The 144,179-nt window shown below is 41.1% G+C and overlaps 3 protein-coding genes and 1 long non-coding RNA gene across 7 annotated transcripts; all 4 read left to right on the top strand.

The window, feature by feature from the left end:
* Positions 1–3,066: 3,066 nt before the first annotated feature.
* On the top strand, positions 3,067–78,940 carry LOC117522086 (CREB-regulated transcription coactivator 1-like). 4 transcript variants are annotated; one of them, XM_034183459.1, is made up of 15 exons: positions 3,067–3,262; positions 21,794–21,904; positions 29,691–29,816; positions 30,659–30,720; positions 32,575–32,669; positions 33,253–33,335; positions 33,418–33,458; positions 35,373–35,563; positions 39,204–39,349; positions 41,153–41,245; positions 42,964–43,062; positions 50,604–50,708; positions 70,668–70,751; positions 70,864–71,080; positions 77,941–78,940. In XM_034183459.1, exons 1-15 carry the CDS (start codon positions 3,137–3,139, stop codon positions 78,144–78,146), a joined length of 1,785 nt encoding a protein of 594 aa, XP_034039350.1. In that variant the 5' UTR covers positions 3,067–3,136; the 3' UTR covers positions 78,147–78,940. The 4 variants fall into 4 exon arrangements, with proteins under 4 accessions (XP_034039350.1, XP_034039351.1, XP_034039349.1 ...); XM_034183460.1 differs by having other exon boundaries at positions 3,070–3,262; positions 21,788–21,904; positions 70,864–71,032; positions 77,941–78,146; XM_034183458.1 differs by having other exon boundaries at positions 3,071–3,262; positions 21,788–21,904.
* On the top strand, positions 58,036–70,394 carry LOC117522087. The gene is made up of 3 exons (XR_004564140.1): positions 58,036–58,181; positions 58,508–58,513; positions 70,383–70,394. It is a non-coding gene; the product is annotated as an uncharacterized LOC117522087 (long non-coding RNA).
* A 20,996-nt stretch (positions 78,941–99,936) lies between the features above and the next one.
* crsp7 (cofactor required for Sp1 transcriptional activation, subunit 7) lies at positions 99,937–111,534 on the top strand. Its single transcript, XM_034183060.1, has 3 exons — positions 99,937–100,309; positions 108,015–108,089; positions 108,161–111,534. Exons 1-3 carry the CDS (start codon positions 100,238–100,240, stop codon positions 109,826–109,828), a joined length of 1,815 nt encoding a protein of 604 aa, XP_034038951.1. The 5' UTR covers positions 99,937–100,237; the 3' UTR covers positions 109,829–111,534.
* An 8,255-nt stretch (positions 111,535–119,789) lies between these two features.
* Positions 119,790–138,414, top strand: cnn2 (calponin 2). Its single transcript, XM_034183531.1, has 7 exons — positions 119,790–119,949; positions 130,464–130,585; positions 130,686–130,752; positions 133,454–133,591; positions 133,751–133,867; positions 137,027–137,173; positions 137,395–138,414. Exons 1-7 carry the CDS (start codon positions 119,893–119,895, stop codon positions 137,698–137,700), a joined length of 954 nt encoding a protein of 317 aa, XP_034039422.1. The 5' UTR covers positions 119,790–119,892; the 3' UTR covers positions 137,701–138,414.
* The last annotated feature ends 5,765 nt before the right edge of the window (positions 138,415–144,179 follow it).

A 144,179-nucleotide genomic window follows, 5' to 3' on the forward strand; every position in this document is an offset into this window, starting at 1 on the left:
CCGTCCCAGGGCAACACCGTAATCCTCACGATAGTGGACCGGTTCTCCAAGGCAGCCCACTTCGTGGCCCTCCCGAAGCTCCCGACGGCCCAGGAGACAGCAGACCTCCTGGTCCATCACGTCTTGCGGCTGCATGGGATACCATCGGACATCGTCTCAGATCGTGGTCCCCAGTTCTCTTCACAGGTGTGGAGGAGTTTCTGCAAGGAGCTGGGGGCCACCGTGAGTCTCTCGTCCGGGTACCACCCCCAGACCAACGGCCAGGCAGAGCGGGCCAACCAGGAGTTGGAGCAGGCCCTTCGGTGTGTCACCTCCGCACATCCGGCGGCCTGGAGTCACCATCTGGCCTGGATCGAGTATGTCCACAACAGCCAAGTTTCGTCTGCTACCGGCCTCTCCCCTTTTGAGGTGTGTTTGGGGTACCAGCCCCCATTGTTCCCGCTGGTGGAGGGAGAGGTCGGTGTCCCCTCGGTCCAGGCCCACCTCAGGAGATGTCGCCGGGTGTGGCGGACCGCCCGCTCTGCCCTGTTAAAGGCCCGGACGAGGGCCAAGTCCCATGCGGACCGCCGACGGTCCCCGGCCCCCACGTACCAGCCCGGGCAGGAGGTGTGGCTGTCAACAAAGGACATCCCCCTCTGTGTGGACTCACCCAAACTGAAGGACAGATACATCGGACCATTCCCTATCCTCAAGATCATCAACCCGGCCGCAGTGAAGCTCCGTCTCCCGGCTTCGCTGCGGATCCACCCTGTCTTCCACATGTCCCGTATCAAACCGCACGACACCTCGCCCCTCTGTACACCTGGACCCACGCTGCCTCCTGCCCGGCTCATCGACGGGGAGCCTGCTTGGACGTCCGCAGGCTCCTGGACGTCCGTCGTAAGGGGCCGGGGTTCCAATATCTGGTGGACTGGGAGGGGTATGGAACCTGAAGAACGCTCCTGGGTGAAGAGGAGCTTCATCCTGGACCGGCCCTCCTGGCCGATTTCTACAGACGACACCCGAACAAGCCCCGGTCGGGCGCCAGGAGGCGCCCGTTGAGGGGGGGGTCCTGTTGTGTGGGCCGCTGAGAGGAAGGTACTGCTGGCCCACCACCACCAGAGGGCGCCCTGCTTGGAGTACGGGCTCCAAGCACGAGAGGGCGCCAGACCCAGAGGAAGTGACAGCTGTCACTCATCACACCAGCTGTTCACTCATCTACACCAGTACTTAAGCCGGACTGCAAACTCCACCTCCCCGCCGAGAAAATCGAACTACCGAGAGGTATTTTCTCTGCTATCTGACACTTTGTGTGTACTAAACCAGATCTCTCTTGCAGCCTTATTCTTGTGGACGTTGCCTTATCCGGACTTCGACGTGTGGCGTGACGACGACGACTGGCGCCACACTCTCTGAACAGATAAGTGGTTAGACAAGAGCTGCACGAGTGTGTGATTCGGAGGTGGAGGTTCTCCTCCTGACTGTGTACAGACTGTAGACCACTGAGTGTAAGGACTTACACTCATTCATCTTGTCTCTGCTTTTTGCCAGCAGTACCAGGGTCGACAGCCGAAGACAGAGGTCACCTGGGGACTCGGGACTTGGCGGCTCCGGTGTTCTTCAGACCGTTGGTGGTGGAGGCCGTGTGGGACGCGGCCTCTCTCTCGTCGGGGTCTTCTATCTTCGAGCCTGCCCACACGTCACCTGGTGTTAATTGACTTTACAAATTCTGTGTGTTACGTTGTGTGTTGTCACAACATTAAATTGTTACCTTTTGGCTTACTCATTGTCCGTTCATTTGCGCCCCCTGTTGTGGGTCCGTGCTACGACACCTTCCCAACAGCTGCAGCATTTTGAATTAACTGAAGGCTTTTTAGGGAACGTTTAGGACAACCTGATAATAATGAATTACAATAGTCCAGCCTAGAGGAAATAAATGCATGAATTAGTTTTTCAGCATCACTCTGAGACAAGACCTTTCTGATTTTAGAGATATTGCGTAAATGCAAAAAAGCAGTCCTACATATTTGTTTAATATGCGCTTTGAATGACATATCCTGATCAAAAATGACTCCAAGAAAAATGATCCAACACTAATAACTCATCGACTAGATGTGAACTAGAAGCAGCGCTACCCATGTTTAAATTGAGATTCATTTTGTCATTTTTTTTCAAGGACTCTAATTTCAACATTTGCAAATAGAAGAAAAAACTCAAGCCGCAGCAATCTGACAGCTTTTTATTTGTGGCAGTATTATTATAATTTTCAGTTTAAAAAGTGCACCACGACATCATAAACGTTGAGTTCAATTTGTGTAATTTCTTTGGAGAAAGAAAATTTTCATATAACTGAAAGCGATGTGATTAGGGATACTTTTTTATTTATAATTTCATTTACTAGCAAAATTGTGTGGAGGGGTTGTGTGTGTTTAACATGTGCACATTTTCAGTTAAGTGTTTGTGAAATAATCTGTAAGTATTCAGATTACATTACTTTTTTTGCAGTAGTGGTGCCAAAGGGGGGGCTTGGGGGGCTTAAGCCCCCCAATAATGAGCCAAGCCCCCCCCTCAGCTCCCCTCCAATAATTCTGCCAATAATGTGAATTGGCAATAAATCTTTGATATAGATGATTTGTGTAAGGTTGATTCCATGCATTGTCTTGAGCACCATTTCAATGAATTCAGTTTGTATACCTATGTGCAACTTTACTGAACTTGCAATCATTCTAAGTGATGTGTGTGTGCATTGATACCACATTTTAGAAGAGCACGGGTAACTAAAACATATACCTTGGTATTTATGAAGCAATTTACTATATATTGTTCATTTTGACGACATTTTGTGAAGCCCCTCCAACTTTTACCCCAGCCCCCCTCAGCTCCCCCCAACAAAAATTTTGTGGTGCCGCCACTGCTTTTTTGTAATCCAGTGATTATTGTTCTTATTCAAAAATAGCAAAGTATTTTGTAGTCAGTAACTGACTACATTTCCCAGTTCCTGAGCGAGTTCATTTTATTGTTTAGACTGACAGGCAGATTTGATGCGTTTAATGACCGGCGCACCGGGTCTGCTTCACAGACACGTTCAGCGGAAGTTGTGTCTGTCTTGATTCTGTCTAACTTGACAGTGACCACTGAAGGAAAACGGAGCAGAAACATGGCGACTTCGAACAATCCGCGGAAATTTAGCGAGAAAATCGCTTTACACAACCAGAAGCAGGCAGAGGAGACAGCGGCGTTTGAGGAAGTGATGAAAGACCTCAGCATAACCCGAGCAGCGAGGGTAATAAAACCAATTTTTTTTTGCTGTTTTTCATTTTTATTTCCTTCTCAGTTTGTTTGGCGCGAGCTGTCATTTAGGGGCGCGCGCGCAGCCCGCGCGGGACGAGAGGTAAACAAAAACAAACGACGCCTCCTGCTGCAGAACGTCGCCACGGATCGGTCCCACGGACGCAAAACGTCGCACGATTTCTGCCCCCACGCAAGTGCAAAGCGGAGGGGCGTGCGTGACAGCGCGTGCGTGCGTTAGCAGTTTATTTTCTTATAAAAAAAAAAAAAAGAAATCAATAAGAAATCACAGTCCACGCGCATTTGTGTGAATTTCTGCGTGTGATCGTGCAGCGCCCGGTGTTCTTAAATTACGCGTGTCCGCGGGCACAAACGCGTGACTGTGACGCGCTGGTGGGAGATGAAGGACAGCAGATTATGTGCAGTTTCCAGGCCTCCAAAGGAAATCCACGCATCCTCCGTGGCACGGACGACAGCAACGTGCCCCTGACAGGTTACGCACGTGTTTTGTTTGATCCTGGTTTGCATTTGGGCTGCGATCACATTGCCGTCTGAAGTGACCCGAATCTGATTCCCGTTGTTTTAAAATGTGCGCTGGGGTGTCCTGGACCAGAGCGCTGATTCTCAGAATGATGTTAATCTGCTGAAATCTCATGGGATTGGTGTCTGGATTAGTTGTGCTGTCTCTGAAAACATTAGTCCAGCTCAAAACCAGGACTGCATGATGTTGATCTTTGATACTGAAACAAGACACGTCTGTTCTGGTGCTGCAGGGCGCCACATCCACCAAGCTGCAGAATCACTCTGAGCTCTGATTGGCAACCACCCAGGCGGACCACTAATCCATCCCAATCTCACGAATGTAGGCATCTGGCTGTGGTGGTTGCCACTTTGTCCTGGAGAGGTTAGTTCGACACTTCCACTCAAACTGAGTTGAGGGGAGCACACTGAGTGGTGTTAGGAGAAATGACAGAAAGAACGAGGTGGCAGACTCTAAAAGGAGAACTGGCAAGCTGAAAAGGACGGGCATGGAAGGTGTCCTCATGAAATAGCGTTCATAAACATCAATGTAAACCTTCCAAACGATAATAAATCTGATTACAGCCTGTGCTGATGGTAATGTCTTCACTAGGGATGGGATGACTAGTCGTAATAGTCAACCACAACTATCTAACATCCAACTAGTCGACTGTTTTTTATTGAACTAATTGAGAACCATTTATTAAGTTCATTTAACCCTGAAAAGAATTTACCTACTGGAGCTGCCACCACTCCCTTAACTCAGTGAAGAAAGTGTGTTAACCTTGGCAGGTGAATTAGTCGGCTCACACGGGTCGTCTATGCCGAGTAAATGAATGCACAGGCGGGAATTGAACCCATAACCTTCTCACTGTGAGGCAACAGTGCTAACCACTAAGCCACCGTGCTGCCCTGGCTTAATTCATTCAATGTCAAATTTAGTCGCAGACTAGTCGATGACTAATGGTGTTGACTCGTTGACTAATTAGTTTCATTATTCGTCCCAACCCGTCTTCACTGTGCTAAAAGCTGTGCCAGTCACCAGAGAATGATTCCTGTTTTTGTTTGTTTGTTTGTTTTTTCGTCAATGTGGGCTAATTATTTTAGTGTTGTCATGGTAACATAAATACCTCTGCATGTGTATTGTTTGCACTTGTCTGACCCTGAAGGTTGACTTTTGTTATTGGTTCTGTGTGTCTGTGCATAAAGCAGGTTTCCCATGGTCAGTTTCTGGCGCTTGATTGTTCACTTTTATGAATCAAAAAGACAGTCAGTTACCCAGGCAGGGTATGCTGTGGTGTGTAGTCTGTGGTAATAGTGGCATTGCAGGATGCTGACCAGTTAGTGTTTTTATAGATGGGGCAATGAGCATATTTTACTGTAGAGATGGGTTTGATTTTTATTTCCTTACTGCAAGGGTGCCCAAGTTTGGTCCTTGAGATCTACCTTCCTGACACTCTTAGTTGTCTCCCTGCACCAACACACCTTAATCCAATGAAAGGCTCATTAAAAGCCTGCTAGCGAGTCTTTCACTGGATAGCTAGAGTGCTAACGGGGACTAGAAGGAGAGAGCATATCTCACCCATATTGGCCTCTCTTCATTGGCTTCCTGTTAATTCTAGAATAGAATTTAAAATTCTTCTTCTTACTTATAAGGTTTTGAATAATCAGGTCCCATCTTATCTTAGGGACCTCGTAGTACCATATCACCCCAATAGAGCGCTTCGCTCTCAGACTGCAGGCTTACTTGTAGTTCCTAGGGTTTGTAAGAGTAGAATGGGAGGCAGAGCCTTCAGCTTTCAGGCTCCTCTCCTGTGGAACCAGCTCCCAATTCAGATCAGGGAGACAGACACCCTCTCTACTTTTAAGATTAGGCTTAAAACTTTCCTTTTTGCTAAAGCTTATAGTTAGGGCTGGATCAGGTGACCCTGAACCATCCCTTAGTTATGCTGCTATAGACGTAGACTGCTGGGGGGTTCCCATGATGCACTGTTTCTTTCTCTTTTTGCTCTGTATGAACCACTCTGCATTTAATCATTAGTGATCGATCTCTGCTCCCCCCCACAGCATGTCTTTTTCCTGGTTCTCTCCCTCAGCCCCAACCAGTCCCAGCAGAAGACTGCCCCTCCCTGAGCCTGGTTCTGCTGGAGGTTTCTTCCTGTTAAAAGGGAGTTTTTCCTTCCCACTGTAGCCAAGTGCTTGCTCACAGGGGGTCGTTTTGACCGTTGGGGTTTTACATAATTATTGTATGGCCTTGCCTTACAATATAAAGCGCCTTGGGGCAACTGTTTGTTGTGATTTGGCGCTATATAAAAAATTGATTGATTGATTGATTGATAGTTTCTGCTTGAATGTGGATTTAGTTGAAGTCACTTTGATGCTAGGTTTAAATTAAAATGCAATGTGGATTATTTTCTGTTTTGGAGCAGAGCACGAGCATTGGCTGGAACATTCAACAGAGTGCAGCATGGTGGTGTGTAGGGATGGGTATTGATAAGATTTTATCGATATCGATGCCATTATCGATTCTGCTTATTGATCCGATTCCTTATCGATTCCCTTATCGATACCTCGTGAATTTTGTACTAAAAGTAGGCTTTACAGGTTTTCTATGTATTTCATTGAGTCTTAATGTAAATAAATATGAAATTGGTCACTGTATCCTTGATCTCTGGACATAAATCAAAATAAACAAAACTGTGTTTCGCTATGAAGTTATTAATTCAGACTGGATTCTATCGTTATAACTTGACTCGGCAGAGAGCTGCGCAGCGTTTGGAGCTGTGTGAACAGAACGGAGGATGATTCTCTTTTCTTTCTCGCAACAAGACAGGAGTCCCAGTTAGTAACTTTAATCCGCACAAAAGTGACTCACGATTGACATATTCAGGGATGAAAGTGATGAAAAACAAAAAAAGCTGAAACCCAAAATTACCCCCCAACACCACTTGCACGAAAATGTTTGAATTCTAGAACCTCTGAAATGCAATCTGGGACTATTCCAGACGATAAACTGGAGTGAGTGCAGCATCCATTTAGGTGAGAAGAAAAAACAACTTTCCTTATTCAGATTCATTCCAGTAGTATTCTGCTCTTACTAGGATGCAGCAGTTTTCTAGCTTGACAGATAATTCTGGAGGAAATCACTGAAGAAATTAACACATTGAAAATATGGTTTGACCGAAACAAACTGTCATTAAACTTAAATAAGACAGGGATGAAATGGAGGTGTAAGAGTCACAAGGTGTTCATGGGAAACATTTATTTCTGTATGTATTTATTTATTTATGTATGTTTATTGTTAGTTGCTTTTATATTTTCTGTTATGTTTCTATTAAGGTTATTTTTGTCTCTTTCTCTAAAATTGTATATTTTATATATATATATAAACAAAAATAAATTTAAGAAATATTACAATTTGAAAACAAATGCACCTGAACGTGATGACAGCTGCAACTGCTTAATGCTAACTTTTAACATTGAAAATACCATAGACATGCTAACACGTTAGCATCACTCCCGTTTTTAAGTTATAAAATACATCTATCAACTGTTTCACAAGACCATAACAGGTCGGTTTAACATAGAAAAGGTAAATAATACTCACAGATGTATGCTCTTTAGGGTTTTAGCGGGGGAAAATTAAGCGAAAGAAAGAATAAACGAAGCAATAGATCGAAGCGTTGCTTCAATCTGCGAACCACTGCTTCGATTGGTTCAAAGCAAAGCCGCGCTGCAGAAAAATTGATTACGGACCTGCTGCAGGGTCTGTAATCAATGTAGAGAAATGATCATTTTCCTGACAAACACTCCCCAAAACAACTGCCACTCTGAAGGACTGATAACAGAATCATTAAGCACAAAGCTTATTGATGTCGGTGGATAAAATAATTTCTTAACGATACCTGAAAGGAACCAGTTCTCGATACCCATCCCTAGTGGTGTGTGTGTGTGTCTTCATAGACTCACTGACCTCTTTGAATCTCTTCTGGAAAAAACATTGATTAATCCCATGAAAGGCATACCACACTCTTCAGCAGAAGACAGTTTTTCAGGTGTTAACAGACATGTTATATCTTTGTAATAACATGTTGTTGTAACCACAGACATTAGTGTATAGACTGCACACAGTATTATTGAGGGCATGCCCAGTAGCTCCTGTGTCACAGGACTGCATTCTCTGTCGCCTGCAATCAGTGGTGGGCACAGTTCCGCTAATCCCCTAACCGCTAATTAGTGAAGCTAATGTTTTGGTTAATGGATTAGCATTTCAGCTAACTTTGAAAACCATCAGCAGACCAATTAGCTTCCGCTAAATTTAGTTCCGCTAACTTTCAGTATGCTAACAGTTTTTTTTTTTTTTTAGCTGGTAAAGTGAGTAAATTTAACAGCCAAAAATGTTTGTAAACCTTAAAATCATACATGTTAGTTCCTGTTCATGAACACTTAGAAAAAGCTAACACTTCCGGTTCACAGGTCAAAGCACACAGGTGCTGGGAAGAAGACAAGAAGTTACACTGTGGGCAAAAATGGTATGTAAGCAGCTCAAAAGTTAGTATTTTTATTCATTTATTTTTCGGGTATTTGTTTTGTGTTTGTGGACACAATACGGGTGAGCTGTCGCTCTGTTAAGGGTTTATAAAGATATAATATAGGGATAAACTGTAACTTCTAATGCTGTGATTTACTACTTTTGATAAAGATGATGACAGTGTTTGGGGTTTCATTTTTTATTTATTTATTTTTTGTGTGTTTGATTTGTGTTTGTGATCACCATTGAATTTACCCAGCAGCCCCTGCGGCGCTTAAACTCAGAACTGGCTTATCAGTAGCCGACAGTGTAATCCAATGTGTCCGCAACTGAGTCAATACTAAAACTTTTTTGTGGTTTATCTGTTTAACGTTCTAAAAGTTTACTTTTCAGTTACTGGTTTAATGGTTATCGAAGCTAACTTTTCAGTTAGCTGTCCCCATCACTGCTTGCAAAAGCCTAGACAGCAACCTGATGTGTAATTGTATATAATCTATCTATGGCACACAACTTTGAGCTGCTGCTGTGATGAATCAGGGCGGATTTCCTTATTTTTGAAATTGTCAAGACAAAAATCATGAATGGGAAACCAGCCTATCTCTGAAGATATTGATTGGGTTTAGCTGTCAAGCCACATCCTCCTCCAAAATGTAACGTACCAAACTCTGAGAGGTGATCTGGAAGGAGTCATTCGCTTGGATTATGCTGGATGATTTTTTTTTTTTTTTTTTTTTTAGCCGTATTTCACTTAGCGAAACATTGTGTTGTTCTGAGAGATATGAGCATTTTAGGGAGGAAGCACAGGAGGTGGTGTGAGCCCCTTTAGTGGATGTGAAGCATGTGGAAATTCCTTGGATGTTGTCTCCTTTATGTTTGTTTCTTGCTGCTTTATCCTGTTCCCGTGTCTCTGGATTGGATTTGGTCTCTTGCTGATTTGTTGTATGGTCCTTTCTCAGCACTATTGGATTTTTGTCAGAACACTCCAGTGATGCAGACAGCGTGATTATTATTTGATTTTCTGCATGACCAACAGTGAATTGTCGGTCTGTTTGAGAGGATTTAAGTCACACTCTCACGAACGCCACTAGCTTAGCTTATAGCAAGCTAAAAGTGGACGCTCTCATTATGGTCACACAGCTGTCCAGTTTCTGGGTAATCTGTGTTAATACGAGCCTCTACCTACATCTATACATGCATACATACATACATCTATACATACATACATCTATCTGTCTATCTGTCTATCTATCTATAAGGTCTGTGAGAAAAGTATCCGACCTTTTTATTTTTTTCAAAAACCATATGGATTTGAATCACGTGTGATTGCATCAGCCAAGCTTGAACCTTCGTGCACATGCGTGAGTTTTTTCACGCCTGTCGGTTGCGTCATTCGCCTGTGAGTAGGCTTTGTGTGAGCACTGGTCCACCCCTCTCGTCGTTTTTTTTTATTGCGAATAAATATACTCAACAAAAATATAAACGCAACACTTTTGGTTTTGCTCCCATTTTGTATGAGATGAACTCAAAGATCTAAAACTTTTTCCACATACACAATATCACCATTTCCCTCAAATATTGTTCACAAACCAGTCGAAATCTGTGATAGTGAGCACTTCTCCTTTGCTGAGATAATCCATCCCACCTCACAAGTGTGCCATACCAAGATGCTGATTAGACACCATGATTAGTGCACAGGTGTGCCTTAGACTGCCCACAATAAAAGGCCACTCTGAAAGGTGCAGTTTTGTTTTATTGGGGGGGGATACCAGTCAGTATCTGGTGTGACCACCATTTGCCTCATGCAGTGCAACACATCTCCTTCGCATCATCCGTGAAGAGAACACCTCACCAACGTGCCAAACAGCAGCGAATGTGAGCATTTGCCCACTCAAATCGGTTACGACGACGAACTGGAGTCAGGTCGAGACCCCGATGAGGATGGCGAGCATGCAGATGAGCTTCCCTGAGACGGTTTCTGACAGTTTGTGCAGAAATTCTTTGGTTATGCAAACCGATTGTTCCAGCAACTGTCCGAGTGGCTGGTCTCAGACGATCTTGGAGGTGAACATGCTGGATGTGGAGGTCCTGGGCTGGTGTGGTTACACGTGGTCTGCGGTTGTGAGGCTGGTTGGATGTAGTGCCAAATTCTCTGAAACGCCTTTGGAGACGGCTTATGGTAGAGAAATGAACATTCAATACACGAGCAACAGCTCTGGTTGACATTCCTGCTGTCAGCATGCCAATTGCACGCTCCCTCAAATCTTGCGACATCTGTGGCATTGTGCTGTGTGATAAAACTGCATCTTTCAGAGTGGCCTTTTATTGTGGACAGTCTAAGGCACACTTGTGCACTAATCATGGTGTCTAATCAGCATCTTGATATGGCACACCTGTGAGGTGGGATGGATTATCTCAGCAAAGGAGAAGTGCTCACTATCACAGATTTAGACTGGTTTGTGAACAATATTTGAGAGAAATGGTGATATTGTATATGTGGAAAAAGTTTTAGATCTTTGAGTTCATCGCATACAAAATGGGAGCAAAACCAAAAGTGTTGCGTTTATATTTTTGTTGAGTATATATGAATGATTTGGAGCTTTGCTGCATCAATTTTTTTCATCACGGCGTTGCTTTGCGCCATGCGGCTAGACCACAACGCACAGAACTCCGCACATCTGTCTCAGTGTGCTGAAAAAGTGCTGATGTCCACGTCTTTTCACAATTCCTGTGCTAGTCAGATGACATACCGGATCAAGACAGCGTCCAGTTTAGAAATGAACGGCACATTCCACTGTTACAGGAGTTTTTGTCATGGAAAGAGGAGCGGAATTCCGCGCGTCGCGGTGGAGCCACATGAAGCCTCACAGGACATGTTGGGGCATGTCCAGCTCATGCTCAATTTCTTGGATAATCACACGACTGAAAAGCAACCGACATCCGTCTGAAATCCACCTGAAAGCCGTCCTGTGAGACCAACACGGAGGTGGTTTTGTGCCGCGTTATGAACGGCTCAGTGGCGCGTCCCTCCGCTTTTCTTTCCATGAAAAAAACTCCTGTAACAGTGGAATGTGCCGAAAAGTGCTGATATACACGCCTTCTGCCTTTTTGTGAAAGTCAGACGACGTCCCGGATCAATCAATCAATCAATCAATTTTTTTTTTATATAGCGCCAAATCACAACAAACAGTTGCCCCAAGGCGCTTTATATTGTAAGGCAAGGCCATACAATAATGATGTAAACCCCAACGGTCAAAACGACCCCCTGTGAGCAAGCACTTGGCTACAGTGGGAAGGAAAAACTCCCTTTTAACAGGAAGAAACCTCCAGCAGAACCAGGCTCAGGGAGGGGCAGTCTTCTGCTGGGACTGGTTGGGGCTGAGGGAGAGAACCAGGAAAAAGACATGCTGTGGAGGGGAGCAGAGATCGATCACTAATGATTAAATGCAGAGTGGTGCATACAGAGCAAAAAGAGAAAGAAACAGTGCATCATGGGAACCCCCCAGCAGTCTACGTCTATAGCAGCATAACTAAGGGATGGTTCAGGGTCACCTGATCCAGCCCTAACTATAAGCTTTAGCAAAAAGGAAAGTTTTAAGCCTAATCTTAAAAGTAGAGAGGGTGTCTGTCTCCCTGATCTGAATTGGGAGCTGGTTCCACAGGAGAGGAGCCTGAAAGCTGAAGGCTCTGCCTCCCATTCTACTCTTACAAACCCTAGGAACTACAAGTAAGCCTGCAGTCTGAGAGATTTCTCACAGTATTACTAGAGGTCAGGGTAATGCCATCCAGAGTAAGGATCTGGTTAGACACCATGTTTCTAAGATTTGTGGGGCCAAGAACAATAACTTCAGTTTTATCTGAGTTTAAAAGCAGGAAATTAGAGGTCATCCATGTCTTTATGTCTGTAAGACAATCCTGCAGTTTAGCTAATTGGTGTGTGTCCTCTGGCTTCATGGATAGATAAAGCTGGGTATCATCTGCGTAACAATGAAAATTTAAGCAGTACCGTCTAATAATACTGCCTAAGGGAAGCATATATAAAGTGAATAAAATTGGTCCTAGCACAGAACCTTGTGGAACTCCATAATTAGCTTTAGTCTGTGAAGAAGATTCCCCATTTACATGAACAAATTGTAATCTATTAGACAAATATGATTCAAACCACCGCAGCGCAGTGCCTTTAATACCTATGGCATGCTCTAATCTCTGTAATAAAATTTTATGGTCAACAGTATCAAAAGCAGCACTGAGGTCTAACAGAACAAGCACAGAGATGAGTCCACTGTCCGAGGCCATAAGAAGATCATTTGTAACCTTCACTAATGCTGTTTCTGTACTATGATGAATTCTAAAACCTGACTGAAACTCTTCAAATAGACCATTCCTCTGCAGATGATCAGTTAGCTGTTTTACAACTACCCTTTCAAGAATTTTTGAGAGAAAAGGAAGGTTGGAGATTGGCCTATAATTAGCTAAGATAGCTGGGTCAAGTGATGGCTTTTTAAGTAATGGTTTAATTACTGCCACCTTAAAAGCCTGTGGTACATAGCCAACTAACAAAGATAGATTGATCATATTTAAGATCGAAGCATTAAATAATGGTAGGGCTTCCTTGAGCAGCCTGGTAGGAATGGGGTCTAATAAACATGTTGATGGTTTGGATGAAGTAACTAATGAAAATAACTCAGACAGAACAATCGGAGAGAAAGAGTCTAACCAAATACCGGCATCACTGAAAGCAGCCAAAGATAACGATACGTCTTTGGGATGGTTATGAGTAATTTTTTCTCTAATAGTTAAAATTTTGTTAGCAAAGAAAGTCATGAACTCATTACTAGTTAAAGATAATGGAATACTCAGCTCAGTAGAGCTCTGACTCTTTGTCAGCCTGGCTACAGTGCTGAAAAGAAACCTGGGGTTGTTCTTATTTTCTTCAATTAGTGATGAGTAGAAAGATGTCCTAGCTTTACGGAGGGCTTTTTTATAGAGCAACAGACTCTTTTTCCAGGCTAAGTGAAGATCTTCTAAATTAGTGAGACGCCATTTCCTCTCCAACTTACGGGTTATCTGCTTTAAGCTACGAGTTTGAGAGTTATACCATGGAGTCAGACACTTCTGATTTAAAGCTCTCTTTTTCAGAGGAGCTACAGCATCCAAAGTTGTCTTCAATGAGGATGTAAAACTATTGACGAGATACTCTATCTCCCTTACAGAGTTTAGGTAGCTATTCTGCACTGTGTTGTTATATGGCATTAGAGAACATAAAGAAGGAATCATATCCTTAAACCTAGTTACAGCGCTTTCTGAAAGACTTCTAGTGTAATGAAACTTATTCCCTACTGCTGGGTAGTCCATCAGAGTAAATGTAAATGTTATTAAAAAATGATCAGACAGAAGGGAGTTTTCAGGGAATACTGTTAAGTCTTCTATTTCCATACCATAAGTCAGAACAAGATCTAAGATATGATTAAAGTGGTGGGTGGACTCATTTACTTTTTGAGCAAAGCCAATAGAGTCTAATAATAGATTAAATGCAGTGTTGAGGCTGTCATTCTCAGCATCTGTGTGGATGTTAAAATCGCCCCCTATAATTATCTTATCTGAGCTAAGCACTAAGTCAGACAAAAGGTCTGAAAATTCACAGAGAAACTCACAGTAACGACCAGGTGGACGATAGATAATAACAAATAAAACTGGTTTTTGGGACTTCCAATTTGGATGGACAAGACTAAGAGACAAGCTTTCAAATGAATTAAAGCTCTGTCTGGGTTTTTGATTAATTAATAAGCTGGAATGGAAGATTGCTGCTAATCCACCGCCCCGGCCCGTGCTACGAGCATTCTGACAGTTAGTGTGACTCGGGGGTGTTGACTCATTTAAACTAACATATTCATCCTGCTGTAACCAGGTTTCTGTAAGGCAGAATAAATCAATATGTTGATCAATTATTATATCATTTACCAACAGGGACTTAGAAGAGAGAGACCTAATGTTTAATAGACCACATTTAACTGTTTTAGTCTGTGGTGCAGTAGAAGGTGCTATATTATTTTTTCTTTTTGAATTTTTATGCTTAAATAGATTTTTGCTGGTTATTGGTAGTCTGGGAGCAGGCACCGTCTCTACGGGGATGGGGTAATGAGGGGATGGCAGGGGGAGAGAAGCTGCAGAGAGGTGTGTAAGACTACAACTCTGCTTCCTGGTCCCAACCCTGGATAGTCACGGTTTGGAGGATTTAAGAAAATTAGCCAGATTTCTAGAAATGAGAGCTGCTCCATCCAAAGTGGGATGGATGCCGTCTCTCCTAACAAGACCAGGTTTTCCCCAGAAGCTTTGCCAATTATCTATGAAGCCCACCTCATTTTTTGGACACCACTCAGACAGCCAGCAATTCAAGGAGAACATGCGGCTAAACATGTCACTCCCGGTCCGATTGGGGAGGGGCCCAGAGAAAACTACAGAGTCCGACATTGTTTTTGCAAAGTTACACACCGATTTAATGTTAATTTTAGTGACCTCCGATTGGCGTAACCGGGTGTCATTACTGCCGACGTGAATTACAATCTTACCAAATTTACGCTTAGCCTTAACCAGCAGTTTCAAATTTCCTTCAATGTCGCCTGCTCTGGCCCCCGGAAGACAATTGACTATGGTTGCTGGTGTCGCTAACTTCACATTTCTCAAAACAGAGTCGCCAATAACCAGAGTTTGATCCTCGGCGAGTGTATCGTCGAGTGGGGAAAAACGGTTAGAAATGTGAACGGGTTGGCGGTGTACACGGGGCTTCTGTTTAGGGCTACGCTTCCTCCTCACAGTCACCCAGTCAGCCTGCCTTCCCGGCTGCTCGGGATCTGCCAGGGGGGAACTAACGGCGGCTAAGCTACCTTGGTCCGCACCGACTACAGGGGCCTGGCTAGCTGTAGAATTTTCCACGGTGCGGAGCCGAGTCTCCAATTCGCCCAGCCTGGCCTCCAAAGCTACGAATAAGCTACACTTATTACAAGTACCATTACTGCTAAAGGAGGCCGAGGAATAACTAAACATTTCACACCCAGAGCAGAAAAGTGCGGGAGAGACAGGAGAAGCCGCCATGCTAAATCGGCTAAGAGCTAGTAGCTACGCTAAGCTAGCGGATTCCTAAAAACACGCAAAGTGAATAATGTGTAAATAATTTAGAGGTGATTCAGCAGAATGAGTGCTTTAGTTAAGGCACGTAAAGATTACACTGGGAAACAAATCGTAATCTAGATAACTAGATCAATCTAACTGCGCAGATTAAACAGCTAACAGATACAGAAAAACACCGCTGTGCTCCGGAACAGGAAGTGATATCACTTCCGGATCAACAAAGCCTTCACGTTGGAAATGATCTGGTTGTTTCAGCGGGGTTTGAGCCTGTCGATCGGAGCGCGGCGCGCTCTCAGACGCTGTGGGCGGTCTTTAAACCATCTGGATCACTCCTTAATCTGTGTAATCCCCATAAAATCGTCCCTGAAAGCCATATTAATTTTCTGAACGGTGTCCACCTGAAGGTCTCTCACAGTTTCTGGAAAAAAACTGATGCAGCAAAGCTCCAAATCGTTCAGACATTTATTCGCAATAAAAAAACGACGAGAGGGGTGGACCAGTGCTCACACAAAGCCTGCTCACAGGCGAATGACGCAACCGACAGGCCTGAAGAAACTTACGCATGCGCACGAAGGTTCAAGCTTGGCTGATGCAATCACACGTGATTCAAATCCATATGGTTTTTGAAAAAAATAAAAAGGTCGGATACTTTTCTAACAGACCTCGTGTGTGTATATATATATATATATATATATATATACGAGGGCTATCAATAAAGTATAGGTCCTTTTTATTTTTTTTCAAAAACTATATGGATTTCATTCATATGTTTTTATGTCAGACATGCTTGAACCCTCGTGCGCATGCGTGAGTTTTTCCACGCCTGTCGGTGATGTCATTCGCCTGTGAGCACTCCTTGTGGGAGGAGTCGTCCAGCCCCTCGTCGGAATTCCTTTGTCTGAGAAGTTGCTGAGAGACTGGCTCTTTGTTTGATCAAAATTTTTTCTAAACCTGAGAGACACATCGAAGTGGACAAGGTTCGAAAAATTAAGCTGGTGAAATTTTTAACGGCTGATGAGAGATTTTGAGGTGATACTGTCGCTTTAAGGACTTCCCACGGAGCGAGGCGTCGCGCAGCACTCCCAGGCGCTGTTGTCAGCCTGTTTCAAGCTGAAAACCTCCACATTTCAGGCTCTATTGATCCAGGACGTCGTGAGAGAACAGAGAAGTTTCAGAAGAAGTCGGTTTCAGAATTTTATCCGGATATTCCACTGTTAAAGGAGATTTTTTTAATGAAAGACGTGCGGACGGGTCCGCGCGTCGGGACGCAGCCGGTGCGGTGCGGCAGCACAGGAAAAACACCTCCGTGTTGATAACCATTTGTAAAATCCAGGTGGCTTTTGATGGCTTTCAGTGGAGTGAGTATATGAGAAATTGTTTAACAGCTGGGCATGTTCCAATTTGTCCTTAAGGCTTCCAACGGAGGTGTTTTTCCTGTGGCGGAGCATCGCAGCGGCTGTGAGCCGACGCTGCAATCCGCCCGCACGTCTTTCATTAAAAAAATCTCCTTTAACAGTGGAATATCCGGATAAAATGCTGAAACCGACTTATTCTGAAACTTCTCTGTTCTCTCACGATGTCCTGGATCAATAGAGCCTGAAATGTGGAGGTTTTCAGCTTGAAACAGGCTGACGACGGCACCTGGGAGTGTTGCACGACGTCTCGCTCTGTGGGAAGTCCTTAAAGCGACAGTATCACCTCAAAATCTCTCATCAGCCGTTAAAATTTTCACCGAAAACCAGCTTAATTTTTTGAACCGTGTCCACTTCGATGTGTCTCACAGGTTTAGAAAAAATTTTGATCAAACAAAGCGCCAGTCTCTCAGCAACTTCTCAGACAAAGGAATTCCGACGAGGGGCTGGACGACTCCTCCCACAAAGAGTGCTCACAGGCGAATGACGTCACCGACAGGTGTGGAAAAACTCAGGCATGCGCACGAGGGTTCAAGCATGTCTGATGTAAAAACATATGAATGAAGTCCATATAGTTTTTGAAAAAAATAAAAAGGACCTATACTTTATTGACAGAGCTTGTGTGTGTGTGTATATATATATATATATATATATATATATATGTATATGTATATATATATGTATATGTATATATATATATATATGTATATGTGTCTGTTAGAAAAGTATCAGACCTTTTTTTTTTTCAAAAACCTGATGGATTTGAATCGTGTGCTTGCATGAGCCAACCTTGAACCTTCGTGTGCATGCGTGATTTTTTTTCACGCCTGTCGGTTGCGTCATTTGCCTGTGAGCAGGCTTTGTGTGAGCACTGGTCCTCCCCCCTCGTTGAATTTTCATTGCAAGGAAAGGATCAAATTTTTCCAGAAACTGTGAGAGACAGCCAGGTGGAAACCATTGGGAAGATTCAGATGGCTTTCGGTGACAATCCTATGGGCATCACACAGATTAAGGAGTGTTACAACTTGTTTAAAGATGGCGCACAATGGCGGAGGCCATTGACAGGCTGAAACGACCAGATCATTTCCAAAGTGAACGCTGTGTTGATCCGGGACCTCGTCTGACTACCAGAGAAATTGCATAAGAGGTGGACATCAGCACTTTTTCTGCACATTCCACTGTGAAAAAAGCTTTTGTAATGAAAGAAATGCGGAGGGTTTGCGCGTCGGGATGGAGCCACTAATGGCGCAGAACAAAAAGCACCTCAGTGTTGAAGTCTCACAGGACATGTTGTGACGTGTCCAGCTCTTACATACTCACTCGACTGAAAAGCCACCGAAAGCCGTCTGAATCTTCCGAATGGTTTCCACCTGGCTGTCTCTCACAGTTTCTGGAAAAAATTGATTCAGCGCTGCTCCAATCGTTCAGGCATTTTCCTCGCAATGAAAATCAGACGAGGGGGGAGGACCAGTGCTCACTCAAAGCCTGCTCACAGATGAATGACGCAACCGACAGGTGTGAAAAAAAATCACGCATGCGCACGAAGGTTCAAGGTTGGCTCATGCAAGCACACATGATTCAAATCCATCAGGTTTTTGAAAAAAAAAATAAGGTCCGATACTTTTCTAACAGACCTCGTGTGTGTGTGTGTATGTATATATATATATATATATATATATATATATATATTAGGGGTGGGCAAACGTAAAAAATCTTAATTGCATTAACTCAATGACTTTCTAAAAAATCATGATTAATCGCATGGTATATGTGAAACCCAAAAATGAATTCAGAAGCCGCTTAAAAGCAGTTTTATTTGAAAATGTAAATGAACATTGCATAAATTTGAAAATGTAAATTTCAACTGAAACACACTAATGAAATCAAATATAAAACCACTGGCAGGTCATTTGTTATCCTGTTTCATATCAAAATAACAATATTCATGTCCATGACTAAATGTACTAAAACAAATACGTCACAGTTGTACACATACCACAATTTGATATGTGTACAATTGTGATGTATTTGTTTTAGTATATTTAGATTTTGTTGTGATTTGGCACTTTATAAGCCGATTAAATTGAATTGAAATTGAACATTTTATTGAGTCTTAAAGTAAATAAATATGAATTTGGTCACTGGATCCTTAAACTTTGTACATAATGAACTCTACATGGTGAATCCTTGATCTCTGGACATAAATAGGAATAAACAAAATCTGTAGTTTTTGTCAAATGCATTTCCTTTCAGACGTTGGCATGAATGTGTTTCCATATATCTGAGCTGAGCTTAGAGCTGCTGTGCTTCACTTCAGGATGTAATTTGAAAAGAAAATACAGCACGTTTCATTTTGGGAGGAAAAAAAAAAATGTTTTAGTCGATTGTAGTTTCTTGTCTGTATTACATTTGGAAAGAGGTGTCATTTTATTTAAAGCGGCGATTCATTTTGAAGTTATTAATTCCGACCGGACTCTGTCTCAGCCGCACAGCGTTTCGAGCTGTGTGAACGGAATGGAGGACAATTCTCGTTTCTTGACAGCAACAAGACAAGAGTCCCAGTTAGTGACTTTAATCCACACAAAAGTGACTGACGATATTTTAATGGCTTTGAGAGGGGTTAAGAAGCGGACTAAGAACCAACGAGCTATTGGATCGAAGCATTGCTTCAATGGTTCATGGTTTCAAAGTGGAGCTGCGCTGCAGAAATGGTTTATTACAGACCAAACCCTGAATATCCGACTTTATTTGTACGTCCGTATGACTCTGAAACTCGGAAAAATCCGTATAATTTACGGACTATAAGTTGACATGAAAACCACCGAAAAGCTGTGTTCACCGTGGGGACACGTTCGGCTATTCGAGATTATTCAAGATTTTTTTTTTTTTTTTTTTTACCGATGACGAACGATGCGTAAAAAAAAATTTGATCTGGGCCTGATCCTGTAGAACTTTGCACCGAAAATGTCCATTCAAAAGTTCGGCGTCTTTCTGCATTTTTTGTTGTGCATTGCATAGCCTGTACTTTTCTCGATCCTCGTGTCGTTTTCTGTGTGAACTCAGCTATCAGCAGGAAGCAGCAGCATAAGCTCGCTCCCGACTGACTCTTTCAAAATAAAAGGCAACGAGCAACAGTCATAAGGCTAAAAAAAACCCCCCAAAAAATGTAGCGTTAAGGGGAGGAACAAAATTGTCGGCGATAATGACCTCAATAATTAACGCAACGTTAGCGCGTTAACGTTGCCCAGCCCTAATATATATATATATATATATATATGTATGTGTGTGTATATATATATATGTTCCACAAATTACACAATAGGTGGCATTTTGAAATAAATGAGTAGGTGGTGGCAGGTGTGATGAAGCCACAGCAAAAACAAGTGCTAATTGGTGGCTTCTGCTGCCTTTTGAGTGTAATTTTTGTCATCTTTATGTGTCGATTATTTTAGAGGACTTGAACTATAACCAGTAATAATAATAATAAGCATTTAACTGGATTTCAGTTCAACACTTCTCTCTCTGTCACACACACAGATAAGCTATAAACCTTATCTGCTGACTGAGACTTATAATCAGTGTATTTAACGATTGTGGGTGCGTAATAGTTGAACCATGGAAATACTTTAAAACTTGTTTGACAAAATTTTCCAGCACAGGTGTCTGCAAACAGTGAATTATCACATGGTACCTTGATGTTTAACGTCATCACTTGACAACTATGTAAAGCGTCGGTTCAGAGCTTTGATACACACACACACACACCGGGCAAAGTCCTCAGCAATTTACATTTTTTTTTTTTTAATGTTAGATATAATCGCTGACAGCTTTACATGACGTACACGGCAACTCCATCGGCTGCCACCATTCAGGAACACACTGATTTCTGCTCTCGTAAGCATGGAGCTATGATTAACTAAGAGAACTCACAAAATGTGGAAAAACTGTTCAGTGGATGCCGACTTCATATGAAACGACTATCCTCCTTGATATTTCGTAGCATCAGTAAAGTCATATTCAATGCCAAACCAAAGTGGTTGGAGTGCTCTGGACATGCACTGGGTGGTTTCTCGCACTGTAACCTCAGTGTCAATGTCTCTCATGTCACAACACAATTGATGTTGGCTGTGGTGGACATCGAGAACATTACCACACTTTGTTGTCTAAAAGCAGATACTGTTGATTTTCTATGTTGATGTGACATCACCATGTCTTCATCTCAACTTTTGTCCCCGTTGGCCAAGTCCTGAGCTCTGAGGATTTCTAGCCCTTCCATTCTGAAGGCAGTGATGCCATCCTAAAAGATCAGCTTGACTTTTATTGTGACAGGCGTTCGGTTTCTGTCTATCTGAGGCTATATGAGTGCTCATGATTTTGGCGCTGTTGTTTAACAAGCGCATACTTTGCACTAACTTCCAGCGCCCTGGACAAATATTGATGACTGACAAGTGAGGCTTTTGTGTAGAAGGTTTTTACAAAGTACAGTTCAGTGATTTTGATCATTTGACCCTAAAGAAGTTCACGGGCTTCTTGGGGTTGATATACTTAACACGCATACTAAGTTTGGTGACAGGCGGCACTTAAAAAAAAAAAGTCATTGTGGTTGCAAATTTTTTACGAAGTATGCTCAAGTGACTTTTTACCTTTTGACCCCACCATAAATAGACTTTTTGGGGTCACTATGGGTAATGCATAAACCAAATTTGGTGACAATCAGGCCAGTAATCTCACGCACAAGTGAAATGTCACCTAACTGACAGACTGACTGACTGACTGATGAACTGACTGATTGCCTCCCTGCACATAGTGACGTCTAACCCACTGGCTCCACCAAAAATGTTCAGACTGCTAGAGTGGCACTGGAGCTGTGAGTTTTCAGTGATCATTTCTTTTGTTCTTGCTCTTGGTATACTATGTGCCGTTATTCTTCCAGTTACAGTTGCAGAAGACCCAGTACTTGCAGTTGGGGCAGAACCGTGGACAGTACTATGGAGGCTCTCTGCCTAACGTCAATCAGCTTGGGAACACCGCTGTTGATGTGCCTTTTCAGGTAAATATGTTTTTACTTCACATTTCCTATGGCAGGACAACCTGAAGAAAGCTGTTTTCTCTTTTATATCATATATATTGAGTATATTTTCTTGTCTCATGATGTGGTTATTTTCTCTCCGTCCTGGTGAGGATTAGTACTTTTGGACAAAATGATGTAAAATTAGCAAATAATGGACGCCATTTCCATTAGTTTACAGTAATAGGAGACCGTAGTCTTGTTTGGGGCGTGCATATGAGGTAATGTCTCTACTTCTGGGTACCAGCCACGGCATTTTCAATGGGTTTTTGGTCAAATTACATGGAAACAACTTGCTTCGTCTTTTCTTCTCCACTAGGAACCAAAAAAACCAGAAACGTTTCGCCATTGCTTTGGTGATTGCAGCAGAAAACAAAACAGTACACTATTTATCCATGTGAAGTTATGCTGTGTATGTATTAAATGGAGGTCTCCGTAAGTGGTCAAATCCCCTGATATCATGGAGGGTTCAAATGAGACTGCGGCCTCCTATATTCTCCTGCTAGTTTGTGTAAATAAAGCTCCTTTGCAGTCATCTGTCTTTGTCCAAATAGTGTTTTACAATAGTGATCAAACCTGGACCTGCTCTGTAAATGTTTACATGATGAGGTCCTTGTATTGTGGAGTAAAATCTGCCGGTCAGAAGGTGACACACTGTATAGAAGCAAAGAGAATGCTTTTTTTAGAGGAGACTGAAGCTGAATAAACATAAGAAATCCAGATGGATATTGGATGCGTGTATTATTGCAGTATGTTGGGCCAAATGTTTTAAAAGACGTTCATGCCAAAATATGAGCCCAGCTTCAATTAATTTAAAAAATGTAAATATTTATCACTGGTCAAAATAATAATGACACAACAATTTAACTTTGTATGGCGCTGGTATTGATGATGAAACAATGATGAACAGTATTACTCTAAAAGTAAAAAGAAAGGGGGAAAAAAACAGACGATAATTTTGTTACCCAAAACACATTTCCAAGATACTAAAAACAATATTAAAAATTACAGGGTGACCAGACCAAGACTTTGGACTTTACTTGTGTGAAGCGCCTTGAGGCAACTTTGTTGTGATTTGGCACTATATAAAAGAAATAAATTAAATTATTAATGGAAAGAAACAGACAGACAACTTCTTTTCAAGTTACATGTAACTTTGTAACTACACAAGTGTTTAGAGGGAGATAGAGAGGGAAGGAAGAAGTCTCTGCTGAAATTACATTCATGCAAAATCCTTGCAGGTGACAGTGTGGGCAAGTTAGTCGTTGTAGTTGCCATGACCTTTATAAAATCATCTTGGATCAACAGCGCTACTGTTCCAATAAATAGTAGACAGTGTCCCATCATTTTTGAACTGAGGGTTGGGCCCTCTGGACTGTGCAAGGCAACTGCAGCCGGGGGGCATGAATAGCAGGCAGAAAGTTGAATGACTTAGATTAATGTTGGAAGGAAAAAGCACACACTGATGTTGTCAAACCACCAACATTCAGGTCAGCAAGAATTACCCAGACAAAAGAAAATGTATTTTTGACACGAAACAAGAAAAACAGGTGATATTTTTCAAACAAACATCCATGAAAATTACAATTACAGCATATCTGATCACATTTTTTTCCTGTCAGTGTTTTTTGAGAGCCTTTTTTGTGTCTGAAAATTATTTGTGGCAAATTTATAATCTGTACATTTTCCTCTGCTGAAAAGGAGCAACTGCAAAGTATAACTAGACATGTGCTTGGTAATTTACTTCCACTTCAAAAGGCTAATTTAAGTGGTGTCCCAAATACTATACAGCTGACTTGGAGCAGTTTATTTCAATTTAATTTAGTTTATTTAATTTATATAGCTCCAAATCACAACAAAGTTTCCTCAAGGCACTTCACACAAGCGAGGTCTAACCTTACCAACCCATAGAGCAAGCACACAGGTGACAGTGGTAAAGAAAAACTCCCTCTGATAATTTGAGGAAGAAACCTCAAGCAGACCAGACTCACAGGGGTGACCCTCTGCTTGGGCCATGCTACTGACACAATTGACAATACAAATATACAGGAAATTTTGGGAGTCCATGCTGGTGCACAGGACAGGAGGTTTGCAGAAGAAGACACCCACTCTCTCCCGGGCATCAAAAAGACAACAAATGCAGTATAATTTGTCAGCATCGAGCAACAAGAAAAACAGAAGAAATACTAAGATGATCGCCGACCACTAGCCCTAAGCTTCACTAAAAGACCCAGACTTTAGATAAAGTTGAGGCTGCTGCACACTCTGTTTACTAATAAAATGAATTTAAAAGGGTAAAAAGCATAGGAACATACTATGCCTGTATGCTAGCCATACAAATGGGAAAATAAGTACGTTTTAAGTCTGGACTTGAAAGTCTCCACAGAATCTGACTGTTTAATTGATGCAGGGAGATCATTCCACAAAATAGGGGCACGATAAGAGAAAACTCAGTGACCCGGAGACTTTTTATTCACCCTAGGGACACAGAGTAGCCCTGCACCCTGAGAACACAGAGCCCGGGCCGGTATGTAGGGCTTAAGTAGGTCAGCTAAGTAGGGAGGTGCTAGTCTGTGAATAATTTTATAGGTTAATATTAGAACCTTAAAATCTGATCTCACAGGAACAGGAAGCCAGTGAAGAAATGCCAAAATAGAACATTGCAGTAGTCCAATCTAGAAAAAAAATGCATGAATCAGTGTGTCAGCATCAGCCATAGACAGGATGGGACGAATCATCACTATATTTCACATGTGGAAGAAAGTAATCCTCGTAATATTTCTAATGTGGAGGTAAAAGGACAGCGTAGGCTCAAAAATTACACCAAGGTTCCTCACTTTGTCAGTGTGATGTATGACACGAGCCTAGGCCAAGCGTTAACTCATCAAATTGAGGCAGATGTCTCACTGGATCAAGAACCGTCATTTCAGTCTTATCAGAGTTTAAAAGTAGGAAATTGCTAGACATCCAGCTTTTCACTGATGCAAGGCAATCTTCTAAGGATTTATGTGGATGAGATAACCCGCAAGCATCCCCAGGAGACATGCGCGCCATTTTTAAGACATTCAAAAATCGATTTTTAGAGTAAGGTTGCTGTTTTTTGTTTGTTTTCTGCTCACTGAGAGTGCCCGCATCTGTTCCTCCATATCCTGTGTGCACTCCGCTGGAGTGAGGAGGGGGGCGGTGGGTCGGCCTGCTGTGTGTGTTTTACAAACATATTTGAAACTTTTCTTTTCTTTCAGAGTCTGCCCTGAGTGTCCTCGCTGTGGTTAAACACAGCTGCAGAAGAAACACTCCTAAAAAAAATACTCCTAAAACCTCTTCTTACTGCTCAATCAGGTCATGCTTTCCACATAAATACACAAATTCTTGATTGTTCCTGCTCAGAGACGGCAAACCAGGGGCGAATCTAGACAGAAAGAGCGTGCTGTGGGGGGACATGCCTCCATGCCTCAATAAAGTGTTTCTATAACATGATGCTGCTTTAGAAAAGAGCAGCAATAGTTAGTGAGTGAAATATAATCTTGTTCAGGAGGAGAACAATTTGCTGTTTTCTTAACTGTCTCCACCTTGTTTTACCTTAAAGTGGATATGACACTTAAAGACAACATAGTCTTATTACATGTAACAAAGATTATAGAATTCGGTCAACCTAAGCGTTTTGGGAAGATGGACGTGGTTCTCCCGTTATATACAACATTTGAATGTCCCACCACTGAAAATGTGCATGCCCCGTGACCAGCCTCCCACTGAGCACCAAACCTGAAATACGTCACTACATGTAGACCGTATCGGCTTGCGCGCCTGGCGGCCGTTGTTTACACTTTTTTTAGCGGCAGAAACTTTGATTAAACACAGCTCTCAGGGACTTGTTTGTCGATATGCCTGACCAGTGTGTCGCAGCATATTGCACAAACACAAGGGCAAAGGGTTTTAGCCTTTTCAAGTCCAGGCAGATTAATAGAAAGCCACAGTGTTGTGCGATGCACGAAATGTCAGGCTGCCGCTCGCTCCGCTCGCACACACGCATTTGCTCCCGACAGCAGACATTTTCCTCTACCGTCTCCATGTTCTCGCGCTGCTCACTGAACACCTAAAATGTCAACCCCAAATAATATGTTCACAATAATCTTGAATGGTCAAGGAACTTGTAAAAATATCAGTGCAATACGGAGTAAACACTGCGGTGGCATGTTCACTGTTGTTTTCGGTGATCTTTTTTGAAACTTTCGCCGTTTATTTCCTATTCTTTTGTGAAAATAACGTAACTAAATGGATGAATGCAATGCCAGGCACTCGAAAACGGCAAAAACCCGAAGGTAATGACGGTGGTCCGCAAGTAGTAGCTACACTATCGCGGCTCCGGAAAAATAACTAAGGCAGTAAACAGACGCTAGAATCGAAAATGCTATAATTAGAGTGTTGTAAACAGCAGCAACAAAAATCAAAGCCTCCCTTACCATTCCATATTCTGCAGCCTTTCAAAATCCATCGGAATTGGCACGTCTCTTGCCTCTGCTTCAGCTCCGCCATAAACACCGTCAGCATTATTTTCGCTGCCAGAATGCTCCTGGTTTGAATGTTCATCCAAAATTTACAGCTCCAATCTGTAGGGTCTAATCACTTCTGCAACATCCTCAGGATCCGAGTCAGTCTCAATTTTCTCACAGAAATAATCCACACTTGAAGAGGAGTCAGAAAAGTTCTCGATCTCGTCACTGTCTTTGCTGAGGTCTATCAGTTCCTGTTGTCAATCTAACAGACAAAGACGGGACTCTCCACGCTGTGACGTCACTGCATTACGTGACCTCTGATGGAACGCTGCCAGCGCGCTTTCCAAAAAACACACTTTTGAGAAGTTGTACAAACTTTATTTCTCAGTGATAATGATTAAAACCACTTTCAACTTACTATACTGTATGTATATTTTTGATATTTATATCAGTTTTACCTAATTTTTTAGGTGTTATATCCACTTTAAAGCCAAGGTTGTGATTGCAAAAGAGTTTCTATAAAAAGTTAGAGAGTCAACATCTTATGATTTGGTCGTGAAAAAAAAAATTTCAATTATAAGACTTTTTTTTTTTTTTTGCTTCAATCCCTGTATCCAACACCAATAGTGGACAAACTGGTTGTATTTGTACAAAACCCAAAAGTTATTTATTGACATAAGGTGATGAAACTATGCCTTCTGCGTACAGTTTAAAACGGCATACAAATGATACTTAATGGGGCCTGTCACACCTTGACGATTTACAACCCCAATTCCAATGAAGTTGGGACATTGTGTGAAATGTAAATAAAAACAGAATACAATGATTTGCAAATCCTCTTCAACCTATATTCACCTGAATACACCATAAAGACAAGATATTTAATGTTCAAACTGATAGACCTTTTTGTTTTTGTGCAAATATTTGCTCATTTTGAAATGGATGCCTGCAACACATTTCAAAAAAGTTGGGACAGGGGCAACAAAAGACTGGGAAAGTTGATGAATGTTCAAAAAACACGTAATTGGAAACAGGTGAGTGTCATGATGGATATAAAAGGAGCATCCCTAAAAGGCTCAGGCATTCACAAGCAGAGATGGGGGGTGATGAATATATATTAAATATTTTTTACATTGTACACAATGTCCCAACGTCACTGGAATTGGGGTTGTAGCCTGCATATGCTGAAGTATGAAAAATTTGACGAATATGCTGGCGTACATCAAATAAGTTATGGGTAAGTTTTGTATAAGTTAAAAAATGATGAAACACATTGGTATACGTTGCAGTACAGCGAGGACATCAAAGCATTTTGTGCATACATAAAATGTTCGACATATGGCTCATACGTCCTGTATAGGCGGGCTATAAGTTGTAGGTAAGTTATGTGATCATTGACACACATTCACACAACATACTTGTGAGTTATGTCGAGATATCTAGTGTACCCAAAATCTATTTCTAACCTATGAGTAACATGCTTTTAACCTATGCGTAACTTATATTGAACTTTTCTCCAACGCATATTGAAATATAAATGTATTCGACACGTTGTGGATGTCCAAGGAACTTACTGAACATGCTATAGTATAATGGTGCATTGGCAGCATTTAGAGGAATTGGTATAAAAATACAGTTGACAAGGAGGAACCCGTCAGTACTCCTCAGGATTCCACAGTGAGCAGCAGAGTTCTTGGCTGCATTTTTCAAAGTTTTTCTTCTGCATGACAGTGATGTTGATACTGCGGCAGTGATGTTGATACTGTGATGTCTACTGCAGTTATGATTTGAATCATCAAGTGGCAGCCTTTTTAGAAGCTACAACATGTGATCTTTGGCGATACGCTGCTGTGCGCATGAGTTAAACTATTGTTGGGCATATGTTGTGAATGCTGGCAACACACTAAGCATTTGTTGGTATAAGTTATCGAAACATTCTATTTAAGTTATTAATACGTTATGTCTGCGTCCAACTCTTTATGTATATGCCCAGAATAAAGAAAAAACAAAAATATCGATAGTTCAGTATATGCCAGCATTTTAGAGAAATTTTGATATCTTGCATATCCTGGCTAAATCGTCAAGGTGTGACAAGGCCTTTAACATTGCTATGAAGTTTAGAGTATTATTAGCTAAAAAATATTGCAAAGAGTAATATGTTATGTTTGCATATGCATGACTTTGTCGGAGATTGTGGGTGTGTCCTGAGACTTCCTTTGCGATCTCAAGAAAACATAAAAGGGTTTTCATGATTGAAGATGAACCTCCGAATTATTAATGTACATATTTTCTGAGTATAAGTCACAGTTTGTTTTTTTTGTTTTTTTTTTGGAGTGTTTTTTGTTTTTTGCTACTTTAGGAGGTCCTGGAACTTCTGGTGTGGTGTATACCAAAAAAATCATGTGTTTTTCATTTTTAATAGTAGTATTTATGTAGGGTTTTCCCAGGAAACAAAGCACTAAACAAAATAAACTCCAGTCATATAAGAATAAATGCTAGTCTTAAAAGTACACTACAACAAGCACCAAACCCCCAAATTAAAGAGCTGATTACAGTTTTTTTTTTTCTTATAGTGTTTCTAACACTGTGGAAAAAATAGTAGTTGTGCGCACATCCAATCCTGATTAGGCCAGGCGCAGGATAATCAAGAAGATGTTGGGAGTTCTATACCGGTGTGTGGATTTTCCTTCTTTTTTGTCTAACACTGTGGGCCAGAAATCTTTGTGCATTTGACTTTCTTTTATTCAAACTGTGTCAAAACATCCATTATTTTATTCTATTGAACATTTATTTGTCGGTCTTACTTGTCTTGAGAAACTCAAAGGCCATATTTGAAGTAACAGCACAGGCTGTGGTGTGCACATGTGCTACATTGAGTTTTTGTTAGTTACTCCCCCCTCCCCCGCAAACACAGTGTTAAAAAGTGAGTTCCACACAAAAAAATGCTTTGACTTATATCTGTTTTGTTTGTTTGTTTGTTTGTTTGTTTTTGTCCTCTTCAAGAGCCATTTTTTTTTTTTTTGACAGGTGTGATTTCAACTCCAGAAAACATGGTAGTTATATTTAAGAGTAGTTTAAATGTGTCCTGACAATATCAACACAGTAAAACCTGTGGGAATGTCTATATAGATATTAAACTGATTCTTAGCAGTTTTGTTTTTCTGCTGTGAGAGGTGTTCATGTCATGAAAATCCATGAACGAAATCCATGAACAAAAATAGTGGAATCGTAGACGTCAGATTGATCCTTTTGATCTCTTGTGTCTCTGTTGTCAGAGTTCAGGGCTGGACACCAACAGAATGACACGACATCATGGATTGGTAGACCGGGTCTATCGGGACCGCATCCGCATTACTTCACCCCACCGAAAACCTTTGTCTGTTGACAAACACGGACGCCAGATATCCTTTAATGTTGTGCTTACATAAATACTGAGGTGTGGCAGGGTTCTCACCAGTATTTTTTCACAACATAGGGGTGAACTTCACGGGGTATAGCCATGCGATGAGCATTGGAGGCGCGACTATTGTAGGAGGGTTTCCCAGAAAAATTTGAAATTTATAACCCTTTGAAACACCATTTCCTGCATTTTGAGGGCCACTTTGTGTTGCTAACTGGGATGCAAAATAATGTGCGACATGTCCTTTTAAAAAATTAGAAAACAGAAAAACACTGGTTAAATCACAGCATAGGGGATCCAAATCACAGCAAGTGGCCTGAATCACAGCGTAGGGGAGCCATATCACAACATAGGGATCCCCTATGTTCAACTGTGCTGGTGAGAACCCTGTATGGTCATGATTCTTGCCCCACATACTGGTCATTCAGAACTACTGAGTCTCATATAAAAAGCATTGGTGAGTATTAATCTCTGGCCAGTGATGTCAAATCACTGGCCAGAAAGGCTTCACAGTGGCTCAACAGAAGATCCGTATTGTGATCTAGCTCTGGATTCTTGTTGATTTCTATTCTTGAAGTTATTTATTTATTTTATTTTTTTTTTTGATTGATGTGACACAAGGTGTGCAATTTAAACTTTCTTAGTTTTTAGTCACTACTTGTTTGTGTGTGTATTTTTTTAACTGATTGCTACTCTGTTAGATACATTAATCAAGTCCAATGTAATCCAACGTTTCCCTTCAATTTTTGCAGTCTTTCTTATTTAAAGCTTTCATATAAGTCCGTTGATTTAGCATGTCAGATTTTCAGGGTCCAGCTGTGTTTCCTTAACCTGCAGTCTCACATTGACAGTTGTCCATATGGCTCCGTATACCTGTCACCTCCACCCGATACCAGCTGGAGGAGGTAAGCCATCACTCTCAAAGTCCCTCTTTCAAGTCCCTCCAGACTCACACTTTAAATATCAAATGTATTTGCTGTGTTTAGTCTCAAAGAGCTGGGAGACAAAAAGCAACCTTCTTAGGCAGCAATGACATTAATTCTTAATTAATTTTTTTTTTTTTTTTTTGCATTGTCTTTTATTATTTTCATACTTGATATTTTATTTTATCTGAATTCAGTTCAATTCAAGACCAGAGTCATCCTGAAATATAAAATGTTTAATCATGTTTTGCTTTGTTAAAATTCTTCTGAAACAGTTAAATTGACTATGGATTCCTAAAATAAATAAGATTTTAATTCAGCTGCCTGTGTTTGTCAGTCACCTGTCAATCACTGAATCTCAGGGAGATTACGAGGTTGGTGAAACAGTTTCTTCTTTCGGCTGTTCTTCTTAGGGGTCACCACAGCAGATCCAGTGCTTTGTCTCACCCTCTCCTCTTCATCTTCATCTGTCACTCCAACCACCTGCATGTCCTCCCTCACAGCGTCCATAAGCCTCCTCTTTGCCCTCCCTTTTCTCCTGCATACTGACTCCACCCTCAGCATCTTTCTCCCTATATATCCTGCATCGCTCCTTTGCACGTGTCCAAACCATATCAATCTCGCCTCTCTGACTTTGTCTCCAAACGTTCCACCTGTGCAGCATCTTCTGTTCTGCCACCTCCAACTCTGCCTCCTGTCATTTTGTTCGTGCTACTGCCTCTAACATGTACAGCATCGCTGGTTTTGCTACTGTCTTGTGAACTTTACCTTTCATTCTTACAGAAATCCTTCTATCACTTTTCTCACTTTTCTGAACTTGTTGTACTCTATTTATACTCTCTTCTTCACCTCTCTGCTACACTCTCCATTACTTTTGCATAGTTGACCACAGGTATTTAAACTTGTGTACCTCCATCACCTCTACTCCTTGCGACCTCATTATTCCACTGCCCGCCCTCTTATTCATGCACATACCCTCCATCTTTCAGCATGGTTCTGACTGACTTTCATTCCCCTTCTCTCCAGTGTGTACCTCCACCTCCCCATGATTAGCTCAACCTGCTCCCTGTTTTCACGACAAACATCCAGTCTAATCTGCATTATAGTCCACGGAAACTCCTGCATGATTTCATCTGTCAACCTGTCCATCAGCATTGCAAACAACAGGATTCGGAGCCGATTCTTAATGAAGTCCCACCACCACTTTTAATCCATGCATCAAGCCTGCCGAACATCTCTCTTCTTTTGCACTGCTCTTAGATCCTACACCACCTGTCACTCCCAACCTCTTTGTACCAATATATAATAGCTAACATAAATGTCATTCAAATTTATGTCACTCAAAAAATAAAGCTCTGTTATTGTTGGAATATCCAGCATCACGCAAAGGTTTAAGAGCACCATTTCTGCAGGGAAAGTTCATGAACATGGTGACATAACACCTTAATTTCTCTGTAAATCACACAAGTTATTCCCATTAACCTGATGTAATTCTGAAAAAAATGCATTAAAGTTAACTATCATCTAATTGTTTCATCCTCTTCATAAGCCCTTCTAATTTAGTGAAATACAAGATGATGGCATTTATTGATTTTGAGTCACTGAGTTAACACTTTGCAGGGGTGGGGTAATTTATCTCTCCAGTCAATCACTGCATTTTTCAGGGTATATGCCTAGGCTTTTCCAAAGCCTGGAAAACTCATTCCCAGTGGGGATAGTGTTTGCATCTCCCTCTAGTGGTTGTGACACGTGTGATTTTCTGTTCCAACGTGTGTATCACCAGGGTTATTTGTGGTTCTCCCACACTCGGTGTTAGTTTGGTATTTTGTGTTGTAGGACAAACTCTGACTCGGCGCTACACCAGAGCACACTAACTCCTGTCCAGCATGTCTCCTTCAGTGGTGGCTCACAGGAACTCCAGCCAAAACGAGGTACTGTTTCATCATCTCTTTTCTTTTACATTCAGCCACATTATATACTTTAATGTCCAGTAAATATCACAAATAAAATACAGGAAATTGTACAATCTTGAGTTATTGTTGAGATGTGTTTTAATTCATTTAAGATTATCATCTGCGATCGCTGTTTGTTTGTGTCTTTGTTTTATTTTTTTCTGCTGCTTGTGATGGTTCAGTTGTGTGTGATTAAAGCCTTGAACGAGGCTTTGATGACGGAACAGGAAGATGATTGCTGAGTGTGACTGGTGTGTCTGGCAGTGACAGCTCCTGAAACAGCTTGATGAATTTTGAATGAAGTTGTTTTGAATATTTACCCAAGTTTTTTGTTTCAACATTGTTTGTATTCTCTTAATTTTTTTTATTATGCCTGCCAACGGACTGGCAGAGGTCATGTGATGGACTGTATTACAAAGCCTTGATGGCGATTAAAGTCAGAACTGTGTCTGTGGGTTGGTGGAGAAGGTTTGTGATCCTCTAATTGAGGACGTGTGATGGTGAGTCTTAGGATCAGTTCGGCTGGAAACAAGAGAATGAGATGCATTTCTTTTTGTTCCAGTTCTCTTGCTCACTGTACCAGGGTCTGAAGCAGTCAAACAGATTGATGAAGATGGACAAAAACAGAACTGGGATTGCAAAAAGGTCAATCATCAACACATACATCTTTGATTATGCAGCTATCTCTGCTATACACGCTTGTTATAATTCATTGTTTCCTCTTCAGGATTTTGAAGGATCTGAAACGTGCAAAGTTCCTGGAATCAAGTGAGTGTGTTACTGATTTTTCCTCTGTTGTGACTTTAAGCTTTACGATTAATGAGAATGCTTTAGCATGTAATGAATCTGGGCAAGGACCCCAGTGCAGAGAACCACAGGTTGAAAAGGTTTTATTGTTTGCAGTAATTATTTGAACAGCTAACAGCAGTAAGATGGCAGACAGGAGGAATGGCCAGAAAGAAGCTCAGGTAATCAGTCCAACAACAGGTAATGTGTAATCAGAAACGCATAGTACACAAGAGAGCAGAGCAGAACCTAGTATAATTTGGCGACCAGAAGTTGTTCTAATGGTGATTAGATGAAGACAAAAACCCAGAAGCTAAACTAACTTGAGTGAGCACAGGGAAAATTAAAGTGTAGGTGACACCAAAAAATGTGTACACATAATCACTAAAAATGATGAAATGTTGATATTTAAAAAAAAATCCTGTACAATAAAAGTCAATGATAAGTGCGCAGGTGAAGGATAAACAACAGCTGTCTGAAGCCTGCGCTCTATTCCAGTCCTCAGCCGCGGCCATATTGTTGCTACGTCATCACCAGAACGGCACCTGCTGATTCAAGCTTAATTGTAAACACAGCGCAGGTCGAGCTGGTTTTGGACGATTTGGTTTTCTAGTGTGGAGCTTTGTTTTTAAGTCCAGTCTGAAAGTGTTTCTGAATAAGCTGTGGAGGACACAGCCTTATGGTTATGAGCCTTATTTAGATGACAGTGTGGGAGACTAAACCTTGGAGGAAAACCTTCTGTGACGATATTGACAGAGTTCAGAACAAATAATGGTGATTATAAAATAAATAAATACTGCAGGTGATTTCGGCATGGTGGTGGAGGTGATACTTCTTTGCCAGCTCTTTGGTCTAATCAACTGACTAAAAAAAATAAATCAGTTTTATCTGTGACATCAAAAAAAAACTGGTGGTGTGGATTTTTTATTATGATTTTTTTCTGAGAAACAGGTACATTCAAATCTGAAAAATGTCACGAGTGACTGAAAATATCAGCTATTTTTAAAATAAATATTGTTTCCTTCTTGAATAGTTAGTGTACTGTACATTAGTAGCATAACACGTTATTATTAAATATTAAAACCATTCACACAAGGAATAAATAATATAGTCTTACCTGTCTGTTTCAGTGAGATCATCTGAAATCGTATCCACCTTTACAAAACAATGCCTGAAAATAATTTAATTCGTTGTCCTGGCTGAAGAAAAGTCCATGATGGTTTGAGTTTCTACTGTACTGATCCGCAACCGGCACAGTCACCTACAGGTGTGATCTGTTCATTGTGTCTGCGGCTGATGGATCAAGTCCCTCCTGTTTGTGCTGCAAGTTAAGACTGTGGAGAAGCGGCCGAGACTGTGCAAGCGCGCTCATCAAGAAAAGTGCTCCATCTGCCAATCAAAATGATTCTGTCGGCGAGACTTAACCATTCTGACACATATAAAAACGTGCATCACCGACTCAAACCACTCGGTGGAAACGGGCCTAGCCTGAAAAATCCATAAATTAATGGGACTGTTAAGGTAATGGTTCCGGCGGTGATGTCACTTCCTACTTCTTCTTCAATGTCGGGACTCGCCGGGAAGTTCCTGGTTTTTAGTTCAAAATCCGAATATGTATCTCTTCAGTAACTGCGCACCAGGAAAGGATACATTTCAAACTTGTTTAATTTTAGTCTTAAATACTCAACAAAAAAAAAAACATTACATATTGTGTCACCTACACTTTAAGGGCATGAGTGATAAAATATGAAAAGATTCCAGAAGTCACAATGGCTTTTGACATTTAATCAAACCAATACACTTCTATTCGTTTATCTCACAGTGGAAAGCTGACAGCTCATTACACTTTTCCCTGTGTGCTCTGCTGCATGTTAACCGCACCCTTCTTTTGTTCAGCATATTCCCGTCTCCAGACCAGCAGTCGAGCACTTCACTGATACCAGCAGCTCTCAGTACCGGGGGTTCACTGCCCGACCTGACTAACGTCCAGTTCCCTCCTCCGCTGCCCACGCCGCTGGACTCAGATGATGGAACAGCTGTTTCCTTCAGCTCCTCTAACAACACACAAACCATGGCTAACACACAAGGTACCACCACAACAAAACAGTTAATCTAATTCACCCACATTTAGTACTTGTTTGGGTGTTAATTTGACCTCACTGCAGCTTAAGTGCAACATAGACAGGGCTGAGCCAGGTAAAAACTGTCATTTTTTTCCTGTCAAGGTTTTCTTAATGGATTCCGGTACTTCAGACCATACTAATCAAAATAAGATTTTGTGCCATCTTGAAATTTATCCAGAATCCAAGATGGCCACCAAAAATCCAGATGGCCGCCAAGATACATAAAGTTGGTCCTAAGTGGTAGGAACTTGTCTCGAGATCTGTTTTTTTTTTTTGCCATGATTTGGTGAGTTATGACGAAGGAAATAACAATTAGTGGCTTAAAAATCATAACCAGGCGTTTCCATCGTGCAAATCCAAGATGACCGCCGGACACGGTCCCCTAAACTTCAAAGTGTCAAATCTCCTATTCTAGAAGGACTACGGCCACACTTCTGGTGTCTATCCATAGGTTTTTATGGTCAAGGAATCCATTTCCACCAGTATTTTGCAAATCGGATCATGCAGTCTATCAGAAAATTAAATATGGCTGCCAAAGCTGTTGCTTTACTAGAGTAAATGGTCTAGGACTTGCTGTAATGGCCCAGTCACATGGCACTTAACAAAGGGCAACGAAGCCCTAATGTAACAAGAAATCTGGACTTTCGTTGACTTTCGTTGGCATCGTTTCACCTTCGCGCAGCTTCGTTCCTGCAGCTGGCGCTTCGTCAGGATTTTTTTAAACTGTTGAAAAATTTGAACGAAGGGCAACGAAAACCTCAGTCCGTCTGTGTTTCATTTTGCTGTCGTTCTTGACGTTTTTGACTTCAAAAACTTCAAATAACAGCCATTCGAGGCTTTGAAGCTGTGGTTTCCATGTTGCTTATGCGGCCACAGTGCCTCCTATTTCAGACCCTTCCCTGTCATGCGAACGCCTGCTGTTCTCCTTTCCTGGAACCATTTTATCGGCTTCTTTATCAGCTGCTCTTCAATGTCTTCATGTCCTCATAATGCACTTTCCTCCCCCCAACCAGGCAGCCGTTTTGCTGTTTTGGCCAGGGTTGCAAGCTTATCCTTGTTCCTACACCACTCCCGGACGTGTTTCCTATTGACTAGGAAAATCTGAGCAGCATGGTGCTTCCCCTTCTCTTCCACTTCTTTCAGAAATTTTACCTTGAACGCTGCTGAGTAACAACATTTGCATGGAGCCATTTTATGTAATTGTGTACCAACTGCTGCATGCAGGAAAACATTCTTTTCAAGTCTGTCCTGCTTCTCTTACAAGCAGTATGCATGACTGTACATACCGTAATGCCGTACTATGTACGAGGTCTGTGAGAAAAGTATCGTACCTTTTTTTTCAAAAACTATATGGATTTGATTCATATGTTTTTACATCAGCCAAGCTTGAACCTTTGTGCGCATGCATGAGTTTTTCCACGCCTGTCGGTTGCGTCATTCGCCTGTGAGCACGCCTTGTGGGAGGAGTGGTCCAGCCGCCTCGTCGGATTTTCATTGTCAGGAAATGGCGGAATGATTTGGGCTTTTTTTCCATCAGAATTTTTTCAGAAACTGTTAGAGACAAGCAGCTGGAAACATTCGAAAAATTTATTTGGCTTTCGATGAAAATTTTACAGGCTTCACAGAGAATAAGGAGTGTTCCTACAGCTTTAAGGACGGCCCACAATGGCGCACGGCGCGCCGTGCTCCGAGCCACCATCGAGAGGCAGAAACCACCACATCATTTCTAAACGGATGGCTGTGTGGAGCTGGGACCGTCGTGACCAATTTCTCTGGTTATCACAAGAGCTGGACATCAGCCATTTTCCAGCAGATTTCACTTTTAACAAGAGATTTTGTCATGGAAAGCCGCGCAGAGGCTTCGCGCGTCAGGACAGATTCGCTGATCAAGCGAGACAAAGGAACACCTCCGTTTCGGAGTGCCAGGGGAATTTCTCTTATACTCACTGGGCTGGTAAGCACTGAAAGCCGAGATAGGCAAGACGTGCCAAATCAACATGTGGATCCATATCAAATCTGCCTGGCGACTCAGAGGAAAAATGGAGAAGCGGATAGAAATGATATCAAAATTGATTAATGTATTTTTAAATGAAGGGTTTAATTGTGTTTTTGTCAATTCTTTTTTTAAGTTGAACAAATTATTGTTTTTTCCTATCGTTTTGTCATTTATTAAATGTGTCCCTTGTCAGTTGATGTCTGGTGCAGGAAAAAAAAAAAGCTGACATGATGTGGACGGTCAGTTTTCAATGTTAACCACATGGACAGTAGTTTACTTTACTGAAATATTTTGCACAGTGTTTATATTAAAACAGAAACCTCAAATGTTCCTACGTGTTTAAATCCAGACAACTCTGCAGTTAAATAAATTGTTTGTTGCTGTCCATACAAAGTTAGCCATATTGTCACAGAACACTTTCTGTGTCTTTCACAATAAGAGCACATGACAAACAAATGATGATTAAAAACATTGTGGAACTTTGATTGTATAATATGCTGGGGGTCACAGAATTAATTTATTTTAGGTGCACGTTGAATAAACTTTAATTAAAAAATATCTAATTTAATTTTGGGTGGGAATTTAATCTTGCAAAAGGGGGTGGACTGTTGCTCGGCCCTGGGCCCTTAGACGTGCAAATACAGTAGATTAAATGAATTTGTAAATAAATGTGTTAATGTCTACAGGGATTAAAGTTCTCCGTCTCTACGATGGATTTCCATCAAAAGACAGGGTTTACGCTGACACAAAATCAAGGCTGGACACCTGGTCACCAAAAAGTGAAAGTGGGCCTTTGTCAGCAGGGGCAGCATGGTGGCTTAGTGGTTAGCACTGTTGCCTCACATCAAGAAGGTCATGGGATCGATTCCCACTTGTTGCCTTTCTGTGTGGAGGTTGTACGTTCTCCCCGTGTTTGTGTGGGTATCCTCTGGGTGCTACGGCTTCCTCCCACATCCAAAGGCATGCGGGTTAGGTGAATTGGAACTTTCAAATTGTCCAGGTCTTCCTTGTAAAAGAGATCTCAATCTCAATGGGACTAGCCTGGTTAAATATAAAGTACCACCCCACTCCCCCCCCCCCCACCCCCCACCCCCATTTCAGATATCCTGGCTGCAGGCCTTGGATTTTAATTGCTATTGAATGAAGTAAAAGCTCTAGAAAAGTTGTTCCCTTAAAATGTTTTTATCATGAACTATTTAAATAATGTGTAGGTGAAAGTCTTTCTATAATATGATTTTGCATTTGAAAAGAGCAAGGTCAAGGTAAACTTTATTTCCTATTTGTGGATAATAAAGTTTATCTTGACCTTGACCTTGAACAGCAACAATGGTGAGTGAGTGAATGTTCAGCAGGAGAACTACTTGCTGTTTTCGTCGCTGTCTCCATCTTGTTTTGCCTTAATTCAAGGACGCAATCGCAAAAGGGTTTCTACAAAAGGGTAGATGGTGAACAGCTTATGATTAGTTATTTATTAATTAATTAATTAATTTGCTTGACACGTGTGGACCTCCATATTCTGAGAGCAGAGTGGTGCTGCTCCACAATAAATCCTTTGGGGAAAGTCAGCTCTATACGTTTCCTTCTGAATGTTTCTATGTGCTCTCATAGGATTGGACACCTCTCAGCCTATGGTCACCATGACAACGCAGCCTGAATGCGACAGCATTGTTTCTCTCATCCTGAATGCAGGAGATTCCCACCAGCAGCGTCCTGTGCAGCTCTCGCCAACATCTCCACCGCTCAGCCTGTCTCAGGTACAGCTGCATCCACAACCTCTGGATTCAGCTTTTCTGAATAAATCCATCATCCAGTCATGTACATGATGTCATGTTTGGATGGTTTTTGGTGAGTTATGTTTATGTTAGCGTTACAGCATTATGGTTGTGTTTAAAACCCCTTCTAAGCCTGTATATCCCATCGATGGGAAATTTCACTTTTTATTTGTGAGATACTGACAAGCCAAAATGAGGCAGGTGGTAGGGGGTTAAAGTAGATGGGGAGACTAAATGTTATTTGTTTGTTACTCTTTCATGAGCTGTTTGATTCTAAGTGTTTATGCCGCTTTCACTTGTTAATAAAATAATTGCATTGCCCAAAAGATATTTGGGAAAAAAACAACTGTATGTACATGCAAGTCCACCATCTTACCCTGCTGGCCAACCAAACTGTAGGTGGGGAGAGGTGGGGGTAAATGGCGTTCACCCTGTCTAGCCGTCCATCTCTCCATGAGTGTTATTCCTCCCACATCAGTTTGTGGATTTCATTAAAACGTATCACAATAGTAGTACATCGTATGAAGATGAGCATGCTGGAAAATCGTTGTGGTCCATTGTCTTCAGGGGGACATAATTATACTTTTGTTGTTGTTGTCATATTTGTCTGTCCTTGTATAAATCAATATGTTGAGCTCTTCAATACATTTTAATTCAGGTATATCACCACAAAGATGTACTTCCACCAGTGTACATTATAGTACAACCCCTGGCAAAAATGATGGAATCACCGGCCTCGGAGGATGTTCATTCAGTTGTTTAATTTTGTGGAAAAAAAGCAGATCACAGACATGACACAAAACTAAAGTAATTTCAAATGGCAACTTTCTGGCTTTAAGAAACACTATAAGAAATCAAGAAAAAAAGATTGTGAGTCAGTAATGGTTACTTTTTTAGACCAAGCAGAGGAAAAAAATATGGAATCACTCAATTCTGAGGAATAAATTATGGAATCACCCTGTAAATTTCCATCCCCCAAATTAAAACCTGCATCAAATCAGATCTGCTCGTTGACATTGACCCTATGCCATGACATTGATCCTATGTGTCTTTTTGCAAGGAACGTTTTCACAGTTTTTGCTCTATGGCAAGATGCATTATCATCTTGAAAAATGATTTCATCATCCCCAAACATCCTTTCAATTGTCCAAAATATCAACGTAAACTTGTGCATTTGGTCCAGAGTTTAGACACAGCTGACTGTGAACAACCAACATCTTTTGCAACATTGCATGATGATTTACTCTCTTTTAAGAGTTTGATAATCCTCTCCTTTGTTTCAACTGACATCTCTCGTGTTGGAGCCATGATTCATGTCAGTCCACTTGGTGCAACAGCTCTCCAAGGTGTGATCACTCCTTTTTAGATGCAGACTAATGAGCAGATCTGATATGATGCAGGTGTTAGTTTTGGGAATGAAAATTTACAAGGTGATTCCATAATTTTTTCCTCAGAATTGAGTGATTCCTTATTTTTTTCCTCTGCTTGGTCTAAAAAAGTAACCGTTACTGACTGCCACAATCTTTTTTTCTTGATTTCTTATAGTGTTTCTTAAAGCCAGAAAGTTGCCATTTGAAATGACTTTAGTTTTGTGTCATGTGTGTGATCTGCTTTTTTTTCTACAAAATTAAACAACTGAATGAACATCCTCCGAGGCCGGTGATTCCATAATTTTTGCCAGGGGTTGTACATGCAAGCAGCTGTTAGGGCAGCATAAGGGTATTATTTTGTTTGGCTGGTCACGGATCTGTTGTTTTGTCTGATGTGTTGTTGCGCTCCCTCCAGGCAGCCATAAATGCCATGAACCTTGAGCAGCAGCTGTCCCAGTACACCTTCTTCAACCAGCAGCCATCATCCCAAACGCATCAGAGCCAGTCGGTGAGTCACCCACCAGCACTCTGTCTACAAAATCTTCATTAGCTGACATCCATTCTAAAGCCCCTTTCACCCTTGTTGTGTTTCCTCTTACATTCTTACTTCGTGGCAACACATTTGTATTCAACAGCATCTCTGATATGGAAAGTTTGGTCCCACTTTTGCTGCGTTCCTGATGGTAAACTGGGAAAATCCAAGTTGGAAACTTCCACACTCTAAAACGTGTGTTCACTTGATGAATTCAGAAAAAAATATGGATGCGTGCAGGAACCTGTTCAAGGATTGTTGTTGAGACATATAAATATGTTAATACAGCTGCTTGCTGTGGGAGAAAAAGATGTAAAATATGTCAGATGAGTGTTGTATTTGTACTTGCAGTCTGGACTCTGTGATGGTATCAATTATTGCAGACATCTTTTCAAAAACTGTAACACTGGCAACCTCACTAATACGTATAGAAAGAATATAAACAGATCATGGAATAAGTATGAAGAATTTGATATCCATTAGGGATGGGTGATATAACCTAAATTTAATATCACAGTATTTTTCAGTTTTTAGATGTTGACGGTATTACACCATGATATTCCTGATTTCGTAATATATGGCCCCTTTAATAATAATTTATTTGAGCAAGAGTTTAACTGGACTATTTACATTTTCAGATCTGTTCCTTCAAAGTTAAACTGTGGATGAGAAACTTCATGAATCAGAATTTTACAGATTTACAGTCAACAAATCCATGGCCACCTTTAATTAATGACTGTTAAACGAGTGTGTGGCGCAGAGCTCCGTTGGTTCACACAACAAAATTACAGTTTAGCAGTCTTTCAAGAGCGTTACATCTTCATTCAAAAATGACTTTATACCCAGTTACATCTATTTAAAAAAGTATTTAACAGGTGTTGTGACTTATATGTGGGCCTCAACAGAATAAGAAAAACAAATTTTGCTGCATCACAATGATTGCACCTTTCCAAATTATGGTTATTTGGTGCTATTTTTATTTGCATCCTTTAAAAAAAATTCTCCCCTGGTAGGAGTGGAATCAGACCCAATATATAAACCTAAAAATCTAAATATATAAATCCTTTGAGACTTATGTTTGCCTTTTCATAATATCTTTATGTCTTGTGAGTCACAGAGTTTGGTTTAAGTTTAGCTGTGGAGTGTTTGGAAAAGTGAAGAGCAGAAAAGTTACTTCTTCTAACCTGACAGCATCAATGTGATTTGTTTTCTTTTTTAATCACGGGAAGAAAAAAAAACAAAATTATGTCTGCAACCTGTTCCTCAGTCATAGAAACTGCAATAAAAGTTTTTCATTATTTTGCTGGCACAATGTCAACATGAGTCCCTATATACCATTTTTCTGTCCATTTTTTGTTACGTGCCGCTTGAAACACCTGTGAAAAATAGGCGCTGGCTCTCTTCTCTATAGGCGCACAACAGCCGTGACTTAAGACGTGTTGTCTGGGTCGCTTCCCACCTCACGCATGTGTTGTGCAAGGTATAATCTGTTAATGCCTGTGCTGAAATGACACTGACATGACAGCCACCACGCACTCAGAGCACAGCCAGTGTGTTTCAGGGAACATGGTGTTGTTGATTGTAATGCACAATCCATGTCGTCGTGTACTGTGACACTGGTGATGACTATGACATGGTGTACCACCCACTCCTAGTGTATTGGTACTGATTGGCCGCTCTCCCCTAATTTGCAGCAAACAGGTCTGATCCAGCTGCCGTCACCAGAGACCTCATGTTCCACAGCAGACAGCCAGGCGTCTTCACACACAGCCATGACCATAGACATGAACACGGTGAGCGACACGGAGCTTAGTGTTGTTACGGTGTGGTTTCATTCTCATTTGTCCTGAAATGGTGTTTAAAATGACACTGTGTTGGTTAAAATGTTTCAGTTACTTTTTCAGGCCCCTTTTATATTGTGCATTATTCATCATGCTATGAAAAGCTTTTTCTGCCAAAATCAAATGTATATCCTGTATATGGTTTGCTGTTTAGACTAAATTTCCACACCGGAAAATTTTGATTTTAAAATCCACATATTCTGGTGGGCAATTTTTTAAATTTCTTTTAAAAATTTTAAAGACAAATCTTTTCAGATTCATTAGTTTGGACTTGGTGTTCTAATCCCTGAAGTTCCAGCACTCTTCTGGTCAGAGCAGAGTTATTCTTAGCTGTGGCCTCCAGATTGGAGGCAGTGAATTGATACATCATCAGTTGTGTACCTCGGCATCATCCCTCGTCCTCCTGGTATTTTATCACAAGAGACCTTTCATCAAGGCACACCCACTGCTGGCTGATCAGACCTGGGTGTGTGTCAGAAGGTTCAATCCTCCCCTTTGACTGCAGTCCTCTGAGCCAGCACTCTGATCCCAGCTACCCTCAGGAACCTTGTGGTGGAGCTGGCGATGAAGCCTCTGCAACCCACCTCAACTGGATGCACTTCAACTTTGCAGTATCTTGCTGCAGCTTCAGCTACCAGGTCAACATAGGGCAGTTTCTTGCATTCCTCCAAAGGGACAGTCCGCTCGATGATGAAAGCACATTGACAGGACTTTGACCAAAGGATCAGATCTAGCCATAAGTTGGTAATTGCGATCTCAGGTGGAAATATGAGTCGCTGGTCCAGGTTAGTGCACATTTTCCAATCTTTAGCTCCATGTAGTAGGCTTTAACCAGGAGACAAGAGGCTTGATGCTTGTTTTTCTCCCTCCTGGATGAAAGATGTAAATTGTGTGAATCTGTCCTGGGTATTGAGAGGCAAAGCTGCCAGGCACTATAGTACCTGTTTGTGCCTCCACATGTGTCTGCCTTGTGTCAGGCTAGTCCAGCATCTAACTGAGATATGCTTGAGTGATGCTAACACTGAGCACAAATGACATGCTGGATCTTCTCTCAGCCAGAGATCTAGCTTGGCAGGAGAGGGAAGGATGTCATACATGGCTCTGATGATAAAGCTCAGCATATTAGACTCCATGTTCCACAGTCAGTGTGATTTTCCTCCTCTCAATGGCAGCTCATCTCATCCAGCACCCTTGCTTGGTTTGAGATAAGGCCCTGGAAGACCTTGTAGCTTCCTCTTGGTGGTGCACCTCTTCCACCACCAAGACAAGAGCCGATGTTCATTTGGAGTAGCATTTTGGAAGGTAGGTCTTAGTTTTCTGAGGCCTAATCCATCTCTGCCCTGTTGGACGTGGCCCACTATGTCCCAGTGTTGAGAGGCAGGTTTTGCATCCAACACTGCACCCGCATGTGTCCACCTTTTCCCTGTGGCCAGTGTTAGAGCACCTCCTCTTACCACAGGGTCCTGGGATTCTGACAGTGTCATCTCCACCAGACCGGCGATAGGCAGCAACAAAACTTCATTCCCATAGAATCCTGTGCTTCTGAAGCATCTCTGTAAACCAAGCCATTTCCTCACCTGTGCATTCACCAGCCTCTCCAAAAGCTTGGTAAACGACAAACTGATCTCACATATGGAAATTGGTTATGAGCCGAAACTGGAACTGGAAACACCAGATCTTCAGCTTGCCTCGGAGGGCAGTGCCGTTTATCTGCTTCAGACCACTGGTTGTATCCTGCCCGTGCTGCTCTATCTGCTGAGAGTCTTTAAACTCTGCATTATACCATCTTCAAAGGCTTTTGATGGGCTTGTTCAGAACACTTGGTATTGCCTCGTCATTGATGGAGAGCTTTTCATCAGAAAGCTGGCCTTTTACAATGGACATGCTGTGGAACTTACTGAGTTTGATCTCCATTTCAGCCCATGTAATGTTTCCCTGGAGTTTGACCAAAAGGCATTTGTTGCATACTTGTTGCATACATACATCAGTATATGTTCTTACTGGAAGAAGCCATGACCCACTATACAAGTGTTGACCTCCAACCACCCACCTTGATGCACAGATGATGAGCTGCTTTGCCATGGTGAAGGCTGGTGTTGAGATGCTACAGCCCACCATGATGCCTTTCTTGAGATGTTGCTATCCAGTAGTGTTTTTACAGAATTGGAGGTCTTGATTTGGCTGGCCTTTAAATCCTCTCCAGAACCTGGAAGAAGTTGAAAGCGAGCCACAGGATCTCATGAGACACTGACCTAAAGACATTTGCAAGGTTCAAGAACACCACATGGACGTTTTTCTTTTCCTTCTTGGCAGTCTGGATCTGGTGCTAGATGGCATTAGCATGCTCGAGACAGCCTGAGACACCATGTATTCCTGCCTTCTGCACTGTCATGTCATTGAGATTGTTGTTCTGCAAGAACGCTGATAGCCTTTGGCCAGCAGTGAAGAGAAGATCTTTCCCTCCACGTTCAGAAGGCTGATCTGGTAGAACTGACTTATGGCTTAGGAGTTTTTCTCCTTGGGGATTACTATCTCTCCTGCCTTTTCCCATTCTTTAGGCACAATTCCTTTTTCCCACACCACTCTCATTAGCTTCCAGAGGTGTTTCAGGATGCCATGGGTGTTCTAATACAGTTTGTTCAGGACGCCATTGGACCCTGGGGCCGATGCTGCGCTTGCTTGCCCCTTTTACTGTCAACCACCTCGCTTCATGTAGATGGTCTTGTCTCCAACCATCATACCTTTCGTTGTTAGAATAGTGGTCCTCAGGTATGAATCTGAAGTTGTGAAAGGTATATGTGCGCGTATGTATGTATATATGCATTTTTGATTAGAAGTGCAGCAGGAAGGAATGTGTTTTTGTAGAGCGAGGCATGCCCTTCAGATCTTGGCTCTAGCTGCTCCACTTGTGCTGCAGTGGGAATGTGTTTGGGTTACTGCAGTAATCAGCTGGCCTACATTCTCTTCATCTCGATTACAGTTTGTCGTGGGCTTTCGTGAGACACTACAGCAGTGTTGCAGGACTGCAGCCTGATTTTGTCAGTAATGTGAATGCGAAACATATTTTCTGCTTTGTCTCTTGTTTTAGCTGTGCAACAGCATAACAACATAATATGCTCAGTTTCTTAAGTGCTAAAACAAGTGTGTTTTAATATTTATCATAATGACAATTTTGACAAGTTTACCATTTTTCCCCCTTGTAGTTATTGTGTCATATTTCTAAGGTCAAATCAAATAGTACACAGTGTGGTTTGATTAAAGCTGTGGTTATGTCAAATACAACGTGTTATTCATTTTCATATGAAGATTTTTAAATATAAATAAGAGTTAGCTTAACTTAAGGTTAATCAAGGAGAAACCATCAGTGCTGAAAAATGAATCCAACGCGGAATGTCAAAAACATGTAGCTCTTAGAATGGCCATCTGAGGCTGGTTCCAAAATTGAGTCAATCCCCATATGGGCTGTTTCACAGTCAGGGTACACAAGTATGTGTCACTGGCACCAAAAAAAAAATCAAAGTGGTTACTTTGGTCAAGGTATTCATCCATATCTAACTGCTGACTGGGGTACTTAAATGCCCAAAGTTTCAGACCTGCCAGATGTTTGCATATATGAGCTCACAGATATGATCTGCTATAATTTCCGGAAAGGACTTTATTTTTTTCACTAAGGTTGTTGTGTAAATTATACAGCGTAAGATTTGTGCAATCTACCCATATATACTATCTACTAAAAACAGTTAATGGTAAGTATGTACTCACAGTATAGAACTGCTACTGTGTTTCTGCATTCTCAAATAGTGATGGACGTTAAGCATTTCTGGAGAGGGCAGTTTTTGACAGACAGAGAGTAACACTCCATTATTATCACTTTACCGAGGCGTTGCTAGGGCGGTATAGTATATTTACGTCGATGCTATCTGGCTATACCCACCCGCTGTGCGTAAACAAATGACGTCATAGCACGCGCGCAGCCCAAGAACTGTCCGCAGAGGAAAACATAAAAAGGCGAGAAGTGTGTGTGTTGGTCCCAATATGGATATTACGGATGATTTTCTCATGGATAGTACAATAATGAACAGCGCAGCCAAAGCAGCCAGCTTGATGAGGACGCACTGCCGAATTCAGAGAGCAGCGCGCGCCAGCCGACATGACAAAAGTTAAAGTGAGCCAACTTGTTATGTACGCGTTACGTGTTGTGTATCTCAGTAAAGTGATAATAATGCAAATAACATGCTGTTGTCGTGCGGTATGCATTTCCTGAGTTTCTCCGTTCATGGTCAGTTGCCCGCAATGACCGAAATTCACCCTCGTCTAACTCGGGCGAATATCGGTCATTTTGGGCGACTGGGCATGAACGTCGGGCCTCTGAAAATGCATACCGCCCTCCAAAAGCATGTTATTGTATTAATATTAAAGACATTTGAGTGAATTAGGTACACATCCTTTTGTGGTGTCACAGATAGTAATTACCTCTTTCAAACAAAACATTATTACTCACATAACACTGATGCTTGAGTCTGAAATTCACTCTGTTTCTGGAGAGGACATTTTTGACAGAGAAGACATTTTATTTATGAATACCTGTTTCAAGTCGTTTCCCCACTGGGCAATGATCCTGGGAGTTAGACTGTTGTACAGTCAGCTTTGATAGGGAAACGAGTCCATTTAGTGGTTACCTACTAAATAAATAATAGCGCATCCCATTATAATAAAACATCATGAAAATGATACAGATATTTTGGTAAAAACTGGTATAATTAGAGTTCTGTTGGTACACAAATGTGGATATCAAACCAAATGACCATTGCTGCTGATGGACCAGTAGTAGTTATCCATGTATGGCAAACTAAACTTTGTTGGTCATTTCCACCTTGTCATTAAACCAAACTTTATCTTTAAAATCTACTTATGTGCCCTGATTGTGAAGCAGCCCATATAGCCTTGTGTCGTAATGTCCATTTACAGCAGAAATAAGCATATTTACAGACTGGTACAAAAATAGGTTTTGGTAGGTAGTTTTCTGAGCAATTTCGACTTTAGCCCAGGATATCTGGATCAAAATTCTGTATACATCCCCGTAAGTCATATTCCTCCTTAGGAGTCATCTCCAAGTGTCTGAAGGTACCACAAGCAACTGTAGTCTAATCCACAAAAGCACAAGAACCTGGGGATCATGTAGACTTTACATCAGTGAGGAAGGAGCTTGAAATTGGAACTCTGGTCCAATCAAAGCTCAGGATCAAAACTAAGGAGGTATTGGAGGAGTTTAAAACATCAGATACACGTGATACACATGATATCACACCAACACTATGAAGTAAAATTGTGTTGACCATGAAGGAAGCCATTACTTTAAATTAAAATAAGAAATAAAAAAAACAGCTTTTTGGATGAGGAATGTTCTCTGGTCAGATGAGACTACATTTACATTTATTACATTTATATATCGCCAAATCACAACAAAGTTGCCTCAAGGCGCTTCACACAAGTAAGGTCCAAACTTACCAAGCCCTAGAGCAAGAAGGAAGAAACACAGGAAGAAACCTCAAGCAGAACAGACTCAATGAGGTGACCCTCTGCTTAGGCCAATATTACAATATTTTTACAAAGTTTTACAGAGCTGAAGAAAGAGAAAACAGGAATTCAAAACATCTGCTGCATCAGCTTCTCGTGGTCAATCCAGCATCCCATTGTCTACAGACGCCACAACCGCTAAAAGAGAATGGTTCAACCACAATAATCAGCACTCTGTATGGATGAAAAAACTGGATTAATGGATGAAGACCCTGTGCTTCACTCGGCACAAAGTGGCGCACAGTGCAACACAGGTCTAATACTTGTAGTTCCAACCCAATGCTGTTGTGGTTTTCAGGCCCAGCACCCACATAGTCTCGATACTGACTCTATTTACACAAATCTGGCACCCATGGGTGTGTTGGTCTAAAAATGGAGTATGGTCAGGTGCATCTGTGGTATCATCTGGCACCATAACACGATTACAACACAGACCAGCAAAAACCTGGTCTCAAGTCCAGCACAGACCTTTCCTGTGATTTAAAGGTTGCAATACACATGCACCTTACAGCATTACGTTTGTGAACATTGCGCTTGTTGGGATGCACATTAGCCCATGAACACAGCTGAACTGAAAACAGAACTTGATGAAATCAAAGTAAAAACTAATAGAAAACAAAAGTGTAATATCTCTGATTTGATCCATAAGTTCACTCTGCTGTTGCTCCTCTCTGGGGTTAGTTGTGGGGGCTGTGTGCAGATCAGGTGGATGAATGGGGGAAATTCAACTTTCACAGTGGGTCTAAAAACAACAAAAACCTAGACTGCTGATCACACAGCATTAATCTGTGCTTTGATGCAAACACACCTTACAAACACTAATCACACACTCCGACTTTAACAGGACAAGAAAGTCCGTCTGTGACAGCGTGCACAGAGAGCACAGCTGCAGTTTGCAGTTACAGTCAGAGTGAGCGCTTTTAATCTTACTTTAAAACGTGCTGCAGGCGATGGGTGTCTGTGTGGACCCTCTGCAGGTGTTTTGTGGTAGTTAGACAGCGATTTTTGTGTGATTTGGGTCTCTTGCCCGTTCATTTGGCACACTTTGTGTGCACTGGTTTGTGTCCTCATTGGAAAACCCATCACGGCTGTGTTCATCCTCTCATTACCAATATGCTGCCATTTGGTGTAATTGTGTTTTAAGTGGAATAACAGATGACACTAAGATTAATTTTATGCTGTGCAGGAACACGCCCATGACCAATTAGGTGATCTTGTTCCCCACGCCTCAGTTTGTGCTCCGACTTCACACCCTCTGAATATGAAATTGGAGTTTGACTCAAGCAAATCCAGTTGTGCTTCACATTTTAGACATTGCGTGATAGCAAGTCATCATAGAGCACTGAGACTCAAAGAACACAATCGCAAACATTCAGGGAGCATCATATTTTGCTGGAAAAGAGATTGATGCGCTCCTCAAAATAAACAACATCGTTGAGAAGCAGCTTGAGTCTTCCAACAGGACAACAATCCCGAATGCACCTCCATAGTCGTGGCGTGATGATTTGCAGAAAGCAGAAGTTGACATTAGAATCGACTTCATTCATTGCTTGGTTATATCAAATGTATGAAGGTGGAGAAATTAATTTTCAAAGGTTTTAAGCGAGGTGTATAGAAACGCATGGCCTCAGCTGTACTTAAACATAATCACAATTTTTGTGAAGCTTATCGGCTGTAATTTTAGGGTAACTACACCCGTCTACATGAGCGCTTTGTGTCAGTCTGTAATATGTGCTGTGACAGACGGGTCCCTGTCCAAATACATTTGGACCTGCTTGTATTTTCTCAGTTCAGTCTGAACTGACACTGGAAGAAGATGAACGCACTCCACGGAGAGCGGCGATGAAGCTCCGAGCCTTATGTGAGCACAGAACACTCGCCTGTGTGAATAACTGAAAATTATCCTCTTGTGTCAGGCCTCCTCCCTGCAGCAGTACCGCAGCAGGGTCGGATCCTCAGCCAATCAGTCTCCGACCTCCCCCGTCTCCAATCAAGGCTTCTCACCTGGAGGCTCACCTCAAGTAAGGGCGTGTGAACCAATGGGCTGCTGGCTCAACGTCCTTCACATCGTGGATGTGTTCTGATCGTTGCTGAGTGGAATTATGTGGCCGCTGATCTGTCAGTAGATCTGGGCAAAAAAAAAAAAGAGAGAGATATTAAATCAACAGGATAATGTTTTCTATATTGTTGGTTTGACACATAGTTCACAGTTCCACAGTGAGTTTCTTGTTCATAAGTATTTATACAGTGTCCACCTGCACACTAACACAATGGAGTTGTAATTAAACAATCAAGATGTGTTTGTAGACATTCAGCTTTAATTCAGAGGGTTTAATAAAAGCATTGCTTTAGCCATTTAGCAGTTACAGACATTTTTATATGCAGTCTCTGTGTTTTCAGGGGCCATAAGGAGTTGGTCAAGCTGAATATAAGGATTACTTTTAATACAGATCATCACTTTTACAGCCAGTTTTCTTTAGTTCATGGTGTGATGAAAGTGACCAAGTCACTGAATGGATTTTGGAATTTGTTTTCAACAATCACAAAGAAATACAAATCGTATGGTACTCTATGGTAAATTTGTCTGGAGTAGACTCTTCTCAAGAAGGAGACAAGTGAGGGAAGCCACCTATGACAGCTCTCTTCATTGCAACTTTAAATTGTTGCTACTCAAGTTACAGCGTCTTGTTGGTGTGGCACAGAAAAGGATTTTCATACACGAAAACAGATCAAATATAAACTTGTCTCCCATGTGACATCTGGCAAACTGTAGCTGGAAGTCATTCGATGTTCCGCTGCACTATGAAGCTGTATACAACAGAGAAAACTTGCACTATGCAGTTTCTCCAATCACAGCCACAGTCACCTACAACCCCTTAAAAGTTGTCATGGGTGATTTGGTGGCTTCCTCACTAGTCTTCTCATGCAGTCACTCAATTTTTGAGGACTGATTTATTATGCACTATGTCCAGCTTCCACGGCGTGAAGCGGGTAACAGTCCGTGACTTCCTTTGGACAGGTAGCCACTCCATCGCAGGTTATTACCCAGCCACGGCCGGTATCCAATTTACATCTTGGCGGACTGAAACGATACACATTAAGTGGCTTGTCCAAGGACCCAGACAGGTAGCACGAGCAGGATTTGAACAACTGTTGTCTATAATGGTTTTTGTTAAAAACCATTACATTAAAGCCTAAAGTCTGCTCTACAAACACATCTTGTTTCATTTCAGCTCCATTGTTTTGTTGTACAGAGGCAACTGTCCAAATACTTATGACCCAACTATAAGTGTGTGTGTGTGTTTGGGGACGGGGGAATATCATCCCCACACAGGTTTGTGGATGTGATTATAACAGCTGAAAGTTCTGATTTGTAGGACAGTCTGGTTTGTACTTTGCCCAGGTCTGCACGTCACGCTCGTTAACCACTCCGTGTCGTTGATGTTGTGATGTAGCTGTGTCTTCCCGACCCGCTTTTCCGCTGCTTCCGTGATGTTCTCATTGCATCTCGCACTGCTTTTCCCCCGTGCTGACATATCTGACTCTGCACTGATGTCTTGGAGTTCTTCAGCAGTTTGTGATGGTTGTCTTGTTACCCCAGTGTATCTGACAGAATGTCATAAATGTCGTGCTGAGGTTGATCAGTGTCATTGAAACTGAACAAACTGGTGTATAAAGATAAACGTGTTTCATGGTAGCTGAGCTTATTCAGCTACAATAATGACCCATCAGGTCGTTATTGTAAATAAGAATTTTTTCTTAATAACTTACCTGGTTAAATAAAGGTTAAATTAAAAAAAAAAAAAAAATTCTGATTGAGCTGACTGAGCTCAAACATGGTAGTGTTAATAATACCTGTCTCATTCTCCTGATAGGTTTTTTTGTTTTTATAAATCTACCCTTGCAATTTGTTTTTCTGAAATGGTGTTTGTGCACATTTAAAAGATATCAAGGGTAGAAACAGTGTGAAAAGGTGAAATGTTAATGTAATTTCTAGTCAAACTATCTAATGCGCACTTAATATAACATGTAATCACTTGACAAGTAAAATTTCAGTTAGATATAAATAAATAACTTGTTAGACATAACTTAAGTTAAAGGGTCTTGGAGACATCTTGTTTCTTGTCATATCTGAGCCCAACCAAGCATTTTACTTATTTTTTTTTTTTGACTCTGTAAGATTTTTGAAGTTATTTGTAAAATAAAATAAAAAAAAAAACTATATTTTTTGAGTGAAAAGTCAGTTTTCTCAGCTAAAGACCTTATTTTGGACTGGTGGTTGGCTCTCACTGCGGTATTGTATCACTTCCTGTTCCGGAGCACAGCTGTGTTTTTCTGTATCTGTTAGCTGTTTAATCTGCGCAGTTAGATTGATCTAGTTATCTAGATTACGATTTGTTTCCCAGTGTAATCTTTACGTGCCTTAACTAAAGCACTCATTCTGCTGAATCACCTCTAAATTATTTACACATTATTCACTTTGCGTGTTTTTAGGAATCCGCTAGCTTAGCGTAGCTACTAGCTCTTAGCCGATTTAGCATGGCGGCTTCTCCTGTCTCTCCCGCACTTTTCTGCTCTGGGTGTGAAATGTTTAGTTATTCCTCGGCCTCCTTTAGCAGTAATGGTACTTGTAATAAGTGTAGCTTATTCGTAGCTTTGGAGGCCAGGCTGGGCGAATTGGAGACTCGGCTCCGCACCGTGGAAAATTCTACAGCTAGCCAGGCCCCTGTAGTCGGTGCAGACCAAGGTAGCTTAGCCGCCGTTAGTTCCCCCCTGGCAGATCCCGAGCAGCCGGGAAAGCAGGCTGACTGGGTGACTGTGAGGAGGAAGCGTAGGCCTAAACAGAAGCCCCGTGTACACTGCCAACCCGTTCACATCTCTAACCGTTTTTCCCCACTCGACGACACACCCGCCGAGGATCAAACTCTGGTTATTGGCGACTCTGTTTTGAGAAATGTGAAGTTAGCGACACCAGCAACCATAGTCAATTGTCTTCCGGGGGCCAGAGCAGGCGACATTGAAGGAAATTTGAAACTGCTGGTTAAGGCTAAGCGTAAATTTGGTAAGATTGTAATTCACGTCGGCAGTAATGACACCCGGTTACGCCAATCGGAGGTCACTAAAATTAACATTAAATCGGTGTGTAACTTTGCAAAAACAATGTCGGACTCTGTAGTTTTCTCTGGGCCCCTCCCCAATCAGACCGGGAGTGACATGTTTAGCCGCATGTTCTCCTTGAATTGCTGGCTGTCTGAGTGGTGTCCAAAAAATGAGGTGGGCTTCATAGATAATTGGCAAAGCTTCTGGGGAAAACCTGGTCTTGTTAGGAGAGACGGCATCCATCCCACTTTGGATGGAGCAGCTCTCATTTCTAGAAATCTGGCTAATTTTCTTAAATCCTCCAAACCGTGACTATCCAGGGTTGGGACCAGGAAGCAGAGTTGTAGTCTTACACACCTCTCTGCAGCTTCTCTCCCCCTGCCATCCCCTCATTACCCCATCCCCGTAGAGACGGTGCCTGCTCCCAGACTACCAATAACCAGCAAAAATCTATTTAAGCATAAAAATTCAAAAAGAAAAAATAATATAGCACCTTCAACTGCACCACAGACTAAAACAGTTAAATGTGGTCTATTAAACATTAGGTCTCTCTCTTCTAAGTCCCTGTTGGTAAATGATATAATAATTGATCAACATATTGATTTATTCTGCCTAACAGAAACCTGGTTACAGCAGGATGAATATGTTAGTTTAAATGAGTCAACACCCCCGAGTCACACTAACTGTCAGAATGCTCGTAGCACGGGCCGGGGCGGTGGATTAGCAGCAATCTTCCATTCCAGCTTATTAATTAATCAAAAACCCAGACAGAGCTTTAATTCATTTGAAAGCTTGTCTCTTAGTCTTGTCCATCCAAATTGGAAGTCCCAAAAACCAGTTTTATTTGTTATTATCTATCGTCCACCTGGTCGTTACTGTGAGTTTCTCTGTGAATTTTCAGACCTTTTGTCTGACTTAGTGCTTAGCTCAGATAAGATAATTATAGTGGGCGATTTTAACATCCACACAGATGCTGAGAATGACAGCCTCAACACTGCATTTAATCTATTATTAGACTCTATTGGCTTTGCTCAAAAAGTAAATGAGTCCACCCACCACTTTAATCATATCTTAGATCTTGTTCTGACTTATGGTATGGAAATAGAAGACTTAACAGTATTCCCTGAAAACTCCCTTCTGTCTGATCATTTTTTAATAACATTTACATTTACTCTGATGGACTACCCAGCAGTAGGGAATAAGTTTCATTACACTAGAAGTCTTTCAGAAAGCGCTGTAACTAGGTTTAAGGATATGATTCCTTCTTTATGTTCTCTAATGCCATATAACAACACAGTGCAGAGTAGCTACCTAAACTCTGTAAGGGAGATAGAGTATCTCGTCAATAGTTTTACATCCTCATTGAAGACAACTTTGGATGCTGTAGCTCCTCTGAAAAAGAGAGCTTTAAATCAGAAGTGTCTGACTCCATGGTATAACTCTCAAACTCGTAGCTTAAAGCAGATAACCCGTAAGTTGGAGAGGAAATGGCGTCTCACTAATTTAGAAGATCTTCACTTAGCCTGGAAAAAGAGTCTGTTGCTCTATAAAAAAGCCCTCCGTAAAGCTAGGACATCTTTCTACTCATCACTAATTGAAGAAAATAAGAACAACCCCAGGTTTCTTTTCAGCACTGTAGCCAGGCTGACAAAGAGTCAGAGCTCTATTGAGCTGAGTATTCCATTATCTTTAACTAGTAATGAGTTCATGACTTTCTTTGCTAACAAAATTTTAACTATTAGAGAAAAAATTACTCATAACCATCCCAAAGACGTATCGTTATCTTTGGCTGCTTTCAGTGATGCCGGTATTTGGTTAGACTCTTTCTCTCCGATTGTTCTGTCTGAGTTATTTTCATTAGTTACTTCATCCAAACCATCAACATGTTTATTAGACCCCATTCCTACCAGGCTGCTCAAGGAAGCCCTACCATTATTTAATGCTTCGATCTTAAATATGATCAATCTATCTTTGTTAGTTGGCTATGTACCACAGGCTTTTAAGGTGGCAGTAATTAAACCATTACTTAAAAAGCCATCACTTGACCCAGCTATCTTAGCTAATTATAGGCCAATCTCCAACCTTCCTTTTCTCTCAAAAATTCTTGAAAGGGTAGTTGTAAAACAGCTAACTGATCATCTGCAGAGGAATCGTCTATTTGAAGAGTTTCAGTCAGGTTTTAGAATTCATCATAGTACAGAAACAGCATTAGTGAAGGTTACAAATGATCTTCTTATGGCCTCAGACAGTGGACTCATCTCTGTGCTTGTTCTGTTAGACCTCAGTGCTGCTTTTGATACTGTTGACCATAAAATTTTATTACAGAGATTAGAGCATGCCATAGGTATTAAAGGCACTGCGCTGCGGTGGTTTGAATCATATTTGTCTAATAGATTACAATTTGTTCATGTAAATGGGGAATCTTCTTCACAGACTAAAGTTAATTATGGAGTTCCACAAGGTTCTGTGCTAGGACCAATTTTATTCACTTTATATATGCTTCCCTTAGGCAGTATTATTAGACGGTATTGCTTAAATTTTCATTGTTACGCAGATGATACCCAGCTTTATCTATCCATGAAGCCAGAGGACACACACCAATTAGCTAAACTGCAGGATTGTCTTACAGACATAAAGACATGGATGACCTCTAATTTCCTGCTTTTAAACTCAGATAAAACTGAAGTTATTGTACTTGGCCCCACAAATCTTAGAAACATGGTGTCTAACCAGATCCTTACTCTGGATGGCATTACCCTGACCTCTAGTAATACTGTGAGAAATCTTGGAGTCATTTTTGATCAGGATATGTCATTCAAAGCGCATATTAAACAAATATGTAGGACTGCTTTTTTGCATTTACACAATATCTCTAAAATCAGAAAGGTCTTGTCTCAGAGTGATGCTGAAAAACTAATTCATGCATTTATTTCCTCTAGGCTGGACTATTGTAATTCATTATTATCAGGTTGTCCTAAAAGTTCCCTAAAAAGCCTTCAGTTAATTCAAAATGCTGCAGCTAGAGTGCTGACGGGGACTAGAAGGAGAGAGCATATCTCACCCATATTGGCCTCTCTTCATTGGCTTCCTGTTAATTCTAGAATAGAATTTAAAATTCTTCTTCTTACTTATAAGGTTTTGAATAATCAGGTCCCATCTTATCTTAGGGACCTCGTAGTACCATATCACCCCAATAGAGCGCTTCGCTCTCAGACTGCAGGCTTACTTGTAGTTCCTAGGGTTTGTAAGAGTAGAATGGGAGGCAGAGCCTTCAGCTTTCAGGCTCCTCTCCTGTGGAACCAGCTCCCAATTCAGATGAGGGAGACAGACACCCTCTCTACTTTTAAGATTAGGCTTAAAACTTTCCTTTTTGCTAAAGCTTATAGTTAGGGCTGGATCAGGTGACCCTGAACCATCCCTTAGTTATGCTGCTATAGACGTAGACTGCTGGGGGGTTCCCATGATGCACTGTTTCTTTCTCTTTTTGCTCTGTATGCACCACTCTGCATTTAATCATTAGTGATCGATCTCTGCTCCCCTCCACAGCATATCTTTTTCCTGGTTCTCTCCCTCAGCCCCAACCAGTCCCAGCAGAAGACTGCCCCTCCCTGAGCCTGGTTCTGCTGGAGGTTTCTTCCTGTTAAAAGGGAGTTTTTCCTTCCCACTGTAGCCAAGTGCTTGCTCACAGGGGGTCGTTTTGACCGTTGGGGTTTTACATCATTATTGTATGGCCTTGCCTTACAATATAAGGCGCCTTGGGGCAACTGTTTGTTGTGATTTGGCGCTATATAAAAAAAAAATTGATTGATTGATTGATTTTAAGGAATCTTAAATGAATTTTCAAATGTTCCAACTTTTACATAGCACCAAATCACAACAAAGCTGCCTCACGGTGCTTCACATGGGTAAGGTCTAACTTGCCATCCAACCCTGACTGAGCAAGCACATAGACAACAGTGGTAAGGAAATCCTCCCTTTGGCGTTTTTGGAGGAAGAAACCTCAAGCAGCCCAGACTCAACGGAGTGACCCACTGCTTAGGCTATTCTACCAAATAACAGAAAAAAAAAACAGCCAAAACATGAACAGAGTGCAAAGAGCAGTCAGATCAAGCAGCCATAAGAGTCCAAATCAGACTGGCTCGAAGAGGTCAAAGTCTCTGCTTCTGCTTGACAATGAGATTCTGTGTTGCCCCATGTCTCATTGTCATCTGCATGGTGTGGGTAGTACCCCATTCATTCATTCAGCATGTGGCTCCAAATTACCCTGTCCTAAGGCCAAGTCTCAGCAGTAGTACCTCAAACTGAGAGAAAATAGAGCACAATCAATTGGGCCGAACTAACAGCACCTAAGGCATTAGTTTCACTAGCAGTAAATCAGCAGAGAAGCAGAGAGAGTACTAATGTCAAACCAAGAATTTAGATATAATGAGGCTGAGACCTGCTCCATTGTTAATAGCACAAATTAAAAGGAGAGGAAAAATTGTTCAACACTACGCACATATGTTAGCCATATGAAAGGGAAAAGAAGTGAGTCTTTAATCTAGACTTGAAAGAATCCAGAGCCAGACTGTTTTATCTCTGCAGGCAGATTGTTCCACAGAACAGGTGCACAATGAGAGAAGGCTCTGTGGTCTGCTGACGTCTTTTTAACCTTAGGGACACACAGTAATGAGTAATAGGGCCGGTATGTAAGGTTTAATTAGATCGACTAAGTAGGGAGGCACTAGTGTGTGAATAATTTTGTAAGTTAGTAATATAACCTTAAAATCGGACACCACAGGGACAGGAAGCCAGTGAAGCAAGGCCAAAATCGAGGTGATGTGGTCAATAGGGTGGTCTTTTGAAGTTTTGAAATTGACTATTCTGACCCCCTGAATAGGTTCCAATTGATGAGAAAACATGCTGTGTAAAATTTTGTTTGTATAAATTTATTTTTAGAGGTAGCTCAAAAGCACTGAAATTTTGCTATTTTCTGCTATATAACACCATACAAACTAAAGCTTAATGGTGCCCCAACCCAACCTAAACAACATATCAAAAGTCCTGATGAATCCTCCTGCAGCTCACCTAGAAATTTAAGATGGCCCCCAAAGATGATTTTCAAGCTTTTGTTTGTACAACCCTGGTGGTCAAACTTTATGCTTCTAATAAAAGTTCTAGCAGCAGCAATTTGTATTACTTGGAGATCTCTAATACTGAGCTGTGGTAAACCAGAGAACAAGACGTTGCAATAGCTGTTTTTCTTTTGTTTACTTGAAACAAGTAAACAAAATCTCCAATTGGAACATTTCACTTAAGATTTCTTGAAATTAGCTGAGAAAGCACATTTTGTTACTCGTGTTCAGAAACATTATGGCTTTTACACACAAGTCATCTTAAAACCTATGATGAGTTACCGTAAAAAATCTTTTGTCTCAGACATGTCTCAAAGCGAGATGTTTCCAAGACACTTTCACCTAAGAGTTTTAAAATGTATATTCTAAAAACAAATAATATCTTTCTGAAATTTTGCTTATTATGTCTTATATTAAATCTAGGTTTGATATTTTGATGAGAAATTGGACAAATGTATTTGGTGAGAATTTGCATTTCTTACAGTGGCCATTCGCTCACCGTACTTGGCGCAGCTCGCTGATGGTCCTGCGGTTATATGCGGATTAAGTCCCTGCTGACGGGCTGCCCTGTGGGAACATCTGCAGCACATGGAGATAATTTGGTTTTGAGCGATGAGTAGCACGGCTTGACAAAATGATCCCATTATTTATACATTAAGAGGCTGCGCTGCAAAATTTCTGCTGCAGCTTTAGTACAAATGTTCAAATAGAAAATGAGATCACAAAGGATGAAGCGCCCACAGAGGGAGTTATCCTTTCAACAAGTCCCTTCATTTCCTTTGAGTTTTCTCTGCCTGCTAATTCAAACACAGAGAGCAGGCAGCAGCAGTGGATTTGTGGAGTTGCTCAGTGGTTTAATCAGTAACTGAATGAATTCTGACACTTGAAGAAGTTGGACAGTTTTCCTCTCTGATTTTTGGTACAGGATTGAGTTGTTCCTGAATGCTGGGTTACTTTCTTATTTGCTAAGTTATACACATGGAAAAATGTTTTTTGCACATTTGATGCACTATTAAATATGTTCTAGAGATGAAAAAAATACTAGTTACTAAAGAAATAGACACATTCATTGTACTTTCTTAAGGGCCTCTTCACACATAACACGAAATTGGGCAAAAGGAGCAGAAACCTGCTGAAAATCCATGAACAAAAAACAAAATGGGAACCGCAAAATATTCCACCTGCTGGCAGGAGGAATACACGGTTGGACAGGCGTGCATGATACCACGGTGGCGGTTTCGTGCACGCTCGTGTTCGCGTGAACGAACACAGTGCAAGCACATGGAAAGTCACGCACACAGCAGTGGAGCAAAACAATAAAAAAAAACACCACAATTTCTAATACTAATCCTATTATAAAGAGTGGACTGAAGGCCCCATGACACGAGCATGACTTTGATTCACGGACTTGCACGCCTGTCGTCGTGATGATCCCACCGTGATCCCAGCTGGACAGCGTTCTTTGTTCTACTGCCTACCACACGCTCTGCTCTGCTCTGGACGCTATTATTTTGTGTCAGATTAATAATTTTCTCTGCAAATTGGCCGTTGAAAATGGCTGTAATCACTTTGTGAATCACAGAGGGCCGCTCCAGCTTCAGCCATTTGCACACCTAACAATCTGCAGAAAGCATTTTGAGCTGTCTTAAAAGGTAATTATTTGTCATGTTTACATTGTCATGGCTTGGTAAAACAGTTGTGTGTTCTTTCCTTTTTGTGTGCAGCTGTTAAAGTATGTTTATGAGAGACTTAACTTCTTGTTATAATCGTTCAGACGAGCTGCGCTCTGATGCAATCCGTTGACGTCACCACTCACTCTGTTCACTCCACTTGACGAGCTGCACATCGTGTTGGTGATTATATCGCGCCACATAGCACGACATTTATGCGTGAAAGATTTTTTGAACATTTCAAAATTCTCTGTGCACAATAGCACGCACCGGTGCCCCTCTCACGTCCTGTCTGCACCCGTTAAAGACAAGGTTACTCTCCAGCACGACACAGATCGTGCTAGTGCATGAATCAAAGTCATGCTCATGTCAGGGGGCCTTTAGCCTACGCCTAGACGTACACCAGGAAATAATGAAATGACGTGGGTTACTGTTGTCTCTTCTACAACCCCTGGCAAAAAATTATGGAATCACCAGCCTCGGAGGATGTTCATTCAGTTGTTTAATTTTGTAGAAAAAAAGCAGATCACAGACATGACACGAAACTAAAGTCATTTCAAATGGCAACTTTCTGGCTTTAAGAAACACTATAAGAAATCAAGAAAAAAAATTGTGGCAGTCAGTAACGGTTACTTTTTCAGACCAAGCAGAGGGGAAATAAAATATGGACTCACTCAATTCTGAGGAAAAAATTATGGAATCACCTTGTAAATTTTCATCCCCAAAACTAACACCTGCATCAAATCAGATCTGCTCATTAGTCTGCATCTAAAAAGGAGTGATCACACCTTGGAGAGCTGTTGCACCAAGTGGACTGACATGATTCATGGCTCCAACACGAGAGATGTCAGTTGCAACAAAGGAGAGGATTATCAAACTCTTAAAAGAGGGTAAATCATCACGCAATGTTGCAAAAGATGTTGGTTGTTCACAGTCAGCTGTGTCTAAACTCTGGACCAAATACAAACATGGGAAGGTTGTTAAAGGCAAACATACTGGTAGACCAAGGAAGACATCAAAGCGTCAAGACAGAAAACTTAAAGCAATATGTCTCAAAAATCGACAATGCACAACAAAACAAATGAGGAACGAATGGGAGGAAACTGGAGTCAACGTCTGTGACCGAACTGTAAGAAACCGCCTAAAGGAAATGGGATTTACATACAGAAAAGCTAAAGGAAAGCCATCATTAACACCTAAACAGAAAAAAACAAGGTTACAATGGGCTAAGGAAAAGCAATCGTGGACTGTGGATGACTGGATGAAAGTCATATTCAGTGATGAATCTCGAATCTGCATTGGGCAAAGTGATGATGCTGGAACTTTTGTTTGGTGCCGTTCCAATGAGATTTATAAAGATGACTGCCTGAAGAGAACATGTAAATTTCCACAGTCATTGATGATATGGTGCTGCATGTCAGGTAAAGGCACTGGGGAGATGGCTGTCATTACATCATCAATAAATGCACAAGATTACGTTGATATTTTGGACACTTTTCTTATCCCATCAATTGAAAGGATGTTTGGGGATGATGAAATCATTTTTCAAGATGATAATGCCATAGAGCAAAAACTGTGAAAACATTCCTTGCAAAAAGACACACAGGGTCAATGTCATGGCCTGCAAATAGTCCGGATCTTAATCCAATTGAAAATCTTTGGTGGAAGTTGAAGAAAATGGTCTATGACAAGGCTCCAACCTGCAAAGCTGATCTGGCAACAGCAATCAGAGAAAGTTGGAGCCAGATTGATGAAGAGTACTGTTTGTCACTCATTAAGTCCATGCCTCAGAGACTGCAAGCTGTTATAAAAGCCAGAGGTGGTGCAACAAAATACTAGTGATGTGTTGGAGCGTTGTTTTGTTTTTCATGATTCCATAATTTTTTCCTCAGAATTGAGTGATTCCATATTTTTTCCCCTCTGCTTGGTCTAAAAAAGTAACCGTTACTGACTGCCACAATTTTTTTTCCTGATTTCTTATAGTGTTTCTTAAAGCCAGAAAGTTGCCATTTGAAATGACTTTAGTTTTGTGTCATGTCTGTGATCTGCTTTTTTTTCTACAAAATTAAACAACTGAATGAACATCCTCCGAGGCCAGTGATTCCATCATTTTTGCCAGGGGTTGTATATTTTACATGAATAAGCTGATGAGCCGGCTCCCGTGTGATGAACACATCAGCCGACATGGTGTGTCCAGCGCGCAGTGATCCGCTGGTGACCGCGTTGCAAATGTATAATTATAATAATAATTATAATGTGGGGAAATCCCGCAGTTACATGTGCCTTGCGGTGGCGTCCAGCATTGAGGTGCGCTGATGCGGTGGTCAGCTGACAGGCGATATGTGTTTTATTTCCACGTGAGGGCAGCATGCTGATGACCGCGCTTCATGGTGAATTTATGCAAGGTCATATGCCACCACAGGTGTTCCCCAGCTGTGACTTGCAAGCACAGATATCTAAACAGCTGCAGGTCGCAGGGACACGCCCACCTTTGTCTGCAGACCTCGTCAGCGCACAGCAAAAAAGGCTCACTCTCTGTTCCTTTGTTCTGTGATTTTAATTTGATGTATGTATTATTATTTTTTTGTCCTGCATCTGTCTGATGTCTGCTTTTAATTTAACACCTTGCGTGCACGGTCAGGTCAAGCTGACAGTTGGCGGTCAGCTGACAGGTACTGTATGTCCGCAGCAAAGCATATGAGCAAAGTGATCACACATGAATGAGGTCACGCCTTTACCCTTATTTGTTTTATTTAATTTCCACTCTTTCTGTCTGTCATGTAAACTACAATTTACGTGGTGGAAGTGACATCAGCTTGCTGGCCGGATCATTACTTTCACACTGTGCCGCGTGTTCAGACGCTGGCCAGTCCTCGTGATCGTGTCTGTAGGTAATTATCAGCATGTCAGCCCACATGTGCATTGCGTGTTCACCAGCTGAGTTGCAGTGCACAGCGGCCAGCTGTTCCAATTTACACATATTGTGTCAAATTTTGAGCAATTATCTAGAGCTCCAGCTGTCACCAGTCTGGACTATTGCATGTTAGGGAGAGGGCTGACAACTGTAATGACTCGGCTCTTAAGTGGAACTGTCCCAAACAAAGGGCTCAGGGAGTTATACTTTAAAGAAAAGACAATTTATTGAAATCTCATGTAGAGTCAGTCAGATCTGGGTTCTTAATGAATAAGGCCCAAAGAGAACTGGTTCAAGAAGAACCCAAACGCAAATACAGTGATGTTTTTATAGAGAGTGGGAGTCTTCTCCCCGCTATAATGGGTGGAGCTGTTCTCGCAACCAGTTCCTATTAGGTACACAGCGACAGAGGGGCGGTCCTCCCATATCGCATGCTCAGCACATGATAAGAAAAGTACTGAATCATATAGTGGTGTTATGTCAGGCCATGTAACTACACTAGTTCAAACTGGAGCACACAAAAAACAGGACCTTGGGTTGGAAATTCAATTGATGATTCTCCACACTAGTATCCTGTTGTTGTGTCTTCTCATGCAGATAGGAGACCTTTTGACCTTATGGGGAAGTGATGGTATAGTGGTTAAAGCGTTGGGCTTGAGGCCAGAGGATCCTCGGTTCAAATCCCAGCCTGACCAGAAAATCACAAAGGGCCCTTGGGCAAGGTCTTTAATTCCCTAGTTGCTTCCGGTGTGTAGTGAGCATCTTGTATGGCAGCACCCTGACATCAGGGTGAATGTGAGGCACTATTTGTAAAGCGCTTTGAATGTCTGATGCAGATGGAAAAACGCTATATAAATGCAGTCCATTTACCATTTAGCAAGAACACAGTGATCGACTCTGCAGATAAGAGAAGTGGAGACTTAATGGTAGTCACAAGAAGTCCTTAACCTTAGCAAGAGCACAGTGACACATCAACGCAACATTATGTCCAGTTCAGCTTGAAGGTAAAATTTTTTGATTCACTTTTTAATCCACAAGCTAACGTTTTTGACTTGAAATGAAAGAGGATTTTTTTTTTACTTGAAATGAAAGAGGATGGGGCAGCACTGTTGCCTTAGTGGTTAGCACTGTTGCCTCACAGCGAGAAGGTCGTGGGTTCAATTCCCGTGGTCTTTCTGTGTGGAGTTTGCATGTTCTCCCCGTGTTTGCGTGGGTTTCCTCTGGGTGCTCCGGTTTCCTCCCACGTCCAAAGACATGCGGGTTAGGTGGATTGGGATCTTTAAATTGTCTATAGGTATGCGTGTGGGTGTGTCTGTGTTTGTTTGTCTATTTGTGGCCCTGCGACGGACTGGCGTCCTGTCCTGGGTGTACCCCGCCTCACGCCCTATGACTGCTGGGATAGGCTCCAGCTCCCCCGCGACCCTTAATTGGACAAAGCGGTAGAAGATGAATGAATGAATGAAAGAGGATGGATTCACAAGCCATTGTTGGTGTTGTTGTTATATATATAATTTTTTTTGTACTTTAAAAAGTCTGCCCTGAGTTTTGTTCTCAAAACTGTATTTTTTTGCTTGGATTTTTTTTCCTGCATTAAAAAGATACAAGTACAAACTTAACTCCATATGTGGCACTTCCACAATGACCATTACGTGATTGTTAGATGTTTCTTCTGTGTGTGTTACCACATATACTGTTAGTGTAACTCTATGTCATGTTCATAATAGTGTAACAGCAGAGGTCTCAAACTCAGATGACCTGACGACTGTGTGCCTTTTTTAGCAACTTTAACAGACAGGTCCTGTCCTTCCAGTGGGGGCAGTTGAACAAATCATACGATCTCTGAAAATAGTTTCAAGACTTTTCCTACTGCGTTTTTTTCTGAGCAGTTATACATCGATTATACAGGCCCTGAGGCCTGTTTGTGCCAGTGCATATCCCCAGATACCACAGTGTGAAGCAAATTAAATATTTCTGTACCCATCCTGAGATTTGTGCCTCGAGACAATCCTGTCTCTGAGGTCTACAGACAATTCCTTTGACTTCATGCTTGGTTTGTGCACTGACATGCATTGTCAACTGTGGGGCATTATATGTAGACGTGTGTCTTTTAAAAATTATGTTCAATCAACTGAATTTACCCCAAATATATATATATAAATTTGCAAAAATCTCAAAACAAACTTTTTCCACATTGTCATTATAGGGTATTGTGTATAGAATTTTTAAAGGAAAAATGAATTTCATCCATTTTGGGATAAGGCTGTAACATTTAAAAAATGTGGAAAAAGCGAAGTGCTGTTTATACTTTCCAGATGCACCGTCCGTTTGAAGTTGCATTACAAGGGGCAACCAGTATGAAACTGACAAATCAACATGTAGAAGCATACCAGGTCTGCTGTGGCAACCTCAAACAAAACCAAGAAATGCCCAAAGAAATCACAGAGCTGTAATTTCTTTTTCTTTAAGGTCAGCTCTGACCTTAAAGAAAAGAGGTTAGATGGGGACAGACAAGAGAAGGCAGGTTCTCACCAGCAATTCTTTTATTTTCAAACAAACAAAAGTGACAGTAGTCGAGGAAAGTACTTTATGTTTTGATCTCATTTACAAGAACGTGTTCATAGCATTACTGGTAATTGCTTTATGATTCTGAGGTTTCAGTGTCCAACTCATAAAGGCAATTACAGTTTCACATGGGCCATTTACTTTACTTACTTTACACAATCATCATTTTGTGCACAACATTTTTGTGTTCTCTGTGACATAAAATTTTTCACAGGTTTATGAGTTTTGGACTTATTCTTGTGTTTAGATGAAATTGCACAGGATTCAGAGCACATTCCAAGATCCAAGTAATATTTTACCAACTTCGCAACTAATTAATAATGTTCCATATGAGTCTGTGTGACATAATCTATATCTGTAGGATGTTATAAAACCATCTATTGATATGTGTGATGGGGCCAACGGGAGTCGCTGTGCAGTTGAAGTCAGAAAACCTCACTCCCCAACACCAGAAGGCATTCTCATGACAGATGCTAGAGCCCTTGGGTTTTAGGTTTGTGGTTAGAGTGTCTCCCTCCCATCTGGGAGATTGTGAATTCACACCCCGAGGAGAGATAAAAACACAATGCACAGGTTAAATTGGTGTCATGGCGCGGATGGGAGTGAGGTTTGGGGGATGGAGGTGTTGAGTGTGCCAGAGGCAAGCCAGAGTGCTGTGCATACGTAGTCAGAAACCTCGCTACCCATTGTCAGAAGACGTGCTAGCGACAGATTCTAAAGCACATGGGTTTTAGCCTCATGGTTAGAGTGCCTGCATCCCATCCAGGTGAATGTGAGTTTACGCTCCAAGTGGAGGAAATACAACACAGAGGTAAATATAGACTGTTTTACATGACATCCTATTGCTAATGCTGCAGTTAACAAGCTAGGCTATACTGGGCACATTGTTTAGCCTAACTGGAGCTAGCTTACTAACATTAGCGAACAGTCTTTCTTTTTACATGTTAACCTGTTGTCCTCTAGTTGGAAAAATAAAAAGGAGACAAAGCCACAAGTTATTTTAATCACTTGGCACTGATAATTTCTCTCCGCCATTCAAAGATAGTGTTTCTGGTTTTGTTTTAGTCATCAGCAATGTATCAGTTATTTCTGTTTTTTGTTTTCATTGCTTGAACCGGTTAAAAACCTTGCACCTTTGTAACATGCCCATATGGTTTCTGGGGAATGAACATAGACAAGTGGAAAGCAACAGGTGCAGGAATAGGTTTTTTTTTTAAGACTTAAGTGGCTTCTTTTAAGGCCAAAGTGTCTTTGTGGTGTTTTGGGACGCAAACGTCAGTATCTATTGAACACACCAGGGCTTCATTTATATAACTGTGTTCAATCCCAATGAAAACTTTTTTCTGCACACAAAAGTGGATAATAGACACATGCATTCAGTTTGCCAGAGTGATAGAGCCGTGCATATGCATGGTTCTCTTTGATGAATCTCAGTCATTGTGATCTTGTATGCACATGCACCACAGTGACGCACAGATCCATTCATGAGCAGCCAAAACTCACCCAATGCTTAAATCCAACTCGAACTGTCAACATTAAAAGGCAAAATGATGTCCGACCGGCACGATGGCATTGCAATTAGTGCACAGAACATGATCAACTTCTCCAAATACTTCTTGTACCTTTCTGTCCTTTGAGGTGTGTTTTTGTTTTTTTTGTTTTTTGCTATTCACAGAGCAGTCTCCATATCCACTATCCAATCACACAGGTGTATGTGCAAAACACGCACTGCATCTTTTCACGATTAAAGTTATTCATCAAGTGATGGTTTACAAAGCAATTTCTTCAGCATTGATACTAGGCTGTATGTCATATTTGACTAATATCCTTAAAAGTTATTTCCAGATCTCTCCAGAGAAGTTCATTTGGATTCAGGTCTGAGCTCTGGTAAGTAAAAGGCACATAGCAACCTGCCTGGAGTTTGCCAAAAGGCATTGGAAGGACTCTCAGACCATGAGAAACAAAATTCTCTGGTCTGATGAGACAAAGATTGAACTCTTTGGTGTGAATGTCAGGCATCATGTTTGGAGGAAACCAGGCACCATCCCTACAGTGAAGTATCGTGGTGGCAGCATCATGCTGTGGGGATGTTTGTCACCAGCAGGAACTGGGAGAATAGTCAGGATTGAGGGAAAGATGAATGCAGCAATGTACAGAGACATCCTGGATGAAAACCTGCTCCAGAGCGCTCTTCACCTCAGACTGGGGTGACGGTTCATCTTTCAGCAGGACAACGACCGTAAGCACACAGGCAACAGGACAACTCTGTCAGTGTCCTTGAGTGGCCCAGCCAGAGCCCAGACCTGAATCCAATTAAACATCTCTGGAGAGATCTGTAAATGGCTGAGCACCGACACTCCCCATCCAACCTGATGGAGCTTGAGAGGTGCTGCAAAGAGGAATGGACAAAACTGCCCAAAGATCGGTGCACCAAGCTTGTGGCATCATAATCAAGAAGACTTGAGGCTGTAGTTGCTGCCAAAGGTGCATCAACAAAGTATTGAGCAAAGGGTACTTATGTAGATGTGATTTCTTAGTTGTTAGTTTTTTGTTTGTTTGTTTGTTTTCAATTTGCACAACAACAACAACAAACATTTCATGTTGTCATTAGGGATGGGTATTGATAAGATTTTATCGATATAGATGTCATTATCGATTCCGCTTATCGATCTGATTCCTTATCGATTCCCTTATCGATACCTCTTGTGAATTTTCTGTGTACTAAAAGTAGGCTTTACAGGTTTTCCATGTCAACAACATTTTAAATTGGTCACTGGATCCTTGATCTCTGGACATAAATAAAAATAAATAAGATCTGTAGTTTTTGTCAAAAGCATTGCCTTTCAGACATTTTGGCATGAATGTCTCTCCGTACCTCTGAGCTGAGCTCAGCCGGCTGCTGCACGTCAGCGCTGGACGTCTGATTTTGGGAGGAAAAAAAATGTTTTGATCGACTGCAGTTTGTTTGTATTACAGCGTTTGGAAAGAGGTGTCATTTGATTTAAACCGCATTTTGCTTTGAATTTATTAATTCCGACTGGACTCTATTGTTCTAACTTGACTCGGCAGAGAGCCGCACAGTGTTTGGAGCTGTGTGAACAGAACGGAGGACAATTCTCGTTTCTTTCTCGCAACAAGACAGGAGTCCCAGTTAGTGACTGGGTGAAAAAAAAGAAGAAGGTGAAACCCAAAATTACCACCCACATGAAAATGTTTGAATTCTAGAAGCTCTGAAATGCAATCTGGGACTATTCCAGACAAAAAATTGCAGTGAGTGCAGCGTCCATTTTGGTGAGAAAAAAAACAACTTATTCAAATTCATTCCAGTAGTATTCTGCTCTTACTAGGATGCAGCAGTTTTCTAGCTTGGCAGATCATTCTGGAGGAAATCACTGAAGAAATTAACACATTGAAAATATGGTTTGACGAAAACAAACTGTCATTAAAATTAAATAAGACAGGGATGAAATGGAGGTGTAAGAGTCACTAGGTCAGGGGTGGGCAATCATGTGCCATGAAGGGCCGAATCACTGCAGGTTTTCCTTGCTACCAATCACCTCAGCAGGTGATTTCATTAATGTTCAGGTGTTTCAGCAGGTGATTTCATTGACAACCAGGTGTTTATGTTCAAGGGAGAAGCTCATCAGCAACCCACCTGCTGAGGTGATTGGTTGCAAGGAAAACATGCAGTGTCTCGGCCCTCGTTGCCCACCCCTGCACTAGGTGTTCACAGGAAACACTTATTTATTTCTATATGTATTTATTTATTTTCATTGTTAGTTGGTTTTATCTTTTCTGTTGTGTTTTGTTTCATCAGGTTCTTTTTGTCTCTTTCTCTAAAATTGTATTGTAGCATTATTAGTTATTGTGAGTTATTATTACTATTATTTTTTTTTTCATTTTTTAAAAAATTACAATTTGACTCTGTTATGACAACAAACGCTGAGCCATTAATTATTATACAGAAAACAAATGCACACAAACGTGCTGAGGTGCTTAATGCTAACTTTAACATTGAAAACACCATAGACATGCTAATGTGTTAGCATCGGCCCCGTTTTTAAGTTATAAAATACATCTATCAATTGTTTTAGAAGACCATAACAGGTCGGTTTAACATAAAAAAGGTAAATATTACTCACAGACATATTCTCTCTAGGGTTTTAGCCGGGAAAAAATTAAGATAAAGTGAAATAAAACAATGAACCAATAAAGCAGCAGATTGAAGCACTGCTTCGATCCGCTGAAGAGTCTGTAATCAGTGTAGAGAAATGACAAAAAATGAATGAATGAAAAATATGTGCATGCATTGTACGAAGTGTGCACTATTTACAGACATGCTCACCACTTACTGTTCCTTTTTAAACTCGAGTAGGTATACTCATGGTTTGTTTGTACATGTTGCTTTGAAATGGTGACGTGTGTTTGCTTTCATGTGTATAATGCGATTCCTATAATGCGATTTTTCAGTACATATGCAAGGAATCACCATTTCTTACAGCAGTCCTTGCTTGATATCTTGCTCCATAAAGTATAATGGAATACTGCAACCTGTGTTAACAAAATTCTGAACAGTAGTTTTTCAGAGACTAAACATATTGGGGTGGTTTGTTGTTCCAGCATAACTCCATATTGGGCAGCGTGTTTGCAGACTTCTACAACCAGCAGCTCTCCTCCATCCAGACCAGCGCTCTGTCACAACAGGTACACAAGATCTGTCTCACAGATAAAAAGGAAAAACAAATGTCCACATCCTGCATTTATGGAAGAGTTCTCACGTCAGCCGTGGTGGATTTTTGTCTCTTGTGATTGGTAGTTGGAGCAGTTCAACATGATTGAAGCCCCCGTCAGCTCTGACAGCCTTTACAGCCAAACCTCCACCCAGGCACTTATGATGGATTTGACAGGAGGCCAGTGTAACCTTCAGGACCCGCAGCCACTGGGCTACAGTAACCATGGCAACATCCCCAACATCATTCTCACAGGTGTAACTCCGTCGTATCAGGTGGCTCGCTCAGCCGGTGGCCTGTTAGGTAGGGAGCTGTGGCACACAGCTTGTGTTGTGTAGAGAGTTCCAAAACCCTGGTCTGGTCTTATGCATGTTTTATTGTGTGACTCCTGCACTTTTATTGGCAGGTGAATGAGGAACGGTATGTCATGGGTGGATATTTCGGGCATTCCTCTTCGTTAGTGTGCAGTAATCACAAACCGCACTGAGGAATCAACATCCAAACGTTCGTGATTTATGATGTGCCATTCCGTAGCTTTGTTTTGGGAGTTCAGCTCCCCACTTCTCCTTTCCTTTATTTATTTACTGGTAATTATGCCTATTAGAAAAAAATAAATGTTTGTTTCCAGTTTCACAGACCAAACAGTCCCCCCTAAAAATCAGTCCGCCCTGCCTTCACTGTGCATGGGTCATTAGCAGTTGTGGGCACAGTTCCGCTAATCCGCTAACCACTAATTAGTGAAACTAACATTTTTGTTAGCGGATTAGCTTTTCAGATAACTTTGAAAACCATCAGCGGACCAATACACTTTCGCAAAATTTAAATTTACTTCTGATAACTTTCAGTCTGATAACTTTTTTTTTTGCTGCTGGCATAGAGACAAAACTGAACAGTCAGATACATCTGTAAAACCTAAAATCCTACATGTTAGTTTCTGTCATGTGCTTTGCAATAAACAAGCCGCTGTGAGAAGCTCAGTCCTCTGTAAAAGTGGGCAGACCAGCTGTTATTGCAAAGAAAAAGAAAAAACTCATTTATTTTCAACATGCCAATACTCACGGAGTGAGCAGGAGTCATGAAGGTGAAAGCACCTTTCACTCATGGTTTCATTTAAACCAACTAATTCCGGACAGTTTAGGGAAAATAATGGCAACTCTGTCATTTTGACAAAGTGAAAATGTGAAAGTGAAAAAGTGAAAAAACTTCTGAAGGTTTGATGTTAAACAGACACATGTGCCTAAAAGCATTATGGGAAAATTCAAATGAGCTGCTCTCATTACTTCCTCCTCCATCCCCCCCACCCCGTCAAAATGCAGAGAACACTGCCATCTACTGGATGGGAGTGTAAATAGACCAACATATTCAGAACGTCTCAATAGAAGTGGATCACAGATCACAGGCATTGTAAAAACCAAGTTACAGTAACTTTACAGGGCGTGTCAAAAAAATTTTTTCAGTTTCACGACAGTAAATCATTTTAAAGTACCGCAATTCACCCCAATTCATCCCATAATCTCTTGTGCACCAGAGAGTTGCTGCAGTCAAAATAACACTGAGAAACTACATGACTACAACTGCAAATGAACATTATACAACCCAAATTTAACTTTTATGCCTTTTATAACATTTTTAAGAGACTGCTGCATGAGAGTGTGAAAACTTGCTAAAACAAATATTCCGTGTCTGCTACATTTAACCTGCATGGAACTTCATGAAAACAAACTGAATTTCAAACATTTTATATATAGGGTGTCCCAAAAAATATACAACATTTAAAACACTCGGTTTGACCCTTAAATGCTACAAACTTAATCACTTATGTTTCTTTTTTACTTGCAGAAACCCTGAAGTTTATGTTGATGCCAAGCAAGACTCAGGAAAATGCCAAGATTAACCATACTACAGCGAACAAAAATTGAGTTTTGGCACCAGAGCAAGAATGTCAAACAGGTGCAGCAATTTTATGCTAGACTGACAAAATGCAGGGCCAGTATTGACATTGGTATGAAAAACTTCAACCTTTCAGCTTTCTATCCAGCCATAAGTTTATTTCCCAGACATATGCTTTGACCATTTTCTTTGCTGATAAAATGTTGCATATTTTTTGGGGACACCCGATATTTCTCGGGAACCAACAGTGTTGTAAAGGACAATAAGCAGGATGTTAAAGAGCAAACTTCAGTTTCCTCCAGACAGAATGATATGAACATGAAGCGATCACGGCTCACAGCAATTCCCTACCCACTGTAAATATCGGTGAAACAACTTGAGCTTCTTGCAGGTTTACATAAACATGATAACAACGTCTATAAACCCAGATCATATATTCACAAGAGTTTTAGGCACAATATACAAAGAGTTTTATGTTGGGATGATGTTAATGCTGTTGTTGGTGTGCAGTGCAGCAGTTAAATTGCAGCCTGATCTGACAGGCTCAGTGTGAACTCTCTGAAATTTTGTTACATTTTACGGGATTTGAAACCTCTCACACATAAATTACAGTTGGTCTATATACACTCCCATTCAGTAGATGGCAGAGTTCTCTGCATTTTGAGAGAAGGGGGGAGGAGGAGGAAGTGATGAGAGCAGGTGATTTGAATTTTCCCATAATGCTTCTCGCACATGTCTGTTTAACATCAAACCTTCAGAATTCATGCATTACTTTAAAACTAAAACTTATAACTGATATTTTCATGTTGTTAAAAATGACAGAGGTGATGTTAATTTTGATAACTTGTCCAGAATTGGTGTGTTTAAAATTTTAACCATAAGTCAAAACTGCCTTGCTGTGCATGACTCCTGTGACACATCTGCAAGACTGTATGGCTGTGAAAATAAATGTTTTTTCTTTTTTGCTAAATTTTTTTTAGTGGTTTATTGGTTTAGCTTTATAAAAGTTAACTTTTCAGTTAGCGGAGTAACTACTGTCAAAGCTAACTTTTTGGTTAGCTGTGCCCACAACTGGTCATTAGCTGCGGTTCACTGATTATCACCTCGTTTCTGCTTCAAACTGCACTCCAGGCTTAATCTATCTTAGCAACAGATATCTGAAGCTTTTGTACAACAATCATTTCAATATAAATTCAACATTATTTTATCATAAAGATGGAGGAAGCGATCAGAGCGCCGCAGCTACACGAGCTGCTAGCTAATGCGTTCACTGCGCGTCGGTCATTTCAATGTGTCACAAGTGTCGCCTTGTTTCTGCTTAAAATGGCCTCGTTTCTGCTTAAAACTGACTTCAGAACGATTTAAGAGGTTTTACCTTGTCATCTGATGGTTAATAGTCCCATTAATCCATTTGATTGCTTTAGGTGAAGAGAGTCCATCTCAGACGAGCTGCTGTGGTCCGAAGTGATGCATGCGCAGTGGAGGCAGTGGACCAATTTTTAGGGGCGAGCCATGTGGTCTGCGTAAAAAATAAAATTAGGTAGGCAGTATGTAAAAAAATAAAAAATAAAAAAAAATAGGTAGGCAGTATGTAGGGATTTGTTTCTTTTTTGGTCGTGTGTTGCTGCTAGTGAAGTGACATCTGCACTGAATCTCATATTTTATTTCATTTGATTTAAATATTTTGGGATATGTCCAGTGTGTATCAATGTGGTTTAAAGTAATAGATATTGAACTTGCAATAGTCAAATTCGGTTGTCTTTCTAGTGACAGAAATTAATTGAGATGTCGCGATGTCCAGTGGGTCAGCATGCATCACTTGAGGTCATACCAGATTGTTGGTTCTCCCACTTTGTAAACAAAAAATTTTTTCAGACAAGTTGGTCTCTAATTTCAATTGCTAAAAAAATTTAAAACAAATAGCAGACCTCAATTTAGAAATTTTCCCAACTTGAAAAAATTAGTTTCCAGTCAAGACGTTCAAGGAGCCCCATAAGTGACTTTAAGAAACTCTTGCTGTCTTTCTGGGGTGAAATCTCAATGGTCTGATGAGATAAAAAAAACAAAAACATTGTGAATAAATATGTTAATAACATTTTGGTGGGGGTGTTATATTTCATTTAATAAAATATAAATCAAGAAGAACAGGGTAAATATGGGCTCAGTTCCATTTTTTGTTGTCTTTCTCTGCCCTCCAAGTGGAGAGGCATTCGTGCTTTTCTGTGGTGAGGACAAAGTACATTTAAGTTCTCATTGTTGGACTTTAAAGTAACTTTCACACACAGGAGTACAGGGTGATCATTGGGAGGATTTTATCATGCATCCTGACTGTTAATCCAACTCACCTTGTGCTAAAATTAACACTGTTCCTGAATTTGCACAGTTCCAAGTTAAGGTGCCCTGACACTTGCACGAATTTCATTCCTGCACTGGCACATAGTCTTGCCTGACAGTGAGTGAACTCACTGTAAACTGTTGTAAAGTGCACGTGAACTGTGCGTGCCAGTGCACAAAGAAAATTTGAAATGTTCAAAACTTCCGGCACGCATTAATTTTGGTAACTAATCATGAACGTTGCGCAACCTGTTCAAAAACACTGTGTGTCAATGTGTGTTAATGCGTTTCATTGCGCGCAGGGCATCTGAACGATTATGACGAGATGTTACATCTATAATAAACATAATTTTACAGATACATTACACTGATCAACGCAATTTTTTTTTTTTCTTGGATGGAGTTTTTCAACAAATTTTGGGTAATTTGGGGGCACTCAATCTGAATCTGGTGATAGTTTTGGCCAATCACATCACGTTTTTGAGATCTGAAAACATATTTTCCGTATCAAGCATTGAAGCAAAATCTGCAGTCTCGCACACCTCTTCGGCGCCATAAACAATATTACACATTTCGTGAAGAATGAATGAATGAAAAAGCAACTGTTTTACAAATCAATTACAATATAAATATTATAAATAATTACCTTTGAATCAAGACTCCAAATGCGTTCTCCACTGCACAATGCATACGAGCCAACTTGCAGCTGTAGATAATTTCTCTGAGTCTGTGAGCGATGAGAGATGGTTTCATCAGCCAAATTCTAAGAGCAAATGTGTCATCGGCTACAAAGTGATTATTTTATATAACATGGTCTCAAGCGGGACAAAGCGCAGCATCCAACAAGAGAAAGTGGGTCACATTGGCATGACAAATTGTGCGGTAATGTGGAGCCAAAATTCTTGGAAGTGTCAAGGTGGCTATATACTTTCAGCAGTTTTAAATATTAACTCTTGAATAGTGTTAACCTTCTGACACTCACAGTGTAACGTCAGCCGTATACAATGATGTGAAGCAGTAGTGCTGTATTGGGGTAACACAGTGGCATAATAACGTAATGCTCAAGCACGCTGCAGAAGAAACTGAGATCACTGCGGACACATTACGCTGTGCCCCCCCCAAATGTTCATGTGCATGCACTTGTGTGCCTGTGTATGTGTCTCTCTGCTTGTAATAACACATTTGTAACACCATACAATGTATGGTATGATGTAATATGGCAGCGGTCTGAACTGACAGGGACACACAGTTTCCCCTCAGCGGCTCCATGCATGCTGCAAAACTGTGTGCATTTTTCCACAATACCCGCATAACACACATTCCTATTTCATCATTATACGAGGGCTGTCCATAAAGTATAGGTCCTTTTTATTTTTTTCAAAAACTATTTGGATTTCATTCATATGTTTTTATGTCAGACATGCTTGAACCCTCGTGTGCATGCGTGAGTTTTTCCACGCCTGTCGGTGACGTCATTCGCCTGTGAGCACTCCTTGTGGGAGGAGTCGTCCAGCCCCTCGTCGGAATTCCTTTATCTGAGAAGTTGCTGAGAGACTGGCGCTTTGTTTGATCAAAATTTTTTCTAAACTTGTGAGACACATCGAAGTGGACACGGTTCTAAAAATTAAGCTGGTTTTCAGTGAAAATTTTAACGGCTGATGAGAGATTTTGAGGTGACACTGTCGCTTTAAGGACTTCCCACAGTGCGAGACGTCGCGCAGCGCTCTCAGGCGGCGTCATCAGCCTGTTTCAAGCTTAAAACCTCCACATTTCAGGCTCTATTGATCCAGGACGTCGTGAGAGAACAGAGAAGTTTCAGAAGAAGTCGGTTTCAGCATTTTATCCGGATATAACACTGTTAAAGGAGATTTTTTTAATGAAAGACGTGCGGACGGGTCAAGCGTCAGGACGCAGCTGACGCGGTGCGGCGGCACAGGAAAAACACCTCCGTGTTGATAACCATTTGTAAAATCCAGGCGGCTTTTGATGGCTTTCAGTGGAGTGAGTATATGAGAAATTGTTTAACAGCTGGACATGTTCCAACTTGTCCTTAAGGCTTCCAGCAGAGGTGTTTTTCCTGTGGCGGAGCGTCGTGGCGGCTGCGAGCCGACGCGCGGACCCGTCCGCACGTCTTTCATTAAAAAAATCTCCTTTAACAGTGGAATATCCGGATAAAATGCTGAAACCGACTTCTTCTGAAACTTCTCTGTTCTCTCACGACGTCCTGGATCAATAGAGCCTGAAATGTGGAGGTTTTAAGCTTGAAACAGGCTGATGACGCCGCCTGAGAGCGCTGCGCGACGTCTCGCACTGTGGGAAGTCCTTAAAGCGACAGAATCACCTCAAAATCTCTCATCAGCCGTTAAAATTTTCACTGAAAACCAGCTTAATTTTTCGAAAAATGTCCACTTCGATGTGTCTCACAGGTTTAGAAAAAATTTTGATCAAACAAAGCGCCAGTCTCTCAGCAACTTCTCAGACAAAGGAATTCCGACGAGGGGCTGGACGACTCCTCCCACAAGGAGTGCTCACAGGCGAATGACGTCACCGACAGGCGTAGAAAAACTCACGCATGCGCACGAGGGTTCAAGCATGTCTGACGTAAAAACATATGAATGAAATCCACATAGTTTTTGAAAAAAAATTAAAAGGACCTATACTTTATGGACAGCCCTCGTATAGTGTATTCATAGTGTAATTTGTCAGTACAAATACATGTACGATTACACCTTTAACCCGTTTTGTGTACCACTGTCATTTTCTACTCAATAAAAAAATCTCAAAGATACTAATGCAATTTTTTCCACTTATAAAAAAAAATGGGCATAAATGGGTTAATCAATACCGATGTTTCCAACAAATAAAGCCTTCTTTAAAAATGTCAGAGGTCAATGACAAACTTATCCTATAATCTTTTGTTTGTCTTGGCTGTTGTGCAGTGAGTGGGGAGTCACCTCCGTCCCTGTCCAAGAACCTGACCGGCTCCTTGTCCACAGATTTCAGCTTTGATATGGACTCCCAGTTCCCGCTGGATGATCTGAAAATCGATCCTCTGACGCTTGATGGCCTGTACATGCTCAATGACCCAGATATGGTCCTTACCGACCCAGCCACAGAGGACGCATTCCGCCTGGACCGGCTCTAACTAGCCCACGCCCTCCAGGGAAGGGCGTGTGTGTGTGTGTGTGTGTGTGTGTGTGTGTGTGTGTGTGTGTGTGTGTGTGTGTGTGTGTGTGTGTGTGTGTGTGTGTGTGTGAATGCTGCTGCCCCGAGGGTTCACATCTGTGACGACCAGCCAGGAGGAGGCGCCGTCTCAGGTCGGTTGGTTGAGGCTTCATGTTGATTCCACACGGACACGAAGCAACCTGCCTAAACCTCATGAAACAGCTTTTAAAAGAAAATATGTTTTTGAGCCTGCTGTCAGCGTGTCCTCAGAACCACAATGACAAGGGCCAGGGTGCGAGTTCTGGAATCAACCGTGTCTCTGGTTCTTTGCGAATGCCTCCAGAGTTTGATGAAGCGTACCTCTTGTTTGTTACCGTGGAGTAGCTGGAGGTCTCAGAGCAAATGCTTCTTGGGTGTTTTCGTTTTGTCTCGGTTGTTTTGTGGTGTTTGACCTCCCTTTGTGCCCAGACTGTAGTCTGCAGCGGTACTCTGAGGTAGGACGATCATTTAGGGCTACTCCCTGCATGGTTTGTCAGAGTAAATCCTCAATTTTCACACATTTCCTCAAAACTCCTGAGCACAGATGAGTCATTTTGACACCTAGTTTATTTTGGGGAAAACTGGATTGTGATTTTTAACGTGGTACATAGCAGTCCTCAGTTTTGCATGAAATCACACATCACTGTGCAGAATTATTTTGCCTTAAGAGCTTGTTGACATGTTAGTTGTTTTTGTTTTTGCAAAGGTGACAGTTATTTAAGAAATATTTCAAGAATTTTTTTTTTTTTTTTTTTTTTTTTTTTTTTTTTTTTACTGTTGTGCGAGTGATTAGTGTACATAAAACACACACACACACTTTACATATGTGCTGATCTTTATTTGTTCTCAGATTGTATCAAATTTGAGCGTTTACTGTTACAAAATAAATGTTTACGGGCTTTTTTTGTTTGCTTCATATTCAGCGTGTACATAATGCGATGACATTTTGTCCGGTGTATCTATGCAAACTTACAGTCATTAGTTCAGGACTGTAAAATTAAAGTGATGAAATTAACCTTTATGAAGAAGAGGTCAACCTGCCGGGTTTGTAGAGTTCACAGTGTTGGTGACAGGTTCTTTTTTTACTGTTGAAACACTACATACTTCTTTAAGACTTTAACCTTGAGCAAGAGAATCTGTTATACACGATTAAAAATTGAAACTATAGTTATTCCTAAATGTGACCTCATAATAGTTTAAATAAAATACTATAGATTTATATAATTTCAGAAAACTGAACTCATAACTGCATTGTTGACAAAACCTTGAATGTATTTAGGTCACATCTGTACAGTTTGTTGTTGTCATCCTCAGTGATTTTAAGGCTTTATGTGATGTAGGACCAAATATAATTGTTGAAGAGTTTTACCACTTTGGCTTACTCTTTTAACCAACTTGTTTTTTTGTTTTTTTTTTTGTTTATTCCTGACCGTGATGCTGAATGTTCCTTAGTGTGGCAATTTGTGTGTTCCGTTTATTGTTTTGTTAATGTATTGCACTTTACACACTGCTTTACAAAAATTTATCAGAGCCCCATGTGACTGTTACGTGCACTTAGCCTGTTTGACATCTGTTTGTTCAAAATGACCTTCTTGTAAAGAAAGTAAGATATTGCAGTTAGTTTTGGAAAATCATATATGGAGCATTTATTTACAGTGTATCTGGAAAGTATTCACGGTGCTTCACTTTTTCCGTATTTTATGTTACAGCCTTATTCCATAATGAATGAAATTCATTTTTTTTCCTCAAAATTCTGCACGCAATACCCCATAATGACAGTGTGCAAAAAGTTTATTTGATTTTTGCAAATTTATTAAAAAAAAAAAAAGGAATTCCATGTACATACAGTGAGGAAAATAAGTATTTGAACACCCTGTGATTTTGCAAGTTCTCCCACTTAGAAATCATGGAGAGGTCTGAAATTTTCATCTTGGGTTCATGTCCACTGTGAGAGACATAATCTAAAAAAGAAAATCCGGAAATCACAATGTATGATTTTTAATAATTTATTTGTATGTTACTGCTGCAAATAAGTATTTGAACACCTGTGAAAATCAATGTTAATATTTGGTACAGTAGCCTTTGTTTGCAATTACAGAGGTCAAACGTTTCCTGTAGTTTTTCACCAGGTTTGCACACACTGCAGCAGGGATTTTGCTCCACTCCTCCATACAGATCTTCTCTAGATCTTACAGGTTCGGAGTTTCAGCTCCCTCCAAAGATTTTCTATTGAGTTCAGGTCTGGAGACCGGCCAGGCCACTCCAGGATCTTGAAATGCTTCTTACGGAGCCCCTCCTTAGTTGCCCTGGCTGTGTGTTTGGGGTCATTGTCATGCTGGAAGACCCAGCCATGACCCATCTTCAATGCTCTTACTGAGGGAAGGAGGATGTTTGCCAAAATCTCACAATACATGACCCCATCCATCCTCCCTTCAATATGGTGCAGTCGTCCTGTCCCCTTTGCAGAAGAGCACCCCCAGAGTATGATGTTTCCACCCCCATGCTTCATGGTTGGGATGGTTTTCTTGGGGTTGTTCTCATCTTCTAAACATGGTAAGTGGAGTTGATTCCAAAAAGCTCTATTCTGGTCTCATCTGACCACATGACCTTCTCCCATGCCTCCTCTGGATCATCCAGATGGTCACTGGTGAACTTTAAACGGGCCTGGACATGTGCTGGCTTGAGCAGGGGGACCTTGCTGTTCTGCAGGATTTTAAACCATGACAGCATCATGTGTTACTAATGTAATCTTTGTGACTGTGGTCCCAGCTCTCTTCAAGTCATTGACCAGGTCCTCCTGTGTAGTTCTGAGCTTTCTCAGAATCATCCTCTTACCCCACAAAGTGAGATCTTGCATGGGATCCCAGACTGAGGGAGATTGACAGTCATCTTGTGTTTCTTCCACTTTCTAATAAATAATCATAACAGTTGTTGTCTTCTACCAAGCTGCTTGCCTGTTGTCCTGTAGTCCATCCCAGCCTTATGCAGGTCTACAGTTTTGTCACTGGTGTCCTTAGACAGCTCTTTGGTCTTGGCTATGGTGGACAGGTTGGAGTGTGACTGATTGAGTGTGAACAAGCGCCTTGGGGCAACTGTTTGTTGTGATTTGGCGCTATATAAAAATTGATTGATTGATTGATTTTATACAGGTAACAAGTTCAAACAGGTGCAATTAATACAGCTAAAGAGTGCAGAATAAGAGGGCTTCTTAAAGAAAAATTAACAGGTCTGTGTGAGCCAGAATTCTTGCTGGTTGGTAGGTGTTCAAATACTTATTTGCAGCAGTAACATACGTACAAATAAATTATTTAAAAAATCATACATTATGATTTCCGGATTTTTTTTTTTTTTTTTTTTTTAGTTTATGTCTCTGACAGTGGACATGCACCTAAGATGAAAATTTCACACCCCTCCATGATTTCTAAGTGGGAGAACTTTCAAAACCGCAGGGTGTTCAAATACTTATTTTCCTCACTGTAAATATTCACAGCTTTTGTCATGAAGCTCAAAATTGAGCTCAGGTGCATCCTGTTTCCACTGATTATCCGTGAGATGTTTCTACAGCTTAATTGGAGTCCACCTGGGGTAAATTCAGTTGATTGGACATGATTTGGGAAGGAACACACCTGTCTACATATAAGGCGCCACAGTTGACAGTGCATGTCAGAGCACAAACCAAGCATGAAGTCAAAAGAATTGTTTGTAGACATCTGAGACAGGATTGTCTTGAGGCCCAAATCTGGGGAAGGGTACAGAAACATTTCTGCTGCTTTGAAGGTCCTAATGAGCTGATGAGCATAGTCATCGGCTACGAAATAATTACTTTGTAGCCGATGATGTATCATCCCTAAACGGAAGACATTTGGATCCACCAGGACTCCTCCTAGAGCTGACTGCCGGTCTAAAACTAAAACTTGTCAGGGAGATGACCAAGAACTCGATGGTCACTCTGTCAGAGCTCCAGCATTCATCTGTGGATAGAGGAGGACCTTCCAGAAGGACAACCATCTCTGCAGCAATCCACCAATCAGGCCTGTGAGAGTTGAGAGACGGAAGCCACTCCTTAGTAAAAGGCACATGGCAGCCCACCTGGAGTTTGCCAAAAGGCACCTGAAGGACTCTCAGACCATGAGAAACAAAATTCTCTGGTCTGATGAGACAGATATTGAACTCTTTAGTGGGAATGCCAGGTATCATGTTGGGAGGAAACCAGGCACCATCCCTACAGTGAAGCATGGTGGTGGCAGCATCATACTGTGGGGATGTTTTTCAGCAGCAGGAACTGGGAGACTAGTCAGGATTGAGGGAAAGATGAATGCAGCAATGTACAGAGACATCCTGGTTGAAAACCTGCTCCAGAGCGCTCTTGACCTGAGACTGGGGCGACGGTTCATTTTTCAGCAGGACATTTACCCTAAGCACACAACCAAGATATCAATGGAGTGGCTTCAGGACAAATCTGTGAATGTCCTGGAAAAATCTGAAAACATCTGTGCACTGACGCTCCCCATCTAACCTGATGGAGCTTGAGGGGTGCTGCTAAGAGGAATGGGCAAAACTGCCCAACGATAGGTGCACCAAGCTTGTGGCATCATATTCAAGAAGACTTGAGGCTGTAATTACTGCCAAAGGTGCATCAACAAAGTGTTGAGCAAAGGGTGTGAACATTATGTACATGTGATTTCTTTATATATATATATATATATATATATATATATATATATATATATATATATATAAATTTGCAAAAATAAAAAAAAACTTTTCTCATTTTGTCATTATGGGGTGTTGTGAGTAGATTTTTTTCCACATAAAATGTGGGGGGAAAATGAAACGCTGTGAATACTTTCTGGATGCACCGTAAGGGAGCTGACTTTAATTACCATATTTTCTGCACTGGTGTATTAGTTGCATCTGTTCAAAGATGAGTCATGGAAAAGGGGTGGGGAAAATGTTTGTCACACTGGCCTATAGGTCCTATTTATTTTTGATAAATGGTGCTACTGCTTCATGCAACAACAAGCAAAATTAGTTTAATTGGGGCATTATTTATTTGTAATGCATTCAGGAGCAGAAACTAACGAGCTAATTGTTATTGTACAAGGCACAAAATGCAAGCAAACTGCTTCCTGTGGTTGATGAAAAGCTCATAACTGAGATAAACGCAGTTTAACATTTGAAAATTTGTCACATAATTATATATATATATATATATATATATATATATATATATATATATATATAAAGTTGCTTCTGAATATGTCGTAGGACCTGCATATTTTTTGGATATGTCAGCCTAATTTGATATTCTTTTTGAAAATGATATAATTTAAGAAATTTACACACAGCATTTTTAGCATCTAAAAAATAAGTTGTGACTAGTAGGAATTGTAGATATCATGTACAGTGCACTGTATCAAATTAATTTTGACTAGTCAAAGTTGAATTTTAGATATCTGGAAACATGATGTCGAAGAACCATTGTGGATATCTACAATGAATATTACCACTAGTAAGAATGGAATTGTTGATATTAATAGTTGACTTTTCCCATGAGTGAAAACTGAATTGTTGATTCCAAGATTTAACATTCTGATTAGTGAGAACTGAGTTATATCATTTAAATATCATTAAAATTACAACTCTGCAAAATTACTTGAATATTTCCACTAGAAAGAAATAGTTGATCAAGAATTAACATTGTGACAAGTGAGAAAATGAGTTGTAGAATCAAAATTTACACTATGGGTATGTTGGTATGGAATTCTAACCTGTCACCAAACAACATATCAATACAATACAATTGCAGTTACTACTAATGATTAAATGTTAAAAATGGCTTCCCACATGATCACTCAGTTTTTATCCCTCGCTGGCTGAAGGCCCGAAGTGGGTTTATGTTGTTCCGATTTCCTTCCGTCTGTCCATCCCAAAAAGGGTGAAAGCATTCTGAAATCAATTTCTCTCACACTTGTAGAAGGAATTTCGTGAAACTTGGTACAAGTCCTTGTTATAGGTTGGTAATATGTGTACATATTGTACAAGATTGACAGAGTTATGGACCTTGATTAATAAACCTAGACACTGCCAGTTTCATGAGTTGGTGTCAACATTCTGAAATCAACTTTCACATACATTGAAATAGTATCAGATTGTAGCAAGCACTTGTACCAAAGCAGCGTTTGCCAGAGGGGGATGTTGTTCTCTCAGAGCACTGTTGTTGAGAATGAAATACTCCAGATAGATATACCAAACGGTGTCATACTGTTTGCATTTAGTAATGTGATATCTTTGTACTAGCAGCACATCTTGACTTTATAATGTCAACTCCACTGTGGACGTGTAATTGGCAAAATTAGAAAACTCAATATCCAAATGCTTATGGACACAACTGTAAGCAACAGTACATCCAGCAGCAGAATTAGCATTCATACATTCTTCTGCATTAGAATCTGTACTCTTTATGTAAGCAGAGTCTGCTCTATATCAAGGAAGTTATTGTGATTCACTTCTTATTGAAGTAGTGATCATGTGCTAAAATCAGAACCTGCTCACCTCATGAACCCTGTCATCCACTCCTTTCTCCTGTCTGTCTCTGCCTTTGGAGCATCCTTGTCCCCTGCTGTCCACCTCAATTCCACCGTTGGTCTCCATCGAGCCATGTGTTATTTTTCTGCCTGCATAAAAATAGGATAAAGAAAACTCATGCTGAACTTGCTCACTTTAATCCACAAAGGAGCTTATTGGAATCAGAGTGAGATCAGATTACCAGAAATTCATTTATTCAACAGTTCTGGGGAGATCCAGAACTCTGTTTTCAAAGTCATATCTTGGAATTCTTTGGTTTGTTCTCTTTATTTTCCCAAATGGAGTATTTTGTGACTGCGGGAAGCTCTTATTTTAGTTTTTTGGCTTTGGCTTACTTCCTTCAGTGGAAATAAATGCTAAAGATGAACATTGTTTGAGTTTATCTTGTGGCTTTTTTAAATAGTTTTTGTTAATATTGTGTCAGGTTTTCTTCTGAATCAAGTGTGTCTTACGAATACGTATCTGCTAAAAGCATCAGAAATATAATTAGCAGCTTTTTATGAACGTCTCTAAGCTGTTCTTGGGTGTTGTGTTTTACATGCAGTATACAGTGTGCTTATTTTCCTGTGTCCCCCCCGCCCCCATTGTGTATTTGCGTGATGTGCCACTGAGATGATGCGTTGAGAAACAGTGCATTACAGCGCGTCGTCCAGTTGCTGTGTCCTTTGTCTTTTGGTATTTGTTTAAACAGTTTTCCCCCCGTGTTCATCTAATAGTGTCTGACTGATACGTCGCCTGCAATTACCATTTCTTGTGCATCAGGTTTCAGGTGTCCATTTCAGTTATGGCAGTGTTTACAAAAGAGAAATTTTTCTTTCTTTCCACAAAATGTTTCTAAATCAGTAAATACATACTGTATAACAATAGAAAACTAAATAATGGCTTGTACAAATACCTCCTTTAATACTGTATTACTCACCTAAATTATCGCTTTCACAACCCGATGGTCTGGACAAATCATGTTCATCAAAATGCTTCAGGGGTCATGTTGTGCAAAATGTCCCACTTCCCCCTTTTTTGTGTGTATAATCACTCTTTCAAAGTTGCAACAAGCCCAAGGTTTTGGAAATGAGACAAACTCATTTCAAGCCATTTTGAGAGCAACTGAGACAGAAGGAAGAAGGATATAGTTCTTTAAAGAAAAAAAACCTTTCTGCACAGTTATGTGGACTTGAAATTACTATTTATTTGTCTGATTCAGCACTTTTAAGTTCAGAAATTACCTGTCTCTCATAGGCAGCTATCTCTCTCAGCGTCTTTTTTATTTTTTGCTGGTGAATTCACAGTAAATCCTTTCAGACGATTGCATGGCGGTATGACCGTAGTATCTGAGTAACCACTGTAATGTTTTACTTCTCTGAAGTAAACAATCAGTGTCTCACTGCTCCTAATCCATCACCAATCCAGCTTCCATGGCAGACGTGTCTGGGATATGACATAGGTAAAACCATCCATCCATTTTCTATACCCACTTACTCCACTTAAGGGTCATGGGGCGCAGAACCTATCCCAGGAGTCATAGGGCATAAGTATACCTTATCACATGTGTGTTTAAGTATCACGCCCTGTATCATGCCCCGATGTATCTGTATCAGCCGAGTCCAACCGAAAGGGTACATAAACAGACATGTAATAAGATATTTATCACATATAGCAACAAAAATAAAGAACAATAACCATATAAGTATCGTCAACTCCATTTAATCACAAGTCATTTACTCACTACATCAACACTGTTCATTCAACACTTGTGCTAATAATAAATAGCACAAGGAGCCCTCTCTTCTCCTTCTTGGTTCCACTCAGCTATTCAGTGAACAAGTTCACAACACTCTCCATTTTCCTGGTGGTGTTCTTGTTCTTATGTCTCTCTATTAAGTCATGCGTGTCCTCTTCACTAACTTCTTGGTGTCTCACAACTTCAGTATTAGACTCAAGTTGTTGAATTCTCCCTGCTAGGGAGGCTAAAACTCTCTCACCTTGATCAGACATCTTTGTTGAATGAAATGATCTGGGTCGTGTATCAGGATCCTGCACTTGTCACCAGGGTAAGACAAAATGGGGGTTGTCATTGGTGGGGCTGAGAAAAGTGGGCTCCTGATTGGATGAAAAGTGGGGTGATACAAAGCCTGGTATTTCCATTGTCTTTTTTTGTGTTGCCCTGTTTTAAGATTTGTATGATCCTGATTTTATTGCCACAGTTTCCAGGGCAGTAAAATTGATAGGAAAAGTGTGATTTATCAGCCCTATTTTTCTTGTATCTCGTGAGGGCTGGTTTACGAGTATAGGTCAGATTTTTGTTGTACAACCCCAATTCCAATGAAGTTGGGACGTTGTGTGAAATGTAAATAAAAACAGAATCCAATGACTTGCAAATCCTCTTCAACCTATATTCACTTGAATACACCAAAAGGAAAGATATTTAATATTCAAACGGATAAACTTTTTTGTTTTTGTGCAAATATTTGCTCATTTTGAAATGGATGCCTGCAACACATTTCAAAAATGCTGGGACAGGGGCAACAAAAGACTAGGAAAGTTGATGAATGCTCAAAGAACACCTGTTTGGAACATTCCACAGGTGAACAGGTTAATTGGAAACAGATGACTTTCATGATTGGGTATAAAAGGAGCATCCCCAAAAGGCTCAGCCGTTCACAAGAAAAGATGGGGTGAGGTTCACCACTTTGTGAACAACTGCGTAGAAAAAATAGTCCAACAGTCTAAGAACAATGTTTCTAAATGTTCAATTGCAAGGAATTTAGGGATTCCATCATCTACAGTCCATAATATAATCAGAAGCTTCAGAGAATCTGGAGAACTTTCTACACGTAAGCAGCAAGGCCAAAAACCAACATTGAATGCCTGTGACCTTCAGGCAGCACTGCATTAAAAACCGACATCATTGTGTAAATATCTTACCACATGGACACTTCAGAAAACCATTGTCAGTTAACACAGTTCATATATTTGCTCATTTTGAAATGGATGCCTGCAACACATTTCAAAAAAGTTGGGACAGGGGCAACAAAAGACCAGGAAAGTTGATGAATGCTCAAAGAACACCTGTTTGGAACATTCCACAGGTGAACAGGTTAATTGGAAACAGATGAGTTTCATGATTGGGTATAAAAGGAGCATCCCCAAAAGGCTCAGCCGTTCACAAGAAAAGATGGGGCGAGGATCACCACTTTGTGAACAACTGCGTGGAAAAAATAGTCCAACAGTCTAAGAACAATGTTTCTAAATGTTCAGTTGCAAGGAATTTAGGGATTCCATCATCTACAGTCCATAATATAATCAGAAGATTCAGAGAATCTGGAGAACTTTCTACACGTAAGCGGCAAGGCCAAAAACCAACATTTAATACCTGTGACCTTCAGGCGGCACTGCATTAAAAACTGACATCATTGTGTAAAGATCTTACCACATGGACACTTCAGAAAACCATTGTCAGTTAACACAGTTCATTGCTTCATCTACAAGTGCAAGTTAAAACTCTACCAAGCAAAGCAAAAGCCATACATCAACATCCAGAAATGCTGCCGCCTTCTCTGTGCCCGAGCTCATTTGAAATGGACAAACGCAAAGTGGAAAAGTGTGCTGTGGTCTGATGAGTCCACATTTCAAATTGTTTTTGGAAATCATGGATGTCGTGTCCTCCGGACAAAAGAAGAAAAAGACCATCCAGATTGTTACCAGCGCAAAGTTCAAAAGCCAGCATCTGTGATGGTATGGGGGTGTGTTGGTGCCCATGGCATGGGCAACTTACACATCTGTGATGGCACCATCAATGCTGAAAGGTACATCCAGGTTTTGGAGCAACACATACATGCTGCCATCCAAGCAACGTCTTTTTCAGGGACGTCCCTGCTTATTTCAGCAAGACAGTGCCAAGCCACATTCTGCACGTGTTACAACAGCATGGCTTCGTAGTAAAAGAGTGCAGGTACTAGACTGGCCTGCCTGCAGTCCAGACCTGTCACCCATTGAAAATGTGTGGTGCATTATGAAGCGCAAAATCTGACAACGGAGACCCCGGACTGTTGAACAAATGAAGTCGTACATCAAGCAAGAATGGGAAAGAATTCCACCTACAAAGCTTCAACAATTAGTGTCCACAGTTCCCAAACGCTTGGGTGATTCTTAGACTACAGGCACTTATGTCCTTTGATCATATTGTATGAAAAACAGAAAAAAGGGGAAATTTCACACTTTTATAGTTATCTTTACAATGAAAGTGTGTTAAGAAATTTGTTCTAGTAGTCTATGATGACTTTTTCACCTTTTTTCAGCATCATTATATGCAAATATTGCCGTTTTGTGCTTGTCCCACACCCAGACTTGATCTTCAATGATAAAAATGCATGGTAAAGAAATGTTTTTTCTAATGTTTTAAAATATCTCTGAATAAAATATCAGTAAAATAATCAAAACATAATTTGGGTATTCAATGTCATACAACTGTTGTGATTTTTTTTAAACAAAATGTAGTTGTCCCACACTATTGCCATAATTTCCACCACAACACTGTAATGTCCCTTTCAACAGTTTGTATGAATGATTGTTTGGGTAGTTTCTATGGAGATAAACAGTGACATCAGAGCACATGTATATAGCGCCAAATCACAACAAACAGTTGCCCCAAGGCGCTTTATATTGTAAGGCAATGGTGTGGTGGAAATTACATTTACAAGGCCAATAGTGCCCGTAGTTAAAGAATCACCCGCTTATTGAGTGTTGTTAGAAGGAAAGGTGATGTAACACAGTGGTAAACATACCACTGTCCCAGCTTTTTTGAAACGTGTTGCAGGCATCCATATCAAAATGAGCAAATATTTGCACAAAAACAATAAAGTTTATCAGTTTGAACATTAAATAGCTTGTCTTTGTGGTGTATTCAATTGAATATAGGTTGAAGAGGATTTGCATATCATTGTATTCTGTTTTTATTTACATTTTACACAATGTCCCAACTTCATTGGAATTGGGGTTTTGTGTGTGTGTGTGTGTGTGTGTGTGTGTGTGTGTGTGTGTGTGTGTGTGTGTGTGTGTGTGTGTGTGTGTGTGTGTGTGTGTGTGTGTGTGAGTGAGAGAGACACACACTCTGAGTTGGGCCGATTGTGCCGGTCTGCACAAAAGACAGGGGGTGTGGCCATCAGCAGCTCCTTTGCATTTAAAGCAACAGACATGGAACCAGGCTATTTCTGAGGATGCATCAGCTCTGTGCCCGTGAGATATTCTGAAGTGCAAACTGGGTTTAAGGCACCCGGCAGTCTGTGTTAGCTTCATGAAAATTGTATTTTATGAAATTCAGAAATTTAAAGAGTATAACTGTACTAAATCTGCATCGAGCAAATGTCCTCTAGAATTGACAGTGCATGAAGGACACCAGTGAGGGAAGCCACCAGAAAACCAGAACTTCAGTGGCTGTGATTATAAAGACTGTATGTACAACAACTTTATTTTCGACCAAACAGGACATATAGGCTTGAGCCTTCGACAAACACAACTTGAGATTTGTCTGAACATAACTGATTTTAAAAATGATAATTCTTGAGTAATTAATCCATTTTTTTATTTATTTCATTTAGCTCATGTTGTCACCATTTGTTTTTGCTAAAACAGTGATTTGCAAAGTGTGGTCAGTGGCCATGAAGGTGCTGCAGGTGGGGAGTGAGAGATCATTAAAAATGAATTTTTGTAAGAAACATTAAAATTATATGAAAATATTTTATATTTATGATGTAATCGGAAATAACAAAATGATGTCATGTAAATTATCCTTCCTTTAGCTGATGTGTGTGTGTTAATATATATATATATATATATATATATGAGGTCTATCAGAAAAGTATCCTACCTTTTTATTTTTTTAAAAACTATATGGATTTGAATGACGTGCGATTACACCAATCATGCCTGAACCCTCGTGCGCATGCGTGAGTTTTTTCACGCGTGTCTGTGACGTCATTTCCCTGTGGGCAGGCCTTGAGTGAGATGTGGTCCCGCCCTCAGCTGAATTCCTTTGTTTCACATGCTGCTCGAGACGGTGCGCATTGCTTTATCAAAATTTTTTCTGGACCTGTGAGGAATATCCGAGTGGACACTATTCGAGAAATTAAGCTGGTTTTCGGTGAAAAGTTTAACGGCTGATGAGAGATTATGGGGTGTTTCTGTCGGTGTAAGGACTTCCCATGGAGCAGGACGTCGCGCAGCGCTTCCAGGCGCCGTCGTCGGCCTGTTTCGACCTGAAAACATCCTAATTTAAGGCTTAATTCACCTAGGACGTCGTGAGAGAACAGAGAAGATTCAGAAGAGGCCGACATGAGGACTTTATGCGCCGAGTCGTTTCCGTGACGACTCGGCGAATCTGTGTGTGCCACGACAGGAAAAACACCTCCGTGTTGAAAACCATTTGTAAAATTCAGGCGGCTTTTGATGGCTTTCAACAAGTGAGTAACTGATAAATTGTTTAACAGCTTGGGCATGTTCCAACTTGCCCGTTAAGTTTTCCAACGGAGGTGTTTTTCCTGTGGCGACCCCCCGCGGTCGGGTCCGGCCCGACATGCGACTCTGCCCGCACGTTCTTTCATTACAAAATGTCCGTTAACAATGGAATGTCCGAATAAACTCCTCATGCCGACTTCTTCTGAAAGTTCTCTGTTCTCTGACGACTTCCTGGGTCAACAGAGCCTGAAATGTGGAAGTTTTCAACTTGAAACAGCGAGACGCTGCCGCCTCGAAGCGCAGATCGCCATCAGGCGCCGTGGGCCGTCCTTAAAGCGACACTACCAGACCAAAATCTCTCATCAGCCGTTAAAATTTTTACCAAAAACCAGCTGAATTTATCGAATGGTGTCCACTCAGTTGTGCCTTACAGTTTTGAAAAAATTCTGATCAAACAAAGCAGCAGTCTCTGAGCCATTCCTAAACAATGAAAAAATCGACGAGAGGGTGGGCCACTCCTCACTCAAAGACTGCCCACAGGCGAATGATGTAACCGACAGGCGTGAAAAAAAACTCTCGCATGCCCACGAGGGTTCAAGCATGTCTGATGTAATCACACGTGATTCAAATCCATATGGTTTTTGAAAAAAATAATGTTGGATACTTTTCTAATAGACCTCGTGTATGTGTATATATATATATATATATATATATATATATACACAAACACACACTTTTTTGGTGTTTTTCCTGTTTAAAATGTACAATTTAAATGAGTGAATTAATTTTGGAATAAATGTGTAATTTTCCACTGACTACTTTCAGTTTGTAATCAACGCTTAATTTAAAACAGCCATACCAAATGAGATAATTTTAAGATCCCAGTATTGGAAACCATTTTTGTTTTTTCTTATTTTAAAGCATTTCATTATCGCACATTATTTTGTATATCAAGTATGAGCTCCTTGTAATGTGTAGTAGTTTATATTACGGGGGGGGGGGGGGGGGGGGGGGTTCCTGAAAAGCTGCATAAGAGAACATGTTTTTTGTTTGTTTTGTTGCCATGAATTTCAAATTTTCTCAGAAATACATTTTGTGTGTTAACATTTAGATGCACCAGATGATTGATAAACCTGCTGACGAACACTGTTTTGTATTGAATGTTATTTTTTATTGCGCAGCTTGTCCAACAGGAACTTCTAGAGAAATGCAGAAATGATACTGATAGTGATGATGTAGTTTGGTGCGCTTAAAGCAGGTGGTCACTGAGTGGTTTACCAGCCACAGCCATCCTTTGTGTGCATTTTGAGGAGAACACTGGTTCATGCCTCATTCAATGGCAGCTAAATTCTGGTTATACGTTTACACTGCACATACTATACATTTTACAGGCGTGGACGGGAACACCAGATATGGTTCTGGTGTTCCCTCTACAACATGAAACATGCTCATAAAATATGCAAGTTCTAGCTTTGTGCAGCACAGCTCAGCAAGTTGGTACTTTAATTTATTGAATCCTTTAAAAGTGAGTGGTTTAAAACAAATTGTATGTTTTCTATTTTAACTGTCAGATGGAACCAAAAGAATCCTGATTGGCTGTAAATGTGAGCTATATGAATTATACCTGATGTATTTTTTTTTTTCTTTTGTGGAGGCTTGTGTCTTTGTATCTTTGCATTATTTGTAAATGAAATGAAAATAAACTGTATCTGAAGAAGCAGAGATGTTTTCTTAATCCTGTTTTAAAGTATGTGCTGGGGGGGGGGGGATTTGATATATTGATATACATATTTGTAATTAATGATTGATTATACAAATTCACGAATGGAAAAACAAGTAAAATCATTGGCATTTATTTTTCTATTTATTTATGTGTCTGTCTGTTAGCAGGATTACGTCAAAAATACTGTCCAGAGGTTAATGAAGTTTTCACCACAGGTGGATATTAGGACATGGAAGACACCACTGAATTTTGTAGGTGATCCGGTGTCACAGACTGAGCCCCCCCCCCCCCAAATTGGTGTGAGCTTCGATAACAGCTAATCAGCTAAGTTATCTTTTATAAAGCTAAACCGATAAACCACCCAAAAATTTATCGGAAGCTACAGCTAACATAACTTACAAAATTGAGTTTTAACACCACAATCACAAACCCAAACAATGAAACCACCACTTCTGTCTTTGTGCGCCCTGCCGGAAGCTCCTGTTTACTACATATTTTGCAGCAGTGAAGCAGTTGAGAGCTGTTAGGCTCAACTCTACTGCAGAAAAAGAAAACCTGACCACCAGGTTGCCACAAAAAAGTCATTATTTCTTAACAGCATACAGCAGGTCTGCTGTGAGGCAGAGGTCTTGGAAAATAAAGAAGTTTTGACTTATGGTTTTAATTTCTAAATAAAATTAATCCGGATAGAATAGCTATTTTAATGACAATTTGTACAAAGTTAAAATATATTATAATTTTAAATAATGCACCAATTCTGAAGTTCTGTAACAAACACACACAGATGCCAAAGGGATTATGGGTAAAATGGTAGGCTCTAAAATCTTTGATATCAGACTTCACAAATGTTTAATAACTGTTAAAGCTTTATTCACTAAGCCTGCAATAATATTTTGGCAGTCTAAAAATTATCAGACCAAAATTTATCAGAAGATGATTGATCCGCTGATGTTTTCAAAGTTATCTGAAAAGCTAATCTGGTAATGAAAACATTAGCTTTGATAATTAGCGGATTAGCGGAACTGTGCCCACCACTGTGCCCATCATGATTAATATCACTTTGAGCAGATGAAATCAGTTAATCAGTGAAATCAACACTTGGAGTCAGTGGCTGCAAAGAAAACCTGCATCCTCTTGGCCCTTTCTGGAACAAGTTGCCCACCCCTGTTTTAGGCTGACTATCTTCATCCAAACCAAAGCGATCAAAGGGAATAATGTGATTATTAACCATCACATGACAAAGTAAAACCTCTTAAATCATTCTAAAGTTAGTTTTAAGCAGAAACGAGGTGATAATCGCCTCATTTAGCTACTGACGCACCGAAATGACGTAGACGCAGACGCCTGCCGTGCAGCTGCTGCGCTCTGATCGGTCCCCTGTCTTTTATTATGGAATAATACTGAATTTATGTGGAAATGATTGTTGTACAAAAGCTCCAGATATCTGTCACTGTCAGGCAGTGGTTTTTCCACTTTTAAAAGTCAAAAATTTGCTGTTCTCTTACAATGCACCAGTTGTGCAACTACACATTAAACAAGCAAAGCCTCAACTTGGTCTCAACTTTATCTAAAGTCTGGGTCTGTTAGTGAAGCTAAGGGCTAGTGGCCGGTGATCACCTTAGTATTTCTTCTACTTTCCTGTCGTTTAATGCTGACAACTTATACCTTAAGTGTAGTTTTTCTGGCCGACTGTTTTCTTTTTCTCTCTGAGAAGCAGCTGGATTGGAAAATTTCTGTGGCGGATACGGAACGGACTCTTGTGTAGGAACAGATCCAACGAGTGGCTTGATGACCCCCCCGACAGTGGACTGGACGCCTACATAGATTCTCGTTAATTGTTGTGTTGTGGTGTTGTGTTCTGTATTGTAAACCTTTTTGGTAGCATGTAGGGCTGCAGCTATCAATTATTTTAGTAATCGAGCATTCTATCGATTATTCTGGCGATTAATCCGAGTAATATGATAAAAAGAACTTCTGCATTCTTAAACAACATCAATAGTCCAGGGTTCTCCCTAAGCAATGGCACAATGTCGCTGCGCCACCACATAGATTGTCAAGTTTAGTGTATCCCTTTCTGTTTTCCTGGGTAATTATTTATTTTTTCACATCTTTACAAATTTTGAATCTTTCCCGGTGTCAGAAGCTCAGCACTCCCCTAACACCAGACTGTAAGCGCAGGCGGTCGGTGTAATCCTCAGTCAGTCAGGCTGCACAGCATGTGGAAAAACTGGGCTCTGGGAAGGGTGTGACGATTTACCCAAACTGACTCCAAATGACTAAATGAAGTACTTATTTATTTTCAAAAGTACCCTCCGTTCTCAAAACAGTTCATGAAGCGCTCGCTTTCCTTCCATCTCACTGTCTCTTTAGAATGCTGAAACAATAAACAAGGGATGTTTAAGTACGTTTGTGAGTACTGGCAATGTTTGGGGGGTGGGGACACATACAACGGACTCTGAACTTTAAGATCTGATGTTACGAGCCTTGATGAGGCAGCAGTGCGTCCCGCTGTACATCTGCAAAGGCGAGTGCCATTTGCTTTTCATGTACCATTTTGAGAATGGAGCGCATTTCTGAAAATAAATAAAAGTACTTCATTTAAGCATATTTGGAGTCAGTTTCACTTTAAATGCGCAGTAAGTCTACTTCAGATGATAAGCGTGAACCCTCTTTCTCTTAAAAGGCTTTATTTTACTCTGTGTCACGTTGGAAAGCTATAGCTTCTGGTGCTACATATTAGCTCTTACATGGCTCATGTGTATGCTCTAGTCTTCTTTTGTTTTTTTTTCTGGGGACGTTACAGCGCCACCCACAGGCCTGGCATATGTACTACAATGTTAAACGGAGCTTCGAAACAGAATTTGCCTCGAATATTTTTTGTAATCGAATTATTCAAATTACTCGACTAATCGTTTCAGCCCTAGCAGCATGGCCCAAGCAGGGGGTCATAAATGGACTGCATTTATATAGCGCTTTTCCATCTACATCAGATGCTCAAAGCACTTTACAATAATGCCTCACATTCACCCTGATGTCAGGGTGCTGCCATACACTCACTAGGGGATTACAGACCTTGCCCAAGGGTCCTTAGTGAATTTCCGGTCAGGCTGGGATTTGAACCGAGGATCCTCTGGTCTCAAGCCCAACGCTTAACCACTAGACCATCATCTCCCCTTTGAGTCTGGTCTGCTTGAGGTTTCTTCCTCAGTATCATCAGAGGGAGTTTTTCCTTACCACTGTCGCCTGTGTGCTTGCTCTAGGGGTTGGTAAGGTTAGATCTTACTTGTGTGAAGCGCCTTGAGGCAGTTTTGTTGTGATTTGGTGCTATATAAATTAAATACTTTGAATTGAAATTGAATGCAAAAATACCTGTTGGTTAAAATGCATAATGCAAAAGATTAAAAAAAATACATGCAGTGACCATATTATGTAGTATATGCATAATCATTTCACTAAAAGAACATCTCTGCTACAATTTAACTGAAATCCATCATCTGCATTGAGTTATTGTGCAGGCAGGCGCACAGTGACATACGCGTGACCTCTGCCCTCCAAAGTGAAAGAAGCTTTGTAACAGGTGTCCAATCAGACCGTAGCTTGTCCATGTTTGGCTCAGGACAGGACTGGTTGAGGACAGGCTCTTTTAGAAACTGGACTCCATCTACTGGTGGATACCTGGATGAACTCTTCAGCGTTCTTCATTTATAACACATATAACACTGTGGATGGGAGTTTTACTTCCACAGTACTTGACTGACTAGAGTAGCACTCAGTAGAATGAATTACCTCCAACCAGCTTTATTAATCTCAACCTACATGCTGCATTTGATAAACTTCATGAGTGGGAAGTTGGAACTCAGAATCCATCATTTTAGAGGGCCATGCTCGATGCATAAACTGGGGGAAAAACTAGTTGCCTCCTGATTTGCTTTGTTGATGTTCCACAAACAACAAATGCTCCTCCACACATAATTTCTTGAAGAACCAGTAGAACAAACAAGGCACAGAAGAGATGATGACTTATGAAATCAAAAATACATTTTTAAAAAATGCCTATATGTTGGATCATTCTATATGAAATAAATCTATTCTGAAAAGTCCCCCCAGTTCAAGGTCTCAGTTTTGCTTCATTTTCACATCCTTTGTACATTATGAAAAATCCAAAAATATTAGTTTCATACTTCAAATAGTTTTCCTGACAGAAAAGCCTAAAAAGGGGCCATAGCACTTTTTTAAATTTGGCACAGATGCCTATTTTCTTGCTCACTTTGGAGGACCATATTTATAATAAAAGTATGATGGATCTTTGACTAGCTGGTGTTTTTGACCAAAAATTCTAATTTTCTGAGTCCCTTGTCTGACATCCTTAGCCTCTGTTGAAATAAAGGTTATGTAATTTTGAAAGTTTGCTGAGATAACATCATTTTAATACTGAAATAAATACCCTGGATGATTTATAATATGGTGAAAATTTGGCTCAAAGGGGGTCCAACCTCCAACAGCCAGGGTTCATTTGAAACAAAATTTGGATTTGATTTGAATGTGTTGCCACCTACCTATGGGCCAAAAATCATTTTCATACCACTTTTATTAGGTTTAACATGGACAATAAGTCGACGACTGCTGGGATAGGCTCCAGCTCCCTGTGACCCTTAATTGGAGTAAGCAGGTATAGAAAATGGATGGCTGAACAACAGGTACAGGTGAAAAATGCCTGAAAAAAATCAGTATGTTATCTGTTCTACTCCAATTACTGCCCTTCAAACGTTGGCAAGAAAATATGTGCCAAAAAGTACCACACTCCCATTTCTGGACGCTTCTGGAAGTAAACCTACAGTGCTGTGAAAAAGTTTGTGCCCCCTTGAGCTTTAACATGTTTTAATTTTTTTTTAGGACATCAAAAAACAAAAATTCAGGCTTTTTATATTAAAATTTCTAAAATTCTGCCCTTTAAACTCACAGTGAAAAGTAATCTCTACATCATGAATTAAAAGAAAAATCTAAAAGCCAAAATGATAGAGTAAGTGCCCCTTTTAGTATAACACATACAAACTGCCACTTTTACATCCAGTCTTCTTCAGACAAATCAAGGGATGGATACATGAACATTTCCAAGACACTGGATAAGTCTTGGTCTTTATTTACATCAATTATGTAGAAATACAAACAGTATGGCACTCTATGGTGAATCTGTGTGGAGCAGACAGTTCTCAAAAGCTGAGTGACTGCATAAGGAGATTAGAGAGGAAAGCCACCAACACACCCAGACAACCCTGAAGAAGTTACAGGCTTCTGTGGGTGCGACTGAAGAAATTGTGCATAGTGCCATTTTTCTCTTCTAAATTCCCAGTTGCCATCAAATGCAGCATTTTTCCAACCCAACCTCAATACAGTGAATGTGTTACACGCAATGTCAGAATTGATCGACTTCCCACAGTCGTCATTACCCAGGTCCCGTAATGACACTCCTCCAGCTTTGCCATGCTTGTGCAGCAACTAGGTTGCATTGATTACGCTCACCTTGCCTCCTCAACGTGTATAAATGTGGTCTATCCAGACTGTCTTTTTAGTGGGTGATGACACAGTTGCAAAATGCTCCGTGGGTTAGACGTCTCATTTCAAAAAGATTTGTTCTGGTGTCCCGAAAGACGTCCTTAGAAGGATGCAGCCCCTGAATTAGAACACAGCCCTTAACATGCAGACCCCAGAACAATGTGAAAAATGCGGGTGTTTCAAAGGTTTTGACACTTCATGGGTTCATGATCTACATGATTGTTTGAAAAATGGTGAATATGACCACTGGATGTAACAAATACCTGGATGCTTAGTTTCATCTTATTTATCTTTGCATGTTTAATAATTCTTTGATGTGCTTTGTTTATTTTGTTATTAGGACCATGGTCAAAGCAGATGGTCACCCCTCTGAGTCTGGTCTGCTTTAGGTTTCTTCCTACAATCAAAAACCGCCTGAGGGAGTTTTTCCTTTCCGCTGTTGCCAACGCGGTTGATGGGTGGTTTGGTAATGTTAGGCTTTACTCTCGTGAAGGGCCTTGGGGCGACTCTTGGGTAGAGGTGGGCGGATCGATCCTAATATCGGTAATATCGATACCAACGCTGGTATTGATATTGAACGATCCTCGTGTAAAAAGATACTCAAGCTTTTTTTTCTCTCCCACACGCACTGACTGCTGCACATGCAGATTCATCAAAGTCTACTCTCTGTAAGAGCAGCGCTGCGCTGTGTCACATAACACGGAGCAGCGCACACTTGTATTGTGGTTTGTCAGCCCTCTATCTCAAATTTTGTTTTTTAATGAATGAATGAATTTATTTGGCACACAAACTCAACAATAACAAAAAACTGATACACAAGACAATTCCACAGTGACATGCGTGACCAAAAAGGAGTTGAAGTGATATTTTTTTCAAACAAAAATGTTGATTGTGATAAAGTATTTTTGTTGTCACATACAATGTTTGGCGAAATTCTATCCTAGGTCTTTTGGATTCTTTGGATCTATGAAGCTTAAATATGAAAAAGTATCGGTATCAGTATTGATATCGGCAATACTGGGTCTGTATTTACTTGGTATCGGATCAATACCAAAATTCCCGGTATCGCCCACCTCTGCTCTGATTTTCCCCAACCACTTGTTCAATCCGTCCAGCAGGGGGCAGACATGTCAATGTAATATTACATGGGTAAATAAATTTTGGGATTTTATCTGGTGCTTTAAAGTTCACATAGAAAATATAATTTCGCATTCGTGGGTGAACCCACCCACTCTCCCCCAATTCATTAACTGTTAATGAAGTGGAACAAATAAACGTGTGTGTGTGTGTGTGTGTGTGTGTGTGTGTGTGTGTGTGTGTGTGTGTGTGTGTGTGTGTGTGGGGGGGGGGCGGGGCACACCGGGTTTGCCCACAGTGGGTGGACAGACGGCGGGATGTTTACTTGGCTGCGTGTATACGTCAAAGCGTAGCCGTCGTCTCCCAGCATGCAGCGGGAGGCCGTTGAGAGATCCAGCAGCTGGTAGTGAGTTGCTGAGGCGCCGAGCAGGCAGCAGCCGACGGTCAACACAGGGCGCTTTTCCCGTTCCGTGGGAGATACACAGACGCGTCTGTCTCACGGGCGGCACACACACGCAGTCCCAAAGTATGCTGTTCGGGCGCCTGACGCATTCCCACGGCGGCTTCTGACTCATCACAGCCAGTCGGTCTTGATTGTGGAGGAATCCTCCGTCCATCCCCCGAATCGCAGCGAACAGGCAATGAGCACGGTCTCAGCAACCCCGCAGCAGATGAGGGACCGGCTGCTGCAGGCCATCGACAGTCAGAGCAATGTGAGTGCGACTCGCCGGCTAACCTCAGCGCTACTTCCACAGCCGATAACTAGCTTTTCTAGCGCCTTAGATAGGCGTGGGGTCCAGAAAATTAGCCATATGTTTGGCGTATGCTGTCCCGAGAGACGCTGAGTTCTTAATTTGACAGCGTTACCATGGTTAAACACTAACCTAGCGCTAGCCTATTAGCTTAGCCTAGCCGCGAATTTCAACTAATGTACGCGTACAAAGTAAAATCGATTCTGGATATAAGTAGTTCCCCTTCAGTTCGTGTGCTTATTTTACCTGGTGGGGAGTGGTCATTGCTCAGCTTTTCACGTTTGGAATTGCGTGTTGACGAATTCTTGGGGGTAGTTTGGCTAACTCTTAGCTTAACTTGGCTGCGTTTTTAGGAAATAGTCGGAGCCCTCCCTTCTCAACTTACTCAAATACTAGCCATAGCCAGTTTAGCTAACACAGCTAAACCAATCGACACTTTTCTGACAGCGCACATAAAGTGGTTTTAATTTAAATCGATCGTGTTTTTGCACGGATGCCGTAAATGTTGTTTGCATTGATGACTACGTTCTGACTTGACAATACTTTCCAGAATCGTGAAGCTCTTAAGCAGACACGCAACCTAATCTTCCTAGCTTGTCTTCTAATTCTCACATTAGATTAGGGTTTAATTTGATCAACAGTCGGTGTTTTTTATTTTTTTATTTTTTTGCAAATCACATGCTGGCACTCAGATGCTTGCTTTTGCTTCGACTTTAGTTATTGTCCTTCATTTTAAAAAGTTAGTATTTGTAGTTCGTTTTATTTAGAGTGCCATATCATACATGACTTTATCCACTCTGAGCAAGTACAGTGTTCAGGAAAAACTCTGGGGTGATCTGCACTAATGAAAGGGAACATGATTTAGTATGTACATTGGTTGAATATGATCAGAATCTATTTAAATAACATGCAAATCCAACAGACAGTGTGCTGTATCCATACAAGCAAAATAAAAGTACAAGTTTGAGAAAACATGCAATAACAGATCTTACATCTCTCTCTCTCTCTCTCTCTCTCTCTCTCTCTCTCTCTCTCTCTCTCTCTCTCTCTCTCTCTCTCTCTCTCTCTCTCTCTCTCTATATATATATATATTTGTGTGTGTGTAAATAAAAGGCTATGTATGTATGTGGCACACTTTGTGTTTGCTATGCACAGCCACAGTAATTAAGCAGTCGACACCAAGGAGGAGGTCACTGGGGCATTTAGGTTGAAAGCGTACATGCGCGAACACACACGGTCAGCCTTATATATTAGATCACAACCCACTCAATGGAGCCCTTAATTTCGCAGTTCACGTAGTACTCAGGTCAGGTAGCAAGAATCACACTTTACTTACTGCGTAGTAGCAGCTGGCAGGGGTGCACTTTAATTACAATCCAAACGGGCCAGCGTGTACCACATGCGTGTTAAGATGCGCATTTTTCAATCAAAATGTACCTGCTGTGTATGGCATGCCAGAGCACTGCAGTAATATGACATGCTATGACCTTTTATCATCATTCACTTCATAAATGTCACAAATTGCTCATTGAAAATTAATCACGACAACATACACTCAACGCAATGCAACTTACTACACCGTAACTAAAATGACAGGAAATATACAATGACATGGCTAAAATTCTTCTCTCTTACCCATGCATAAATCGGGTAACTCAGCTAGTCTCTCTCTCTCTTCGCTATGCACAGCCACAGTAATTAAGCAATCGACACCAAACTTGGTATGGTGACTGGGGGCACCAAGGGCGAGGTCACTGGGGCCCTTAGGTTGATGGCGTACATGCACGAACACACACACACACGATCAGCCTTGCGTATTAGATCACGACCGCTCACTGGAGCCCTTATTTTCATAGTTCACATGGTACTCGGGTCAGGTACTTTAATTACAATCTGAACGGGACAGCGTGCACTGCATGTGAGTTAAAGCGTGCATTTTTTTCAATTAAAATGTACCTACTGTGTACAGCATGCCACAGCATTGCAGTGATATGACATGCTATCACCTTTTTATCATCATTCACTTGAATACAGTAAATAGAGGTCTCTGGCATTATTTATAAGTCTAACTGCGGATGGAAAGAAGCTGTTTTTGTGCCTTGGGGTTTTAGTCCTGATGGACCTCAGCTGTCTGCCCGAGGGGAGGGTAACAAAATGCTTGTGTCCTGGGTGAGAGGGATTGGCCACTATCTTCCTTCTTTAAATGTCTGTATATATTTAAAGGGGTAGTGACAAGTGGTTAGTGTGCTTGGTTTCAGTGCGGAAGCTTCCCGGTTCAAATGCCACATTTCTCCATGTGATGTGGAGTTGCATCAGTAAGGGCGTCCATTGTATAAAAAAAATAATAAATTGTGCCAAGTCAATGTGTAGATCCACCTTGGATCTGCTGTGGTGACCCCAAGTGAAAACAAGGGAGCAGCTGAAGAGACTTGCTTTATACACTCACACACACATACACAAGGTGTCTAAAAAAAAAAAAAAGGACCCAGAAGTATTTTGACAGCTCAGAAAAATCAATCAATATTATCAGACATTTTCTGCATGACTGTGTGGCCGAAGCATGTAATTTTTCTCCCCAATGCACAGTTTTTAGTTCAGTCTCTCCTTTTTTGATGTTTTAACCCTTTATCTGCTACACCACATGATCAGTATAACCTCCTTGTCTGAAGTTTCCTAAGGGCCCCTTCACACACAGTGCGAATTTGGTCGAAGTGCACATGAAGCAGGAATCGTATGCAAAACGTGTAAATTCGTAGCTGCCTCGAATGCTTCATACACCTGTTACTACAACTGTTTGCACACACCAGTGGCTGAAAGACAGAGCGTGCGCTGTACAAGCAGATTGAACCCTCTCGCGGCAGGTGCCGCCCAAATTCCAGATGACACGCATGAACATCTAACACCGCTTGTGTGGCATTTAGAAAATGTGTGGCCATTCGCACTATTGTTACAAAAACAGTCAGCAGACAATCACTGTCGAGCTGGTTGTGAAATTATTCTAAGTGCTGTACGAGTGTGGCTTTGCAAGACAGCAACACACGTGAGGTACCAGAGTGTCGGCTCCTCCCACACACATATGGGTCATGCGTGTGAATCGCGTGTGTGTTGTGCTCCTCTCCCCCCAATCCATAAACATGTGGTGCCGGTGGGGGGCTGGAAGCACACGTGCATGAGCTGCTGATATATGGATGTACACGTGGTGTGTTGGTGTGCGCTAAACTGACACGGGGGGTGTTCGCCCACAGCAGCCTCTGTTGGATCTATGGTTCTGGATGTCATGGCTGGGGAAACACGTAACATGTTTGGATGCACATGAACTTTCAACTGTCCACTGTGACCTGCGTGTGTCTGCTTGCTGTCTTCACGTGGACATACATAAAAACCATATATTGCTGTTGCGATGGGTTGTGACGAGCACGCGCACGGTGTGCACATTGAAAGGCTGCCCGGGTGACAATGGACCATCAGATCATAACACGCAGCGGGCGATCTGATGGTCACGTCACCCACGTGAGTTCTGTTCCGCATGGACACGCATGCGGGGCGGCTGGACACAAAGGACTAGTAGATGTGGACGTGATAACATCGCACTGCTTCATTAATGTAATTTCAGGACTGTACGTCTTTTAATACGTCCATTTATAGGCCAGCGACAGTAGCACAGTGGTAAGGTTTCGGGCTGGCAATCAGTAAAGTGCAGGTTCAAATCCTGTGGATGGCATGTATTTTTTTGTTGTTGTTGTCTTTTCCACAGCAGCGGCTTGATGTGGTTCTACATGTACCAGCTGGTTTCTGTTATTTATTCCACAGCAGCGGCACGATGTGGTTCCACACGTACGAGCTGGTTTTTATTTATTTATTTATTCCACAGCAGCGGCGCGATGTGGTTACACAGGCTCCAGTTGCTCGCACTGTGTTCATGCACGAGTGTGCACGAAACCTTCGCAGCAGGATCGTACGCGCCTGCCCATTGACACGGTTTTCGTGGTTCGCAAATTCGAACTATTTCGCCGTAATTCAACCAAAATCGCACTATGTGTGAAGGGGCCCTAAGAAACAAATCATCCGTCTCCAGTTTTCCAAAAAAAAACACCAAGCAAATTCAGATCTCCTTGCCATTTGCTGGGGAGATAGTTCGCTCTGAGACTGAATTTTGTATGGAAAGAGATGCAAGTCAGCCCTCAGGATGCGTTGCACAGAACTCAACGATTTTTGTTTTCTGAATGAGGGTCAACTGCAGCATTTTTCCTGGACTTTAATGTCTTGCAGAACAAACTTCAGGGTTTCTGAAATGAGAAAACACCATTATTTCCCAGTAAAACCATTTCCTTCAGTAAGTAAATCCTTTCAGCTGCTCCCTTGTTTGCACTTGGGGTCGCCACAGCAAATCCAAGGTGGATCTGCATGTTGAATTGGCACAAGTTTTACGCCGGATGCCCTTCCTGACACAACTCCACATTACATGGAGAAATGTGGCAGGGGTGGGATTTGAACCCAGAACCTTCTGAACTGAAACCAAGCGCATTAACGACTTGGCCACCACCATTAACCACCAGACCACCTTCAGTATTTTTCCATTTTAAGTTTTTTGTTTTTGCACAAATGAAGGCATCTCAAAAATCTTCAATCTATACATATCTGAAATCATCGTATGCAGTGTCACTATTTGGCCACCATCTCATTTGTGAAATTTTACTGTAATTCACATAAAATATCAAAATTGTAATAAGTTGGTGTAATTGTCTGTTTAAACTCGACTGATCTCATCCAGGGACAGTGATTCTACACAAATGCGGGTCCATATGCTTTTGTTTTTAGGTTCATACTTCGCAAGAAAAAAATGTAAATTAACAAATTCCATTTATGCTTCCAAAGATTCTGAGTGAAATAATACAATCACGTGCTTAAAGTAGCTGGTTCGCTGTTGTCTCTGTTGGACACAGACAGCAGGCTGAGGGGTCTGGACACGCATCCTGCACAGAGCATGAAACCAGAGGGATACACTCTATGGACATAAGCTGGTTGAAATGTCAGTCACTTATGGAAATGAATACAAACGTTTGTGTATAATCACACTATACAGTTGAACTGTGTATTCTGTGTACAGTTCTGTACACTGAACCGCTGCGTGTGTACCACAGAGTTCAATACAAATGCATATATTGACGCCCCTACTGTTAATCACTTTTTCTTTTATCTTTTTCTTTTTTTGCCTGTCACATTATCAGGCAGTCTTGAAACCCTTACAGACACAGACTTAAAAAAGGTACAAAGTTTTACCAATTAAGTTTGCTTAAGACAGAATAGAAATTTCATTCAGGTTAACAATTTGCAAAAAATGCAAACACATACTGGCATACTGCCACTTCCTCTCAGTTCATTGGCTTTACCTTGTCTGTTATAAGGAATACAATACAAGTAGAAAATACAGTACTCTCATTCATTAGTGGAGCAGTTATGTTTTTGTACTACTGACAGGATTATGAGGAGTATACCAAATCAATGTCAGGAGTGTGTAAATGCTTGAGGGGGCATAGATCTTATTGATTAACTTTGTATTAATAAATGTTTTGTTGACATACCGAGTTGTGGGGTAATTTTCAGACTTGAATGATTCGGGCTATTTTATGGATTTTAATCATGAACAAAAACTGACAAACCACTCAAGAATATTCAGTATCAGAACAAACAAATTCATACACAATTCTGTCCATTTACTTGCAATTATATAACAACCTAAAAGTTGTACCTGCTGTTTTAGTGTATGCTGACAACTTTGTTTTGAGTTACAGGGCACCATTGCACGGAAGGAGGATAAGGTATTAAACTGGGATATCGGGGTTATACTGGCTCAATTTATCTGTGAACCAATTGCACTAAAGTGGGAAAGTGGTATATGTTACGGCATAAGACAACATGGAGATGTAGTGTGTAGATCTAGCCTGCTCCAGAACAGGTTAAGTGCCAGGATCTATTTAATTCTGTGAATCAGCTGCAAATCGTGAATTATCCGTGAACCATGAATTACAAAACATGAATACTGAAAAATATCTCCTGAAACATGAACGCATATGTCGGACAACATGAATTTCTTCATGATTTGGTGTACCATAGGTGCTTGGTTGAGGAGCTACCATCTGTGGGATTATGACTGCACTCCAGCCATTTTCATTGCACCACGGGGCTTCATGCCACCCTTCAACTTGTACACATTACTGTTTGATAGGTGTACCGCCCCATTCAAACTCCCCACCTGCCACTGTCCCCAGAGTGATTCACGCCCAGCGGGCCCAGGCACTAGCCTCACCGGGTGTGATGACCCCCATTCACATGTTGTGGGATTATTTTATTCATGGTTTGCAGCAAAATTATTAACGGTTCACTGATATTTATGGTTTGCATAAATTTTCTTTGCGGATAATTCACATTTTGCAGCAGATTCACATTGTGGGGGTCAACAAGCACCAATAGTTACTCCACTCCCCACTTCACATTGTTGTCACATTCAACTAGTCCCACTGTCATTATTTAAACACCTGTGATTAATTCCAGTCATTTTAGATAAATGGTGATTTTTAGATGATGTCACTGATGTTCTTTATTTTTTTAAACCAACCATGGTGTCTTGGAGGGGTAATCCCACAGTGACTCTTGGGATTACTTGGATACACCTGTCATATTCCTCATTTTTAAGGGAAAGGTGGCAGCTTTCATCAGCCGCATTCCAAGGAGGCTTTGCAATAGGACAGCCTAGCTCGCCACTTATGCCATATGCAGCCGGCAAGCACAGCCTGAGAAGGGTGTAGCTCCTGAATTAGTAGGATACAGCCCCAGATCCTCTCTCCTTATTCAGCCTATATAGTGCTGCAATCGGGGCATCTGTTGATTCTTCAACAATCACAGTGTTTTCCAAAAACTAGACAAGTTGGTAAACCTTTCCTTGCCAGCACAGGCACCTAAGCTGCTGTTCCCCATAACCTTGCCCAACACCCATTTCATGCAAATATTGAACAGTTAAGAGTCAAATCACATCCCTGATGAACACCAGAATTCAATGGAAAGCAGTAAGAGTCTCTGCCCTTGATCCACTCGCAGTACCCAGTATGGCCTGTTTTGACAACCAAGAACTTGTTGGGGGTCTCGGCAGTTTTCGGGATGTCCTGGACAGTAGCCCAGGCAACTGAGTTAAATGAGTGGACTGCAAAGACGTTCTGGCAATATATTTGTTTATGTTTGGACAGAGAAGAGAAATTGAGAGAGACCAGTCCACCTTGACACCAACTTAAAGTGCTTGTTAGCAGAACAATGTTATATTCTAACATTCCCCAGAGGTTGGTTAAGCACCACATCTAGAGTTGATTGCTCCATAATTCATAATGTTGAAGGTGACATCAGATTTTCACACGTTAGTGAATAAGCGAGTAAGCAGGCATGGTGGCCAAGTGGTTAGTCCACTTGCCTTCAGTGCAGAAGGTTCCCGGTTCAAACCCCACCCCTGCCACTAATGTGGAGCTGCGTCAGGAAGGGCATCCGGCGTAAAACCTGTGCCAATTCAACATGCAGATCCACTTCAAATATACTGTGGTGACCCCAAGTGAAAACAAGCCAAAACGACTTAGAGTGAATAGCTAAGTAAAATGTTGCGTAAATGTTTTCTCTTCCACAGATATGCAATATGGTGGTTGTGTTGGAAGTAATTGCCTGTCTCGAAAGGTATCCGATCACCAAAGAAGCACTTGAGGTAAGATAAGTAACGATATGTGAACTAATTGTTTCTGGAGAAACTGTTACCTAATCTCTTTATTTGTACAGGAAACTCGCTTAGGAAAGCTGATCAATGATGTCAGAAAGAAAACCAATGATGAAGACCTTGCCAAGCGGGCCAAGAAACTTTTGCGAAATTGGCAAAAGTTGATTGAGCCCGGGCCAGCTGCGGCCGTGAGTGCACCTGGATCTACCAATGGCAGTTCTCATCCCTGCAGAACGGACACTCCTTCTTCTGATGTTTCTATGTCGGGCAAAAGTGGCCCTGATATCAAAATCAGAAATGACGTCCACAATACTTACTCCCCCAAAGCTGAGAAATCAGGCAGCCGCAAGCGTCGAGCAGAGCACAGAGACGGTGGTGTGTATTTGCCGGAAAAACTCTCTAAAATGTCTTCGTACGATAATGCAGTCTCGCCACCACCTAGCAATGGTGTTGCAGGCAGCCCTGAAGCTCTGCCTGAGCACGATGTCATACCATCTCCTGACAGATCTCGTGTAGAGAACCTTGAAAATGACAAAATCAACAGAATTCCAGTTAATGCTGTCAAACCTCGCCCAAGCTCCCCTGGTGTAGCTAAACTACCTAGCACTTCTTCCTTGATTAAGGTTGCGGTGATGCAGCAGCAGGCCAGAATGGATGAAGGAGGAGGTGGCTATTACCAAGTCAGAAGTCCACGTGGACTCACCACCAGTCCAAGGAGCGTGAAGCAGGACGCTGTAACCAAGCGCTCTGCAGCGTACACACTGAAAGGAGCGTCTGTTCCAAGCCCATCATCGAGAGATTCTCCCTCCCCTCTGTCTCAGCCTGTGTCCTCCCCCGCCCAACCATGTAATGCTGATAAACTGCCACATTCTTCTCATAGGCCTATAATGCACTGGGCCAGTTCTTCAGACGGTCCCACTCATTGTCCAACACAAGATACACCCACTACACTGGAACCTGTGTCAGTCTCCCCGTCACCCTCCCACCCCCAGCTTCTGCAACACAACTCAGAACTCAGGCAGACCCCTGAGGGAGCTTTTGCAATGTCTGACGCAGAAGGGGCAACAATTCCCAGCACTGAACAAAAAAGCAGGAAGAAGTACAGACCAAGAGACTACTCCGTCAACTTAGACGGTCAGAAAACAGAAGACACATCTAAGCCTGTACGGTTAAAAGAACGCAGACTAACATTTGACCCCGTCACACGTCAGATTAAACCCCTGGTACATAAAGAACCCTCTCAAATAGATGAAACCCCTGTTCGGGACCCAGTTGAGTTTAGGCAGAGGACTGAACCCACCGCTCAGCCCCCTGCCACCCCTGCCCCAAATCCAAACCCTTTCCAACAGACAAACTGGAAGGAGCTGTCCAGGAACGAAATTATTCAGTCCTACTTGAACCTTCAGAGCAATATGCTCACCTCCTCTGGGGTCCAGGCCCCGAGTGCACACTTTTTCATGTCAGAATATCTAAAAAGGGAAGAACAGGAGATTAAGGAGGCACGGAAGACGCATGTTCTGCAGACAGAGGGCTCAGTCAAGGATTTACCCGGCGTGAGCCGGGAGGTGCTGGACGAGGACCTGAACAGGATACACACCCAGCGCTGGGCGGGGGTGAATGGTTGTTACGACACCCAGGGTACCTGGTATGATTGGACAGAGTGCATATCATTGGACCCTCACGGGGATGAAAATAGATTGAACATCCTGCCATATGTTTGCCTAGACTGAGAAGTTTGAGATATTTTCTGCCCTTGTCCACTCCTTTTTCTTTTTTTTCTGCTCCTCTCTCTTTCCTCACAGAAACGTGATATTTTGTGATTTTGTTCATCCACTGTGAGTTTAGGGAAAGTCAGGCCTGCTAAACTCCTTATGCTGCTTCCTCTTTCAGTGATAATCTGAGATTTTGGTATATAAGAGAAATAAATTAAAAAGAATAGTTGAGTTTGTCAATGAAGGGCTGTTTCTTTTATTTTTCAAACTGAAAAATGTTGAAGCCCTGGTTGTGAAGTGCTGCTAGTCACACAGAAATTAAATAAAAAGGGGGAACAGAATCATCCAGTGAGACTGATGGTGGTTTTACGATGTGCAGCAGAAAGTTTGAATTGCAGCTGTGTTTTCAGCCTCACTGGGATGACATGATGTTCTCCGTGTTTTCTAGTTTACAATGAGGAGCTTCAAACTGGTGCCGTATTTAAGGGGAGGCTGGGGTTTAGCCGTCCTGTCGAGAGTTCACCGAACACATCCAGGGTCACGCAGACTGGATCATATCCGGCATTTACAAGAAGCTTTATGTGAGATATTAAAAAAGTAAATTATAAATTTCTTATGTATGCATCTATTTATTTTGATGAGTTCATTTGTGGGATGGTCATCAGATTCAGAGACTATTAGACACTTTTCTTCCCCTCACGTGTTTGTTAGGCTGATTTTTAAATGCAGGCGAGACGCGCCCATGTCGTGAACAGCCTGTGAGATTGGCAAATGCATTTTGGTCAAAACATTCCAAACGCCACCCTTCACCCGCTGTCGCGCTTCTTCCATCAGCTTCGATGCGTCCTTACCATCTCAAGTCTCTACATTATCGTGCAGAGCAAATGGTTCCTTGAGAATGTTGGAGTGTTAATTTGGTGGGTGAAATAAAAGATAAACCTCAGCACCCGCTCATCCTCTAATAAGTCTAACTCAGCTCAAGTTTATCCATAATTGTATTTTAGAGACAAACTTTAAAGGCTTGCATCATTTCTATTGCTTTAGTTATTTTGTTTTCTGGAATTCTTCCACGAAATAGTCCTCTTATGCACATGTACATAACGTGACAATTTCTTCATAATTTTCTCACTGATTAAAAAATGTGAATAGTGACTTTTTTTTTTTCTTCCCCTCTTCTTCTCCCCTACAGTATGTGCACATAAATCTGGGGTTTTGTGCAAATATTTTTTTTTTCTTTCAAACATTGGTTTGTTTTGAGGTAACTTTTTAATATATATAAAAACAAGAAGCAGTGTGCATCAAAATGTCTTGAGTGACAGAAAACAACTATAAGGGTTTTTTGTTTGTTTTTCAGATTTCCCTTTCTCCTCAGTCACTACACTTTTGCTCACATAACCTTAGACGGCTGCTGCTCAGCCTCCATTTGTACATTTGGTCAGTCATTCATCCCTACCAATGTGCCTTGGTAAAATGGTTAGTCTGGATTTGCTTCCACATAAAACCTGTCCTCGGAGTTAGGTTGATGTGGGACAATTTTGTGATCAATATGATGCTGGTATTCGCACCGTCTTGTTTTATTTTTTTACTCAGCGATCTAGCGAGGGGTGCGCCTGCATACAATGAATCCTAATCTGTTATCTGGACTTTTGACCGGGGGCATCTTTTTGTTCGGTGTTTAACATCTCAGTTGTTTGACAAATAAAATGATCTAAATCTTCAGACCAGTCAGCTGGCTTGTGCATTATTCAGAGCCGTTTAAGAGCAGTTTGCATTGTGGTACTGACGCTATGTGTCCATGCGGGGGTGCACATTGTCCGTTTGTCTTGTTTTGATGAACCTGCATTGACAGCACATCACGTGGGAATTGAACAGACTGGACCTGCAACCAAATTGGATCCTTTATATTTTATTATTATTGTTTGTTAGAGCTGATCTTGATATTCAGGAGCAGTGCATCAACTCACCACCACAGTATGTGACAGGTAGCAGTTTTAATGTAGCTTATCATGGCTACATCACTGTCTGGTAGAAGATGACGTTGTGATAATTGTCTGAATGAGTAACTTGGTCTCGCCTCGGGTATCTTTTCTATCAGACTGAATCAGTTCCTGCACACCTGGATGATGTCATTTTAGAAACAGCTGTGTTTATGACTCCACGGGCATGAGGTCATTACTCCCCTGGTCATGTCTGGTTACAGTACACACGTGTACTGAGGGTTTCACCTCAAAATGCAGAGTGAAGGTCAGGATTCTGTAGGAATGTGCACTTCCCTGGCTGTAATATGTATCTAAATGCAGATCAGTGCCTTGCAAAAAGTCGACATGATTTCTTCAGTTATGAATATTAACCTATTCATTAATCACTTGGTTTCAAATAGGTTATGTGAAGTCTAAGTAGAATAAGAGCCATAACTGTAATAACTCATCTTTGTTTACCAAGAATATTTAACCAGCCATGACTTAAGAATGTTACATTATTTGCTTTGATGTACATCTGGGCTCTGGACATGGATCAGCAACAGTGTTATCGGCACAAACCAAGTCCAACTTGTGATTAAAGACACACAGCGAGAAGACTGCAGCATTAGTTGCAGCCTTGTAATACATTTACATCAATGTGAGTACAACTTCCCCTCATTATCAGCAGCACAGGCCTCGGGTACCAGGCTATGGAGAGAAAAACATGAGCTGCTTTGAAGCTAAAAGTAACTTTGAAAACTGAAAGTAACTGCTGCAGCTACATATAAAATCTGAGATCTTAAGAGGACGGTTCTATTTCTCTGATTTTGCATATTTCTGCAAATAGTCTATTGGAATCTTTATACCTCCGTCGATTATCTGTTTTACTTCTTGACTAAATTAATAGAAATTCCTTTTCATGGGTTTCTGGATTCATGACCATGACATTTGAGTTTTAGAATGAAGCCGCTGTGAAATGACAAAAAAAACCCAGGTTTATCTAGTTTGTTAAATTTCCACAGAACCTCTTTCATGGAATCAGTTTTCTGTATAGCTCACTCAACCATCAATTTGAATATTTCTTCTTTCATGGTTAACCTCATTTCTTTCTGTGGGGTTGTGTGGATTTGTGAGCATTACTTTGTTTTAGAGCTGCTGTGAAACCATCAGAAAGCATCTGTTTATTTGATTTCAGTGCATTTCTATTCAGAATGTGTCGCTAATTGACAGCCCCACCTGCTCCTAATCCATAGTTAATCCAGCATCCACTGCCATGCAGCAGGCAGGAAAAGTGTCATTGGGATATTTATTTAGTCATCCATTGTTTTCCACACACATTTATTCTAATAGAGAGTGTGTGTTGTTGGGTGTCATGGGGGGAGAGGTGGGGTCTACCTTGGACAGGACGCAGAGCATTATGGGATATTACATCAGCAAAACAAAGTTGCTTTTTGTATTGATCTGGTGCATCTGAAGTCAACAAATTTGTCAAGATTTTCATTCTATACCATTTTAAAGTGGTGGATTACAACATGATAGCAGTTATCCTTTTTGATAATGTAATGTTATTCTGTTACTACTTGTGTATTCTCGAGTAGCATTTATGTGTTTGAGGGTTTTTTTTATTATTATTTATTTCCATCAATGTCTCCTTTAGAAGGGAGACTGGACAACTATAAAGTTTCCAATCTGCTTAACCTGCAGGTCTTCAGATGTGGGAGAAAGCCAAGGCACCCAGAGGGAACCCACACAAACATGGGGAGAACATGCAGACTCCACACAGAAATGCCACAGGTGGGAATCGATCCCATGACCTTCTTGCTGTGAGGCAGCAGTGCCCATTTTATTCATGTGTGTGTGTTTTGTGGAAGAAGAAGAAATTACCAAAATATAAGCTCCAAACAGCTAATATATAAGGCTGACGTGTGTGTGTGTGTGTGTGTTCACTGTGCACAGCCACAGTAATTAAGCAATCAACACGGCACCAAGAGGGAGGTCACTGGGGCCCTTAGGTTGAAAGTGTATGTGCACTTTAATTACAATCACGACCCACTTACTGGAGCCCTTATTTTCACAGTTCATGTGGTACTCAGGTCAGGTAGCAAGCATCACACTTTACTTAGTACAGAGTAGCGGCTGGCTAGGGCGCGAGTCAAACCCTAACCCACATGTGAGTTAAAGCGCACATTTTTGCAGTTATGCCTCCCAAGAAGTTGCAGGAATTGGTTGGGCTAAATCTAGAGACAGCCATGCTATATGTGGTCACCCTGACGGACTTTTCATTTGTGCACCTCAGGGTCACACTAAGAACATTAAATATCCCAGAGAGCATTGCAGTGATACGACACGCTGTCACCGCTTTATCATCAGCCTCATGAATGTCACAAACTGCTCTATGAAAATTAATAACAAATACACACAATGCAACTTAATACACCTTAACTAAAGTGACATAAAACATACAATGACGTGGTAATTTTTTTTCTCTCTCTCTTACTCGTGTAGAACGGGTAACTCAGCTGGTTGATTATAATATATATTTACAACTATGTTTAAAATGAACATGACCTCTCGTTTCAGATGAGGCCGTGTTATTTATTTAGTTAATTTCAGAATGTGATGGTGGAGCAGATACACAAATCACTTATTTATTTGTTACGTCAAAGCTCATAGCCTCGACATGACGTCACTTCAGTAGGTCATTGTTTGTTTCCTCGAAGCTTTTGTCTTTCTGTCTGCTCCACTTCACGTCTGGAATGCAGGGTGGGACCTGTGGGTCTGCGTGGGTCACTCCCACCAGCCAGGAATTTGGGACGAATCATTCCATATATGGTGGCGTTGATATCAACAGCGACCTAAGGAAAGGCGGGGCTTAGGATCGATTAACGAGGATCCTACCAAAGAGTGTGCGATAGAAGCAAGAGCACTCCCGTCTTCGAGCGTCAGCTTTTACAGAGAAACAAATTACTGTATATATGTTGATTGACAAGTATGGAATATTTCTCAGGGTTGTATGGAGCTATATATATATATATATATATATATATATATATATATAATTTGTAGCTCGAAAGAGAACATTTTACCCCCAATCTGAGCCAAATTTAGAAGCCAGCAGGTTGAGCAGAAATATACATGACTAATAATTCAAAGGGGATGTAACCTGTATCTCTTCACAGAAAGCTGAAGTCCCTGGATGTTTTACACAATAGATACAAATGTTTATAGTCCAACTTCACCTAAAACCTCTGAGATAAAACAGCCTAAAACAAAAAAGAAAAAATATGGAGCTTTGCTCTTTGAACCAAATGGCTCTAATGGTGGTACTGCTTCAAGGGAGGAGAAAAGCCCCCCCCCCCCCGCCTATGAGACCCAACCTCTGGTGCTGAAAAATGAAATGTGGAAGTGCCAAACCTTGCAGTTCCTCAAATGGCCACTTGGAGCTAGCTCTAAAAGTAAGCAGATTGCTGTAGAAGACCATGTTAAAATGTCCAACTTTATAGCAGAAATAAACATGTTTACAGCCTAGTCCAAAAAAAAAGTTTTGGTCTCTATACCTAATTTTCCCCTACATGACGTATATAGAGGATGTGCATGTGATGTCACAAGGACATGTGCAGAGTGTCCTGAAAGTCAAGTGTAGCCAGTCACAATACACTTGGCTGTGTAAATAAGCCATCTCTACTCGTCTTTTCTGTTTTCACCATTTTATCCACTATAGGTAGGGTTAGAAATAGGAAAATATAAAAAAAAACCCTGCACCACTAAAACATTACTCATTTCATTACGGAAGCCGTGGTGGGACCACGAAGAAAAAAACGTGAGTCGGCTGAGTTTTCTTTCAAAATCCCACAGCAGCGTACACAAAATTCAACAAAGTTAATGATGAACATTTTCACTAAGGGTAGGATTAGAAATAGTTAAATAAGCTAAAATAGAAAAACGTGTCATGAAAATGTGCTAATTTCCTTATGGAAGCCGTGGTGGGACCACGAAAAAAGTGACTCAGCTGACTTTTGTTCCGCAATCCCACAGCAGCGTATACAAAATTTAATAAAGTTAATTAATAAATACCAGCACTGCCGTTCGGCATAAGCAGACTACGCAGCCTGCATGGGGCACCAACCATGTCGCACTAGTTTGCAGGGCCTCCAAAAAATCTGTTTTTGTCTTTAAACATTGTGTAGGCCCCTACCCCGTTACTTAATTGGGGCAAATTAACAGTTTTTTTGCCTAATATAAAGCCTCCATCCACCCCTGCCTCGATTCCCTGAAATGGTACAGCCCTGTTTCCCTCTTTCTCTGTTCGCTGTGTCGCCTAACCAGGGTTGCCAGATGTGACGACTTCCAGTCCAATAAATGCTCAAAAATGCATGGAGGCACTAAATCCTACGCAATTTGAACTGATTTTTAAAATGTGTGTGGCAATTCTATACAAAAAACTCTTCCAGGACCAGTGTGCCATATTTTTACCCTAAACAAACCAATTGGATGGGAAAACACCCAATCTGGCAACCCTGCGCCTAACTGAAGTAGCACTCACTGCTAGCCCACATTCGATTCTGACACGAGACGACAAGTTGCCACTATGCCACAATTAAACAATGAAGTGACAGCAGGAGTCTGGAGCTGAAAAACGGAGGAAAAAGAAACAAAAAGATGATGCCCGTGCATCCCTTGCTGGTAAGTACGTGTTAAAGGTTTAAATTGTTTTGATTACTTAATTTTCAGTGGTGGTAATTCTAATGCTGCTGTTAAGAAATTTATTTATTATTTATACATTATAAATGGTGCTGCTGTTCTTTACTGTTATTGGCCTTACTTATTATAACATTGTAAATGTTCATTGCTATATGTGTATTTAATGTGAATTTTAATAAATAGTAACGATTTGAGTAGAACTTTTATGTGTGTGTGTGTGTGTGTGTGTGTGTGTTTTGGGGGGGGGCCTCACCGACCAGTTACGCTTAGGGCCTCCAAAACCTTAGCAGCGGCCCTGCTAAATACTATTATAAATATGTATGTCTGCAATCCTCAATTGACTTATTAAGTCTTGAATGTATTTACACGTGCGGTGATGATAATAATGTCGCCCCAGGTGCAGTCAACAAAGAAAACTACACGCCCGGTGCTCTGTACAAGTTCCAAAAATGGCAGTTTTCTCCTTGTACTGCTGTAATTCAGCACCCGAAAGATGCCTGGTATGCTCGCTTACTCCACTATCAGGTTTAGACATGAGTTTATCAATAAACTTGTCCCACACTTTGCAGTACATACGTTGTTTCTCGTGTAATTAATCCTGGAAGCACTGAGTATGACCGGCAACATGGTGATGGGGAGTGGCCGGGTCACGTTACTGCACCGGATCTATAAAAGGGGTAATTTTTTTTTTTTCCATCTCCTTAGTTCAAGACGTTTTAAGGCATAACGTTATACATAATTTTGGGCGTGGCTGCTTTGAGTGACAGGCAGTGTGCCACTGAGCTCAGAGCTCCTGTCACAGAAACTGCTAACTGCAGCTGCTAGTTGGATGACCGTGTCTGTCTTTTCTCCATGTAATGTGGAGTTCTGTCAGGAAAGACATCCGGCATAAAATGGACAAATCAAAATGCAGATCCACCTTGGATTTGCTGTGTCGACCCCCGAGTGCAAACAAGGGAGCAGCTGAAGGGTTGTGAGGCTACGTGACCTAGCAGAAAGGTTGGTGCTGCAGTATTTCCATTGAGTGACATCACACATTGTCTGTCCATTATATACTACTAGCTGATTACCCACCCCAGGGTGGGTTTGATTCAAAGACTGAAATGAAAAATTCATCTTCAGCAAAAAAAATAAATAAATAAATCACCTACCATCTATCCTGGATTCCAGAGAACTGTTAGGATGCAACTAACTGCCTCAAGAAGAGACAGCTCCCTGACAGGGCCTCATGATACACCACATTTCTTGTCTGTTCATTTGGTGTGACGAGGAAGACGTTTTCAGTTTGTGAGACTGCCACGTAGAGCATGTCATGTGAAAAAGAAGGCTCAGAGATCCACACCAATGGCTTTGAGAGTCTGTTCCTGATGGTCATGGCCAAGCATGGCTCCACAGGAAACTGAAGCATTCTGAATTTGAAAAGTAGATGTGATGTAACCACTGGTATTCGAGGGAGGAGGATGACTTCATCTTTGTACAGGCCGCAGGAAATGGCTGCTTTGATGATGGTCTGATGCAGCTGGCAGATGATATAGTGAGTCCCACTGGGACATCAATAGCTTATGTCGCTCCCTGTATGTCAAAGTATATGTGTCCCAAGTTTGTCCCAAATTCCGAGGTGCTATTTGGACAGGAGAGGGACATATGCACACACTTGTTTCTTAGTATATAGATACAGTCTACAGTGACGTCACACAGGGTTTGTCCAGCCTGTGATCAGTCCTCATAGACTCCCATGTTAAAATGTCCAACTGTACAGCAGAAAACAAACACGTTTAGAGCGTGGTACAAACAGCTGTTTTGGACTGAATAGTTTCCCTGTTCGTGACAATGGCATGCAAGGTGAAGTTTTATATAACTCATCAGTTTAAGTCATTTTAAACCAAAGAGGGGAGTGGTCAATTTGAATGACAGCTGCCACATTCTGATGGGATAACGATCTTTACAAATATTGCTCTCTGAGTTGGTGCTGTTACTGTTTTTTAATCAATAGTATTATACGAGCAAAGCGCCGTGCAGCGGTACGAAGGTCGCTCTTATGGTACACGAAGGCACAAACCAGAAATGACACAAAAATTCTCCCCAGTGGAGAAAAAGCCACAAACCGGACAACATTGTCATAAAAAGCCACAAAACAATGGCAGACGAAGCCGCAAACTGGGAATAGCACGAAATGATTCGATCCACCAACATCAATAGCCTTTTGCTTAACAATTCCCTTATCAATCCTTCAGAGCAGCCGTTGTTTTTGAGGGTGTTTATCGGGAAAATGATAATTTCTCTACGTTGATTGCAGACCCTGCAGCGGGTCTGTAATCAACCGCTTCTGCAGCGGCTGTTCTGGAAGCTTGAACCAACAAAGCAGTGCTCCGGCCCACTGCTTGATTGGTTCATTGCTTCACTGCTTTTCAGAAGTGGCAAATCTGCTTCTTAACCCCTCTCAAAGCCATTTATAAATGTCAATCGTGAGTCACTTTTCTGCAGATTAAAGTCACTAACTGGGAATCTTGTCTTGCTGCAGGCAAGAAACAAGAATCATCCTCTATTCCGTTTGCACAGCTGCAAACGCTGTGCCGCTCTCTGCCGAGAATTATAACTTCAAAGTGATTCACCGTTTTAAATCAATTGACAACTTTTTCTAAATGTTGTAATACAAACAATAAACTACAATAGACTAAAACGTGTTTTTCCTCCCAAAATGAGACGTCCTGCGTTCTTTATGAATTACATTGATGTTGATGTGCAGCTGGCTGAGCTCAGCTCACAGGTATGGAGTGACATTCATGCCATTAATGTCTGAAAGGAAATGCTATTGACAAAAATACAGAATTTGTTTATTTCTATTTATGTCCAGAGATCAAAGATCCAGTGACCAATTTCATATTTATTTACTTTAAGACTCAATAAAATGTTGTTGATATAGAAAACCTGTAAAGCCTACTTTTAGTACACAGAACATTCACAAGAGGTATTGCTAAGGGAACTGATGAGTTGGATGGGTAAGCAGAATCGATATCGATAAAATCTTATCAGTACCCATCCCTAGACCTAAATGACATGGTGAGATGCTGAAGAGCTTTGCTCGTTCATGCCCGCAATATATACATATTATTATATAATTAAATTATCCATACTGACAACAAATTATTTGACTGTGAACACGTGTTTGCTCTTTTAACAGTCAATGCTGTTTTTTTTAATCCCCTTCCTGCCTGTGACATGTTCGGAATGAGAGGAGTGAACTATTGTGACTAGAGCATGCGCTCTTTGGCTGGGGGCCGTGGGAGAGCTGTAATTGGTGGCTGTAAAAGAGAAGGGAAGTATTTATTTCAGTGCGAGATTTCATTGGAAGAGAAAGCGCAGGTTTTACTCTTAAAGACTCTTTAAAACCGCAAAGCAAAGTCTCGCATATTTCCGATAATGTCTGAGTTTAACAGAGGCCCTAACTATGGACTGTCTGCCGAAATTAAATCTAAGGTAAGTTTGCGGTGTTTTAAGTTTGTGTGGAGTTTTCCTGAACTTTCTCTCGTCGCTCGCGCTCAGTCACCTGTTCTCCATTTTGATGTGCGCGAGACAGGTAAAAAAAAAATAAAAATACAAAAGTCTTATTTTATTCTTAAGCTATATTTTCACGTTAACTCTTTAACGTTTGGACTGTGATTTATTTTGAGGAGGGAAAAAAAAACCCTACGGTCGTCTGACGTTTCAGAGCTTTCGGAGCAGAATGAGTTTTTGGATGAATCTGGGCGTTGTCCCGTTGTCTTTCAAACTTTAGTGACTTGCGTCAGCTAATAATGTGACTCATGTAGCATTCAATGCGTTCTTTCCCCGGTCTATTCTTTCAGAGTTCTCTTAATATTTCCACGCTGTCGAATTCGCCACTGCAGACGTGTGACGTCACCACTCGTTAAGTTTATTTGCACGTGTCAGTACATCCGGTTCCACTTCTAATACCGGTGCTGACGCTATGTGACGTCACGATGACGACATGGATTTATAGCTCGCCTTATTACTGATACCCAAAGCGCTAACAAATTGCATTATTATTCAGTCACACATTGGTGGTGGTTAAGCTACTAGTGTAGCCACACCTGTCTTAATTTTACTGATAAATCTTCTTTATATGGACTCATCTCATTTGTTTTTCGAATTAGCATTGTGCATTTACTATTTTTCTGGAGTTCCTCACTCGGCCCCCTAAACATCTTTGGGAGGACCTTTTTGAACTTATGCCCAATAAGAAAGCTCTTATGTTGCAGATATATAATCTTGTTCTTTTAATGGATGATCATCCAGTCAACAAAATTATCTGTAATTGGGAACAATATTTGGAAGTTCAGGGAAGGTTTCTGGGATAAGACTGACAGAATTTGTACGTCATTTTGTGCAAGGCTTTCCCTAATTCACTTTAAAGTAGATACAAGCTGCATTTATCAAAGTTAAAATTATACATAATTTATTCTAATGTTTCTGGTCTGTGTGATAGATGTAACTACTCTTCCTTTGATTTAAGTCAATTTTTTTTTCTTTGCCCCAAACTGCAGCCATATTGGATTTTGTATTTTGACGTTATCTCTCACGTTCTTGGAGTTAGGCTGGAGCTTTGTCCGCTGACTGCTATTTTTGGAGTTCCTGGAGTCCTCACTGTGTCCTTTACTACCTTGCAGGCATAGTGCAGCAGATAAGTGAAACAATCATGCAAATAGTGATAAAAGCATCAAATTTGGCAGAAATACACCTTTGACACTCCTCTTTTGAAAAAACTGATTGGCCACTTGACTTTTCAATCGGTGATCAGGTAGGCGTCAATTGAAGAATTACGCAGAGGTCAAAATTAAAAGATGCTCCAATCATATTGAAAAATATTCCACATTATTTGCCTCATCATAAAGATTGCAAAAAGGTATAGTTTGGACTATCTATGACTGAATTCTATGGAGTTACGGGATAAAAACGGCAAAAATGGTGACAAAGGTCAGTGTCATTTTGTACAGGGGTCAAAAGTTAAAGTTGCTCCAATTTTGGTAAAACGTAATGCAAATTACTGGTTGCGCTAATAGGATTAATAAATGGAATAGGGTTGACATTGTTGAATGCTTGGCCTCCAAAGTAAAGGTCAAACAAGGTCTACTTCTATTGGATTCTATGACATGTGACATATGTTACCCTGTAACGTGATAACTAAGGATGATAAATGGTCCAAACTATTCCTTTTTAAAACCGTGTTAACTAGTAATTTGTATCACTTTTTACCAAAATTGGAGCAACTTTAACTTTTGACCCCTGTACAAAATGAAACAGCTTTGTCACCATTCTTGCTGTTTTTATCCTGTAACTCCATAGAATTCAATCACAGATAGTCCAAACTATACCTTTTTGGAATCTTTATGATCAGGCAAATAATGTGGAATATTTTTCAATATGACTGGAGCATCTTATAATTTTGAACTCTGTGTAATTCTTCAATTGACCCCTACCTGACCACTGATTGAAAATTCAAGTGGCCAATCGTTTTTTTCAAGAGGATTGTCTGAGGAGAATTTCTGCCGAATTTGATGCTTTTATCACAATTTGCAGGATTCCCCTCTAATTATTCTCTTATCCGCTGCACTAGCAAGGGTAATTGCCTTTACTTCATTGCTTGCATGGCACAGAATGTTTTCCTGGAAAGCTCCGTGTCCCCCATCCATTTCTTTATGGTTGAAAGATCTCATGTTTTGTTTTTGTTTTGTGGGGCTTGTGGTTGGTATGCTGGGATTGGATGTTTGGGTTGTAACACATGCTTGATTTCTGTTTTAGTTTTGCTTGTACTCTTGAAGATTATGTGCTGGGGTTTTGTTTCTTGCTGGGGAAAAAAATTATAAATGATTAAAATAATTGGGCACTTCAGCCTCGTTTGTGAGTGGGCCCTAAAGGGGTAAAATATAATGCAATTTTTCTACATCTGGGGACAGACAAGGGCTGTTTCCAGCAGAAACATGGCACTTTGAGTTTTTGGGCAAATTACACAGCAAACAAAGTGAAAATGCAAAGCTAAAGTGACGATGCAGAGGGAAGCAGACGTGTTATGGTTTGTTTATGACCTGGAGCTCACATATGTCGAGGCGGTTCTGCAGGCGAGAATGCAGCTACTCTGGCTAGGTGTGTAGGCTAAAATGTACAGGCACAACCTCTCCCATTTTCCTTGCCTTCCCTTCGCCACTGGTAGTCCGAAAAAAAAAAAGGTACTTTTTGTGACTGCTTTGGTGATTGCAGCCGAAAACAAAACTGTACGCATTTCTCCATTAAAAGTGATGCTGTCCCCAGATGTGGTCAAATCCTGCAATGTCATGCAGGGGTCAAATGAGACCCTATAATAAAGTAAAAGGGAAGCGTAGCAGTAATATGACTGTGCTTCTTTTTATCTCCAGAAAAGGAGAAGATGCAGCTAATCTGTTATGGCAATCTGTTTTGCTGAGGCTTTCACATGCATGCTGTTGTCTTGAAGCTGCAGATATTTGTTTTATTTCATTATACTCATCATCCCCTCCTGCTCCTCAGAACAACATGTGCTGGATGTAAAGACAACATGTTCTCTGCGATGTCCTTGAAAGCTGCAGACATCATGAGCTCAGTGGCATTTCCTGCCATCAGTGATTTAATGACACAAGCTTACGTGCACCCTTGGTTAGGATGCTCACTCAGTTTTCCACAACTGCACATTCCATTTTATAACATGCATGTTAAGTTGATTAGACTGCCTGTCAGATTCTAGTGTGATGAGTACACTTTTTAAATGACAAGTGCTGAGTTTGAGGCTGCCCATGTCTCCTTCTTCTTGGCCCTATGGAGTGTTGTTGGCAAGGACATCTGGTATAAAACTTGTGCAAAATTAAAGAAAATGTGGATCTATACTGCAGCAACCCTGAGTTGAGAGTGGAGGGGGGCTGGAGTCTAAAGAAACTGAAAGCTGTAGCAGGTTTCAGCAGGTTAACAGTTAAGTATTTGACGTCCATTTTAAATGCTTCAAAATGAATATTGAGCATAATTCAAGGTTCTTTGGGAAACCTTGACCACGGTCGGCTGAAAGGTTCTGCCTGCCAGCGCAATTATTTCAATAATGAACAAGGTATCAAATTTAAACTGATATAAGAATAATTCTTTACTTATTGATGGTTACATCAAATGGTTTTTGCCTGCACTTTCAGGCATGCGCAGAATCGCCTTCCATGTAATGCATGCACACAGTACTTGGTAAAAAAAAAAAATTGATGTGCATGGATGTGTGGTGGGATGAGCTCGGACTGAGATGTGGACACTTCGCAGAAGCTGCTGCAAATGAATTGACCACAGTGAAGACTGAATTCTTTGCTGGGGGTGATGGTCTAGTGGTTATGCATTGGGCTTGAGACCAAAGGATCTGCGGTCCAAATCCCAGCCTGACTGGAAAATCACTAAGGGCCCCTGGGCAAGGTCCTTAATCCCCTAGTTGCTCCCAGTCTGTAGTGAGTACCTTGTATGGCAGCACCCTCACTTCAGGGTGAATGTGAGGCATTAGTGTAAAATGCTTTGAGCGTCTGATGCAGATGGAAAAGCGCTATATAAATGCAGCCCATTTACCATTTTAATTCTTCAGCATGATGATCGTCCACAATACACATTGTAGCAGCCCTTCACCACACCCACCCTACAGTCTGCTGCCCTTCAACTCTCCTTTTTTGCCAAACTGAAAGAACACCTGAAGGGGCACACTTATAGTAATGACGCAGAGGTGAAGCAAGCTGTCAGTGTTTTGGAATCGACATACTAGGGTTAGGGGTTAGTACAGTGCTGTTTAAAAAAAAAAAAAATAAATTCATAAACTGAGTGCTTCACTTTAAATACACAAGTCTCTTTTAGATCATCAATAGACCTATCTGTGTCACACTGACAGCATGGACTCCTGGAGCCATTAACAGTTGTATGGATTTTTTTTTTTTTTTTTTTTTTTTTTTCCTTTCAATCGGTCAGCTCAGGTGCCGTCTGTTCTCCAGTTAACAGACTGAGATTGGTGTACCTCAGCTGGTCTTTTACTGATTCAGTGGTTTTTAGATGGTCCTCTTCCATGACCTCTGGCACACATCTGTTTTATAAACAAACAGATGACATGCTTAATTACGGAAAAAAGTAATGATTAAAGATATGTAAGGTTTAAGCGTTTACTTTCTTTAAGATGTCCTGTAACTTCTGAAAAACTGATGCACAGATTCTCAGTCTGCGGTTCATATTTATACACTTGTCATAAAGAATATGGTCATATATTCTATCAAATCTTTGTGTCCATGTCCATCACAGGTGAAACGGTTCTAAAAGATTGAGTGACATGACGAGGAAGATTTCAGTGAAGCTTTGACCATATTTCCTTTTGAGATGAATAGATATGAGCTACAGAATGACAAAACCTGTATACTAGATCAGTCTATTGTTAGTACATCTATGAGAGGTATGAATACTAAAATTTGTATCAAACATTTGTTTAATTTAGTTTGTATTTTATTTATTTATTCTGCTGAACTCTTTCACAGAATTTTGCTTCCAAAGTGCACCATAATGCATCTCGGAGCATGTAGACTTAAAAATAAAATAAAAAAATTACCTGGCTGAGGTTCCCTGCACATGAATATCTTCAGCAAACTGTGCAGGGTGCGCCCCCCCCCCCCCCCCACTTCACTTTCATCACTGGCTATGAAAGTGTGAATGGGTCTGTTTATATGTGCAGCATCCATGGACTGGATCACACATCTGGGCAGCTTCATTTAGACTGAATAGCTGAGCCCTGCAGGGGAAATGCCTTCTTGAATTCAGCTTGTCTATGTAAATTATATCCGCTGGCTTGCGTGCGGCCAGTTGGAATGGCTGTTGTTGGTTTTAATATGAGGGTAAATGCGTGAAAGAAATGTCATGAGAACATGAACACTCCTTAAGGGTGGCTTCAGCTGGGAGTTCAACACACAAAACATCTACTGTGTGTCAGTCGTTGCTCTCAGGACCAAAAATAAATAAATTCCGCATCAGTGCATGTTTGAATATGATACGCAGTCAGTCATCTTAAGGTACTGCTCCCCACACAAACTGAAATACAGCAAAACTTGTCTTCATACTTTTTTATGATTCTGTTTGTCAAGCAGTGTAGCCAGAGGTTAGGTTTTATTGCTAGAACAGACATTTTGTATCCTGTCTTATACGGTGCACCTTTAAAGTTTTCACAGCACTTCACTTCTTCCACATTTTAAGTTACAGCCTTCTTTCAAAATGGAGCAAATTAATTTTTCCCCCTCAAAATTCTACTCATATACCCCATAACAACATACTGTTTTTTTTTTTGTTTTTTTTTGTGTAAATTTATTAAAACTAAGAAATCGCATGTACGTAAATGCGCCCCTTGCTCAGTACTTTGTTGATGCACCTTTGGCAGCAATTACAGCCTCAAGTCTTCTTGAATATGATGCCACAAGCTTGGTGCAACTATCTTTGGCCAGTTTTGTCCATTCCTCTTTGCAGCACCTCTCAAGCTCCATCAGGTTGGATGGGGAGCGTTGGTGCCATTTTCGCATCTCTCCAGAGATGTTCAATCAGATTCAGGTCTGGGCTCTGGCTGGGCCACTCAAGGACATTCACAGAGTTGTGCTGAAGCCACTCTGGCTGTGTGCTTAGGGTCATTGTCCTGCTGAAAGAGGCAAGAGCGCTCTGGAGCAGTTTTTCATCCAGGATGTTGCTATACATTGCTGCATTCATCTTTCCCCTCGATCCTGTCTAGTCTCCCAGTTCCTGCTGCTGAAAAACATCCCCATAGCATGATGCTGCCACCACCATGCTTCACTGTAGGGATGGTGCCTGGTTTCCTCCAAACAGGACACTTGGCATTCACGCCAACGAGTTCAATATTTGTCTCATCAGACCAGAGAATTTTGTTTCTCATGGTCTGAGAGCCCTTCAGGTGTCTTTTGGTAAAGTCCAGGTGGGCTGCCATGTGCCTTTTACGAAGGAGTGGCTTCCATCTGTCCACTCTACCATACAGGCCTGACTGGTGGATTGCTGCAGAGATGGTTGTCCTTCTGGAAGGTTCTCCTTTCTCCACCAAGGAATCCTGGAGCTCTGACAGTGACAATTGGGTTCTTGGTCACCTCCCTGACTAAAGCCCTTCTCCCCCGATCCCTCAGTTTAGATGGGTGGCCAGCTGTAGTAAGAATCCTGGGGAAATCCTGTCCCAGAGGTCTACAGTCAATTCCTTTGACTTCATGCTTGTTTGTGCTCTGTCAACTGTGGGACCTTATATGTAGTCAGGTGTGTCTTTCCAAGTCATGTCCAATCAACTGAATTTACCCCAGGTGGACTCCAATTAAGCTGTAGAAACAGGATACCCCTGAGCTCAATTTGAGCTTTATTAAGGCTGTGCATACTTATGTACATGTGATTTCTTAGGTGTGTGTGTGTATGTATGTGTTTGTTTGTTTGTTTTTTTTCCCTAAAATCGCAAAGCTTTTTTTCGCATTGTCATTATAGGTATTGTGTGTTGAATTTTGAGGGGAAAACATTAATTTCATACATTTTGGAATAAGGCTTTAACAAAGTGAAGCGCTGTGAATACTTTCTGGACGTACTGTAAATGCAGAATACCTAATTGATTAGTAATTTGGACCATGTTGCAGACATAGGATGATGTCTTATAAATCTTAAATGCACTTGGCACATAACTCTGCACTAACCCCATGATTCATGTTCCCCTTCAAAATTCAAGTATCACAACATTATTGGTCTATTCACTCTCATTCTGCAGCACTTTTTTTAAACACTGCGCACACTCATCTTCAACTGCTTACCGGAATTGGGTCACAGGGGCAGCATCTCTGGCAGGGGACCCCAGATTTATTTTTCCCAGGCCAGTGTGGCGGTATAATCTCTCCATCTGGCCTGGGTGTTCTCGGGATCCCAAGGCATATAATACTGCAATAAATAGTAAATAAAATGTTAAATGGACTGCATTTATATACAGTGCTTTTTCTTCTGCATCAGACGCTCAAAGCGCTTTACCATAATGCCTCACATTCTCCCCGATGCCAGGGTGCTGACATAAAAGGTGCTCATTATGCACCGGAAGCAACTAGGGGATTAAGGACCTTGCCCAAGGTCATTGGTGATTTTTCCGGTCAGGTTGTGATTTGAACCAAGTCACTCATTTTGAACCGCTTATCTGGGATCGGGTCGCATGGGCAACAGCTCCAAGTTTTGCTTTTAAATGGTATGATGCTGATTTGGAAATACAACTCGTTATAGGCCCTACAATCAGATTTATAGCTACTCCCCCAACACTTCCACTGGCTGTGCACAACCTGTAGGTTTTCAGAATGAATGGTAAGCTTTGTGGGTAATTTACCTGCTAGTTACAAAAATTTGGTGTACAGCAAAATGGGTGATTTGAGTAACTCGCCAAAAATGTTCTTATTTGCAAATGGCAAACAAGAGTTTGGACGCTAGGCTGCAGGGAGTCGAGCTGCTGTGGCATGATTCTTTGGCAGTCTCATGATACCAAAGCATTATAGTAAAATAGTAACTATATCATTATTCTGCTTGCCACTTGATATATATTTTTTTCAGGTAGTGATAGGCTCCTGCTAAATAAGTCTGTTATGCATGTATTGCAAGTAATGACAATCAATCAAGACAAGCCAATTAAAGAAACAAAATCTGGAGAAATATCTGAATTAAGACTAAAGATGATTAACTCAGAATTTAACTGAAAATAACAGGATTTGGAAATAGTGTGGCATAAAGGGTGACAGGTGTAGGTTTTCCTTCTTACTGATCACCTCAGCAGATGAGTTCATTGGTGATCAGGTGTCTGTGTTCAGGGGAGAAACTTGTCCATAAACCCACCTGCTGAGGTGGTTGGTTGTAAGGAAAACCTGCACTGTCTTGGCCATTGTTGCCCACCTCTGAACAAGAACATAACTCTCAACACTTTAGTTCTAAATATCCAGAAAAGTGATGAAATTATTGAAGAAGACAAATGTTTTGAGGTTTGACAAATACGAGTACAGTTATAGTCCAAGTTTTTAAGATGTAACTGTCAGTCTGTACAGTGTTTTTAAACTGCAGTAATTCTCAGTAGGGTTTCTCAAAATGTAATATGATGTATATGTGCTTAATTCTGATTTGTGTAAATTTTATTTAAATGCATCCATAAATTGGAGGGTAGCCTAGCTTTTAGTACTTTAGTTACACTGCTTAATGTAGTATTAGAATCTTCTATTACATGCTTCCACATTTTTCTTTGCTTTTACCCTTAATTTCCCTTTCCAGATTTTAAAATGTTTACATTTCAGATATTTTACTGTCATTTATTTAAGGCTGGCTATTTCACATCAACTGAAAAAAGCCAAGTACCAGGACTTGATGGATGAGGCTCTCATCAGAGGATGGCACGCAGCCATTTTTCCCAGCAGCATCATTACGCCATTTCCTGCAGAAAACAGACCTAGAGTCAAAGCAGTTGAGGAAGGCCATGAGTGAAGTTGCCCTGGCAGCTGAAGCCAGCTCAAGATGGTTATGGTTGAAGAGAGTCCACAGGTGGAAGCCTTCTGCAAGCGAAGGCTGACCACCCTTTGCTGCGCCATACAGGCGACACGTACAGGTTAAGGGACAAAATGCTAGTGAACCTGAGATACCTGCTGATGATGTACAGTGGTTCTCAATAATGTGGGCTGTCAAATCCCTCCATTTAGGAAGATCACCAGCAGCTGGTCTGCTCTGTGTGAGCCTCATCCCATCAGATCTCAGAAGCTAAGCAGGGCAGGACCTGGTTAGTACTTGGATGGGAGACCTCTTTGGAACAGCAGCGGCTGTGTGTTTCTCCAGGTAAAACTGGAGTTGCGTTAGGAAGGGCATCCTGCGTAAAACTTGTGCCAATACCAATGCGGATCTGGCTGTATCTGCTGTGGCGACCCCGAACGAAACCAGAAGCAGCCGAATGGACAACAACCAGATGGAAATTGTCCATCATATCTTAGTATCTCCTGCTTGCAGCAAAGCATTTTAATGTTTACCTCAATCTACCTGTAGCATCTATGCATGGGTGCAGGTGGCATAATTTTCCTTGCATGTTCATTTTTGTGCAATTCATGCAGTGTGTGTGTGAGTGGGAATGCTGACATGACATCAAATTGAAATTATTAAACTGTAAAGGGTAGGTGTAAAATGAGAATTTTCACTCAAACCCCTCTTAAGGATTGAATTTTCTTACAGTGCAGTTTCAGCACTGATCTTGTGAAGCTAAAATCTGTTTACTTTTGGTTCCATAGTGTGTCTTTTAAACTTTCAGAAAAGGGTTAAACTCAGTGATATTGCTCCTCATGTTTACTGTCCACAGTCTAAAGCTGATTGCTTTGCAGCAGCACTTAAATCACTGTTTCACAGTCACATGTTTACTGGACGCAGCTATTGACTATTTGTGTATAAGCAGAAGATTGTCTTCGAAATGGCCTTTAAAAGTCCATGTCTGACCTCCTGTTCCCCAAAACACCCTCTTCCGTTAAAACATGGCGCTGGCATTAAATAAAGTGGACTGTGTATTTTGACACCTGTGCTTTTGATCCAAACCTCAGAAATGTAACATGGTTGCTGTGTTGCATTAATCTGTGCCCCTCCTCAAACTTCCTGTGCTTCAGGGGAGGACGGAGTCGTTTACCAAACAGGATATCCTTGTGCATGCATTTTAAGTTGTGTCAATGTCACCTTCTCCCTTCTGAGGAGGGGAAAACACAAAAACATTGCAGTGGAGATCTGTGACTGACTGGAATGTCCGCTTGCCCTTTCCGTGTCCTTGGCAACGCGATTCCCCACATTTATACGCTGCTCGTTCTTTAGTGAAGTCGCATTCAAAGCACGGTTCTATAAAGTGTTTATGGAGTTTGAATATGTTCATTGTCAAACAGATGTACCTATCTGTGCAACCTTTGACCTTTCTACCCAAACAGATTGCGCAGAAGTATGACCTTCAAAAAGAAGAGAACCTCAGAATCTGGATTGAAGACATCACTGGGGCTTCTATTGGACCAAACTTCCAGAAAGGCCTGAAAAATGGAGTCATTCTGTGCGAGTAAGGCAGAATCGCAGTCGAGACCAAAGCCACTGTTTGACTCAGCATCACTTTTTTAAAAATTCGGTGTGACTGAAGCATTTTTTTTTTCTTTTTTCAGACTTATCAACCGTCTGCAACCAGGATCTGTAAAAAAGATCAACAAATCAGCACTGAACTGGCATCAGGTGAACTGGAAAAGCTTATTGTTTTACTGTGTTTATTGATGATGCTACATTTAGTAACTGACAAAATGCACATAACTATATAGAACTATAAAAAGAGTTGTGTGTATGTATTAAATTTGTAACTGTTCCTTAATGCAGCCAAAGCATACATACAACCCCTGGCAAAAATTATGGAATCACCAGCCTTGGAGGATGTTCATGTTTAATGTTGTAGAAAAAAAGCAGATCACAGACATGACACAAAACTAAAGTAATTTCAAATGGGAACTTTCTGGCTTTAAGAAATCAAGAAAAAAAAATTGTGGCAGTCAGTAACGGTTACTTTTTAGACCAAGCAGAGGGAAAAAAATATGGACTCACTCAATTCTGAGGAATAAATTATGGAATCACCCTGTAAATTTTCATCCCCAAAACTAACACCTGCATCAGATCTGCTCGTTAGTCTGCATCTAAAAAGGAGTGATCACACCTTGGAGAGCTGTTGCACCAAGTGGACTGACATGAATCATTGCTCCAACTCGAGAGATGTCAATTGAAACAAAGGAGAGGATTATCAAACTCTTAAAAGAGGGTAAATCATCACGCAATGTTGCAAAAGATGTTGGTTGTTCACAGTCAGCTGTGTCTAAACTCTGGACCACATACAAACATGGGAAGGTTGTTAAAGGCAAACATACTGGTAGACCAAGGAAGACATCAAAGCGTCAAGACAGAAAACTTAAAGCAATATGTCTCAAAAATCGAAAATGCACAATAAAACAAATGGGAGGAAACTGGAGTCAACATCTGACTGAACTGTAAGAAACCACCTAAAGGAAATGGGATTTACATACAGAAAAGCTAAACGAAAGCCATCATTAACAGCTAAATAGAAAAAAAACAAGGTTACAATGGGCTAAGGAAAAGCAATCGTGGACTGTGGATGACTGGATGAAAATCATATTCAGTGATGAATCTCGAATCTGCATTGGGCAAGGTGATGATGCTGGAACTTTTGTTTGATGCCGTTCCAATGAGATTTATAAAGATGACTGCCTGAAGAGAACATGTACATTTCCACAGTCATTGATGATATGGGGCTGCATGTCAGGTAAAGGCACTGGGGAGATGGCTGTCATTACATCATCAATAAATGCACAAGTTTACATTGATATTTTGGACACTTTTCTTATCCCATCAATTGAAAGGATGTTTGGGGATGATGAAATAATTTTTCAAGATGATAATGCATCTTGCCATAGAGCCAAAAACTGTGAAAACATTCCTTGCAAAAAGACACATAGGGTCAATGTCATGGCCTGCAAATAGTCCGGATCTTAATCCAATTGAAAATCTTTGGAAGTTGAAGAAAATGGTCCATGACAAGGCTCCAACCTGCAAAGCTGATCTGGCAACAGCAATCAGAGAAAGTTGGAGCCAGATTGAAGAGTACTGTTTGTCACTCAAGTCCATGCCTCAGAGACTGCAAGCTGTTATAAAAGCCATGCAACAAAATACTAGTGATGTGTTGGAGCATTCTTTTGGTTTTCATGATACCATAATTTTTTCCTCAGAATTGATTCCATTTTTTTTTTTTTTTCCCTCTGCTTGGTCTAAAAAAGTAACCGTTACTGACTGCCACAATTTTTTTCCTGATTTCTTATAGTGCTTCTTAAAGCCAGAAAGTTGCCATTTGAAATGACTTTAGTTTTGTCATGTCTGTGATCTGCTTTTTTTTTTTTTTCTACAAAATTAAACAACTGAATGAACATCCTCCGAGGCCGGTGATTACATCATTTTTGCCAGGGGTTGTACTTTTACCAAATTCATCTGCCCCAGCAGTATCTCAGTACACCTCTTTAGGAACCAAACCATGCTGCCGGAGTTGACTTCCCAGGAAAATTTGTCATGAAGCTGTCAAATTGTGTGTGTGGGAAGCGCAACAGATTCCACAACCTCTTCCCAAATTTAAGATTGCCGGGGTCCACTTTGGAATCTGAAAATCTTCTGGGCCCACCCAAACAGCTTGTTGAATTTTGATCAACAGATGAGACTATTTTCAAATATGCATTCAACTAGATCAAATGAATGTCAAATAAGAGATGTATAAAAAATTTAAATCCCATGGCTTGTGTTTTGTAAATGGCTTTTTGTAATTTTAAACTTTATTACAAAAATCATAATTCAGATAACCTCATGGCCCACAGGCAAGACCTTTGACCCCCACTTTGGGGCTTGCTGCCATAAACATTCTCCTCAAAATGTAGAATAACCTGTGGTGGTGTGCACTTGACTTTTAATTCTTGCTTTAATTGAATGAGTGTGTTTGGGGGGGTGGGTGTTCTTGAACACCATTAAGTGCTACTCTTCACCTGGTGAGGAAACGGCCAGTTGAAGTGACTAGAATGTGTTTGGTGAGAGAACTGACACAGGGAGACCACAGGCAAGAATAGGACTTTAGTGGCACCAAACCCATGAGCTTGTTGCTGCGAGGTGGGAGAGCTAACCACTGCTCCACTGTGCTGTCCTTACCCATGGTCTGCCTGGTTCACCCTTTCCCACCTTTGCTCTTTAGGTCATGAATAAAATACACACAAAGACTCGAGCACAAACAGGACTCAATTGGGTGAAGTAATAAAACTGGTGTGCTAGCGGCGATCACACCTGCTCTGTACAGGTTGCTGGTACGTGGTTGTTGATGTTTCATAAACTGTTGTTTCAGTTGGAGAACCTGACTAACTTCACTGCAGCCATCAAAGCATACGGTCTGAAGCCACATGATATCTTTGAAGCCAACGATCTGTTTGAGAATGGGAACATGACACAGGTCCAGACCACACTGCTGGCTCTAGCTGGCATGGTGAGCTTCAGTTAAAGATGCGGGTGTTTGTTGGTGACTGTGCAAAGACAATGGATGTGAACTCTGCATCAAGTTACAGTGTTTAATCAATTACCTTGACTCTTAACACCTACTGAGGTGACTAATGCTTCTTGGACCATTTGTACTCATGTCTCTCAGGCTAAGACTAAAGGCTGCCATTCACGGGTGGACTTGGGTGTAAAATACGCAGACAAGGCGCCAAGGGAGTTTGATCAGGAGACACTGAATGCTGGACAGACCGTCATTGGCCTGCAGGTAATTTAAAGAAAATGGCACAGGCTAACGTGACTGTAAATACTGTGATGGACCAACTCCACCTCAAATTATCTTGCATTTAATCCACAGCTAAATGTTTTAAATGACACTTCAGCGGACGCTCACGCCTTCCTAGTCGCGTCAAGCCAAGCACACTTCTGTTAGGGACACGTTCTTGGAGTCTTTTGGCTGTTTTTTCTGTAGTTAAGAAAATTGTTTCACAGAGAACTACAGTTGAGTCCATGAGTATTTGGGCATTGGCACGAATTATTTTGTACACAACCACAGTGGTGTTTAAAATGAAGCAAAATATGTTCCTAGTGTGGACTCTTACGTTTGAAAGATGTCAAACAAAAATATCACAGCAACTATTTTTATACACAATTCATTCATTTTCAGAGTTTAAGTAATTGGACAAACGTGTCTCCCCCCCCCCCCCCCCCCCCCCCCCAAGTCCAGGTAGATGCCTGCTCATTTCAAAGTCACTGAGTTTGTCTTTGATTTTCATTTACAGTGATCATTAGTCAAATTCGGCTTTGTCAATTCTTCACATGTACTAGACATACAAGGAATCAAAATTTCATTTCTCACCTTCCCTCGGTGATGACAGGACAAGACATTTCGACAATAATGACAAGTATTTAGTATTTACAGTGTAGTGTCTGAGGTAATAGTAAAAGTGGAAAGTGCAGTAGTGCAAACCATTCAGTATTTGTAGCAGCAGCAAATTTTTAAGACACTGTGCAAGTGGTGTGATGGTGATAAAGTGAGACAGTGTAGGACATTGTCATGGGCAATATATATATATATATAGATATATATAGAAGGCAGAGTGCTAAACAGGTTTTGTGCGGGATGACTTGCATTGCCCACAATTGTGGTTGCTTTGCGGGTGAGGTGGGTAGTGTACACAGTAGTGTTCAGAATAATAGTAGTGCTATGTGACTAAAAAGATTAATCCTGGTTTTGAATATATTTCTTATTGTTACATGGGAAACAAGGTATCAGTAGATTCTCACAAATCCAACAAGACCAAGCATTCATGATATGCACACTCTTAAGGCTATGAAATTGGGCTATTGGTAAAAAAAAAAGTAGAAAAGGGGGTGTTCACAATAATAGCAGTGTGGCATTCAGTCAGTGAATTCATCAATTTTGTGGAACAAACAGGTGTGAATCAGGTATCCCCTATTTAAGGATGAAGCCAGCACCTGTTGAACATGCTTTTCTCTTTGAAAGCCTGAGGAAAATGGGACATTCAAGACATTGTTCAGAAGAACAGCGTAGTTTGATTAAAACGTTGATTGGAGAGGGGAAAACTTATACGCAGGTGCAAAAAATTATAGGCTGTTCATCTCCAATGATCTCCAATGCTTAAATTAAAATGGACATAAAACCAGAGACGTGTGGAAGAAAACGGGAAAACAACCATCAAAATGGATAGAATAACCAGAATGGCAAAGGCTCACCCACTGATCAGCTCCAGGATGATCAAAGACAGTCTGGAGTTACCTGTAAGTGCTGTGACAGAAGACGCCTGTGTGAAGCTAATTTATTTGCAAGAATCCCCCGCAAAGTCCCTCTGTTAAATAAAAGACGTGCCGAAGAGGTTACAATTTGCCAAAGAACACATCAACTGGCCTAAAGAGAAATGGAGGAATATTTTGTGGACTGATGAGAGTAAAATTGTTCTTTTTGGGTCCAACGGCCACAGACAGTTTGAGACGACCCCCAAACTCTGAATTCAAGCCACAGTTCATTTATTTTGTTCAAGCAAGCAGCCAGCTGACGTCACACTGCTTTTGTTCACTCCGATTATCAGCCGGCGTGTCCTTCCCAGCATCCTTACACAGATCGGGGGAAGGTCCTCACCTCATCTAATGTTGCTACCAAATGTAGGTCGTGGTGTCCGATCACTTCAATTTCTACCAATCGGGGGTAAAAATTCAAAAGCGTTTCCAGACAGTGCCAACTTTGATCATATTATGTATCCTTTATTTAAATGCTAAGGAATAAAATTATAGTGGTGCCGAATAACTTTTTTTTTTTTTTTTTTTATAAATAAGAGGAGGCTGTACAGCTTTAAAATGTGAAATGATTTGCCCTGGCCCCAGCTATCTCGATTACAACATTCTTTCCACTACGCAAAAAAAAGCCAAGCGTGTGTGTGTGCTCCTGTTACTTCATAATGCACCACAACTACAGTATCTGTGGCAAACTGTTCCAATAGTTTTTGGTCTGAGCCACTTTTATTGTTGTGGTCTTTCAGATTTTAACTGCTTCAACTTTGTATTTATTTTTTCTTTCTGTGCACTGTTTTAATTCTGTGGGTATCCACGTGCATTTGTAGATTTTTCACATTCATCCTGACTTGCCTGTGCCACCTCCTCATCAATCATATATATATATATATATATATATATTCGCGTGGGCCTAAGGAGACAAGTGAGGGAAGCCACAAAGGCATCCAAGCAACTTTAAAGGAACTACAGGCTCCTGCTGCTGTGACTGGAGAAACTGTGCATAGTGGAACTCGCGTGTTGTAGGGAAGGAAACTTTATTTGAGGAGGGGGGAGGCCCTGAAAATCTCAGGTCTCCCATGTGCCTTCTGACAAATTGTAGGTGAAATTTCATGTATTTAAGACAGGAAATATCTGTTCTACTCTACACAGCTTTACCATATTGCTAATTTTTCTTAATGACTGGTGTAAAATAAGGTTTAAGATGCATTCACTTCACATGTAAGTGTTCATGTCTCATTTGTCTAAAGAAAGCTGCCTCTAAAAGTGATAGTTTGTGGTTCGTTTGAAAAAGGAAGGTCCTGTTTACATAAAAGGCTGTAATTCTTAAATATTAAACTGCTTGAAGTAAGCTGAAATTCAACACTACAAACAAATCTTGTTTCATGTTAACTCTGGTAGTGGTGTACAGACAAAAGAATGTTGTCCAAATACTTATGAGACCAACTTGTACCTGGTTTGGGGGGGTGAAATGTGCAATGCAGGTCACTTGTTTCAGTTCCAACTGCTTGAGTTGCATATTGTGTAAATATTGGCTGTAGTTTTACATAACTGTTTCTGAACGTCTGTTTATTGTGTAAATGCTGTGAACAGTTGTTCAAACTGGGCAGACATTCTTTTTACTTTTATCTCTTTTTAGATGGGGACCAACAAGTGTGCCAGTCAAAGTGGTATGTCTGCATATGGCACAAGGAGGCACTTGTTTAATCCCAAAGCTCAGATCGACGCCCCCATGGACAACTCTACCATCGGTCTGCAGATGGGCACCAACAAAGGGGCGAGCCAGGTACTAGAACATGTTCTCCACTGTCTGACTTTCCCATCGTCACATTGCTGAGAGAGTCTTGTGGTCATGTTTCATCTTGTTGTGGAATTATGAACTTGATGGTTCATTGCCAGCAATCAGAAGTTGTCTGTCTGCTTAGCAAACGGCTGTACTGGTTTAAGCAAACAAAAACACATTAGTTATGGAATTATTATTATTATTTGACTTTCTGTGTGTTAAAGTCGGGGATGGCAGCTCCGGGCACGAGGCGTGCCATTTACGACCAAAAACTGGGCACAGACAAATGCGACAACAGCACCATGTCCCTGCAGATGGGCTCCAACCAAGGAGCCAACCAGAGTGGTCAGATCTTCGGCCTGTCGCGGCAAATCTATGACCCCAATTATTGTCCCACTGCTGTGAGAGACGCAGGTGACCACAACGGAGCAGGTGGCTCCTTAGACCACATGCCAGATTACCAAGATGAGGGTTACCAAGGCTACCAGGAAGAAGGGCAGATGTACCATGATGACGGGACAGGCTACTGAGATGGGAGGATAAAGTGGCTGCAGGAAAAGCTCAAAGCAGGCTTTTTATTTTCATATGCAGAGGATGTTGCACCGTTTGTTTGGTGAGGTCCTTTTTAGAATGTTTTCTTATTCCACTTTATGCAAAACTGTTACACATATCATGAACTTTTATTTCTGACTTTGATATTAAAGTATTGACAAAAGCTTAGATTTTAACTTGCCACTGTTGTGCCAAAGCCCTGTGCATTTGTCAATTTAAGGATTCTGTTGGCCATGTTTCACATGCAACATGGTTGTTTTTTTTTCCTGTGAGGCTGCACACTTAATGATTGCATCATTCCTTCACACGTGGTGACTTTTGGTTTAAGGCAGATATGGGAATAAACTGGTTTCACCTTAACTATATTTTGTTCCTTACAGTGTTTTGTTGAGTGCAGATTTGCATAACCAGTCCAGGTGCAGTTGGTTTTTGTTAAATTTAAATGGTGTGGGTTAGAAGTGATGGTTTATTGCATTCCAAATAAAAATACTGGATGATCTGTCAGTGAATGCTGACTAACAGGTGAACTAATCATGTGATTATTTAAGATTATCATCAAGATGGGGCTGTTTTATACTTTCACCCTGAGTAATATTTAGTATGAGACAACTATTTTCTTAGATTCATCTTGATGCCAATGGAGGGATGAAATGTATCTGTGAATAATGTGTAATAAAGTTGTGCATTTGTTACACACTTTTCTTTGTTGGTTGAGAATGTGGAAATAATTGTGGTGCAACAAGAGGAAGTGACTATGGGCTTTGAAAGCGGAGTGACTAGTTCAGCATCTTGCTCAAGGACACTTTGACACTAACCAAACCGATCAACATATTTAATGGACACCCCACTTTACCAAATGAACTGTAGACAACAATTCAAATAGTTTCAAAGTTACTTTATTTAATTGGGGGAGACAAACTGAAATACTTCATCTAAACTTACGAAAGCCCACCTTCAGGAATCAATCAGTTTGTTTTTTTTTTGATAGGTTTTTAAAACTTTTCATCATGTGAAGAGTGACCACATTAAAACTGAAGGTTTTTAGAAGTAAACCTACCAACGATTAAAAAGAGATTATTTTAAATGCAGCATTTGTTAAACTGCACTGAGATCATCACCAGTGTCTGCACTATTGGCACGTATCTTACAGAAAATTTGTTAGTTTGATTTAAAAAAAAAAAAAAAAAAAGTCAGCCATAGAACTAAAATTGATAGGACAAAAATCTGAACTTAATGCCAAATCAATTAAAAAAAAAAAAAAAAAAAAACCTCATCCATGAAATACCCCATATGTCAGGTGGGTTGATGATGGATTAGCAGCAGGTGTGGTTGTCAGTGAACAAGAGAATTGCTTTCACAGAAATATGCTCAAACAAAACGACTTTCACAGAGTGGTTGTGTTCTGAACACGGTCATACCTCTGCCACGTAGCCCTGAGGATTTTGGTTGAATGTTTCCAAAACAAACATTACTTCCTTATCAACATACTGTATGTGGTTTAGAACTTCTGTTTCTTTTCATATCCAAAGCCTGGGTGAAGTAGCTGGCAGGGCCTCTGCTGCTTGTGTGTCAAGACTGTGGAAAAACTACTTTTTTCGCGTCACTCGGTGAAACTTGGAACAGGTTGGAAATGAGACATGGAAAAAATATTTTAAGTGGGATTGTTTATTTTTTATAAACATCTTAATGTGCATATGTCACAAAATGTTGGAGGTAAAAAGTTTGACATGAACAGCGTGTGGATGGACTAACCAATATGCAGCTTCATTTGGGAAGTTGATGCTAAAAAGGAACTCTGTTTTTTCAGTCCAGGCTATAGTTTGAGATGTTACTGGATTTGTGATCTCACTCAGGACTAAAATCATTTTAATCAGTAATGTATTGATTTAAAATCCGAACAGTGTCATGGGTTAATGTAATTGGCAGAAGCTGAAAATACTCATTACAAGTTGAAGAAGCACTCGTCCCTGAGCATTTATGGTTTGTTCAGATGCCTGTACAGTATTTATGTCTTTGTGTGTGTCTAATAAGGTGTACCACACTGGATTATTCTACAACTGTTTTTTTTATGCATGCAGTTTTTTTTTTTTTTTTTTATCAACTGCTGCCACTGCTATTGGGCAACCTGGTAGAAATTACTAACAGCAAGCTGTAAATTGAAGCTACTGTACCTTTTATGCCATTGGCCTCTTCCATGAGGTCTCTTTGGTGGACCTCATATTTTTTGTAGCTCTCTACTCCAAAATCTTTAAGGCGTCCAATTTGTTTTCCTACTTGCCCTGTTATTTGGAAACTGGAATGCATTTATTCATTTGTGACATTATTCCGAGTCGCAACTTATAATTTCTGGGGTAACTGGAACGCAGCATTATTAAAATGTTATTTCTACGAGGTCTGTCAATAAACTAACGGTCCTTTTTATTTTTTTCAAAAACTATATGGATTTCATTCATATGTTTTTACGTCAGAATGCTTGAACCCTCGTGCACATGCGTGAGTTTTTCCACGCCTGTCGGTGACGTCATTCGCCTGTGAGCACGCCTTAGGAAGGAGTGGTCCCGCCCCCTCGTCAGATTTTCAGTCTGGAAATGGCGGAATGAAAAGGACTTTTTTCCATCAGAATTTTTTCAGAAGCTGTTAGAGACTGGCACCTGGAAACCATTCGAAAAATGTATCTGGCTTTCGGTGAAAATTTTACGGGCTTCACAGAGAATAAGGTCTGTTACTACAGTTGTACACGCTTATCTCGGCTTTCAATGCTTACCAGTCCAGTAAGTATCAGTGAAATTGTGGAGAGCTGGACATGTCCAAACTTATCCTCTGACACGCCGAAACGGAGGTGTTCCTTTGTCTCGCTTCCAAAGCGAATCAGTCTTTACGCGCGAAGCCTCCGCGTGGCTTTCCATGACAAAATCTCTTGTTAAAAGTGAAATCTGACGGAAAATGGCTGATGTCCAGCTCTTGTGATAACCAGAGAAAGAGCACACGACGGTCTCGTATCCACAGAGCCATCCGTTTAGAAATGGTCCGGTGGCTTGTGCCACGTCGTCGCAGCTCGGCGCGCGCCGCGCCGAACGTCCTTAAAGGGGTCCTTAAAGCTGTAGTAACAGACATTCTCTGTGAAGCCCGTAAAATTTTCACCGAAAGCCAGATACATTTTTCGACTGGTTTCCAGGTGCCAGTCTCTAACAGCTTCTGAAAAAATTCTGATGGAAAAAAAGTCCTTTTCATTCCGCCATTTCCAGACAATGAAAATCCGACGAGGGGGCAGGACCACTCCTTCCCAAGGCGTGCTCACAGGCGAATGACGTCACCGACAGGCGTGGAAAAACTCACGCATGCGCACGAGGGTTCAAGCATGTCTGACGTGAAAACATATGAATGAAATCCATATAGTTTTTGAAAAAATAAAAAGGACCGTTACTTTATTGACAGACCTCGTATAGAGACACTTGTGCAGTGGTCACCCTCTATTAAGGCCACTGCAGACTAAAAGTGGTCACATGAGAGGGGTGGCCTTTGATGAGGGGGAGACAAAATCCAGCATGTGTACAGTACTCGATAACATTGCTACAAGCATGAGGTTTGGGAGAAAACAGATATATTGATTACAGTCAAAGACAAACCATGTCTTCCTCTCAATCTAGGTTCAAAACGTCACAGCACAAGTACTGGATCTTTTAAAGTCACTAAAATTATGTAAAATCAAAAGATCAGTCCAAAAAACAGTTAAGCATACTTATATAAAATCTTTAACTTGCCTGGCGACATCTGATGCCTTGGAAATGTCATCTATTACCCTCGAGACATGATGCAAGAGCTTCTTCCTGTAGTGCATCTTCAGTGTTTGTATGAATGTTGTTGATCTGCGTTTTACCAACACTGAAATCAACAAACTTTTGGGAACTTTCTCCTTTCTCATTCAAATGAATGACTGTCACCTTTTCTTCTAACGCTAAAGCTTATTTTCCGAGATGCGGAAATTTTGCCAATGGGAGTCATTTTTATTTGTTCTTTTGATTACTGGAGTAATCTCGCAAGCTCACGTTCACAGGAGAGTTTTGCGTGACTTCTGTGGGAAAAACCGTTTGGGAATTTCCATGGAATGGCCACTGTTGAGGGGATTTTCATCCTTTTGAGTGGGCTACTGGCCGCGTTTGAGGGGTGGCCTCTCTTGAGAGGTGAAATCAATAGAAAGACAGTTGTTGCAGTAGAAAGGTGGCTGAATATGAGGGGGATATATATATATATATATATATATATACACAAGGTCTGTGAGAAAAGTATCGGACCTTTTTATTTTTTCAAAAACCATAAATGTGGCTGAATATGAGGGGTATATATATATATATATATATATCAATCAATTCAATCAATTTTATTTATATAGCACCAAATCACAACAAACAGTTGCCCCAAGGCGCTTTATATTGTAAGGCAAGGCCATACAATAATTAATTAATTATAATTAAATATATATATATATATATACACACACACACGAGGTCTGTGAGAAAAGTATCGGACCTTTTTATTTTTTCAAAAACCATATGGATTTGAATCACGTGTGATTGCATCAGACAAGCTTGAACCTTCGTGCGCATGCGTGAGTTTTTTCACGCCTGTCGGTTGCGTCATTCGCCTGTGAGCAGGCTTTGTGTGAGCACTGGTCCACCCCTCTCGTCGGATTTTTATTGCGAATAAATGAACGATTTGGAGCTTTGCTGCATCAATTTTTTTCCAGAAACTGTGAGAGACCTCCAGGTGGACACCGTTCGGAAAATTAATATGGCTTTCAGGGACGATTTTATGGGGATTATACAGATTAAGGAGTGTTACTGCCGCTTTAAGGACGGCCCACAACTGCTGAGAGCGCGGCGTGCTCCCAGCGCCGATCGACATGCTCAAACAACCAGATCATTTCCAACGTGAAGGCTTTGTTGATCCGGGACCTCGTCTGACTTTCACAAAAAGGCAGGAGACGTGGACATCAGCACTTTTTTGGCACATTCCACTGTTACAGGAGTTTTTTTCATGGAAAGAAAAGCGGAGGGACGCGCCACGGAGCCATTCATTACGCGGCACAAAACCACCTCGGTGTTGGTCTCACAGGACGGCTTTCAGGTGGATTTCAGATGGATTCCAGTTGCTTTTCAGTCGTGTGATTATCCGATTGTGATTGTGCATGAGCTGGACATGCCCCAACATGTCCTGGAAGGCTTCATCACGGCGTTGCTTTGCGCCATGCGGCTCCACCGCGACGCGCGGAACTCCTCCGCACATCTGTCTTAATATGCTGAAAAAGTGCTGATGTCCACGTCTTTTCACAATTGCTGTGCTAGTCAGACGACATACCGGATCAAGACAGCGTCCAGTTTAGAAATGAACGGCACATTCCACTGTTACAGGAGTTTTTGTCATGGAAAGAGGAGCGGCTCCACCGCAACGCGCGGTAATATTAGCTCAACCAGTAATTTGCACCACTTTTTACCAAAATTGGAGCAACTTTAACCTTTGACCCCTTGTACAAATTGAAATTGACCTTTGTCACCATTCTTGCTGTTTTTACCCCATAACTCCATAACATTCATTCACAGATAGTCCAAACTATATCTTTTTGGAATCTTTATGATCAGACAAATAATATGGAATACCTCTCAATATGATTGGAGCATCTTTTAATTTTGACCCCTATGTAATTCTTCAATTGACCCCTACTTGGCTGCCTATTGAAAGTTCATGTGGTCATTTGGCATTTTTAAAAGAGTAATGTCTAAGGAGTACGTGTGCCAAATTTGGTGCTTGCATCACCATTTGAAGCATTTTTTCAGTTATCGGCTCACTATTATTAAACTGGACACACACACACATACAGGCATCTGAACAAAAAATAAAAACTACAGCTTTCACTGTTGTTGTTGCTCTACAGCCATCTTGGATTGTGAACTCAGAATATGTGTTGCTAGAACTGTTTGAACAGGGAACTAGCTATAGTAACCAATTATTTCTATTGTAAAATTGAACATTTTTACATGGGGTTCTATGGAAAGTAACTCACTTGTGGAGCCGACTTCAAGTGGCCGTTAAAGGAATAGTAGATTTTGGCACAGGCACACACATTTCAGTACTGGAGGTGGCGACAAGAAGCGGTTTACTGTTTTTAGCTGGGCACGTACAATTAAATTATGTAGCTGTTTAACCCATGAAGGTCTTTGTGTTGTAAATCTGTGTGTACTTACAAAAATCTAAAATTAGAGCCCAGGTTGAAAAATCCAGAGTTCTCCTTATTGCTTTTCATTTTGAAAAGCAATGACATCGAGGTGTGTCATCCCCTTCTCGGGACAGACAAGAAGGTTAAGTCAGCCATTAGAATTAATTTTCTGAACAGAAAACAGCAAATAGCACTGTTCAAACAGCAGAGCAAACTGAGGGGAGCTGACATCTACCTCAAGGAGCA

The sequence above is a fragment of the Thalassophryne amazonica genome, chromosome 12 (assembly GCF_902500255.1).
Source record: "Thalassophryne amazonica chromosome 12, fThaAma1.1, whole genome shotgun sequence".
NCBI classification, from domain to species: Eukaryota; Metazoa; Chordata; class Actinopteri; order Batrachoidiformes; family Batrachoididae; genus Thalassophryne; species Thalassophryne amazonica.

Bases quoted from the DNA above. Each gene is read 5' to 3' on its own strand.
- LOC117522086 (XM_034183458.1), top strand. From the start codon at position 3,137: ATGGCGACTTCGAACAATCCGCGGAAATTTAGCGAGAAAATCGCTTTA. The intron at 21,905-29,690 runs GTAAATATGTTT...CTCTGTTGTCAG, and splicing joins CTGTTGATGTGCCTTTTCAG to AGTTCAGGGCTGGACACCAA. The intron at 41,246-42,963 runs GTGAGTCACCCA...CCTAATTTGCAG, and splicing joins AAACGCATCAGAGCCAGTCG to CAAACAGGTCTGATCCAGCT.
- crsp7 (XM_034183060.1), top strand. From the start codon at position 100,238: ATGAGCACGGTCTCAGCAACCCCGCAGCAGATGAGGGACCGGCTGCTG. The intron at 100,310-108,014 runs GTGAGTGCGACT...TCTCTTCCACAG, and splicing joins CCATCGACAGTCAGAGCAAT to ATATGCAATATGGTGGTTGT. The intron at 108,090-108,160 runs GTAAGATAAGTA...TTATTTGTACAG, and splicing joins TCACCAAAGAAGCACTTGAG to GAAACTCGCTTAGGAAAGCT.
- cnn2 (XM_034183531.1), top strand. From the start codon at position 119,893: ATGTCTGAGTTTAACAGAGGCCCTAACTATGGACTGTCTGCCGAAATT. The intron at 130,586-130,685 runs GTAAGGCAGAAT...TTCTTTTTTCAG, and splicing joins AATGGAGTCATTCTGTGCGA to ACTTATCAACCGTCTGCAAC. The intron at 130,753-133,453 runs GTGAACTGGAAA...CTGTTGTTTCAG, and splicing joins CAGCACTGAACTGGCATCAG to TTGGAGAACCTGACTAACTT.